The sequence below is a fragment of the Danio rerio genome, chromosome 5 (assembly GCF_052040795.2).
Source record: "Danio rerio strain M-AB ecotype USA chromosome 5, GRCz13ab, whole genome shotgun sequence".
Classification (NCBI taxonomy): Eukaryota; Metazoa; Chordata; class Actinopteri; order Cypriniformes; family Danionidae; genus Danio; species Danio rerio.
The window spans coordinates 36,889,085-37,033,263 of record NC_141025.1 but is presented as its reverse complement, the minus strand read 5'-3'; the positions used below and the strand labels follow the sequence as shown (position 1 = coordinate 37,033,263).

The 144,179-nt window shown below is 35.4% G+C and overlaps 2 protein-coding genes and 1 long non-coding RNA gene across 3 annotated transcripts; 1 reads left to right on the top strand and 2 right to left on the bottom strand.

The window, feature by feature from the left end:
* Positions 1-42,171: 42,171 nt before the first annotated feature.
* Positions 42,172-54,284, bottom strand: steep1 (STING1 ER exit protein 1). The gene is given in 7 exon segments (NM_001004659.1): positions 42,172-42,430; positions 44,299-44,391; positions 44,479-44,568; positions 44,650-44,794; positions 48,817-48,858; positions 48,953-49,070; positions 54,061-54,284. Coding segments are annotated over 7 exon segments (675 nt in total). The 5' UTR covers positions 54,185-54,284; the 3' UTR covers positions 42,172-42,367.
* Positions 54,285-56,310: 2,026 nt separating this feature from the next.
* Positions 56,311-140,777, top strand: rxfp2l (relaxin family peptide receptor 2, like). The gene is made up of 19 exons (XM_087253708.1): positions 56,311-56,393; positions 68,456-68,584; positions 72,629-72,700; positions 96,547-96,652; positions 96,916-96,987; positions 102,756-102,827; positions 104,246-104,317; positions 104,756-104,827; positions 105,000-105,074; positions 107,051-107,122; positions 109,386-109,457; positions 110,517-110,588; positions 110,968-111,039; positions 115,634-115,705; positions 120,461-120,690; positions 131,078-131,488; positions 133,742-133,954; positions 136,179-139,063; positions 140,094-140,777. Exons 1-18 carry the CDS (start codon positions 56,339-56,341, stop codon positions 136,316-136,318), a joined length of 2,079 nt encoding a protein of 692 aa, XP_087109834.1. The 5' UTR covers positions 56,311-56,338; the 3' UTR covers positions 136,319-139,063; positions 140,094-140,777.
* On the bottom strand, positions 73,177-143,632 carry LOC110438657 (uncharacterized). Its single transcript, XR_015491418.1, has 4 exons — positions 143,283-143,632; positions 142,239-142,337; positions 109,655-109,693; positions 73,177-73,810 (listed from the first exon to the last, which is right to left on the bottom strand). It is a non-coding gene; the product is annotated as an uncharacterized LOC110438657 (long non-coding RNA).
* Between the last annotated feature and the right edge of the window lie 547 nt (positions 143,633-144,179).

Below are 144,179 nucleotides of genomic sequence, written 5' to 3'. Positions count from 1 at the left end.
CACCATTGTTGATCCTGGACCATCATCATTTAAATTCAGTGTAAATTCACTATTGTTGATCCAGGACCATCATCATTTAAATTCAGTGTAAATTCACTGTTGTTGATCCTGGACCATCATCATTTAAATTCAGTGTAAATTCACTATTGTTGATCCTGGACCATCATCATTTAAATTCAGTGTAAATTCACTATTGTTGATCCTGGACCATCATCATTTAAATTCAGTGTAAATTCACTATTGTTGATCCTGGACCATCATCATTTAAATACAGTGTAAATTCACTATTGTTGATCCTGGACCATCATCATTTAAATTCAGTGTAAATTCACTATTGTTGATCCTGGACCATCATCCTTTAAATTCAGTGTAAAAAAACTAATGCTGATCCTGGACCATCATCATTTAAATAAAATATAAATTCACTAATGTTGTACCTGGACCATCACAAACATTTAAAAATAGTTTAAATTCACTGTTGTTGATCCTGGACCATCATCATTTAAATACAGTGTAAATTCACTATTGTTGATCCTGCACCATCATCATTTAAATTCAGTGTAAATTCACTATTGTTGATCCTGGACCATCATCATTTAAATACAGTGTAAATTCACTATTGTTGATCCTGGACCATCATCATTTAAATACAATATAAATTCACTAATGTTGTACCTGGACCAACACAAACTTTTATAAATAGTGTAAATTCACTGTTGTTGATCCTGGACCATCATCATTTAAATTCAGTGTAAGTTCACTATTGTTGATCCTGGACCATCATCATTTAAATTCAGTGTAATTTCACTACTGTTGATCCTGGACCATCATCATTTAAATTCAGTGTAAATCCACTATTGTTGATCCTGGACCATCATCATTTAAATAAAATATAAATTCACTATTGTTGATCCTGGACCATCATCATTTAAATTCAGTGTAAATTCACTATTGTTGATCCTGGACCATCATCATTTGAATTCAGTGTAAATTCACTATTGTTGATCCAGGACCATCATCATTTAAATTCAGTGTAATTTCACTATTGTTGATCCTGGACCATCATCATTTAAATTCAGTGTAAATAAACTAATGTTGATCCTGAACCATCATCATTTAAATAAAATATAAATTCACTAATGTTGTACCTGGACCATCACAAACATTTAAAAACAGTGTAAATTCACTGTTGTTGATCCTGGACCATCATCATTTAAATACAGTGTAAATTCACTATTGTTGATCCTGGACCATCATTATTTAAATTCAGTGTAAATTCACTATTGTTGATCCTGGACCATCATCATTTAAATTCAGTGTAAATTCACTATTGTTGATCTTGGACCATCATCATTTAAATACAATATAAATTCACTAATGTTGTACCTGGACCATCACAAACTTTTATAAATAGTGTAAATTCACAGTTGTTGATCCTGGACCATCATCCTTTAAATTCAGTGTAAATAAACTAATGCTGATCCTGGACCATCATCATTTAAATAAAATATAAATTCACTAATGTTGTACCTGGACCATCACAAACATTTAAAAATAGTGTAAATTCACTGTTGTTGATCCTGGACCATCATCATTTAAATACAGTGTAAATTCACTATTGTTGATCCTGGACCCTCATCATTTAAATTCAGTGTACATTCACTATTGTTGATCCTGGACCATCATTATTTAAATACAGTGTAAATTCACTGTTGTTGATCCTGGACCATCATCATTTAAATACAGTGTAAATTCACTATTGTTGATTCTGGACCATCATCATTTAAATTCAGTGTAAATTCACTATTGTTGATCCTGGACCATCATCATTTAAATTCAGTGTAAATAAACGAATGTTGATCCTGGACCATAATCATTTACATAAAATATAAATTCACTAATGTTGTACCTGGACCATCACAAACAATTAAAAATAATGTAAAATCACTGTTGTTGATCCTGGACAATCATCATTTAAATTCAGTTTAAATTCACTATTGTTGATCCTGGACCATCATCATTTAAATTCAGTGTAAATAAACTAATGTTGATCTTGGACCATCATCATTTAAATACAATATAAATTCACTAATGTTGTACCTGGACCATCACAAACATTTATAAATAGTGTAAATTCACTGTTGTTGATCCTGGACCATCATCATTTAAATTCAGTGTAAATTAACTATTGTTGATATTTGACCATCATCATTTAAATTTAGTGTAAATTCACTATTGTTGATCCTGGACCATTATCATTTAAATACAGTGTAAATTCACCATTGTTGATCCTGGACCATCATCATTTAAATTCAGTGTAAATTCACTATTGTTGATCCAGGACCATCATCATTTAAATTCAGTGTAATTTTACTATTGTTGATCCTGGACCATCATCATTTAAATTCAGTGTAAATTCACTGTTGTTGATCCTGGACCATCATCATTTAAATTCAGTGTAAATTCACTATTGTTGATCCTGGACCATCATCATTTAAATTCAGTGTAAATTCACTATTGTTGATCCTGGACCATCATCATTTAAATTCAGTGTAAATTCACTATTGTTGATCCTGGACCATCATCATTTAAATACAGTGTAAATTCACTATTGTTGATCCTGGACCATCATCATTTAAATTCAGTGTAAATTCACTATTGTTGATCCTGGACCATCATCCTTTAAATTCAGTGTAAAAAAACTAATGCTGATCCTGGACCATCATCATTTAAATAAAATATAAATTCACTAATGTTGTACCTGGACCATCACAAACATTTAAAAATAGTTTAAATTCACTGTTGTTGATCCTGGACCATCATCATTTAAATACAGTGTAAATTCACTATTGTTGATCCTGGACCATCATCATTTAAATACAATATAAATTCACTAATGTTGTACCTGGACCAACACAAACTTTTATAAATAGTATAAATTCACTGTTGTTGATCCTGGACCATCATCATTTAAATTCAGTGTATATTCACTATTGTTGATCCTGGACCATCATCATTTAAATTCAGTGTAAATTCACTATTGTTGATCCTGGACCATCATCATTTAAATTCAGTGTAAATTCACTATTGTTGATCCTGCACCATCATCATTTAAATTCAGTGTAAATTCACTATTGTTGATCCTGGACCATCATCATTTAAATACAGTGTAAATTCACTATTGTTGATCCTGGACCATCATCATTTAAATACAATATAAATTCACTAATGTTGTACCTGGACCAACACAAACTTTTATAAATAGTGTAAGTTCACTGTTGTTGATCCTGGACCATCATCATTTAAATTCAGTGTATATTCACTATTGTTGATCCTGGACCATCATCATTTAAATTCAGTGTAAATTCACTATTGTTGATCCTGGACCATCATCATTTAAATTCAGTGTAAATTCACTATTGTTGATCCTGGACCATCATCATTTAAATTCAGTGTAAATAAACTAATGTTGATCCTGGACCATCATCATTTAAATAAAATATAAATTCACTAATGTTGTACCTGGACCATCACAAACATTTAAAAATAGTGTAAATTCACTGTTATTGATCCTGGACCATCATCATTTAAATACAGTGTAAATTCACTATTGTTGATCCTGGACCATCATCATTTAAATTCAGTGTAAATTCACTATTGTTGATCCAGGACCATCATCATTTAAATTCAGTGTAAATTCACTATTGTTGATCCTGGACCATCATCTTTTAATTTCAGCGTAAACAAACTAATGTTGATCCTGGACCATCATCATTTAAATACAATATAAATTCACTATTGTTGTACCTTGACCATCACAAACATTTAAAAATAGTGTAAATTCACTGTTGTTGATCCTGGACCATCATCATTTAAATTCAGTGTATATAAACCAATGTTGATCCTGGACCATCATCATTTAAATAAAATATAAATTCACTAATGTTGTACCTGGACCATCACAAACATTTAAAAATAGTGTAAAATCACTGTTGTTGATCCTGGACCATCATCAATTAAATTCAGTGTAAATTCACTATTGTTGATCCTTGACCATCATCATTTAAATTCAGTGTAAATTCACTATTGTTGATCCTGGACCATCATCATTTAAATTCAGTGTAAATAAACTAATGTTGATCCTGGACCATCATCATTTAAATAAAATATAAATTCACTAATGTTGTACCTGGACCATCACAAACATTTAAAAATAGTGTAAATTCACTGTTGTTGATCCTGGACCATCATCATTTAAATTCAGTGTAAATTCACTATTGTTGATCCTGGACCATCATCTTTTAAATTCAGCGTAAACAAATTAATGTTGATCCTGGACCATCATCGTTTAAATATAATATAAATTCACTATTGTTGTACCTTGACCATCACAAACATTTAAAAATAGTGTAAATTCACTGTTGTTGATCCTGGACCATCATCATTTAAATACAGTGTAAATTCACTATTGTTGATCCTGGACCATCATCATTTAAATTCAGTGTAAATTCACTATTGTTGATCCAGGACCATCATCATTTAAATTCAGTGTAAATTCACTATTGTTGATCCTGGACCATCATCTTTTAATTTCAGCGTAAACAAACTAATGTTGATCCTGGACCATCATCATTTAAATACAATATAAATTCACTATTGTTGTACCTTGACCATCACAAACATTTAAAAATAGTGTAAATTCACTGTTGTTGATCCTGGACCATCATCATTTAAATTCAGTGTATATAAACCAATGTTGATCCTGGACCATCATCATTTAAATAAAATATAAATTCACTAATGTTGTACCTGGACCATCACAAACATTTAAAAATAGTGTAAAATCACTGTTGTTGATCCTGGACCATCATCATTTAAATTCAGTGTAAATTCACTATTGTTGATCCTTGACCATCATCATTTAAATTCAGTGTAAATAAACTAATGTTGATCCTGGACCATCATCATTTAAACACAATATAAATTCACTATTGTTGTACCTTGACCATCACAAACATTTAAAAATAGTGTAAATTCACTGTTGTTGATCCTGGACCATCATCATTTAAATTCAGTGTATATAAACCAATGTTGATCCTGGGCCATCATCATTTAAATAAAATATAAATTCACTAATGTTGTACCTGGACCATCACAAACATTTAAAAATAGTGTAAAATCACTGTTGTTGATCCTTGACCATCATCATTTAAATTTAGTGTAAATTCACTATTGTTGATCCTGGACCATCATCATTTAAATACAGTGTAAATTCACTATTGTTGATCCTGGACCATCATCATTTAAATTCAGTGTAAATTCACTATTGTTGATCCTGGACCATCATCATTTAGATTCAGTGTAAATAAACTAATGTTGATCCTGGACCATCATCATTTAAATACAATATAAATTCACTAATGTTGTACCTGGACCATCACAAACATTCAAAAATAGTGTAAATTCACTGTTGTTGATCCTGGACCGTCATCATTTAAATTCAGTGTAAATAAACTAATGTTGATCCTGGACCATCATCATTTAAATTCAGCGTAAACAAACTGTCGTTGATCCTGGACCATCATCATTTAAATTCAGCGTAAACAAACTATCGTTGATCCTGGACCATCATCATTTAAATTCAGCGTAAACAAACTATCGTTGATCCTGGACCATCATCATTTAAATACATTATAAATTCACTAATGTTGTACCTGGACCAACACAAACTTTTATAAATAGTGTAAATTCACTGTTGTTGATCCTGGACCATCATCATTTAAATTCAGTGTATATTCACTATTGTTGATCCTGGACCATCATCATTTAAATTCAGTGTAAATTCACTATTGTTGATCCTGGACCATCATCATTTAAATTCAGTGTAAATTCACTATTGTTGATCCTGGACCATCATCATTTAAATTCAGTGTAAATAAACTAATGTTGATCCTGGACCATCATCATTTAAATAAAATATAAATTCACTAATGTTGTACCTGGACCATCACAAACATTTAAAAATAGTGTAAATTCACTGTTATTGATCCTGGACCATCATCATTTAAATACAGTGTAAATTCACTATTGTTTATCCTGGACCGTCATCATTTAAATTCAGTGTAAATAAACTAATGTTGATCCTGGACCATCATCATTTAAATTCAGCGTAAACAAACTATCGTTGATCCTGGACCATCATCATTTAAATTCAGCGTAAACAAACTATCGTTGATCCTGGACCATCATCATTTAAATTCAGCGTAAACAAACTATCGTTGATCCTGGACCATCATCATTTAAATACAATATAAATTCACTATTGTTGTACCTTGACCATCACAAACATTTATAAATAGCGTAAATTCACTATTGTTGATCCTGGACCATTATCATTTAAATTCAGTGTGAATTCACTATTGTTAATCCTGGACCATCATCATTTAAATACAGTGTAAATAAACTAATGTTGATCCTGGACCATCATCATTTAAATAAAATATAAATTCACTAATGTTGTACCTGGACCATCAAAAACATTTAAAAATAGTGTAAATTCACTGTTATTGATCCTGCACCATCATCATTTAAATACAGTGTAAATTCACTATTGTTGATCCTGGACCATCATCATTTATATTCAGTGTAAATAAACTAATGTTGATCTTGGACCATCATCATTTAAATACAATATAAATTCACTAATGTTGTACCTGGACCATCACAAACTTTTATAAATAGTGTAAATTTCACTGTTGTTGATCCTGGACCATCATCATTTAAATTCAGTGTATATTCACTATTGTTGATCCTGGACCATCATCATTTAAATTCAGTGTAAATTCACTATTGTTGATCCTGGACCATCACAAACATTTAAAAATAGTGTAAATTCACTGTTATTGATCTTGGACCGTCATCATTTAAATTCAGTGTAAATTCACTATTGTTGATTCTGGACCATCATCATTTAAATTCAGTGTAAATTCACTATTGTTTATCCTGGACCATCATCATTTAAATTCAGTGTAAATAAACTAATGTTGATCCTGGACCATCATCATTTAAATAAAATATAAATTCACTAATGTTGTACCAGGACCATCACAAACATTTAAAAATAGTGTAAATTCACTGTTGTTGATCCTGGACCATCATCATTTAAATACAATATAAATTCACTATTGTTGTTCCTTGACCATCACAAACATTTAAAAATAGTGTAAATTCACTGTTGTTGATCCTGGACCATCATCATTTAAATTCAGTGTAAATAAACTAATGTTGATCTTGGACCATCATCATTTAAATTCAATATAAATTCACTAATGTTGTACCTGGACCATCACAAACATTTAGAAATAGTGTAAATTCACTGTTGTTGATCCTGGACCATCATCATTTAAATACAGTGTAAATTCACTATTGTTGATCCTGGACCATCATCATTTAAATTCAGTGTAAATTCACTGTTGTTGATCCTGGACCATCATCATTTAAATTCAGTGTAAATTCATTATTGTTGATCCTGGACCATCATCATTTAAATTCAGTGTAAATTCACTATTGTTGATCCTGGACCATCATCATTTAAATTTAATGTAAATTCACTATTGTTGATCCTGGACCATCATCATTTAAATACAGTGTAAATTCACTATTGTTGATCCTAGACCATCATCATTTAAATTCAGTGTAAATTCACTATTGTTGATCCTGGACCATCATCATTTAAATACAGTGTAAATTCACTGTTGTTGATCCTGGACCATTATCATTTAAATAAAGTGTGAATTCACTATTGTTGATCCTGGACCATCATCAATTAAATTCAGTGTAAATTCACTATTGTTGATCCAGGACCATCATCATTTAAATTCAGTGTAAAATCACTATTGTTGATCCTGGACCATCATCATTTAAATTCAATGTAAATAAACTAATGTTGATCCTGGACCATCATCATTTAAATACAACATAAATTCACTAATGTTGTACCTGGACCATCACAAACATTTAAAAATAGTGTAAATTCACTGTTGTTGATCCTGGACCATCATTATTTAAATTCAGTGTAAATAAACTAATGTTGATCCTGCACCATCATCATTTAAATACAATATAAATTCACTAATGTTGTACCTGGACCATCACAAACATTTAAAAATAGTGTAAATTCACTGTTGTTGATCCTGGACCATCATCATTTAAATTGAGTGTAAAATCACTATTGTTGATCCTGGACCATCATCATTTAAATACAGTGTAAATTCACTATTGTTGATCCTGGACCATCATCATTTAAATTCAGTGTAAATTCACTATTTTTGATCCTGGACCATCATCATTTAAATTCAGTGTAAATAAACTAATATTGATCCTGGACCATCATCATTTAAATAAAATATAAATTCACTAATGTTGTACCTGGACCATCACAAACATTTATAAATAGCGTAAATTCACTATTGTTGATCCTGGACCATCATCATTTAAATTCAGTGTAAATTCACTATTGTTGCTCCTGGACCATCATCATTTAAATACAGTGTAAATAAACTAATGTTGATCCTGGACCATCATCATTTAAATAAAATATAAATTCACTAATGTTGTACATGGACCATCACAAACATTTAAAAATAGTGTAAATTCACTGTTGTTGATCCTGGACCATCATCATTTAAATTCAGTGTAAATAAACTAATGTTGATCTTGGACCATCATCATTTAAATCCAATATAAATTCACTAATGTTGTACCTGGACCACCACAAACATTTAGAAATAGTGTAAATTCACTGTTGTTGATCCTGGACCATCATCATTTAAATACAGTGTAAATTCACTATTGTTGATCCTGGACCATCATCATTTAAATTCAGTGTAAATTCACTGTTGTTGATCCTGGACCATCATCATTTAAATTCAGTGTAAATTCACTATTGTTGATCCTGGACCATCATCATTTAAATTCAGTGTAAATTCACTATTGTTGATCCTGGACCATCATCATTTAAATTTAATGTAAATTCACTATTGTTGATCCTGGACCATCATCATTTAAATACAGTGTAAATTCACTATTGTTGATCCTAGACCATCATCATTTAAATTCAGTGTAAATTCACTATTGTTGATCCTGGACCTTCATCATTTAAATACAGTGTAAATTCACTATTGTTGATCCTGGACCATCATCATTTAAATTCAGTGTAAATTCACTATTGTTGATCCTGGACCATTATCATTTAAATTCAGTGTAAATTCACTATTGTTGATCCTGGACCATCATCATTTAAATTCAGTGTAAATAAACTAATGTTGATCCTGGACCATCATCATTTAGATAAAATATAAATCCACTAATGTAGTACCTGGACCATCACAAACATTTAAAAATAGTGTATATTCACTGTTGTTGATCATGGACAATCATCATTTAAATTCAGTTTAAATTCACTATTGTTGATCCTGGACCATCATCATTTAAATTCAGTGTAAATAAACTAATGTTGATCTTGGACCATCATCATTTAAATTCAGTGTAAATAAACTAATGTTGATCCTGCACCATCATCATTTAAATACAATATAAATTCACTAATGTTGTACCTGGACCATCACAAACATTTAAAAATAGTGTAAATTCACTGTTGTTGATCCTGGACCATCATCATTTAAATTGAGTGTAAAATCACTATTGTTGATCCTGGACCATCATCATTTAAATACAGTGTAAATTCACTATTGTTGATCCTGGACCATCATCATTTAAATTCAGTGTAAATTCACTATTGTTGATCCTGGACCATCATCATTTAAATTCAGTGTAAATTCACTATTGTTGATCCTGGACCATCATCATTTAAATACAGTGTAAATTCACTATTGTTGATCCTGGACCATCATCATTTAAATTCAGTGTAAATTCACTATTGTTGATCCTGGACCATCATCATTTAAATTCAGTGTAAATAAACTAATGTTGATCCTGGACCATCATCATTTAAATAAAATATAAATTCACTAATGTTGTACCTGGACCATCACAAACATTTATAAATAGCGTAAATTCACTATTGTTGATCCGGGACCATCATCATTTAAATTCAGTGTAAATGCACTGTTGTTGATCCTGGACCATCATCATTTAAATACAGTGTAAATAAACTAATGTTGATCCTGGACCATCATCATTTAAATAAAATATAAATTCACTAATGTTGTACATGGACCATCACAAACATTTAAAAATAGTGTAAATTCACTGTTGTTGATCCTGGACAATCATCATTTAAATTCAGTTTAAATTCACTATTGTTGATCCTGGACCATCATCATTTAAATTCAGTGTAAATAAACTAATGTTGATCTTGGACCATCATCATTTAAATACAATATAAATTCACTAATGTTGCACCTGGACCATCACAAACATTTAGAAATAGTGTAAATTCACTGTTGTTGATCCTGGACCATCATCATTTAAATACAGTGTAAATTCACTATTGTTGATCCTGGACCATCATCATTTAAATTCAGTGTAAATTCACTGTTGTTGATCCTGGACCATCATCATTTAAATTCAGTGTAAATTCACTATTGTTGATCCTGGACCATCATCATTTAAATACAATATAAATTCACTAATGTTGTACCTGGACCATCACAAACATTTAGAAATAGTGTAAATTCACTGTTGTTGATCCTGGACCATCATCATTTAAATACAGTGTAAATTCACTATTGTTGATCCTGGACCATCAGCATTTAAATTCAGTGTAAATTCACTGTTGTTGATCCTGGACCATCATCATTTAAATTCAGTGTAAATTCACTATTGTTGATCCTGGACCTTCATCATTTAAATACAGTGTAAATTCACTATTGTTGATCCTGGACCATCATCATTTAAATTCAGTGTAAATTCACTATTGTTGATCCTGGACCATTATCATTTAAATTCAGTGTAAATTCCCTATTGTTGATCCTGGACCATCATCATTTAAATTCAGTGTAAATAAACTAATGTTGATCCTGGACCGTTATCATTTAAATTCAGTGTAAATTCACTATTGTTGATCCTGGACCATCATCATTTAAATTCAGTGTAAATAAACTAATGTTGATCCTGGACCATCATCATTTAGATAAAATATAAATTCACTACTGTAGTACCTGGACCATCACAAACATTTAAAAATAGTGTATATTCACTGTTGTTGATCATGGACAATCATCATTTAAATTCAGTTTAAATTCACTATTGTTGATCCTGGACCATCATCAATTAAATTCAGTGTAAATTCACTATTGTTGATCCAGGACCATCATCATTTAAATTCAGTGTAAAATCACTATTGTTGATCCTGGACCATCATCATTTAAATTCAATGTAAATAAACTAATGTTGATCCTGGACCATCATCATTTAAATACAATATAAATTCACTAATGTTGTACCTGGACCATCACAAACATTTAAAAATAGTGTAAATTCACTGTTGTTGATCCTGGACCATCGTCATTTAAATTGAGTGTAAAATCACTATTGTTGATCCTGGACCATCATCATTTAAATACAGTGTAAATTCACTATTGTTGATCCTGGACCATCATCATTTAAATTCAGTGTAAATTCACTGTTGTTGATCCTGGACCATCATCATTTAAATTGAGTGTAAAATCACTATTGTTGATCCTGGACCATCATCATTTAAATACAGTGTAAATTCACTATTGTTGATCCTGGACCATCATCATTTAAATTCAGTGTAAATTCACTATTGTTGATCCTGGACCATCATCATTTAAATTCAGTGTAAATTCACTATTGTTGATCCTGGACCATCATCATTTAAATACAGTGTAAATTCACTATTGTTGATCCTGGACCATCATCATTTAAATTCAGTGTAAATTCACAATTGTTGATCCTGGACCATCATCATTTAAATACAGTGTAAATTCACTATTGTCGATACTGAACCATCATCTTTAAACACAGTGTAAATTCATAATTGTTGATCCTGGACCATCACAAACATTTAAAAACAGTTTAAATTCACTATTATTGATCCTGGACCATCATCATTTAAATACAATATAAATTCACTAATGTTGTACCTGGACCATCACAAACATTTAAAAATAGTGTAAATTCACTGTTGTTGATCCTGGACCATCATCATTTAAATTCAGTGTAAATTCACTGTTGTTGATCCTGGACCATCATCATTTAAATTCAGTGTAAATTCACTATTGTTGATCCTGGACCATCATCATTTAAATTCAGTGTAAATTCACTATTGTTGATCCTGGACCATCATCATTTAAATTTAATGTAAATTCACTATTGTTGATCCTGGACCATCATCATTTAAATACAGTGTAAATTCACTATTGTTGATCCTAGACCATCATCATTTAAATTCAGTGTAAATTCACTATTGTTGATCCTGGACCTTCATCATTTAAATACAGTGTAAATTCACTATTGTTGATCCTGGACCATCATCATTTAAATTCAGTGTAAATTCACTATTGTTGATCCTGGACCATTATCATTTAAATTCAGTGTAAATTCACTATTGTTGATCCTGGACCATCATCATTTAAATTCAGTGTAAATAAACTAATGTTGATCCTGGACCATCATCATTTAGATAAAATATAAATCCACTAATGTAGTACCTGGACCATCACAAACATTTAAAAATAGTGTATATTCACTGTTGTTGATCATGGACAATCATCATTTAAATTCAGTTTAAATTCACTATTGTTGATCCTGGACCATCATCAATTAAATTCAGTGTAAATTCACTATTGTTGATCCAGGACCATCATCATTTAAATTCAGTGTAAAATCACTATTGTTGATCCTGGACCATCATCATTTAAATTCAATGTAAATAAACTAATGTTGATCCTGGACCATCATCATTTAAATACAATATAAATTCACTAATGTTGTACCTGGACCATCACAAACATTTAAAAATAGTGTAAATTCACTGTTGTTGATCCTGGACCATCGTCATTTAAATTGAGTGTAAAATCACTATTGTTGATCCTGGACCATCATCATTTAAATACAGTGTAAATTCACTATTGTTGATCCTGGACCATCATCATTTAAATTCAGTGTAAATTCACTGTTGTTGATCCTGGACCATCATCATTTAAATTGAGTGTAAAATCACTATTGTTGATCCTGGACCATCATCATTTAAATACAGTGTAAATTCACTATTGTTGATCCTGGACCATCATCATTTAAATTCAGTGTAAATTCACTATTGTTGATCCTGGACCATCATCATTTAAATTCAGTGTAAATTCACTATTGTTGATCCTGGACCATCATCATTTAAATACAGTGTAAATTCACTATTGTTGATCCTGGACCATCATCATTTAAATTCAGTGTAAATTCACAATTGTTGATCCTGGACCATCATCATTTAAATACAGTGTAAATTCACTATTGTCGATACTGAACCATCATCTTTAAACACAGTGTAAATTCATAATTGTTGATCCTGGACCATCACAAACATTTAAAAACAGTTTAAATTCACTATTATTGATCCTGGACCATCATCATTTAAATACAATATAAATTCACTAATGTTGTACCTGGACCATCACAAACATTTAAAAATAGTGTAAATTCACTGTTGTTGATCCTGGACCATCATCATTTAAATTCAGTGTAAATTCACTGTTGTTGATCCTGGACCATCATCATTTAAATTCAGTGTAAATTCACTATTGTTGATCCTGGACCATCATCATTTAAATTCAGTGTAAATTCACTATTGTTGATCCTGGACCATCATCATTTAAATTTAATGTAAATTCACTATTGTTGATCCTGGACCATCATCATTTAAATACAGTGTAAATTCACTATTGTTGATCCTAGACCATCATCATTTAAATTCAGTGTAAATTCACTATTGTTGATCCTGGACCTTCATCATTTAAATACAGTGTAAATTCACTATTGTTGATCCTGGACCATCATCATTTAAATTCAGTGTAAATTCACTATTGTTGATCCTGGACCATTATCATTTAAATTCAGTGTAAATTCACTATTGTTGATCCTGGACCATCATCATTTAAATTCAGTGTAAATAAACTAATGTTGATCCTGGACCATCATCATTTAGATAAAATATAAATCCACTAATGTAGTACCTGGACCATCACAAACATTTAAAAATAGTGTATATTCACTGTTGTTGATCATGGACAATCATCATTTAAATTCAGTTTAAATTCACTATTGTTGATCCTGGACCATCATCATTTAAATTCAGTGTAAATAAACTAATGTTGATCTTGGACCATCATCATTTAAATTCAGTGTAAATAAACTAATGTTGATCCTGCACCATCATCATTTAAATACAATATAAATTCACTAATGTTGTACCTGGACCATCACAAACATTTAAAAATAGTGTAAATTCACTGTTGTTGATCCTGGACCATCATCATTTAAATTGAGTGTAAAATCACTATTGTTGATCCTGGACCATCATCCTTTAAATACAGTGTAAATTCACTATTGTTGATCCTGGACCATCATCATTTAAATTCAGTGTAAATTCACTATTGTTGATCCTGGACCATCATCATTTAAATTCAGTGTAAATTCACTATTGTTGATCCTGGACCATCATCATTTAAATACAGTGTAAATTCACTATTGTTGATCCTGGACCATCATCATTTAAATTCAGTGTAAATTCACTATTGTTGATCCTGGACCATCATCATTTAAATTCAGTGTAAATAAACTAATGTTGATCCTGGACCATCATCATTTAAATAAAATATAAATTCACTAATGTTGTACCTGGACCATCACAAACATTTATAAATAGCGTAAATTCACTATTGTTGATCCGGGACCATCATCATTTAAATTCAGTGTAAATGCACTGTTGTTGATCCTGGACCATCATCATTTAAATTCAGTGTAAATAAACTAATGTTGATCCTGGACCATCATCATTTAAATAAAATATAAATTCACTAATGTTGTACCTGGACCATCACAAACATTTATAAATAGCGTAAATTCACTATTGTTGATCCGGGACCATCATCATTTAAATTCAGTGTAAATGCACTGTTGTTGATCCTGGACCATCATCATTTAAATACAGTGTAAATAAACTAATGTTGATCCTGGACCATCATCATTTAAATAAAATATAAATTCACTAATGTTGTACATGGACCATCACAAACATTTAAAAATAGTGTAAATTCACTGTTGTTGATCCTGGACAATCATCATTTAAATTCAGTTTAAATTCACTATTGTTGATCCTGGACCATCATCATTTAAATTCAGTGTAAATAAACTAATGTTGATCTTGGACCATCATCATTTAAATACAATATAAATTCACTAATGTTGCACCTGGACCATCACAAACATTTAGAAATAGTGTAAATTCACTGTTGTTGATCCTGGACCATCATCATTTAAATACAGTGTAAATTCACTATTGTTGATCCTGGACCATCATCATTTAAATTCAGTGTAAATTCACTGTTGTTGATCCTGGACCATCATCATTTAAATTCAGTGTAAATTCACTATTGTTGATCCTGGACCATCATCATTTAAATACAATATAAATTCACTAATGTTGTACCTGGACCATCACAAACATTTAGAAATAGTGTAAATTCACTGTTGTTGATCCTGGACCATCATCATTTAAATACAGTGTAAATTCACTATTGTTGATCCTGGACCATCATCATTTAAATTCAGTGTAAATTCACTGTTGTTGATCCTGGACCATCATCATTTAAATTCAGTGTAAATTCACTATTGTTGATCCTGGACCTTCATCATTTAAATACAGTGTAAATTCACTATTGTTGATCCTGGACCATCATCATTTAAATTCAGTGTAAATTCACTATTGTTGATCCTGGACCATTATCATTTAAATTCAGTGTAAATTCCCTATTGTTGATCCTGGACCATCATCATTTAAATTCAGTGTAAATAAACTAATGTTGATCCTGGACCGTTATCATTTAAATTCAGTGTAAATTCACTATTGTTGATCCTGGACCATCATCATTTAAATTCAGTGTAAATAAACTAATGTTGATCCTGGACCATCATCATTTAGATAAAATATAAATTCACTACTGTAGTACCTGGACCATCACAAACATTTAAAAATAGTGTATATTCACTGTTGTTGATCATGGACAATCATCATTTAAATTCAGTTTAAATTCACTATTGTTGATCCTGGACCATCATCAATTAAATTCAGTGTAAATTCACTATTGTTGATCCAGGACCATCATCATTTAAATTCAGTGTAAAATCACTATTGTTGATCCTGGACCATCATCATTTAAATTCAATGTAAATAAACTAATGTTGATCCTGGACCATCATCATTTAAATACAATATAAATTCACTAATGTTGTACCTGGACCATCACAAACATTTAAAAATAGTGTAAATTCACTGTTGTTGATCCTGGACCATCGTCATTTAAATTGAGTGTAAAATCACTATTGTTGATCCTGGACCATCATCATTTAAATACAGTGTAAATTCACTATTGTTGATCCTGGACCATCATCATTTAAATTCAGTGTAAATTCACTGTTGTTGATCCTGGACCATCATCATTTAAATTGAGTGTAAAATCACTATTGTTGATCCTGGACCATCATCATTTAAATACAGTGTAAATTCACTATTGTTGATCCTGGACCATCATCATTTAAATTCAGTGTAAATTCACTATTGTTGATCCTGGACCATCATCATTTAAATTCAGTGTAAATTCACTATTGTTGATCCTGGACCATCATCATTTAAATACAGTGTAAATTCACTATTGTTGATCCTGGACCATCATCATTTAAATTCAGTGTAAATTCACAATTGTTGATCCTGGACCATCATCATTTAAATACAGTGTAAATTCACTATTGTCGATACTGAACCATCATCTTTAAACACAGTGTAAATTCATAATTGTTGATCCTGGACCATCACAAACATTTAAAAACAGTTTAAATTCACTATTATTGATCCTGGACCATCATCATTTAAATACAATATAAATTCACTAATGTTGTACCTGGACCATCACAAACATTTAAAAATAGTGTAAATTCACTGTTGTTGATCCTGGACCATCATCATTTAAATTCAGTGTAAATTCACTATTGTTGATCCTGGACCATCATCATTTAAGTTCAGTGTAAATAAACTAATGTTGATCCTGGACCATCATCATTTAAATACAACATAAATACACTAATGTTGTACCTGGACCATCACAAACATTTAAAAATAGTGTAAATTCACTGTTGTTGATCCTGGACCATCATCATTTAAATTCAGTGTAAATTCACTATTGTTGATCCTGGACCATCATCATTTAAATTCAATGTAAATTCACTATTGTTGATCCAGGACCATCATCATTTAAATTCAGTGTAAATTCACTATTGTTGATCCTGGACCATCATCATTTAAATTCAGTGTAAATAAACTAATGTTGATCCTGGACCATCATCATTTAAATAAAATATAAATTCACTAATGTTGTACCTGGACCATCACAAACATTTAAAAATAGTGTAAATTCACTGTTGTTGATCCTGGACCATCATCATTTAAATACAGTGTAAATTCACTATTGTTGATCCTGGACCATCATCATTTAAATTCAGTGTAAATTCACTATTGTTGATCCAGGACCATCATCATTTAAATTCAGTGTAAAATCACTATTGTTGATCCTGGACCATCATCATTTAAATTCAATGTAAATAAACTAATGTTGATCCTGGACCATCATCATTTAAATACAATATAAATTCACTAATGTTGTACCTGGACCATCACAAACATTTAAAAATAGTGTAAATTCACTGTTGTTGATCCTGGACCATCATTATTTAAATTCAGTGTAAATAAACTAATGTTGATCCTGCACCATCATCATTTAAATACAATATAAATTCACTAATGTTGTACCTGGACCATCACAAACATTTAAAAATAGTGTAAATTCACTGTTGTTGATCCTGGACCATCATCATTTAAATTGAGTGTAAAATCACTATTGTTGATCCTGGACCATCATCATTTAAATACAGTGTAAATTCACTATTGTTGATCCTGGACCATCATCATTTAAATTCAGTGTAAATTCACTATTGTTGATCCTGGACCATCATCATTTAAATTCAGTGTAAATAAACTAATATTGATCCTGGACCATCATCATTTAAATAAAATATAAATTCACTAATGTTGTACCTGGACCATCACAAACATTTATAAATAGCGTAAATTCACTATTGTTGATCCTGGACCATCATCATTTAAATTCAGTGTAAATTCACTATTGTTGCTCCTGGACCATCATCATTTAAATACAGTGTAAATAAACTAATGTTGATCCTGGACCATCATCATTTAAATAAAATATAAATTCACTAATGTTGTACATGGACCATCACAAACATTTAAAAATAGTGTAAATTCACTGTTGTTGATCCTGGACAATCATCATTTAAATTCAGTTTAAATTCACTATTGTTGATCCTGGACCATCATCATTTAAATTCAGTGTAAATAAACTAATGTTGATCTTGGACCATCATCATTTAAATACAATATAAATTCACTAATGTTGTACCTGGACCATCACAAACATTTAGAAATAGTGTAAATTCACTGTTGTTGATCCTGGACCATCATCATTTAAATACAGTGTAAATTCACTATTGTTGATCCTGGACCATCATCATTTAAATTCAGTGTAAATTCACTGTTGTTGATCCTGGACCATCATCATTTAAATTCAGTGTAAATTCATTATTGTTGATCCTGGACCATCATCATTTAAATTCAGTGTAAATTCACTATTGTTGATCCTAGACCATCATCATTTAAATTTAATGTAAATTCACTATTGTTGATCCTGGACCATCATCATTTAAATACAGTGTAAATTCACTATTGTTGATCCTAGACCATCATCATTTAAATTCAGTGTAAATTCACTATTGTTGATCCTGGACCTTCATCATTTAAATACAGTGTAAATTCACTATTGTTGATCCTGGACCATCATCATTTAAATTCAGTGTAAATTCACTATTGTTGATCCTGGACCATTATCATTTAAATTCAGTGTAAATTCACTATTGTTGATCCTGGACCATCATCATTTAAATTCAGTGTAAATAAACTAATGTTGATCCTGGACCATCATCATTTAGATAAAATATAAATCCACTAATGTAGTACCTGGACCATCACAAACATTTAAAAATAGTGTATATTCACTGTTGTTGATCATGGACAATCATCATTTAAATTCAGTTTAAATTCACTATTGTTGATCCTGGACCATCATCATTTAAATTCAGTGTAAATAAACTAATGTTGATCTTGGACCATCATCATTTAAATTCAGTGTAAATAAACTAATGTTGATCCTGCACCATCATCATTTAAATACAATATAAATTCACTAATGTTGTACCTGGACCATTACAAACATTTAAAAATAGTGTAAATTCACTGTTGTTGATCCTGGACCATCATCATTTAAATACAGTGTAAATTCACTATTGTTGATCCTGGACCATCATCATTTAAATACAGTGTAAATTCACTATTGTTGATCCTGGACCATCATCATTTAAATTCAGTGTAAATTCACTATTGTTGATCCTGGACCATCATCATTTAAATTCAGTGTAAATTCACTGTTGTTGATCCTGGACCATCATCATTTAAATACAGTGTAAATTCACTATTGTTGATCCTGGACCATCATCATTTAAATTCAGTGTAAATTCACTATTGTTGATCCTGGACCATCATCATTTAAATTCAGTGTAAATTCACTATTGTTGATCCTGGACCATCATCATTTAAATACAGTGTAAATTCACTATTGTTGATCCTGGACCATCATCATTTAAATTCAGTGTAAATTCACAATTGTTGATCCTGGACCATCATCATTTAAATACAGTGTAAATTCACTATTGTCGATACTGAACCATCATCTTTAAACACAGTGTAAATTCATAATTGTTGATCCTGGACCATCACAAACATTTAAAAACAGTTTAAATTCACTATTATTGATCCTGGACCATCATCATTTAAATACAATATAAATTCACTAATGTTGTACCTGGACCATCACAAACATTTAAAAATAGTGTAAATTCACTGTTGTTGATCCTGGACCATCATCATTTAAATTCAGTGTAAATTCACTATTGTTGATCCTGGACCATCATCATTTAAATTCAGTGTAAATAAACTAATGTTGATCCTGGACCATCATCATTTAAATACAACATAAATACACTAATGTTGTACCTGGACCATCACAAACATTTAAAAATAGTGTAAATTCACTGTTGTTGATCCTGGACCATCATCATTTAAATTCAGTGTAAATTCACTATTGTTGATCCTGGACCATCATCATTTAAATTCAATGTAAATTCACTATTGTTGATCCAGGACCATCATCATTTAAATTCAGTGTAAATTCACTATTGTTGATCCTGGACCATCATCATTTAAATTCAGTGTAAATAAACTAATGTTGATCCTGGACCATCATCATTTAAATAAAATATAAATTCACTAATGTTGTACCTGGACCATCACAAACATTTAAAAATAGTGTAAATTCACTGTTGTTGATCCTGGACCATCATCATTTAAATACAGTGTAAATTCACTATTGTTGATCCTGGACCATCATCATTTAAATTCAGTGTAAATTCACTATTGTTGATCCAGGACCATCATCATTTAAATTCAGTGTAAAATCACTATTGTTGATCCTGGACCATCATCATTTAAATTCAATGTAAATAAACTAATGTTGATCCTGGACCATCATCATTTAAATACAATATAAATTCACTAATGTTGTACCTGGACCATCACAAACATTTAAAAATAGTGTAAATTCACTGTTGTTGATCCTGGACCATCATCATTTAAATTCAGTGTAAATTCACTATTGTTGATCCTAGACCATCATCATTTAAATTCAGTGTAAATTCACTATTGTTGATCCTGGACCTTCATCATTTAAATACAGTGTAAATTCACTATTGTTGATCCTGGACCATCATCATTTAAATTCAGTGTAAATTCACTATTGTTGATCCTGGACCATTATCATTTAAATTCAGTGTAAATTCACTATTGTTGATCCTGGACCATCATCATTTAAATTCAGTGTAAATAAACTAATGTTGATCCTGGACCATCATCATTTAGATAAAATATAAATCCACTAATGTAGTACCTGGACCATCACAAACATTTAAAAATAGTGTATATTCACTGTTGTTGATCATGGACAATCATCATTTAAATTCAGTTTAAATTCACTATTGTTGATCCTGGACCATCATCATTTAAATTCAGTGTAAATAAACTAATGTTGATCTTGGACCATCATCATTTAAATTCAGTGTAAATAAACTAATGTTGATCCTGCACCATCATCATTTAAATACAATATAAATTCACTAATGTTGTACCTGGACCATTACAAACATTTAAAAATAGTGTAAATTCACTGTTGTTGATCCTGGACCATCATCATTTAAATACAGTGTAAATTCACTATTGTTGATCCTGGACCATCATCATTTAAATACAGTGTAAATTCACTATTGTTGATCCTGGACCATCATCATTTAAATTCAGTGTAAATTCACTATTGTTGATCCTGGACCATCATCATTTAAATTCAGTGTAAATTCACTGTTGTTGATCCTGGACCATCATCATTTAAATACAGTGTAAATTCACTATTGTTGATCCTGGACCATCATCATTTAAATTCAGTGTAAATTCACTATTGTTGATCCTGGACCATCATCATTTAAATTCAGTGTAAATTCACTATTGTTGATCCTGGACCATCATCATTTAAATACAGTGTAAATTCACTATTGTTGATCCTGGACCATCATCATTTAAATTCAGTGTAAATTCACAATTGTTGATCCTGGACCATCATCATTTAAATACAGTGTAAATTCACTATTGTCGATACTGAACCATCATCTTTAAACACAGTGTAAATTCATAATTGTTGATCCTGGACCATCACAAACATTTAAAAACAGTTTAAATTCACTATTATTGATCCTGGACCATCATCATTTAAATACAATATAAATTCACTAATGTTGTACCTGGACCATCACAAACATTTAAAAATAGTGTAAATTCACTGTTGTTGATCCTGGACCATCATCATTTAAATTCAGTGTAAATTCACTATTGTTGATCCTGGACCATCATCATTTAAATTCAGTGTAAATAAACTAATGTTGATCCTGGACCATCATCATTTAAATACAACATAAATACACTAATGTTGTACCTGGACCATCACAAACATTTAAAAATAGTGTAAATTCACTGTTGTTGATCCTGGACCATCATCATTTAAATTCAGTGTAAATTCACTATTGTTGATCCTGGACCATCATCATTTAAATTCAATGTAAATTCACTATTGTTGATCCAGGACCATCATCATTTAAATTCAGTGTAAATTCACTATTGTTGATCCTGGACCATCATCATTTAAATTCAGTGTAAATAAACTAATGTTGATCCTGGACCATCATCATTTAAATAAAATATAAATTCACTAATGTTGTACCTGGACCATCACAAACATTTAAAAATAGTGTAAATTCACTGTTGTTGATCCTGGACCATCATCATTTAAATACAGTGTAAATTCACTATTGTTGATCCTGGACCATCATCATTTAAATTCAGTGTAAATTCACTATTGTTGATCCAGGACCATCATCATTTAAATTCAGTGTAAAATCACTATTGTTGATCCTGGACCATCATCATTTAAATTCAATGTAAATAAACTAATGTTGATCCTGGACCATCATCATTTAAATACAATATAAATTCACTAATGTTGTACCTGGACCATCACAAACATTTAAAAATAGTGTAAATTCACTGTTGTTGATCCTGGACCATCATTATTTAAATTCAGTGTAAATAAACTAATGTTGATCCTGCACCATCATCATTTAAATACAATATAAATTCACTAATGTTGTACCTGGACCATCACAAACATTTAAAAATAGTGTAAATTCACTGTTGTTGATCCTGGACCATCATCATTTAAATTGAGTGTAAAATCACTATTGTTGATCCTGGACCATCATCATTTAAATACAGTGTAAATTCACTATTGTTGATCCTGGACCATCATCATTTAAATTCAGTGTAAATTCACTATTGTTGATCCTGGACCATCATCATTTAAATTCAGTGTAAATAAACTAATATTGATCCTGGACCATCATCATTTAAATAAAATATAAATTCACTAATGTTGTACCTGGACCATCACAAACATTTATAAATAGCGTAAATTCACTATTGTTGATCCTGGACCATCATCATTTAAATTCAGTGTAAATTCACTATTGTTGCTCCTGGACCATCATCATTTAAATACAGTGTAAATAAACTAATGTTGATCCTGGACCATCATCATTTAAATAAAATATAAATTCACTAATGTTGTACATGGACCATCACAAACATTTAAAAATAGTGTAAATTCACTGTTGTTGATCCTGGACAATCATCATTTAAATTCAGTTTAAATTCACTATTGTTGATCCTGGACCATCATCATTTAAATTCAGTGTAAATAAACTAATGTTGATCTTGGACCATCATCATTTAAATACAATATAAATTCACTAATGTTGTACCTGGACCATCACAAACATTTAGAAATAGTGTAAATTCACTGTTGTTGATCCTGGACCATCATCATTTAAATACAGTGTAAATTCACTATTGTTGATCCTGGACCATCATCATTTAAATTCAGTGTAAATTCACTGTTGTTGATCCTGGACCATCATCATTTAAATTCAGTGTAAATTCATTATTGTTGATCCTGGACCATCATCATTTAAATTCAGTGTAAATTCACTATTGTTGATCCTAGACCATCATCATTTAAATTTAATGTAAATTCACTATTGTTGATCCTGGACCATCATCATTTAAATACAGTGTAAATTCACTATTGTTGATCCTAGACCATCATCATTTAAATTCAGTGTAAATTCACTATTGTTGATCCTGGACCTTCATCATTTAAATACAGTGTAAATTCACTATTGTTGATCCTGGACCATCATCATTTAAATTCAGTGTAAATTCACTATTGTTGATCCTGGACCATTATCATTTAAATTCAGTGTAAATTCACTATTGTTGATCCTGGACCATCATCATTTAAATTCAGTGTAAATAAACTAATGTTGATCCTGGACCATCATCATTTAGATAAAATATAAATCCACTAATGTAGTACCTGGACCATCACAAACATTTAAAAATAGTGTATATTCACTGTTGTTGATCATGGACAATCATCATTTAAATTCAGTTTAAATTCACTATTGTTGATCCTGGACCATCATCATTTAAATTCAGTGTAAATAAACTAATGTTGATCTTGGACCATCATCATTTAAATTCAGTGTAAATAAACTAATGTTGATCCTGCACCATCATCATTTAAATACAATATAAATTCACTAATGTTGTACCTGGACCATTACAAACATTTAAAAATAGTGTAAATTCACTGTTGTTGATCCTGGACCATCATCATTTAAATACAGTGTAAATTCACTATTGTTGATCCTGGACCATCATCATTTAAATTCAGTGTAAATTCACTATTGTTGATCCTGGACCATCATCATTTAAATTCAGTGTAAATTTACTATTGTTGATCCTGGACCATCATCATTTAAATACAGTGTAAATTCACTATTTTTGATCCTGGACCATCATCATTTAAATTCAGTGTAAATTCACTATTGTTGATCCTGGACCATCATCATTTAAACTCAGTGTAAATAAACTAATATTGATCCTGGACCATCATCATTTAAATAAAATATAAATTCACTAATGTTGTACCTGGACCATCACAAACATTTATAAATAGCGTAAATTCACTATTGTTGATCCTGGACCATCATCATTTAAATTCAGTGTAAATTCACTATTGTTGCTCCTGGACCATCATCATTTAAATACAGTGTAAATAAACTAATGTTGATCCTGGACAATCATCATTTAACTAAAATATAAATTCACTAATGTTGTACATGGACCATCACAAACATTTAAAAATAGTGTAAATTCACTGTTGTTGATCCTGGACAATCATCATTTAAATTCAGTTTAAATTCACTATTGTTGATCCTGGACCATCATCATTTAAATTCAGTGTAAATAAACTAATGTTGATCTTGGACCATCATCATTTAAATACAATATAAATTCACTAATGTTGTACCTGGACCATCACAAACATTTAGAAATAGTGTAAATTCACTGTTGTTGATCCTGGACCATCATCATTTAAATTCAGTGTAAATAAACTAATGTTGATCTTGGACCATCATCATTTAAATCCAATATAAATTCACTAATGTTGTACCTGGACCATCACAAACATTTAGAAATAGTGTAAATTCACTATTGTTGATCCTGGACCATCATCATTTAAATACAGTGTAAATTCACTATTGTTGATCCTGGACCATCATCATTTAAATTCAGTGTAAATTCACTGTTGTTGATCCTGGACCATCATCATTTAAATTCAGTGTAAATTCATTATTGTTGATCCTGGACCATCATCATTTAAATTCAGTGTAAATTCACTATTGTTGATCCTGGACCATCATCATTTAAATTTAATGTAAATTCACTATTGTTGATCCTGGACCTTCATCATTTAAATACAGTGTAAATTCACTGTTGTTGATCCTGGACCATCATCATTTAAATTCAGTGTAAATTCACTATTGTTGATCCTGAACCATTATCATTTAAATTCAGTGTAAATTCACTATTGTTGATCCTGGACCATCATCATTTAAATTCAGTGTAAATAAACTAATGTTGATCCTGGACCATCATCATTTAGATAAAATATAAATCCACTAATGTAGTACCTGGACCATCACAAACATTTAAAAATAGTGTATATTCACTGTTGTTGATCATGGACAATCATCATTTAAATTCAGTTTAAATTCACTATTGTTGATCCTGGACCATCATCATTTAAATTCAGTGTAAATAAACTAATGTTGATCTTGGACCATCATCATTTAAATTCAGTGTAAATAAACTAATGTTGATCCTGCACCATCATCATTTAAATACAATATAAATTCACTAATGTTGTACCTGGACCATCACAAACATTTAAAAATAGTGTAAATTCACTGTTGTTGATCCTGGACCATCATCATTTAAATTGAGTGTAAAATCACTATTGTTGATCCTGAACCATCATCATTTAAATACAGTGTAAATTCACTATTGTTGATCCTGGACCATCATCATTTAAATTCAGTGTAAATTAACTATTGTTGATCCTGGACCATCATCATTTAAATTCAGTGTAAATAAACTAATGTTGATCCTGGACCATCATCATTTAAATAAAATATAAATTCACTAATGTTGTACCTGGACCATCACAAACATTTATAAATAGCGTAAATTCACTATTGTTGATCCTGGACCATCATCATTTAAATTCAGTGTAAATTCACTATTGTTGATCCTGGACCATCATCATTTAAATTCAGTGTAAATTCACTATTGTTGATCCTGGACCATCATCATTTAAATTCAATATAAATTCACTAATGTTGTACCTGGACCATCATAAACATTTAAAAATAGTGTAAATTCACTGTTGCTGATCCTGGACCATCATTATTTAAATATAATGTAAATTCACTATTGTTGATCCTGGACCATCATCCTTTAAATACAATGTAAATTTACTATTGTGGTTCCTGGACCATCATCATTTAAATTCAGTGTAAATTCACTATTGTTGATCCTGGACCATCATCATTTAAATTCAGTGTAAATTCACTATTGTTGATCCTGGACCATCATCATTTAAATTCAGTGTAAATAAACTAATGTTGATCCTGGACCATCATCATTTAAATAAAATATAAATTCACTAATGTTGTACCTGGACCATCACAAACATTTAAAAGTAGTGTCAATTCACTGTTGTTGATCCTGGACAATCATCATTTAAATTCAGTGTAAATTCACTATTGTTGATCCTGGACCATCATCATTTAAATTCAGTGTAAATTCACTATTGTTGATCCTGGACCTTCATCATTTAAATTCAGTGTAAATTCACTATTGTTGATCCTGAACCATCATCATTTAAATACAGTGTAAATTCACTATTGTTGATCCTGGACCATCATCATTTAAATTCAGTGTAAATTCACTATTGTTGATCCTGGACCATCATCATTTAAGTTCAGTGTAAATAAACTAATGTTGATCCTGGACCATCATCATTTAAATAAAATATAAATTCACTAATGTTGTACCTGGACCATCACAAACATTTATAAATAGCGTAAATTCACTATTGTTGATCCTGGACCATCATCATTTAAATTCAGTGTAAATTCACTATTGTTGATCCTGGACCATCATCATTTAAATTCAGTGTAAATTCACTATTGTTGATCCTGGACCATCATCATTTAAATTCAGTGTAAATAAACTACTGTTGATGTTGGACCATCATCATTTAAATACAATATAAATTCACTAATGTTGTACCTGGACCATCACAAACTTTTATAAATAGTGTAAATTCACTGTTGTTGATCCTGGACCATCATCATTTAAATTCAGTGTAAAGTCACTATTGTTGATCCTGGACCATCATCATTTAAATTCAGTGTAAATTCACTATTGTTGATCCTGGACCATCATCATTTAAATACAGTGTAAATTCACTATTGTTGATCCTGGACCATCATCATTTAAATTCAGTGTAAATTCACTATTGTTGATCCTGGACCATCATCATTTAAATTCATTGTAAATAAACTAATGTTGATCCTGGACCATCATCATTTAAATAAAATATAAATTCACTAATGTTGTACCTGGACCATCATCATTTAAATTCAGTGTAAATTCACTATTGTTGATCCTGGACCATCATCATTTAAATACAGTGTAAATTCACTATTGTTGATCCTGGACCATCATCATTTAAATTCAGTGTAAATTCACTATTGTTGATCCTGGACCATCATCATTTAAATTCAGTGTAAATTCACTATTGTTGATCCTGGACCATCATCATTTAAATACAGTGTAAATTCACTATTGTTTATCCTGGACCATCATCATTTAAATTCAGTGTAAATAAACTAATGTTGATCCTGGACCATCATCATTTAAATACAATATAAATTCACTAATGATGTACCTTGACCATCACAAACATTTAAAAATTGTGTAAATTTACTATTGTTGATCCTGGACCATCATCAATTAAATTCAGCGTCAACAAACTAATGTTGATCCTGGACCATCATCATTTAAATACAATATAAATTCACTAATGATATACCTGGACCATCACAAACATTTAAAAATAGTGTAAATTCATTGTTGTTGATCCTGGACCATCATCATTTAAATTCAGTGTAAATTCACTATTGTTGATCCAGGACCATCATCATTTAAATTCAGTGTAAATTCACTATTGTTGATCCTGGACCATCATCATTTAAATACAATATAAATTCACTAATGTTGTACCTGGACCACCACAAACATTTAAAAATAGTGTAAATTCACTGTTGTTGATCCTGGACCATCATCATTTAAATTCAGTGTAAATTCACTATTGTTGATCCTGGACCATCATCATTTAAATTCAGTGTAAATTCACTATTGTTGATCCTGGACCATCATCATTTAAATTCATTGTAAATAAACTAATGTTGATCCTGGACCATCATCATTTAAATAAAATATAAATTCACTAATGTTGTACCTGGACCATCATCATTTAAATTCAGTGTAAATTCACTATTGTTGATCCTGGACCATCATCACTAAAATACAGTGTAAATTCACTATTGTTGATCCTGGACCATCATCATTTAAATACAGTGTAAATTCACTATTGTTGATCCTGGACCATCATCATTTAAATTCAGTGTAAATAAACTAATGTTGATCCTGGACCATCATCCTTTAAATACAGTGTAAATTTACTATTGTTGTTCCTGGACCATCATCATTTTAATTCAGTGTAAATTCACTATTGTTGATCCTGGACCATCATCCTTTAAATACAGTGTAAATTCACTATTGTTGATCCTGGACCATTATCATTTAAATTCAGTGTAAATTCTCCATTGTTGATCCTGGACCATCATCATTTAAATACAGTGTAAATTCACTATTGTTGATCCTGGACCATCATCATTTAAATTCAGTGTAAATTCACTATTGTTGATCCTGGACCATCATCATTTAAACTCAGTGTAAATTCACTATTGTTGATCCTGGACCATCATCATTTAAATTCAGTGGAAATAAACTAATGTTGATCCTGGACCATCATCATTAAAATACAATATAAATTCACTAATGTTGTACCTGGACCATCACAAACATTTAAAAATAGTGTAAATTCACTGTTGCTGATCCTGGACCATCATCATTTAAATTCAGTGTAAATTCACTATTGTTGATCCTGGACCATCATCATTTAAATACAGTGTAAATTCACTATTGTTGATCCTGGACCATCACAACCATTTAAAAACAGTGTAAATTCACTATTATTGATCCTGGACGATCATCATTTAAATTCAGTGTAAATTCACTATTGTTGATCCTGGACCATCATCATTTAAATACAGTGTAAATTCACTATTGTTGATCCTGGACCATCATCATTTAAATTCAGTGTAAATTCACAATTGTTGAGCCTGGACCATCATCATTTAAATACAGTGTAAATTCACTATTGTCGATACTGAACTATCATCTTTAAATACAGTGTAAATTCATAATTGTTGATCCTGGTCCATCACAAACATTTAAAAACAGTGTAAATTCACTATTATTTATCCTGGACCATCATCATTTAAATACAATATAAATTCACTAATGTTGTACCTGGACCATCACAAACATTTAAAAATAGTGTCAATTCACTGTTGTTGATCCTGGACCATCATCATTTAAATTCAGTGTAAATTCACTATTGTTGATCCTGGACCATCATCCTTTAAATACAGTGTAAATTCACTATTGTTGATCCTGGACCATCATCATTTAAATTCAGTGTAAATTCACTATTGGTGATCCTGGACCATCATAATTTAAATTCAGTGTAAATTCACTATTGTTGATCCTGGACCATCATCATTTAAATACAGTGTAAATAAACTAATGTTGATCCTGGACCATCATCCTTTAAATACAGTGTAAATTTACTATTGTTGTTCCTGGACCATCATCATTTTAATTCAGTGTAAATTCACTATTGTTGATCCTGGACCATCATCCTTTAAATACAGTGTAAATTCACTATTGTTGATCCTGGACCATTATCATTTAAATTCAGTGTAAATTCACCATTGTTGATCCTGGACCATCATCATTTAAATTCAGTGTAAATTCAATATTGTTGATCCTGGACCATCATCATTTAAATTCAGTGTAAATTGACTATTGTTGATCATGGACCATCATCATTTAAATTCAGTGTAAATAAACTAATGTTGATCCTGGACCATCATCATTTAAATAAAATATAAATTCACTAATGTTGTACCTGGACCATCACAAACATTTATAAATAGCGTGATTTCACTATTGTTGATCCTGGACCATCATTATTTAAATTCAGTGTAAATTCACTATTGTTGATCCTGGACCATCATCATTTAAATACAGTGTAAATAAACTAATGTTGATCCTGGACCATCATCATTTAAATAAAATATAAATTCACTAATGTTGTACCTGGACCATCACAAACATTTAAAAATAGTGTAAGTTCACTGTTGTTGATCCTGGACAATCATCATTTAAATTCAGTGTAAATTCAATATTGTTGATCCTGGACCATCATCATTTAAATTCAGTGTAAATTCACTATTGTTGATCCTGGACCATCATCATTTAAACTCAGTGTAAATTCACTATTGTTGATCCTGGACCATCATCATTTAAATTCAGTGTAAAATCACTATTGTTGATCCTGGACCATCATCATTTAAATAAAATATAAATTCACTAATGTTGTACCTGGACCATCATCATTTAAATAAAATATAAATTCACTAATGTCGATCCTGAACCATCATCATTTAATTACAGTGTAAATTCACTATTGTTGACCCTGGACCATCATCATTTAAATTCAGTGTAAATTGACTATTGTTGATCATGGACCATCATCATTTAAATTCAGTGTAAATTCAATATTGTTGATCCTGGACCATCATCATTTAAATTCATTGTAAATTCACTATTGTTGATCCTGGACCATCATCATTTAAACTCAGTGTAAATTCACTATTGTTGATCCTGGACCATCATCATTTAAATTCAGTGTAAATAAACTAATGTTGATCCTGGACCATCATCATTTAAATTCAATATAAATTCACTAATGTTGTACCTGGACCATCATAAACATTTAAAAATAGTGTAAATTCACTGTTGCTGATCCTGGACCATCATTATTTAAATATAATGTAAATTCACTATTGTTGATCCTGGACCATCATCCTTTAAATACAATGTAAATTTACTATTGTGGTTCCTGGACCATCATCATTTAAATTCAGTGTAAATTCACTATTGTTGATCCTGGACCATCATCATTTAAATTCAGTGTAAATTCACTATTGTTGATCCTGGACCATCATCATTTAAATTCAGTGTAAATAAACTAATGTTGATCCTGGACCATCATCATTTAAATAAAATATAAATTCACTAATGTTGTACCTGGACCATCACAAACATTTAAAAATAGTGTCAATTCACTGTTGTTGATCCTGGACAATCATCATTTAAATTCAGTGTAAATTCACTATTGTTGATCCTGGACCATCATCATTTAAATTCAGTGTAAATTCACTATTGTTGATCCTGAACCATCATCATTTAAATACAGTGTAAATTCACTATTGTTGATCCTGGACCATCATCATTTAAATTCAGTGTAAATTCACTATTGTTGATCCTGGACCATCATCATTTAAATTCAGTGTAAATAAACTAATGTTGATCCTGGACCATCATCATTTAAATAAAATATAAATTCACTAATGTTGTACCTGGACCATCACAAACATTTATAAATAGCGTAAATTCACTATTGTTGATCCTGGACCATCATCATTTAAATTCAGTGTAAATTCACTATTGTTGATCCTGGACCATCATCATTTAAATTCAGTGTAAATTCACTATTGTTGATCCTGGACCATCATCATTTAAATTCAGTGTAAATAAACTAATGTTGATCCTGGACCATCATCATTTAAATAAAATAAAAAATCACTAATGTTGTACCTGGACCATCACAAACATTTAGAAATAGCGTAAATTCACTATTGTTGATTCTGGACCATCATCATTTAAATACAGTGTAAATTCACTATTGTTGATCCTGGACCATCATCATTTAAATTCAGTTTAAATTCACTATTGTTGATCCTGGACCATCATCATTTAAATTCAGTGTAAATAAACTACTGTTGATGTTGGACCATCATCATTTAAATACAATATAAATTCACTAATGTTGTACCTGGACCATCACAAACTTTTATAAATAGTGTAAATTCACTGTTGTTGATCCTGGACCATCATCATTTAAATTCAGTGTAAAGTCACTATTGTTGATCCTGGACCATCATCATTTAAATTCAGTGTAAATTCACTATTGTTGATCCTGGACCATCATCATTTAAATACAGTGTAAATTCACTATTGTTGATCCTGGACCATCATCATTTAAATTCAGTGTAAATTCACTATTGTTGATCCTGGACCATCATCATTTAAATTCATTGTAAATAAACTAATGTTGATCCTGGACCATCATCATTTAAATAAAATATAAATTCACTAATGTTGTACCTGGACCATCATCATTTAAATTCAGTGTAAATTCACTATTGTTGATCCTGGACCATCATCATTTAAATACAGTGTAAATTCACTATTGTTGATCCTGGACCATCATCATTTAAATTCAGTGTAAATTCACTATTGTTGATCCTGGACCATCATCATTTAAATTCAGTGTAAATTCACTATTGTTGATCCTGGACCATCATCATTTAAATACAGTGTAAATTCACTATTGTTTATCCTGGACCATCATCATTTAAATTCAGTGTAAATAAACTAATGTTGATCCTGGACCATCATCATTTAAATACAATATAAATTCACTAATGATGTACCTTGACCATCACAAACATTTAAAAATTGTGTAAATTTACTATTGTTGATCCTGGACCATCATCAATTAAATTCAGCGTCAACAAACTAATGTTGATCCTGGACCATCATCATTTAAATACAATATAAATTCACTAATGATATACCTGGACCATCACAAACATTTAAAAATAGTGTAAATTCATTGTTGTTGATCCTGGACCATCATCATTTAAATTCAGTGTAAATTCACTATTGTTGATCCAGGACCATCATCATTTAAATTCAGTGTAAATTCACTATTGTTGATCCTGGACCATCATCATTTAAATACAATATAAATTCACTAATGTTGTACCTGGACCATCATCATCTAAATACAATATAAATTCACTAATGTTGTACCTGGACCACCACAAACATTTAAAAATAGTGTAAATTCACTGTTGTTGATCCTGGACCATCATCATTTAAATTCAGTGTAAATTCACTATTGTTGATCCTGGACCATCATCATTTAAATTCAGTGTAAATTCACTATTGTTGATCCTGGACCATCATCATTTAAATTCATTGTAAATAAACTAATGTTGATCCTGGACCATCATCATTTAAATAAAATATAAATTCACTAATGTTGTACCTGGACCATCATCATTTAAATTCAGTGTAAATTCACTATTGTTGATCCTGGACCATCATCATTTAAATACAGTGTAAATTCACTATTGTTGATCCTGGACCATCATCATTTAAATTCAGTGTAAATAAACTAATGTTGATCCTGGACCATCATCATTTAAATACAATATAAATTCACTAATGTTGTACCTGGACCATCACAAACATTAAAAAATAGTGTAAATTCACTGTTGTTGATCCTGGACCATCATCATTTAAATTGAGTGTAAAATCACTATTGTTGATCCTGGACCATCATCATTTAAATTCAGTGTAAATTCACTATTGTTGATCCTGGACCATCATCATTTAAATTCAGCATAAATTCACTATTGTTGATCCTGGACCATCATCATTTAAATACAGTGTAATTTCACTATTGTTGATCCTGGACCATCATCATTTAAATTCAGTGTAAATTCACTATTGTTGATCCTGGACCATCATCATTTAAATTCAGCATAAATTCATTATTGTTGATCCTGGACCATCATCATTTAAATACAGTGTAATTTCACTATTGTTGATCCTGGACCATCATCATTTAAATTCAGTGTAAATTCACTATTGTTGATCCTGGACCATCATCATTTAAATACAGTGTAAATTCACTATTGTTGATCCTGGACCATCACAAACATTTAAAAACAGTGTAAATTCACTATTATTGATCCTGGACCATCATCATTTAAATACAATATAAATTTACTAATGTTGATCCTGGACCATCATCATTTAAATTCAGTGTAAATTCACTATTGTTGATCCTGGACCATCATCATTTAAATTCAGTGTAAATTCACAATTGTTGAGCCTGGACCATCATCATTTAAATACAGTGTAAATTCACTATTGTCTATACTGAACTATCATCTTTAAATACAGTGTAAATTCATAATTGTTGATCCTGGTCCATCACAAACATTTAAATTCAGTGTAAATTCACTATTGTTGATCCTGGACCATCATCATTTAAATACATTATAAATTCACTAATGTTGTACCTGGACCATCACAAACATTTAAAAATAGTGTAAATTCACTGTTGTTGATCCTGGACCATCATCATTTAAATACAGTGTAAATTCACTATTGTTGATCCTGGACAATCATCATTTAAATTCTGTGTAAATTCAATATTGTTGATCCTGGACCATCATCATTTAAATACAGTGTAAATTCACTATTGTTGATCCTGGACCATCATCATTTAAATTCAGTGTAAATTCACTATTGTTGATCCTGGACCATCATCATTTAAACTCAGTGTAGATAAACTAATGTTGATCCTGGACCATCATCATTTAAATTCAGTGTAAATAAACTAATGTTGATCCTGGACCATCATCATTTAAATTCAGTGTAAATAAACTAATGTTGATCCTGGACCATCATCATTTAAAAATGATCTCTCTCTCTCTGCTCCACACACTTTTCTAACTCTATACTGTCCTATACTGTTCTAACTTACTGACAGGTTTTCACAATAAAAGTAGCCCAATGGCCAATCAAAACTATCCCAAAACAAGCCCAATTCATACACTCAAAATAGGCCATTTTGACTAAGGAAAAATATGCCAATATGGTGATGTTGTATTGAACACCAAACTAGCATGTTATGAAGATGAATCAGGTAAGGACCATAATGTGCTCATGTGCTCTGATGTCACTAATAATTTTCATAGAAAACACTTAAAAAAATCTACCAAGCCAAATTTTGAAAGAGATTTTATAGTGTTGATTATCTTAGTTTTATAAATCTTAATAATAGTTTTATCCAAGATTTCTAAACCTCTCCTCTATTTCTCTCTCATCACAAGATGCACAATCCAATTTGTTGTCATACATTTATTCAATCATTTTCTTTTCGGCTTAGTCCCTTTATTAATCTAGGGTCACCACAGCAGAATGGACCCCAACTTATCCAGCACACGTTTTTTACGTAGCGGATGTCCTTCGAGCTGCAACCTATCTCTGGGAAACATCCATACACATTCATTCACACTTATACATTATGGACAATTTAGCCTACCCAATTCACCTGTACCGCATGTCACTTTGTTCGCTTTTTTCATTTTCTATGTTGTGCTCCACGTCTCTTCATTCTTCTAACTTGTTGCCAGATGTTGCTGGGAGATGTTGTTGTTGTGAGATCACAACTGTTGTAACTAAGCATGTGTATGTGAAGAATGGAATGGGGGGTGTCTCGTTGGGAGATCACAACGTGTTATAAGCGTGTGTATGTGAAGAATGGAGGCTATGGCAACTCACTGGGAGATCATAACAGGTTTATAAGTGAAGACCGGGGCTGGCGGGCACGCCATTGCAAAATCGCCCAAATTTTTTACTACCCGCCTGTCATTTTTTACCTGCAAAAAGAAATTCAAAATCACCCGACTGTTATTTGCTGCTATTGATGTACTAATTTTTTACCCTACTCTTTTTCTTCCCTTTTTAGATTTCTGATCAAGTTATGTCAGATTTATTAATGTAGTAAATTATCTGATTTTCATTGAGCAGGTGTAATATTCGTTAATATTAATTAATATTCACTAAGGTGCCGCAGTTTGGGGTGGAATGATAGTTACATCATCATTATCCTGCGGAGTGCATTTTGCTCACCGGGCTGCAAGAAAATAAATAAAAACAGCGAAGCTGCGGCAAAATAATGAATAAAAAGAGTGAGGCTATGGTCAAATAAACAAATAAATGAAAAAAGTGCAACTGCTGAGAGTGCAAGTAGCTAGGGACACCGGCCCTGGGGGCCCAAAAAATGGACCAGCTCACCGGGAATTCTCTCGGTCTTCCCGATTAGCCAATACGGGCCTGGGTGTAAACAGCTTAGGAGGAGGAGTTGGAGCTCAAGCTCCCCCTCATTGGAGCACAAGTGGCTCTGCAGCGTGCGCGGCATATACCCCTTTTTGTGCCCCAGCACACATTTTCAATAAATATCTACAAAAATATGCAGAAGCAGCTCAATTTTCCACATGCATTTTTATATATCAAATATTTTTTGAATTATAGAAAATAAACAATTTAGATTTAAACAGTAATTCACAATCTTTTATATTTCTACAGTATTTTTTTAACGATTGTCCCACTGGGGAAGAGGGACTTTCCCTTGTTTCGTCAAGCTCATTTTCTTTAAATCTGCCATAAAACCACCATAAGACACCTAAAGCCCTCATCAACAACAACTCGCATCAGTCAAATTGAACTTAAGGACTATCTTCATATTAAAATAAACACACAAACAATCAAAAAAGATTGATACATAGGAGGTTCCTCAGATCTCTCCCTCAAACACCGTCTTTGTTGATTCACGTCACACGCAGCGATAAATACACATGTGCATTTCAGTGCACTCGGGACTGCAGTAAACCCTTTCAGAACTTCAATTACTACCTAGTTTTTAATTAAATGCTACCAGGGCAAGACAATGCGACGCGCTCTGACTGGAGGAGCCGCGGGACAGCAGCACCGAGGCCGCATTATAATCTGAACGTCCAGGACGAAGATCTAGCGGTCTGCTTGGCAGGTCTCCCAGGCCCATGAGGAGAATCGAGATAGACGAGTATCCGTGCTCGGCAGCGTAATGTGGGGCTCAGTGGAGTATTTGAGAGTAAGATTGTGTTGAGGAGCCATGTCTCAGCTTTATTTAACAATACCAAGGCTTGGACGCACACAAACTGCGAGACACCGAAACGGATTAAAATTATCACACATAAACCTGTACCCACACGAACACCTGTAGGACTCTCCTATTGAGAGATTAGCCGCTTGCTGTTGTATTTTTGAATACACTTTTTTGAATTAAAAAGGTAAATAAATAAATAAACACTGTTTAGTATGATGGAGCGGGATGTTGTCAAAACTGGGAAGCTTACGAATAGTGTGTAAAGAAGTCAGTGAACAGTGGAGGAAGTGCCATGTTTTGGGAGATGTTTGGGAGATGAAATCTGGGAGATGAATCTGTTTCTTATGCAATCTTTCTTTGCACCACAATCATTAATGATCCTGAGTTTTGAACACTTTCACACACACACAAAAACTAAGATATAATAATAATAATAATAATAATAATTCGTTACATTTATATAGCGCTTTTCTGGGCACTCAAAGCGCTTTACACAATGGGGGGGAATCTCCTCATCCACCACCAGTGTGCAGCATCCACCTGGATGACGCGACGGCTGCCATTTTGCGCCAGACCGCACACCACACACCAGCTGATTGGTGGAGAGGAGACAGAGTGATGATATGCCAATCATGATATGAGGAGGGTTAGGAGGCCATGATGGACAGAGGCCAGTGGGCAGAATTGGCCAGGATGCCGGGGTTAAACCCCTACTCTTTTTCGAAGGACATCCTGGGATTTTTAACAACCACAGAGAGTCGGGACCTCGGTTTAATGTCTCATCCGAAAGACGGTGAAAAACAGTTAAAAACAGAAAAACAGTTAGCCTACATGATCTTGAATGGAGTTGAACCAACCAATTAAAGCTTTTTGTGGTAATTGCAAGGCACTTTTTTTTAACATACACCACAAACTACTTAAACAATTATTCAGTCATTTATTTTTCCATGCATCACTCTGCAGTCTTCGTAAACAAGATAATTAAATAACCTAAACTCAAAATAATCTTCCATGTTAATTTATTTGACAAGTAACTTTGTATTGTAGTAGGATAAAACACTTTTAACATTCAAGTACATCAAGGCACATTTTTGCACCTGCAAACTTTAACAGATGAGCAGAAGTATTATTTTGTACTTTAATTTAAAGAAACGTTTTCCAAAAGATAGGAAATTTTTACAATAGTTCCTATAAAACAAAAAAAATCTTCTGGAGTCATAATAAGGCTAATTTCTTACAGTTTGTATTGAATAAAAGCAGCGAGAGCACGCTAGAGAGGCCTCAGTGTTATCTCCGCCTACCACCGATGGCTGATCTTGCTTCCCTGTGATGTTTAAGTTGTGACAAAAATAAGCGTCTTAATTTAGGGAGGCCAGAGGGGGTGGGCCCAAGCTTGTTGACACGGGGGCACTGCCCCCCAGAGCCATCACGGGCTCACTGGCCACTTTATTAGGTGCACCTTACTAGTACTGGATTGTACCCACTATTGACTTCAGAATTGCCATAATCCTTCGTGGCATAGATTCAACAAGGTACTGTAAATATTCCTCAGAAATGTTCATCTATATTGACTAGATTGTCAGCTGCACATCTATGATGCGAATCACCCGTTCCACCACATCCCAAAGGTGCTCTATTAGATTGAGATCTGGTGACTTTGGAGGCCATTTGAGTACAGTGAAGTCATTGTCGTGGTCAAGAAACCAGTCTGAGATGATTTGCACTTTATGACATGGCTCGTTATTCTGCTGGAATTAGTCATCAGAAGATTAGTACACTGTGGTCATAAAGGCATGAACATGGTCAGCACCAATACTCAGGTAGGCTGTGTGTTGACACGATGCTCAATTTGTACAAATGAGCCCAAAGTGTGCCAAGAAAATATCCCTCACACCATTACATCCCCACCACCAGCCTGAACTTTTGGAGGATGGATGCATGCTTTCATGATGTTGACACCAAATTCTGATTCTACCATCTAAATGTCCCAGCTGAAATGGAAACTCATCAGACCAGGCAATGTTTTTTCCAATCTTCTATTGTCCAATTTTGGTGAGCCTGTGCAAATTGTAGCCTCAGTTTCGTGTTCTTAGCTGACAGAAGTGGCACTCAGTGTGGTCTTCTGCTGCTGTAACCCATCCGCCTTGAAGGATTCGTATTTCTGCCTTTTAATCTGTTTCAGCATTAATCAACATTTATCCTTTCCTCATCATCTTGTTTTCTCATTTTTATTAAATATAATTATTTGAGGCGACGCAGTGGTGCAGTAGGTAGTGCTGTCACCTCACAGCAAGAAGGCCGCTGGTTCGAGCCTCGGCTCAGTAGGCGTTTCTGTGTGGAGTTTACATGTTCTCCCTGCGTTCGCGTGGGTTTCCTCTGGGTGCTCCAGCTTCCACCACAGTCTAAAAACATGCAGAACAGGTGAATTGGGTAGGCTAAATTGTCCTGTGTGTGTGTGTGTGTGTGTGCGTGCGTGCGTGCGTGTGTGTGTGTGTGGCGACCGTAGATTAAAAAAGAGACTAAGCCGACAAGAAAATGAATGAAAGAATAATTATTTGTATGAGTAACTTTTAAATGATTTTAACTAATGAGTAACTTAAACACACTGCTTTACGTAAGAATGTTCAGTGCATTAACCTGTCCGTGTAACTTTTCAAGAGCCACCAAACTAGGTCAGAGGTCACTGAGACCTTGAGTCGAACTGAGGACTGAAAGCAACTGTTTTGTATTGTTATTTCTATGAGTTAATACTATCTAAAATGTCTGAGGTGATTTTGCTATTTTTATGGTTAATTCTTTTAAAGTGATTCTACTTTTATTCAAGATAGACTTTGTGTAGTAAGAATATTATAACTGCCTGAATGTAGATTATAACGATTTTTAACCAGTTTTGATGAAGACGGCTGAGAGTACACTTAGCCTTGGATAAGAAACAGATTGTACTTTAAGTGTGTGCATTCTATCTGATTGTGGATCCGTTTCACAGGTCTGGAGTCAGCTCTAAACAGTCTATTGTATGTTTGACGATTATATGCTTAAAATATTGTTCAGAATTGTACGCACGAACCACACATAAAAATGTTCCTAGTCTATCAGTGTTTTAACCAATCAGATTAGAACACCTATGCGTATGACGTAATGACGTTATGTGAGAGTATAATTGTTATTGATTTGTGATTGCAAGTACAGCGGCCTAGGAACTCATTGAGAGTGATGTAGCGGACTTCTGCTAATGAAACTCTAAACTATCTTCAGTAAACTTATTTATTTATTTTAAGCTCTAACTCCGGCTCTTCTTCATGTGACAGACTGCTCATTTTTTGGGTTAAACTGTATACCATCCCTACAGCCTCAAGGTTGGATGTGTTGTGTGTTCAGAGATGCTCTTCTGCATACCTCGATTGTAAGAAGTGGTTATTGGAGCTACTGTTGTGTTTCCATCAGCTCAAACCAGTCTGGCCATTTTTCTCTGACCTCCAGCATCAACAAGGCATTTGCGCCCACAGAACTGCTGCTCACGGAATATTTTCTCTTTTTCAAACCATTCTTTGTAAACCCTAAAGTTCATTGAAAATCCCAGTAGATCAGCAGTTTCTGAAATACTCAGAGCAGCCTGTCTGGCACCTATAACCATGCCACATTCAAAGTCACTTTCTTCCCCATTCTGATGCTCGGTTTGAACTGCAGCAGATCGTCTTGAGCATGTCTACATGCTTAAATGAATTGAGTTGCTGTCATTTGATTGGCTGATTAGAAATCTGTGTTAACGAGCAGTTGAACAGGTGTACCTAATAAAGTGGCTGGTGAGTGTATGGTTATTTGAGACAGTAAAAATTCAATTTAACATCACCAACACCCATATAGTACGCATTAAACATTTCCGTTTCTATTCAGTTTATTTCTATTCTGTTCTATTCTCTTCTCATGTCAGCAGTATGCGAGCGCTTCATTGGTTCATTTCAGTTGGGTCTGGCATGATGTCTGACCAGTGTGATGGCCGATTAACTGCACCTGTACAGGTACAAAGTCGCACTGGGGTTTGTGCAGGTGTGAAATAATGCTCATACACTGTTCACTGGTCAGCAAATCATTAATCACAGAGCGCACAGAACTGAAAAACAGTGGCCCAGCCGTACAAACACCCAAACCTGTGTTCCAGCAGGTGCACATCATCACTCTTCACAGGTTCTCCAAGAGGTTCTGTCCACATGACACTTCCAGTACAGTGAGGGATCAATCTTCTGCACAAAACTGATCATGACTGCTCGTGTGGATGTGACCATCATGCATGCTGAGTCGAAGGACAACCATACACAACAGCTAAAGTTAGCCTTCAAATTATAGCGCACTATAAATTGTGGACATAAATGTACTAAAATAATTTTGACCACATACACAGTGACACTTTGTTGTATTTAATTTAACAAACATTAGCGGGAAAAAGATTTTACCCATTCAAACATTTCACAAATGTTTAATTAAAAAAAATAATAAAGTAAAAAAGCAATATCTATCCTCTTTGTCAACAAAAGGCTGCACAAATAAACACACACAGCATCTCTTTCCATTTGCTCAGTCTCATTCACACACAATCTTCATTTGAACTGGTTGTCGATGAGCGTTCCCTTCATCTTGGCTTTCTTGGCCTCAAGTTCCGCCTGTATGAAGACAAAAGGTGTTCAGTTCACAGTCAAAATCAGCCATAAGATGCATCTATATTACTGTGAAACATCCTCATGTCCTCAAGTCAAGTCATTTAACTGTCTCTAAACTCATTTAGTGCATTTTCCAAGATGGCTTTAAAACCAATAGTAGTATTAACAATAACATTATTCACACAATAATGTAAGGAACTATCATTTATAATCTTTTCAAAGATATATCATACAGATCGCATTAGCAGAGCCCCTGTGAGCTCGGTTGGGTTTTCCTGATGTGTGAAAAAGACACTATTTGAACAAACTCAGCAAGTCTCAAAGTCTTACTCTTGCCTAGATCTGCAAAAATTCTCTCTGTTCTTCTCTGTTGTAGTTTTTAGTATTATGTCCATAATATATTCCCAGAGTGAAGTCCCACAGCTCATGTAGACTTGATTTATGGTATTTGTCTGCAAAGGAGCATTTCCAAAAGAACGGGAAGAGGCTCAAACGTGGAGTAAAAAGTAAAACTTCTTACTTTTTTGAAGCAAAAAAAAAAATCCTTTTGTTTCATCAAGAACACAGCAAAAAGATTTTGTTCATTTGATTGTAAAAGTACTCTTACAAGATTACCTTGCAGTAAAGCCTATTTCGATTGCAGTCTACATTATTTGCAGTACGTTTCTGTATTTGCATGTGAGAATTATTGTGCATGTGTGTTGTCAAACTGATAATGTTTTTTTAATTTGTTAGTTTTTTATTATTTGCAAGTGTTTACAGTCAATGTAAAAATGATATTATGCTTGCCATTATGAGTCATTTTGTAAATGAACCACTTTTTGCTGCTTACAGGAAAATGACTACTGTTTTTTACTCGCATCATGTTTTAGTGAAAAAAAATATTAATTTCAAGCATAATTACTACAAATTTCCTTCAGAAATCATTCAAATGTGCTGATAATAAAATTAAATTTGCTTGATTTTAATAGTTATTTACATATTGATTCAGTAATCTGGGCTGCACGGTGGCAGTGGGTAGCGCTGTCCCCTTACAAGAAGGTCGCGGGTTCGAGCCTCAGCTCGGTCAGTTGGCATTTCTGTTTGGAGTTTTCATGTTCTCCCCGTGATCGCGTGATTTCCTCCGAGTGCTCTGGTTTCCCCCACAAGTCCAAAGATATGCGCTATAGGTGAATTGGGTGAGCTAAACTGTCCATAGTGTATGTGTTTGTGAGTTAGAGTGTATGGATGCTTCCCAATGATGGGTTGCAACTGAAAGGGCATATGTTGCGTAAAACATGGTGGATAAGTTGTCAGTTCATTCCACTGTGGCGAGCCCAGATTATTAAAGAGATTAAGCCGAAACACAAAAATCTTTTTTGTGTGATTCATCAAAAGAACCTGCTGGTAATTAGTTCATAATTCTTTTAATAAAGCTAAACGAATATGACACAGCAAGAGCAAGATATCCTGATTCAAAGTATCATTGTTTTAGTTGGAATTACTATTGGAATAATCACTAGTTTAATTTTTGAAAGAATTTTGTTTTGCGATTAACTTAAAATGATAAAAACTTTGATAAATACAACACAGGACTAAAACTAAAATGAAACGCAGCTCAAAAAACTAACAAAATTTCACAGTATAGTTTTACTTATTGTTACTCTGTGTTTGTGTGTGTGCACCTATCTCCACACTTTTGAAGAAAATTAAATACAAGCCTTCAGCGGCTTAACCAACCACTTTAAAGAACTTCCGTGGTAAATAAGATTAAGACAAATTGAGTGAGTGTGTTTGTTTGAAGGTTCTCTGTCATCTTTAACTCTATATTCATTAGCTGTGCAGACTTTATTAAAGTTTCAATCTGCCTCAAGCATGGATGCCCATCTCACCAGTTCCTGAAGTCGTCTCTTGCTCATTCCTTTCCTCTCCAGCTGTTTCTCAATCACTTTGGCATTCTGGGCATAAGAGTCTGCCACCTCCCGCTGCAGCATAAACCAATCACAATCAATCACAGCTCTTCAACAAAGAGAGGGGATATAAGAGACAAGTCCACCGAAGAACAAACTCACCGCTTCAATCTCTTCCTCTTCTTCATCAATAGTTGAAACAGTAACAGAGCTGAACTTGCCCATGTCTTTGGTGCGTTTGGTCATCATAACCTTCAACACAAACACAAAGGTTACCAGAATTCACAAGTCAATTTTCCTCACCCCTTTTCCAACAAAAACATGATATCTTACTCTGACTTTCTTGGGCGTCTCTTGTTTCTGACTGTAAACGCTTGTGTTGCCGAAGCCCTGGCCAAACTTCACCAAAGCTCCGTCCACTATGAACGTTGTTTGTGTGCTCTTCATTTGATGCTGATAAAACAAAAGTAGACCACACCTACAACAAAACACACGCACAAAAACAGCACATTAATTCAAAAGCTCATAGCAGATTTTCATACATGAAACACTCTCAGTGTTGACGTATGAGATGAGACCGGTTCAGCTGACTCGGACAGAAATCAAACGTGTTAAAAATGCTGAGATCGCACATAATTATCACATTTTAAGCAAACCCCAGAGCTGCGGTCAATCTAAAAGCCTTGACGTCATCCCCCTGGGTCTCAGCATGACCGAATCATCAGAGCAACATGGGAAGCTCGGGACTGGCTGTTGTGCATGCTTATTTATGCACACACTGTATTATGATTGGAAAAGGCTATGGACTACTTGACTGAGTCATTAATTTCAGGACTAACTGCTAGTTATTGTGTAAAGCTAGGAGGCTGTTAACACAAATTAGGCTTTGGCACGCATGATCAGGACCTTGTACTATTTTTTTAATGGGCTTGATATTCAGTAATATTGACCATCTATAAAACATCCAGCATAATGCAGGGCTAATTACTAAATGAACAAATAAATGCACATGGAATATTAATTCGAATATGTATCACTGTTCTGCTTTTTATGGCCACTAAGTGATGCACTTTGATCGCAGTGATGCACTTTTTTGTCGCAGTCTTTATGTCTGCAAAAGTCAGATCTTATGTCTTTGCTGTTTTTCTCCAATAACTATATCTTGATTTAAGGATGTATACATATACAAAATAAGGATGCACTGTTACCATTTTTTAGGGAACCGGTTCAATCCCGTTACCAAAGATTTTGAGTATCGACCGATCCGATCCGAGCCATTTTTTTTCTATAGTTCTTTGTTTCAACAGTTTTGTTGATCATAAATTCAAATAATAATTCTAATAATTTTTTTCTTTAATAAAAATAATAGACCTATAGACCTACTGTAAATGACAGACCACAAAAACTCACTAAAAACCTGATGCTTGCTGTAAACTATGCAACATTATTTGAGCATTTATTGTGACACTGATAGGATCTGTTGAAGTCAAGCTTCTTTTCTTTTTAAAACCAAGATATTTTCTTTGAAATCTGTAATAGGCTACCACTATTGACCCTCATCGCTGGTAAAATAACCAGCCTTTCAGCTAAGCCTGATGTTTTCCTGCAGGTTTGATGCAGACAAATCTAAATTGTGGCCAGTTTTAGGCTATTTATTAAATAGTCCCTCGCCTAAACTCGCAGTGAGTGAGACGGAAGAAATGAAAGCACATTGGCATTGAGGTAAAATCAGATGCTCAAGACATAGGGCCCTATCGTACACCTGGAGCAATAAGGCACAAGACATGTTTGCCCCAACATGTTGATATTGAGTGCAAGCTCTGTGATTGGTCGGCTTGGTAGCGCTGACGAGTCTGGGTGGCATCAAGAGCCACGCAAGCCCGATGGAGCGACTGTTTACAAGTGTGGAGCTCTGAATGCAAAGTTTTGTTTTGTGTTTACCTCATAGTTAAAGTTGTTGCACGTCTGCCGGTTCCTGCCTCAAAATTATTGAGTTTGAGCCACTTGTATATTCAGGAAGCGTTCAGAAAAATAAAATACCAGTGAAGAAACTCGACACAGAGGAACATAACCACCTCACTGCCAACTAGCGTTTCGGAGGAGTTAATGCAGACCAACAGAGACAGAGCGCAGAAGTATAAATGCACAGCTACGCGTGTTGCATGCGCCGTGGGTTACACCGTCACTTGACGCAGAAGTATAAACCAACCAGGCTTTAGCTGTGCGTCTAGCTAACACACTGTTTTAAACGTGCAGGATGTACAGCAATACGCAAATATCTTTACACCAATTTATGAAATAAAATATTACAAAAAATTATTACTTTCTTCATAAATATAAAAACCACTGCCTCCATGCCTTCTTCATCTCAATAATCATCTTTTTTTTTGTTTATTTATGACAACTTGCTTTTGAATAATGTTATTATTACTAGTGGTAGTAGTATTTAATACATGTACATTTATTAGGGGTGTCAAAATTAATTGTTTCTTCGGTGCACCGCGATGCAGAAACGGACAATAAGGTATTGGTTCAGTAATAATTATAACCGGTTATTATGTACTGACGTCATTTATCTCTTATACGCTCTGTCGCGAGGGAGGTGAGCACGAGTACTCTCAACACTCAGGCAACTCAGGGCCGGCACGTGGCATAGGCACCATAGGCAAATGCTAAGGGTGCTGTATATCCAGGGGGGCGCCAGAAAGGAGCGTGGTTCAGTTGGTTTTGTTTTCGATATTCCTGACACAAATTCAGTTATAGACGGCAATAACTCAAAAACCTCTTACCCTAAAAAGATCTAAAGTGTGTTTCCTACAAAAGGCAAAGCTGGTTATGTTTCACAGCTGTCTTTCTTTTTTTCGCTCCACACTACGAGCACTGCTCCGTTTAAGCCCTCGCAATATGTGTTTAGCCGGGAGAGCTCGCGCTGAGAGAAGTGCTTATTTATTTATTTACCTTTTTTTTCCGTTTTTCTGCTCCGCTCAGCGCGATCCCTCCCTGTTGGGAGGGCTTAAGTGTGTGTGTACGTGTGTGTTTGTGTTTGTTTCTTTGGTGCTGTCTATGTTTGTGTATGTGTTTGAATGAGAGACAGTGTGGGACAGTGTGTCTGTGTGTTTATACAGACAGCTTGTTATAGCCTCCCCCCTAAAATATAACACTGTATATGGAAAGCATCGTCAATGCATCGTGATGCACCGAGATATCGAATTGAACCGAATCGAAGGCATGATAATCGTAACCGAACCGTGAGACCAATATAGGTTCACACCTCTAACATTTATATTTGTTTTATTAAAAACAAGCTTAGATTTGATCACCTGTCAGGTTTTGGACCATATGAGGCATATAATATGTGTTTGGATACAAAGTTTTTGAGCACACTTCGTTATTATTGCTTAATTTTTCGTTTGTTGGAAATTAAAACTGAATTTGGAAATAGTTTTGAAACAAATCTTTGCACTTAACAATTAATAATAAATTCATTCATTCATTCGTTTTCTTTTCGGCTTAGTCCCTTTATTAATCCGGGGTCGGATTATACAGCAAGTTTTTACGCAGCGGATGCCCTTTCAGCCGCAACCCATCTCTGGGTTACATCCACACACACATTCACTACGGCCAATTTAGCCAACCCAATTCACCTGTACCACATGTCTTTGGACTGTGGGGGAAACCGGAGCACCTGGAGGAAACCCACGTGAAGGCAGGGAGAACATGCAAACTCCACACAGAACCGCCAACTGAGCCAAGGTTCGAACCAGCAACCTTTTTGCTGTGAGGCAACAGCACTACTTATTGCGCCACTGCCTCACCCCTTAATAATAAACTATTAAATAGTATTTAATTAAATAAATTAATTATTTAGGCTATTGGATCTCTGAGCATAGCCTACAACAGTTTCCTTGTCCACAAAAAAGAAAGTGAAAATAAAAGCTGATTGGAGGAGGCTTAATCTTTCTATTAATAATCATTTTTCTGTCCTTAAAATAGCAAAAGTGGATTCGGCCATGCCCTTAACACTTTTGTGCCCTGCGCTTTAGACTCTGCACCCAGTTCACTAAAATAGAGCCCATAATCTTAAAAAACTAACAACATATAGTATTTTACATATGGTACAAATGGTCTTTTCATTTCATAAAGAAACACTTATTGGTATAAGTATAGCAGTAGTGTTGTTTAATTCTGTCAAACCTGTTTTATTTTTTCCAAGACTGTGTGAGGAATAGAAAATGATCAACATGATCATTTTCTAATGTTTTTAAACAGTAGAAATTTCTTTACTTTCACCTTTATTTAATTTACTACATCTTTGATAACCACAAGTAGTGAATATTAGAGTTAACATTAACATTACAGTTTCTTGAAAAATTATAGCTTTGGCATGTAAACATTTTAACAGCAGATGGTTAAAATAATAACTGTATAATTGTGTTTTTATGTTTAATTCTGTGCATGATGTGTGTAGATATTGTAAAATTAGTATGCAGGATCACTTACTTTCCACATTTTTTTCGATACTGTCTTTCAATGCCCTCTGACCTGCACAGGGACATAAAGTGGTTAGTAATTCCTGATCAACGATTCAACACTGCATTGTAAAACTTCAACACAACTGCTTAGACAACACACACACCTTTTCAAGTACACAGCCTCATCCTCCTCCACGTTGCAGAACTTGTGGGCGTGTTTTGCAGCATCAATCACTCTGGCTTTGTCCCGAGGTCTCATGGGTAGTTTCTCTATCTGACAGTCTAAAAAGGAACACAAAGGAGCTCAATTATTTTTCGCCTTACTTCCTACACAAAGCTCACACATTTCAAGGTCTACAGACAAAACCTATACACTCTTGAAAAGCAGAAAGGTCATGCCCTATTGACCAGAGTGGTTTAGCTGAAATTTTCTATATAGATATCAGCTAGGAATTTCAGATATCTATACTATGTCTAAATCAGACACACACAATTTTTAACTGAAGTATATGTCATATTTAATTGAAAAGCATGATAATATGCAGATCATTCAAAGTCCTATTTGAAGTCATTTTAAAAGGAAAGATCTCTTCAGTTAAAGGGACAGTTCACTCAGAAATAGACATTTACAATTTACTTGCATCAGTTCAAAAGCAGATATTTTAAAGAAAGCTAAAACTGTGTAACCACTGACATCTTTAAGACTGGTTTATACTTCTGCATCAAGTGATTAGCGTGAGCTAGCCTTGTGCGAAGCCGCGCATTTATACTTCTGCATGCCGTTTGTGTTGCTCTGCAATAACACATCTGAAACACTAGCTAGCAGTAGGTTTTGTTATTTTCCTCTGTATCGATATTCTTAACGGGTGTTTGTTTTTTCCTAAACACTCATTTTGTGGCTTGAACCAGCAGACATGCAACAACTTTAATTATGAGGTAAAAAAAAAAAATCTGGAGCTCCTTCACAGGAATTGACAATTGAAAACACTCGCTTAATTAGGCCCACGGCTCTAAGTACAGCTCACACTTGGCACAGCTACCAAGCCGACCAATCACAGAGCTTGCTCTACGAGGCGTTGCAACATGCAGTTACATTTTTTGAGAGGTGCGCATCAGCGTCGGTGTCAGCTATAGCGAGGGCTATGTGACCACAAAAAGGCTGCACCAGAGCAAATATGTGTGCTTGACACAGAAGTATAAATTAGCCTTTAGTAGGAAAAACATATACTTTGGAAGTCAACGGTTACAGATTTCCAACACTTAAAAAAATTGTGTTTTATGTTTAACGGAAGAAAGAAATTCATAAAGGTTTGAAATAAATAAAGAATGAGTTAATGATGACAGAATTGTCTATTTGGGGTGAACTATCCCTTTAACAACATACGTAAAAAAAGCAACTCACTCAAAAAATGTTTTTAAAAACTGCGTTCATTTCTCTGGCAGAACACAAGAGAAAATATTTTGAAAAAAGTGGTTTCAAACAGTTCTGATGATTTATTTTGTATGGTCAAATAATAGTGATCCAAAAATTTCTCCTATTTTATTTTATGTTTTTCAAAAAAATTAAAAATAAAACCAGCTTTGGAAACTTCAAAATGAATAGCTTCATGACAAATTTCACAAGCGTTATAATGAACAAAAATACCACAAGAGGGAGTTTAATCACACTCTTTTTATTTCCAGCAGGGAATCACATTATTAACAGAAAACGAAAGAATAACAACACAATGGTGTGTTAATTACCCTCAGCTTCTGATTACATTTCAAGTAAATGTGTTAGTTCTCATTATTGCACTCTTGCTGAGGTGAAGAAGTCTACAACTGTGCTTGAGAGGCCAGCATATACTTAAAGGCTATTAATTCGGACTCCTTTGTATCCCAAAGAGAGTTTCACCTTAGGATATCATGGAGAAAGATTATTAATAGAATAATTAACATATTACTGATAAATTTTAACAAATATGTCACAAAAAAACTCACACTCTGCAGCATATCATATGTAGACACACAAAGTAATTTGCTATGAGTGTTACAAGACAAACTCATAGAGGAACATGTGTATATTGTATTGTGTATGCTACTGCTAGCCACAGTAACAGAGTTTACTCACAATATAGTCAGCTTAGACTCCATACTTAAAGGGATATTTCACCCAAAAAAGAAAACTCAGTCATCATTTACTCTTGCTATACTTCTTTCAAACGTTCATGAGTTTCTTTCTGTTGAACACAAATATGATAATATTTCTAAAAATGTTGGAAACATCTAACCAGTGACTTCCATAATATACATTTTTCTTATTCCTGCTATGGAAGTCAATGGTTACAGGCTGTCAAGAAGTCTTCTTTAAAATATCTTTCATGTTCAACACCAGAACGAAACTCATAAAGGTTTGAAACAACTTGACGGTGAGACCATCCCTTTAATTTACCATGAATGCAAAAAATCCGAGAGCACACACACTGCATCAAGTCCAAAATCACAAAATCTGCACAACTTAAACTCTTCATTTTAGTTTAGCTCCTCAGAACATATCTTACCGAAAAAAAATTAAAAATTAGCATTTTATATAACATCCACATGCAGGCCAAGGTAAAGTACAACACATTTTGAAGAGGCAAATGTATAAAATGACACCTATCTTTCAATATTCACAACTTAAGTGAGGTTGAGCGGAACAATGTCCTGTTGTGTGAAATATCAGTCTGTCTTCCCTAAAAGCGTTTCCCTGTTCACACATTCGACTGAGTTCCAGTGAAAACGAAAGTGATGAGAACAAGGAGAAGTTAGAGGACAAACCATACGTGTTAATGATTTAATCAATTCAATGAGCATAATCTTTGGATTCAGTTCCGAAAGGATTCATCAGCTAGTCATGTTGGGTTACTCAGGGATCTGTCCTGGGACTGCTTCTGTTCTCCAATTTACCCTTCACAATTTGCTTGACAAGTGACCTGGGCCATCTTAACGCCAATATTCTTTTCTCTTGTCACTGTGCGCCACTTTTTCCAACAAGAAGAACATCCAGCTGGGGATGAGTTACATGTGTTTGTAAATTATGCTAGGGAACCAATGTATAATATCTTAACCCTCTACCAAATAGTGTTGCCATATGGCAACATGAAATTTGTTCATTTCCCTGCCACTGTTTCTTTAAGACCGATGTTCTAATATTTTTGTTGGAAAGAGAAGACATTAGTTTAGCCAAATGATGTGCTTTGGTTAAGTCACATGACGTGTAGTGTTTTCTGACAGACTGCCTTTATTGTAAGTAATTGCTGAATGCACATGAAAACGTCAATAAAACAAAGAATCAACTCATTTCATCCACAAAAAAATCTGAGACCTCATCGCTAGTAAGTTATGATGACATATTCGCATTATCACATAAAAAGTTATCAAATTAGTTATTTGTAAATGGATCAAATGTATGTGCTGCCAAATGGCAACAGTGAGCAATAGTGGAATGTGCATTATTGCAATAGGTTAGCTAGCTAGCAAGGACAGCTGTAAATGTTTAAGTTAAAACAATAACAACATGAATCCTAGTAATATAATGTTGATTAGTTGTATGTTAAGGACATTTGCATTATGGATAAAATCAAATTTTAATGGCAATACTTTAAATCAGATATAAATACAGGGAACAGTCAGTGTATTAGTGAGGAATAAATAAAATATATACTGTATGAAATAAATAAAAGCAGTTGGAATAACAGTTGTTGTATAATACTGCAACACCAATTAAATCAAAACAAACAATTTTTCAAATAACAAAATTGTTACTTTACACCGTATTCTATGGTATGCAAAAGAAGAAAAAGACAGGACTGGTTCTTCCTGCAGATGAAAGAGAGGATGAGATGGGCTTTAGTGAGAATGATGCATACTGGACATTTGATAAAAGCAGTGATAGAGATAGTTCAGGTAAGTTAGCTCAGAGGGAGGTAAGATATGCGTAGTAGAGTATATTATAATATGCAAACATTGTTGGCTAGTAGCTACGTTAAAATGATGGATCTAGATATATTAGACTTGTTATTTTATTGTTATAATATTTACTTGAGGAAATATTAAAACTAACTGTATCTTGTATACATGATAATATAATATTGTTTGTTTTCAATAATATTCAGCAAAAAGAAAAATGGAATAAATGAAAGCTGTTGGAATATCAGTTTGTGGAAAGTATGTTTATTTATTTATTATTTATTTATTGCCACATCAGGACCTTATGGCTATTTTATGGCAAAAAACAAAAACAAATACGTATTACAATAAAAAGTTACTTAGACAAATGTATAGGATAGATATAAATAAAATTCACACAAAAATTATTTAAGTTAAATATGATTTTTCAGTTCAATTTTTTGATAAATAATTTAAGATTCTTCTTGGTGGTACCTTTTTTAAAATGTCCATCAAAGTACTCTCCTTATGAAAAATTTGTCTAATGCTATTCAAACTTCCACATTCCAACAAAAAAATGTTTCATGGTAAGAGCAGCCTGGCAGTAATTACATTTAGGTGGTGGAAAGTATGTTTAAAGTGTGTCATTTATAAGTTCTGTGTTAAGGCTTATAATACCACAACACCAATAAATCATTTCAAACAACAAAAGTATTAATTATAAGGAAAGTTATAAATGTTTAATTTCTAAGTTAGATTCACTACTGGAAGTTTTTGTCTTATGGCAACATATTATAAAGTGGGGAATTAATCTTACCATAGCTCACTATAGCTAAAACAACACTATGACGTAGCATTCATTTGATTCAATTTATTTTTCAATTTATGTTTATTTATATATCTCTTTTACCATGTAGATTGTGTCACAGCAGTGTAACATAGAAGTTTTGGTAAACTGAACTGTGTCAGTCTAGTTTTCAGAGTTGATGTTCAGTTCAGTTCAGGGTGGTTTAATTTTCACAGCTGAAAGGCCAAACACTAAAGAGCAAATCCATCGACGCACATTCATTAACAAAGAGTTGTGAATACTAAATTTACGTGCAGCATAATACACGGTACTATAGTACTGTTCAAAAACGATATATTATTTACAATACATTACCGCAGTATTTATTGAGATATATTGAGATAAGCTACGCTTGTAAGTTTTTCGCCTTCCTGAAAGGAAGTTAAGACTGCTGCTTCTCAAAGCACTGAAGATTTCCTACAATTATTCACTGTGTGCTGAACGTAGTGAGTAAATTACTGCGTTTTGACCGTCTGCCATGATTACTGCTGGAAGCTAAAGTAGCTACTCACTCACCCAAAACCAGCACCATCTGGCCGCACAGACAGTAATACACGTGAAGGGGTTTCTCTCCGTCATCATACTCCTCCCGGTCACGCGTGTCCGAGCACACCACACTGCGAGAAACCACTTTGGGCATATTTACCCTCTTTTTACGTTCTGTTTAAACTCACAATCGGCAATACGTGTTTTCAAGCTTGTTTACAGTCCTGTTGTCGCTCGGCGATGACGTATGGTATGTCGAGGAGTCAGGGAAGCCCGTTCATCTTTTGCTCGCTTTCCTCTAGATGGCGCTGTGGATGCGGAAAATATATAAAGGCTGATAAAGGCGAGATACAGCATCGCGCGAGCGAGGGCGTTTTTGCTGGTCCACTGAATAATTATTCAGGTATGACTTTCATGTATAAAAATAGTATTAAGTTAGTAGCAAAAAAATAATATACGCTTTATTTACAGGAATAAACTAAATGGGTTAACAAGTTTGTAATTTGTTAGGGTTTGTATTATTATTATTATTATTATTCATTCATTCATTTTCTTTTTGGCAGAATGTTTTACGTCCAGCATATGTTTTACGGCAGCGGATGCCCTTCCAGCTGTAACCCATCACTGGGAAACATCCATGCACTCTGTCATTTACACTCATACACTATGGCTAATTACGTTTATGACACGTTTTTGAACTTGTGAGGAAAACCAGAGCACCCGGAGGAAACCCACACCAACACGGAAGAACATGCAACCTCCACACAGAAACGCCAACTGACCCAGCCGGTGCTCGAACCAGCAACCTTCTTGTGAAGTGATTGTGCTACCTACTGCACCATCGTGCTGCCCATTATAATACTTATTATTAAGAGTTTTCCATAATCTAATGTCATAATATAGGCTAATACAGGCCCATAGCCAGCCTATTGAAGGGGTGGTTCTTTTTTTTTAAACAGATCTTTTTGTAGGTATTCACTTCATTTTATATTATTTAAGTTATGTGGTTCAAATACTGTATTTTAGTGACATTTTAAGCAATAATATTTGCTACACTAGCTTGTCATATGATGATCATCATGACCACACTTTTTGAAGCAACAAAAATATTTCCTACATTTTTGTCAAAGTGCTTTACCACAAAGTGTTAATTTACAAATGTGCATTTAAAGTTATTACAGTTTTATTAATAATGCAATGAGATTACAATTTTAAATTAAACATTTTGAACAAAGAAATGTGAAAAAATGCTTATTTTAAAAATGCTTATTAATTATCATTCATTAAAAAACTATTAGGTATCTATTCAGACAGGTATGTTAAATAAATTGTCCATTTACATAATTCAAAATAAAAATTTAAAGCCTTCTTCTATTGGATATTTTCCCAATTTATGATGTCATAATGGGAAAACTAAGCAGCCAAATTTTGGACTTGGGGCACCTTATACTGTAATTTAAGGTCTCATTAGTACCCATAATAATAAGTTGTTTATATATATATATATATATATATATATATATATATATATATATATATATATATATATATATATATATATATATATATATATATTATAATTTTAAAACATATTTGATCTATTTTTTAGTAAATATGTTTAGTATACTGAGTCTGACTTATTAGATTGAAAAGTCTGACTTTGATCGAGAGAGAATCTCAGATGTTACCAGTAGTTGTACTGTTTAATTGTTTAAATCTGGCAAAAAAAACAATTGGGTATGCACACATTTCAGTATGCAACAAAAAACCCAACTCTTTGGCAGTTTAATAATGTTTTGTTGTTGTTGTTATTGCTGTTTTTTTTCTCCTTTTTTTTTTTTTTTTTTTTTTTGCCATGTAAAGCTAAAAGCTGAGAGGAAAAGACAAAATTCCAGTCACTCCTGAAGCATCTTAAATGAGGTCCGCTCAGATTATCACCACATGGCACATATTTGACTTCAAACAATATGTGTGTTTTGTAATTGTTTTTAACTTTCACAGACACACATTTCTATAGCCAATATCAATCTCAATAAGCCTTCCTGTCTTACCACGTCTTCACAGGACAGTAGCAACAGGATCCCTTAAATAATAGACAGCTTGTGGTTTTATTTACGCAAGCACACACGTGTTAGTGTTGTCTTATCATGTTGCTGGTTTGCCAGTGAGTTGAGCCATGTCCAATCTGAGCGATGTAGATGTGACTCGCTCTCTCTCTTTCTCTCTCTCTTTCTCTGTGTTGCTCAGATGAGAAACTAGCAGCTTAGGAGAAGCACCCTCACTTGAGTCTCTCAGAGCATCACGCATCATGCTTCCTCCTCTCTTCCTCTCCTCTCTTTCCTTTTCCCTTGCTTTTCTCTCAGGTAAGACCCTCTTCTGCATTTTCTTACCTCATCTCTTCATCTGTAACTGCATGTCATTAAATACAGGTAAATGTACGGCAGTTGGTGGTCTCAGGAGATACTTTAAGCTCAATTTGCTACTTTTCCTTTCTTGCTGTCTTAGTGATGTTTGTGGTGGAAACATTGTAAAGCTGCTCAAAGAATGGATAAAATAATACATCTGCTGATAAATGAGATAATTAATTGTTTACCTTTTAGTTAATGGATAGCACTTTTAAAAGAAGCTTTAACTGTATGAGTAGCCCATGCTTTAAATGGTTTCATAAATGTGACCGCATGAATTTAAATGTGATAATGAGCTTTTGCCTATGCAAATGTGTTTCAGGGAATTGGATGTGCCTGTCAGGATCAGACCTTTAAATTAATATAATTAGGGGGGTTATAATAATGCCTGTCAGTATTAGGCTGGTGTAACGCAGCTAAGATGATGTGAAATACTGGTTGTCTTCTTTGAGTGGGTAGTCAGCAGAAATGACTTCCACGGTCATGCAGTTTAGCTAAATTTAGTTGTAGTTTTTGTTAAGGATTGTTTAATTGAATGATACAGTATTTGAATCTTGACGGAGTTTTTCAGATACCCTGCTTAAATATTCTATAATGTTTTTATATGTGTTACCTAGCCTGGATTAGATCATTTGGTGGAGTATATAAGCGTCTCCTAAGACATGCAAAATGTGTGTGTGTGTGTGTGTGTGTGTTTGTCAGAAAGAAAGAGACAGAGAGAGTATGGTTGTGGTAAATTATTGAGAAGTCTGAAGATTGATTAATGCAAGCTCACACACAGACACACACACACTAACACACACATGTACAAATGCAAGAACACCGACTCACACACTGAAAAATCCCCCAAGGCGTTGGAAAGCAAGGCTGTATTTATTCACCTGTCAAGAGATTCTCAGGTTTTTATGCTCTGAGAGATGACCTGTGGCATCTCTAGTGATTCATAATCTATTATGTTTTTGTTCACAGAGACACGCAAGTATGAATCAAAAGTTCACTCTTCCCTGTGGGATTGGGGGATGCAAGCATCCTATTATGATACTCTCACCTCATGCAGATGAGATCCTTTAGCTGGCTTGCAGTGTTTGGTTCTTAATTAGTAAATTATTGTTTATTTTTCCCAGTTAGCCGGTATGCATATGTACAGTAGCAGAGTCATCAAGTACACATATACATTTTATGGCCTCACCTTTAAAAAATTTAAGTTTTATTTACACAATCACCAATCCCAAATGGACATTAAAATGGATTACTCACCTCATAGCAAGAAGGTCACTGGTTCGAGCCTCGGCTGGGTCAGTTGGCATTTGAGTTTACATGTTCTCCCCATGTTTGTGCTGGTTTCCTTAGGGTGCTCCAGTTTTCCCTACAGTCCAAAGACATGCGCTAAAGGTGAATTGGATAGAGTGTATGGGTGTTTCCCAAGGCTAGGTTGCAGCTGGAAGGGCATCCACTGGGTAAAACATATGATGGATAAGTTGGCGGCTCATTCTGCTGTGGCGACCTCTGATTAATAAAGGGACTAAACTGAAGGAACATTTCTATTTCATACTCCTTTTGCATTCCCATACACTCTTGCATTCACACACAAACACTACGGCCAATTTAGTTTATTCAATTCACCTGTACTGCATGTCTTTAGGCTATGAGGGAAACCGGAGCACCTATAGGAAACCCATATGGATATGGGGAGAACTTGCAAACTCCACACAGAAATGCTAACTGACACAGCTGGGGTTGCTGTAAAGTGATTATGCGACCTACTGCGTCATCATAACGCCCCAAAATTTAATGAATTATTAATTTAAATAATTGTTTAAATAATTAATTAAACAATTCAATAATTGTTTCTTCTGTCATTCCATTTAAATCTGTAAAACACACACACACAAAAAATTGTCAGGTATTAAAATGCAATTAACATATAACAGTTTTCATGCTGTATGTTGTGATGCCTAAATTAACATTAATACCATTTTAAATTATTTATCTTATTTTTCAGCATTATTTAAATGCAATTTAGTTTTGTTGTGTGGTGATAATGTGTTTATTGGCTTTATGAGTAAAAACATGAAAAAAATATGTATTAGTTTTGACTACAATATTTAAAATCGCTTCAGCTTCAAACAGTATGTCAGTACATGGATAAAGTTAATCAATATTAAACACGTCTTTAGATAGGTCCCTTTTTCTTTGGGGTTTTAGTGACCTTCTGAAAGCATAAATCACCTGGACAGTCTCTCCATGGAGAACAGCAACTAATGTTTTGCGGTCTTTAGAAATCTTGTCTGAGGTTATTGTTTCTTCTCTAGAACAGCAAAATCCAAAGTCATGTTTGTTTATCCTGAATACTCACTATAAGACATTATTTAATTGATCTGACTTTGTTTGCTTAATAACAAAGTGAATTAGCGCTGAAGGTGGGGTGAATAGATGTCTGTACTGAGGTAAAAAGGAAAGTTTTATTTAGTGTAGAGGAGTGTTAAGTGTTTGTTCTCCAACATATTGTAGTCATTGCAATATAATCTTATATACAATTAAACTTGTGAGTTGATGATGATGAACTCTTAATCTCAACCCAGTATAATAATAATAATTATTAATTAAATTGATGAAGGAGATTAGCTTAAATCTAAAACTGAAGTGGGGCAATGAATATTTGCAAAAGGAATTGTCATCTTTGATGCAAATCTCACCAGTTATCTAAAGAAATATCGATAAAAAATTAATTTAGTATTCTGAATTGTTAATATAATGATACTTATCTATCTATCTATCTATCTATCTATCTATCTATCTATCTATCTATCTATCTATCTATCTATCTATCTATCTATCTGTCTGTCTGTCTGTCTGTCTGTCTGTCTGTCTGTCTGTCTGTCTGTCTGTCTGTCTGTCTGTCTGTCTGTCTGTCTGTCTGTCTGTCTGTCTGTATAAATATGTTTACATTTATTAAATATGTAAGGGATAATTAACAGATTGCCATCCGCTAAATGATTTTAATTGCAAACACTCAATGCCAAGCGGACTGTAAAAAGTTTAAACGCGCATTATCACCTGATGTGGAAGGCATTGAAGAACAAAGTCATTTCTAGAGTTTTTTTTTTCTTTTTTTTTTGATGCAGGAACTTCTTATTCATATGGCAATTATTCCTAATGGGTACGTCTCTAAAGGGAAAAAAAATGTCCATAGCTTCTCAGTCATTAAACACATGCTTTCTTTCAGATAAAGAGTTTTTAAACTCTTGCCAGGTTTTTGCTAAAAAAAAAATAAAAAATAGTGCAATGATTTAACATAATAGCCAAAAACTAGCCCGATGGCCATTCAAACTAACACAATAATATCATAATTTAAAATATACTACTCCAGTTACACGTCCCATTGATCATTTGAAAATCACAGTGTATTGTAGAGTAATTATAAAGTTTCTGTTTTCAAATATAACTATAGGCTTGACAGCACAGCCGGCATGTTGTATCTCATGTAATATTCCTGTAAGATATTCCTAATGAATTGCAATCAGGAGCCTTTCTTATGTAGATTACATATACTTTTTTAGTTATTCTTAGCAATAGTCCTGAGGAGTCCTGCTACTGTTGAAATCTAAACAGCTGCACACACAGTCTCTTCTACAAAGCAGATAATGTTTCATCATTCTAGCACAGTATCTATCGAACATTGGGAGGACAATTGGCCATTTCTAATTATTGTCCTGCCGGTGTCTAAAACAGTTACAGCTCTGCCTTAAAGTGATAAATAAAACAGACTAGCAATTTTAGGCCCCCGGGCTGCTCTTGTGCGTGACAAACACACATTTCAGTTTCAGAGCAAGTTGGATTTCTCTTCTTCTATATCTCACCTCTTCTTTAAATTGTATTCTTGGTGTAAAACTGATAAAGCAGAACATTTGTTCATGTGTTGTTGCTCGTGCCTGCTCGTTTTTGTGAGATTTTTTTATGAAGGAAGGAGATTCTGGAGGGAGACTTCACGTACACCAGCCACTACTTTGTATTCTTTCTGCAGGCAGAAAGAGAGAGAGAGTCCTTTGACCAGAACGTAGAGTAGATGAAAAGCCGAATGAGCGATGCTGGATGGACAGTGAAAGAATGTTATTGTGACAGTGAATGAAAGCAAACGAAAATGCCATTGTTCTCTGTGACGTCATCATGGCTGTTGTCAGAGTGATACAAACTTGAGCAATGTCCTGATGAGAGTCTCTAAAGTTCTCAACAGTGCAAAGTAATGAAACTAATGAAAGAAGTAAAACTTTAGGCTAATGGAAAACATATTTTATAGTTCACTGTTTACATTTGAAATGGAGAGATCACTTAAAAATTTTAATTCTGTCATTAATTACTCACCCTCAAGTCATTCTAAATGCATAAGCCCCTCTTTCATCTACCGTGAAATGCATGACCTGGACTGATACTGAAGAGAAGATATTGTTCAATAAAGTAGTAATTTTTGTCTGTTTGTTTATTCATTCATTCATTCATTCATTCATTCATTCATTCATTCATTCATTCATTCATTCATTCATTCGTTCGTTCATTCATTCATTTGTTTATTTATTATGTGTTTGTTTATTTGTACACCAAGGTATTCCCTTAGCTTTATAAAATTACTGTTGAAGCACCTATGACTGTTTTGATGATTCTTCTATTACCTCTGAAAGGTAGCTCTGATATTTCATTAAAAATATATTATACTAAAATATTGTAAAATAATATTTTTATTAAAGAAATCTTAAAAATATCTTGGATTTGTGAAATAGTCAGATTTTAAAAGTGTGATTATTAGACTGGAAAGGCATGAAAATTAATATAATTTTAAGACACTCACACACTTTCAGTCCACTTCTCCTTTTCTTTATAAAGAGTGCCAGTTACTCTGGCATGTTTCCCCAGCAGATGCACTTCCTGCCCCAGATCAGCCCTGAGAGTGCACTTTAGAGCAAATCTCAGTGCTGGGAAACACCTACACACCACAGCCGATTTACTTTATTCATTTCTCCTTTGGACTGTAAAACGTGCAAACTCTGCACAGAAAGGCCAGGGCCCTTCTTCATTTGAGGCGATAGTGCTACCCACTGAGCCACCATGCTGGCCCAATTAAAAAGATTTATTTTTAGTGTTTTTTTATGATAGAGTAGCTACATGCAGGAAGCATGAATCAAAAATGTTGAGAACTGAATGAATGTCCTTGTTATTTATTTCATGATAATGTTCATAAATCAATCGAAAAAACGGAATTTAGAAAAATTCCCTTGAATTGCTTTACAGTATGCGGTTTAGTCATGTAATCTCAGAAAAGCTAACATTTAGCTGTCAGTTGCACACATCTGGCAACAAGTCTGAAATCTCCCTGTTACTTCAGTGGAAACTTCTTAGTCCAGATATAAAAACTCTGCTTGGAATGGAACCCTGCAGAGCTTTTAAGAGCTTTTACTTTGAGCTCTTTACAGGAAAAGTAAATGTATTACTCACAAAGTCCAAGAACTTTTAAATATTATTTTCAATACAATGTAATCCTGGCTGGTAGCTGGATGCTGTTTTGTTACTTGAATATATATATATATATATATATATATATATATATATATATATATATATATATATATATATATATATATATATATATATATATATATATATAGGGATGGGCAAAAGCACATAGAAATGTATTTTAAAATAAAATAATAAATACATCAGTGTAACATGTATCAAAATATTGCAGCCACAACAAGTATCAAAATAAAATACTGTATTTTGAAAATATTACAAAATAGTTTTACAAAGGAGCATTACATGTCTTCGCAAACCTGCAATCAATATTGATCAATCCCTTTACCATTAAACAAATTTTCTCTTTTATTTTAGCATAAATTTTGTACAGAATTCATACAGAATGTCCTGTCTTGAAGATCTCTTAAATCACTGTAAAAACCCTGTAATACAGATAATGAGTTGGAATAGAGCACTATATATCCTAATTGAGTTTCCTTCCATTGCATGGACTGTAAAACTGCAACAATCTCTTAACAGTTAAACGGGTGATATATGAAGAGGCAATTTTATTATTTTTTGTTCAATAAATGTAGTTTTTTGCAAGTGAAATCTTTATTACTTAATGTAAAAATAGGATTTCTGAAAACTAGTCAAATCTTCAGTTTAGTAATTTCCACAAATCATGTTTTTTTTGCAGTTATACTCTTTAATGCATATTGAACATAAAACATGATTGCTCTATAAAATGGAGTTGTCTGTTTTTGCAAATAAACTCTTCATATATATTCTGCTGCAGCCGTGTAACTTGAGTCTGGAGTTTTTGACCAGTCTGTATAGACTGGAGTTCTATTATATACTGCATTGTGCCACTTTTGACATCTCTTTGTTAACTGTACCCTGCATCTGCAGATCATCTACTGGCCTTTGAAACAGCCAATAAAGTATTGCAGGAGTCGCCACTGTAGTCTTGGCATTACATCGGCAATCCATTCAAAACTACTATTATTTGTACAGTAGACTCATTCTGCCAAAATGTTTTCAGTTCTTCTTTAACTGGAAGTGTCTCAGTTTGCCCCTTTAGTGAGCTCCAGTGCACCATCTTTATGTGTTTTATATTTCTAAACATCCTTTGCATTCCACCTGCAGCACTGAGGCTGAGAATAATTATGTGATGAAGGGTCCACATCCTGTTCTTTAGGACAGATATTTTATTCAATATTATTTCTTAAACAAAGATGCTGATGCCAAATTGAACACTATACTGCCATTATATATTACTGATCTAGGCATTGTGCTGTATACTATTTTCAATGACTGTTGACTTTTGTTGCAATTTGTCTGTTATTTTCTTATGCATGTGGCATAATTCCATCCATACTCCAAGCATTGACCAGATTCTTAGTCAATTTTCTGTTCTGATCTCAGGCCTATGGGCAAATAACTGAGAGAGCAATAATCAGAGGTCTTATTTTTATGATGCCATCATGTAGACTTCTTACAAAGTATTTTACAGTATTTTAAAAATACAAGACACTAAAGTATTTTGTTACAAAATATTAAGACATTTTCATAAACCCTATATATGTATATAATCAAAAGCAGCAGATGCCACGCTTTTTTACTAGCAGGGATTGTGTATTTGAAGTTTGTTAAGTGTTTTAATATCACATAGTCTCTTGAAAACTGATCATTTTAAAAGGCAAGATTGCATGTTTGTTTAATTTCTAAGGTGTTACAAGGTGCTGTGATGTCATCAGTATGAGAGATACACTGTAATGATGTTGTGAGGCTGAGAGGTCACGCGAGTGGTGGCAGGGTTACCACAAACTAACCGAATCTTCCATCAGTCACGTGACCTACCAGCATCATAAACTTTGACCTCCAGAAATGCCTCAAGAGGGACGACAACAACATTAGCTAGATTTTTTTAACTAGAGGAACTTGATGACAAAGTACCACTCAAACTAAAATATATCACTTTACAATACATCAGATAATAATAGGACATTTGAAAGTGCTGAGAGAGAAAAGGGACAAACAATATGAGCTGAAAATACATGTCTAAACTATTACTGGAAATGTGTTCTATAAAGGATCATACATGACAGACAGTCATATTGTTTTGAAAAGGTCTCAGCTGGCAGAAAGCAGCATCCATAATTGTGTCAGGCAGAGAGTGAACAATACCAAGTAAATGTGAAAAGTATAGGTTTTGGTTGCATTTTGGTTTGTAGTTTCACCAATCATTAGTAAATCATTTTAGACCACATATGTCTATAGTGTTCTTCTTTCAACAAGCACAAACACATCACAACCAGGCACACATCTTGAGATGATCTTCATGGAGTAGCATTATAGGACATCTGGGATCTGGTCGTGTTGATTGATGTTTTATCATGCCATTTGAGTCCATTGGAAAGTTCTACTAATACAGATTGGATTCCAGGTCCAATGATTAAATACTAACTTGCAACTATTTTACAGCAGGAACTTACTTATATTAGATTGATTGCTAGGATTAACAGGTCTTACATTTACTGTTCCCCATAGAATCAAAGCACACCTAGATCTCATTACTTCTTACTCATATTAAACATCCATATTTTAACTCATACTCATAGGAGTATATTTTTTTTACTCATTAAGAGTTTAGTTTCTTAGTTGACTAGCTCTTAAAGTCCAATATCAAAATGTACAATGTTTATTTTGCTAGTGCACATTGTTATTCTTTAGGTGAGCAATTAAGTTAATCATCTGAAAAAACTTGTTTTAGTAACTTTAAAAATTTCTGACCAGTTGCTTCTACATTTGGAGTGGCGATCCTTCTCTGTTGACTTCAGTTTGATGGCTTCAGCCACAATACCACCAACCACAATACCCTCTTAACATTAGTTTGCTACACTGCCAGACAAAAGTCTTTTAGTTGATTCCTGTTGTAAGAGTAACAAATCATAAACTGACTACTAGTTGATCATTTGGAAAAGTGGCAGATAGTAGATTTTTCAGATGAATCATCTGTTGAACTGCATCTCAATCATCACAAATACTGCTGAAGACCTATTGGAACCTGCATGGAACTAAGATTCTAACAGAAATCAGTCAAGTTTGGTAAAGGAAAAATCATGATTTGCGGTTACATTCAGTTTGGGGGCACGTGAGAGATCTGCAGAGTGGATGACAACATCAACAGCCTGAGGTATCAAGACATTTGTGCTGCCCATTACATTACAAAACAACAGACGAGGGCAAATTCTTCTGCAGGATAGCGCTCCTTCCAAAGTCAGACCTAATGTTCTAAATAAATAATTAAAAATCAAGGTATGATCATATTTTATTCTGGTAAAATAATTGTAATCTTGGGGCCTTTGCCTTTCATATAAGCTACTTCTTATACCAAATGATCAACTAGAAATCAAGTTAATACTAGTTGTTTCTAAAACTTGAATAGACAAGACTTTTATCAGGTAGTGTATGAGGGAATCAGGAGAAAAAAAATATACCCACCCCTACTCAATTTTTAGTTTCATTTAAATGTACATTAACATGCTAAAATAAGTGTCGTGGCAACTTCTGGTTCACAATCACTTTAATATGAATGTCATCTGTCGTTTTTGCAGCCTTGCCACTGTGCTACACCAGATAGACAAAAGTTGCTTTTCCTGAGATGTCTATTTTGCGATTGGCAAGTTTTAAAATATGTATACTTATCCTTTAAAGATGTGCATCACCTATAGGCCTTTACCACATTCACTAAAGAAAAGTAGAAGATTTAAAGTAAACACAACGCTGCACAACAGGCTCATTTTTAAACTTTAAATAAAGGACAGTAGGTTTAGGTTCACTCTGTCAGTGTTTGCAACAGAAAGCCATATTTATTTATGTCTCAGTTTTGAAATGCACTGACTGAAGACATTGCAGCTAATAGAGGTTTGAGTGCTTTCGAGTATGAGTGTGCACTTGAAGTCAAAGCTCTATTCACTTTCACAAACTCTTTGCAACCTGTGACCACAGTGATCGTGACTAAGGATGTTCAAAGGTTTGGTTGGATTAAAATAAACTCTGGTGCGATTGCTCTGGTGGGTCTTTCGAACGTTGATGAACACTAAACAATTATACAGGATTAGTGAAGTGCAAGTCTTGTTGACTAGTTAACTAAAAATAAACAGTATAGATCCTACTAGTCGACACTCAAAACAGTAGTCAACCACACGACATTAAATTGTTCAAATCACCAACATTTTAATGTTAAATGTAAAGTTACAATTAAATGCTTGAATTGAATTGAAAGCTTGTTTTTAAAAGTGAATCAGGTTAGAATCTACCTCAGACCTCACAAGCATTTGTGTCAGTTGATGAGTTCAATGAGTACATAAGCAAGATGTGCACGTACGCAAGAGCTTTCATTGCCGATGATAATAGAGAGTCTGTGAATGGAAATGAACTGGAGCTCTCTTTGGAAGGGTCATCTATTCCCCTACCTCAGAAGTGGTAACAGAGCCAGACAGCATGTCGTTGACAATGCTGAGGTGCCCTTGGATCAGTCTCTTCATTGGCATGTGTGGACCACTGCTCACTCTGTATCGGCTGTCCAGGTGCTTTCTCTTGTTATCGACCGAGTGCATTAATAAGGGCAGGAGTTGACATGTGGTCTTCTTGTAGAACACTGATATGTTAATTTCACTGAACAAAAACACATGATCTGAAAAAGTTTAATGGGCATTGTTGCATTGTACATTTTTAGAAAATATAACTTTGTATTGTATAAGTATTACACTATATATATATATATATATATATATATATATATATATATATATATATATATATATATATATATATATATATATATACTTTAATGTAGCCAATTTAATGCTATTTCTTGATCAACTTTCCTTTCACTTTTGACTTGTCTTTAATGTGGCTAATGCTATTTAAAAATGAAGATGACAGGTTATTGATTGTTTATTTATTGTTCTGCATTGCTGTTCTGGATAAATAAGCTGTGCATTGTCTGATGTTGAGTGTATATGCATTTCTTTTTTTTTCTTTTTAGCAGCTGCCTAAAATTAATAATGCATATAATAGACAAGTTTTACCAGAATTCACTAAGGAAATTGACAGTGTGCTTAGCGAAGTGCTCAACAAGTGTGCTTACTAGTGTGTTTAAACTAGATGGTGTGCTTACTATTGTTGGACCAGTTCATCTGCACAATCGATTACATCAAAATGGTAAACAATTTGGCATTGCTGTGCTGAAGCGGGGGGCCAGAGCTATCAACCCCCGAAGAGAGAAGGCACGAGGCTTTAATTGAGCTCCAAATATGAGGCCCTGTTCATATTACAATAAAAAAGAAAATGATTTAAAAAAAGAATCAAATCTTTATGAAGATATTGTGATGTCACTGTTTTCAATAAAGTTTATCAAAACATTATAAAACATTTAAGCCAAAATTAAAAACCAAACAAAGCTCTAGACATTATCTTTTTTGAAGTCATATGTCTTACGTGGTAGGGACAAGGAGTGTAAACAAACTTCTTGTGATAATATGATATGATATCGATACTCTTAGCCAGCAAAATGATATTTGTTGACACTTCAAAAAGATTTCAGTACTATTTGCTTTAACTATTTGTGAAATATCAAACTAAATAATGACATACGGACAAATTGTTCGTAACATAAGAACAAATTAAATTGTTGTTGATGCACAAATGCAACTGAAGAATAATTGATACGATGAGAAATACACTTTAATAAAGAATATAAATAAATTTGAATATAGAAAAACAAATAATACAGGAAAATATTCGTCCATGACAGGGTTTTTAAAGTGTCTTAATATCACTAAATGTGCAAATTCTTTTGCAAAACAACATAAGGGAAGTACACCAGTTATTTAACAATTCACATGGCAAAAAAATACAATCAGTTTTAACTATTTTAGTCTCCTAGGTCATGCTAAAGGAAACTGACAAACAAGCAGTCTATATGGTGGTATAATTTGAAGGATAGTTTTATGACATGACAAATAACTAGTTGTCCAGTCTGATTCCATTCACCCAGCAGGGTTTCACTGAAAGTATAGTTGTGATTGACAGTTCTGAGTTGAGTCAGAGAATGCAGTCATCACTCCACTAAATAACTGAACTGCATGTGAACGCAAGTGCATTATTGACTCAGGGGCGACAACAGGGCTGACAACTCTATTCTGCTGTTGTGTGGAAGTGCCCTTATTCATTCAGTGTAATGCGATGGGTGAACCAGTTTTGCAGGCTGATTGATTGACTCGGGGCCATTTGGGATGCAGCTCTCAGTTGAATTTTATTAATTCTGAAAGGCATATTTGCTCATTTTCATAGCGACTGTGTTCATTTGAGCTATTTTGCACATTTTGTATACTGCTTTGCATTTTTCCCCTGACAGCTTGGCATAAAGGAAAGCCCAAACCTTCGCCTTAGCAGACTTTTGCATTGACATGTTTCAGTGAATGTGTGTGTTTGTTTGTATGTAGATTCCTCAGGTTCTGACATGTGTCCATTGGGTCAGTTTCCATGCGGGAATCTGTCAGTGTGTTTGCCTCAACCACAGCACTGTAACGGGCAGCAGGACTGTCCAAATGGAGCAGACGAGGAGAACTGCGGTAAGACTGTGACACATACTCTCTCTTACAAAGATAATAATTTATAGTGCATATATGCACAAGGCATACAGTATACTGGTAACAATTTAGATTAGGGAATACATATTTACTATTTTTTTTAGCTTCCCCAAATCTTGTTCCATCTAAAGTGAAACCAGTGGGACTAAGCTTGTTAATTATACTTTGTGATCTTCCATCATGACTTTAATTTCAGAATTTAACCCTCTACTGCACACATTATAATAGATCTATACATCTTTTTTGACTGGTTTTCTTTTCTTACAATGGCTGAACTAGAAGTGCTGTAAAAAAAGAAATGGGGAATTTTTTTTAAAACTACTTTATGACATGTTGCCAAATGCATCGATGTCCAATAGTGGATCTAATGTCTATTAGTGGATCTAATTTTAATTTACAGTATAAATTTCCTTATAATTAATAATTGTGTTGTTTGTTTTGATTTAATTGGTGTTGCAGTATTATAAGCTTTAACACAATTTATAAATGAAACCTTAAACATACTTTCCAACAACTGTTATTCCAACAGCTTTTATTTATTTCATACAGTATATATTTTATTTATTCCTCACTAATACACTGTTCCGTGTATTTATTTCTGATTAAAAGTATTGCCATTAAAATGAGATTTTATTCATAATGCAAATGTCGATAACATATGACGCAGCATTATATTATAGCATTAATGTTGTTATTGTTTTAACTTAAACAATCACAGCTGTCCTTGCTAGCTAGCTAACCCATTGCAATAATGCACATTCAACTATTGCTCAGTGTTGCCATTTGTCAGCATATAAATTTGATCCATTTACAAAAAACTAATTTAATAAAAACTTTTTTTTGGTTTGTCACTATGTCATCATAAATTACTGAAAATTATGTCTTTTTGTGGATGATATGAGTTGATCCTTTACTCATTTTATTGTTTTTCATGCGCTCGTTTTCATGCCATTCAGCAATTACTCACAATAAACGGAAGTCTGTCAGAAAAACCCTGCACATCATGTGACTTAATCAAAGAAGATCATTTGGCTAAACTAAGGTCTTCTCTTTCCAACAGAAAAATTAGAACATCGGTCTTAAAGAAACAGTGGCAGGGAAATGAACATAAAAATCATGTTGGCATATGGCAACATCATGCGGTATAGGGTTAAATCCTGAAGTTAACTAGCAGCCCTGAAGGCACAGGACATCATTATGACGTCAGATGTACAATGTACCCCAGTGTCATCAGGACGTTAGATTTTAGTAGCATACCAAAGATCAGTAACAAAAGACACATACCAAAGATCAATGTCTACTGAAGTTACACTTTGAGGTGGTATGGACATCACATTATGACATTAATATGATGATGGATTTTGGGCTGTTAATGCCACAAATTTCAACCAACCAAAGATCAATGACTACTAATGATAGACTTTGATGTTGTGTGGACATCACATTATGACGTTAAGATAATTTTGGACGACCACAACCTAAAATCAACTAAAGATCAACGTCTACTGATGTTATTCTGACATTGTATGAATTTCTTGATGTCATTTCACGTTAAACTTACATTGGATTTTGCTCCGCTGACTTCGCAACCAAAATATAACCAAATACCTATGTCATATGACGTTGCGTGCCTGCTGGGAGTTTCTGAAATGTGGGACTGGAATATTATTTGAGTGTACACTTACTAAAGAGATGTTCTGATGAATTTCTATCAATATTTTTTAAACAAAGCCGTCATAAAGTGCATGCTATTCTCTCAAATCAAAACCAGAAGACCCCTATTCGTTAACTACGTGTACAAAGTTTTCCTCAGGAAACACCTAATTACTGCTAATGAAAGTAGCTATGGTAGTTGTCGTAGAAGTTGTGTTTAAAAATGGTTACCTAGAGCAGGGGTTCCCAAACTTTTCAGCCCGCGACCCCCAAAGTGACAATGCCAGTGACTCGTGACCCATATTCTCTGAGGTGGTGGTTATAAATACAGAAAGCTTGTATGCAATGACGCGCACAAACACACCAATAGACCCAAGTCTATTCTTTGTTTTTGTTTTTAATGTATGTCAGTGCTGTAAATGGGCTAGAAAGTTTAACCTGGTGTTACAAAATCTGCTGCATCTGACAGTATTGCTGTGTCTTTAGTATAATGTAATTACCCGAGAAGTCGCAATCCAATAGAACTAGTAACTATAAGCTACTATAGTAACTATATAGTTTATAGTAACTATAAACGATTATTTTTTTCTCTTCAGTAGGTTATTGATAAAATACAGTAAGTCTTAAGGTTTAATAAAACTGAATTGATTTTTGAAAATCACCAGGCGACCCCCCTTCATTGTCCCGCGACCTCTCGGGGGGTCCCGATCCCCACTTTGAGAACCTCTGACCTAGAGTATGGCCATGCTGAATAAATGTTATTAAACAATGCAAATGTACTACAGGACGAAGCTCAGAATTGCAGAGAAGCTGTTAAAACTGTCGGAGATAAATGGTGGCATGACAATATAAGACTGATTTTTTTAGTGTATTGATTAATTCAATGCCCAGCAATAAAAGTTTAAAGTCAAATTAGACTTTTTATCACATGTTCAAAGCCACTGCTGTTTTATAAAGTAACATGTTGTTCTGTTTTGTAAAGGCAATACAAAATGGATGTTGTTTTTTTAATCAGTTCTGTACAGTATCACTGACAACAGATTTATTGTTTACTTTATATTTAATTATACAACATATTATACTGAACTTGAACTACAGGTGATAAATGAAGCCAAACAGAAAAAAATACGTCAATCATGTCCTGTATTAAAGGATATTAAATGTTAGAACACTACAAATAATGCATGCCTGCCCATTATATAGTCAAAGTTCATTTTAGAGTGCAATTGTAATTCATTTCAAGCACTCAATGATGTTGTTAAAAGGGTTTTGAGTAATAACCATATCATAAACTGTGATGTGTAGCTTAATGGTAGCAATAATGCAACTCCAGCTAAAGGTAATCAATCATTTAAAATTTGGTGTGAAAGCAAATAAAGCACATTAAGATATTAATGTACTGATGAACACTATAATAGACATGTGCATGCTAATAAACAACTATGCAGCAAGCTTTTTTTACTAAGTGTATAATAAACATGACACATACAGCAAACACTAAACATCTCTCTATATTTAGGCTAAAAGACTGCTTTATTTCCTTATTTAAGACTACTTATTTGTACTGAATGTTTGTGCTTTCATTTTAGCTTTCTTTTATTTCTTCAATTCTATTTTCCAAAACGAGTCCTCTTTGCGCTTAACAAGTTTACAATAAAGTGTGTTGACAAATTTTAAATGATTAATGAAGGAATTATAAAGCTTTGACTTATTGTTTAATCTCATTTACAAGCACAGTAGCATATTAAAGGTTCTGTATAGGCTATTTCTGTCCGTTCGCATCCCGTCCCTTTGTGCCCCCTGGCGGCTTGTTCACAAACTGCGGTCATTCACTAAAAACAGAGCGGCAGCAATATTAAACGGCGGCGGTATATGCTCCGGCGGTAATGGCCACTTTGGACTCTCACCTACTGTAGATATTTTGGGTGTCAGTAAAAATCTAATATACATCTGACAACAGTCCAAATATAGACTTGTTATCAAATAAACTGGAATGAATGGCTACATGTGAAGTCTGTTAAGGATGTTTATTTGATGATGAGTCTAGTTTTGAACTCTTCATATTCGAAATCTATAACATTTTCACTGACAGTCAAAATTCAGCCTTGTTTTAGCCAACAGGTCTATGTCGGTCTAGTGTAGTGTAGTGTCTATTAGGATAGTAGTGAATATGTGTTCAATTAAGTGTATCTAAGATGTTACCCACTAATACACCTTTGCAGACATCCACCCATTATATATCCATAAAACTGTGTGTATGTGTGTGTGTGTGTGTGTGTGTGTGTGTGTGTGTGTGTGTGTGTGTGTGTGTGTGTGTGTGTGTGTGTGTGTGTGTGTGTGTGTGTGTGTGTGTGTGTGTGTGTGTGTTTGCAGTGGATAACAGTGGTTGGCCCCATCTATTTGATGCATTCATGAAAACAAGGGTCCAGGAATCAAAAGAGTGCAGTGAGTATCTCATTTGTTCTCTTTTTCTCGGTCCGTGTTGCTTTGAACATGAATTGCGCACAGGATAAACATGAATAAATAATCATTTAAGGCTGATTACTGTTTGCTGTGTTGAAAACTGCAGTGTAACATTTCTGTTCTGAACAAACAAGGTGAGAGTGTGACTTTCCGTTCATAGTTTTGATTTGTTATGTTTTAAGTACTTATCAGTTTCATTTAGTACTCATCTAAAAACAAAGGTGAGTAAATTCATGAATGTGAGATGGGTTTACAGCTGGGTTTAATACTTAACAGCGCTCAGCTGGATGGAACAGATCTATTGAATGTTATTACCAGGTTTTATCAACAGGTGGTAAAAATTGATGTTATCTGTAGGTGTTATCAGTGGGTATTATCTGAAGATGTTATCGTGAAGATTTTATCATAGGGTGTTGTTTATTTTTTATTAGAACGGGGTTTTCTTTCTTTTTTCTTTTCTAAATGGAAAGTCAATGACAAGAAAAAGGTGAAATCCAATTCCCTTCTTCCCTTTCAGTTTTAGTTTGGAAAGGATAAATACAAATTGTTCATTTGATAGAACACAGAAATATGACTTATATGTTGAAACTTCAAGAAGTCTTTGAATAGTTTGTCCTCTGTAACAGATGCATCTTTGTCCCTTTCATCTTTGAGTGCCAAAAAGAAGGACACGCAACGTATTTAGTTTGGTGAATACATTGGACACGCTTCATTGCCTCACTTCTGAAGATCAATTTGTTTTCAAAAACTGTAAACAACAAACTGTTTTAAACACTGCGACAAACCAATCCGTCACACTTCTGATTTAATTAGAAAATAACCTTCTAAGCAAATTAAAAACTTACAAAAAATAAATACATTTGTCTGTATGAAAGGGTGGGAAGGAAACTGAAAGTTGACATCTCACAAAGTATTATTTAATGAATTTTGCAGACTATGATAAACCACAGAGGGACGATGATAGAACAAGGCTTCTGTCAGTTTCACTGTGACTGTCTTGTACGGAGACTGTATTTGAGTGGAAGGTCAGGAGGAGGCTCAGAATAAAATTTGTAATATCCCAACAGTGGTGAGGTTTTCAAGAAATAAGTCCTGCAGTGATAAAAAAAAAAAAAAAAAAACATATTTTGTGTCTCAATCAAGCCAGATATTTATACAGAGATAGTAGTCAAAAGATTGTGTCAAAAAGAAAACAAAAGTTCAAGACTTGATTAAGATCTCATCAGCACTCACTTTAGACCAGGGGTGCCCAAACTTGGTTCCTGAGGGCCATTGTCCTGCAGCTCCAACTTCCTTCAACACACCTGCATGGTAGTTTTAGTATACCTAAAAAAAGCTTTATTAGCTGGTTTAGGTGTGGTTAATTGGGGTTGCAGGGCACCGGCCCTCCAGGACCAAGTTTGGGCACCCCTGTTTAGACCATCAAGGGGTTAGGCACATTGTTTCTCATTAATTGAAGATTAATGAGAGAAATTACATTGTTTAATACATAACCTCTATGACTATAGGTGCTGCCTTTCAAAACAAACACTTCAGAAAGAATATATACAGGTTCTTCAGGTTCATTTGATATTGGAGACTGGACTAATTATGCTAAAAATCCAGCTTTGCCATAACTCTATCAAATTAAGTTTAAAATATTTTACAGAAGAAAAAGGTTATTTAAAATGAAAATAATATTCAAAATAATAATATTGAAAATAAACGCCCCTTCTGCCAAAAATTATATGATGACATTGAGTGAATGCTTTTGGCACGTAGTACATATTCAACAAATAGATTTGCTTCTACTGATCCTAATCCCAGCGTCAGCACATTCAGAAATAACAGTTTGTTGGCAAAAGCCTCTAAACTTCACTGTTTTAGAGCAGCGGTTCACAGAAATCCGCAGATTTTTAGCCCATCACTGAGTCTATCTATTTACTTGTGTAAATGTTTAAATTTGTATTAATTCAGTTTTTTTTTTTTTTTGTGATAATATTGACTAAAATAAAAATGTTCATATGATTTATTTATAATACAGTTTGTAAAGTAATATTTTCTGTCTTCCAGTAGATATATTATATGAGAGACTTGCTTTGTTTACCAAAAAAGTGATCCTAGTTGATAAGCATTGTAAAAATTAAATAAAAGTCAAAAAGGTGTTATTTTTTATTTTGTAAATTACATTCTTAGTTACAATACTCCCAAAATCATTCCACATAAATCTGCAGATTTTTAGTCTCCAAAGAAATAGCAAAAAAACATTCACCAATGAGCAATTTAGTCATTGTATACAGCAGATTAGAGGGTGCGAATCACCCTAAGGGTTAAGGCTACAGGATTATTAAAAAGGCTTTTTTGTCAGTAAAGCCTGTTCCACAATCAGCTACAAATATCCAGCTCCATCTTTCTGATTGAGAAATGTTTACTTTACAGGTCCATAGTTCATTGACTAGATATGCAAAAATAATTTTTTTCATCAATTGATTTAATTGATGCTGAAATAGAAGATTTGCAGTTTGACAGCTGTTTGTGCCAATTCTCAGTGAACTTCAGCTCTATATTGTCTATGTTGCTGCTACATCTGAAAAGTATGAGAAAATGTTGCATTTCAATTTAAGTGGAGGATCTAAAATAAATCCTCCTTTGAGCTGATTTTGTTTTTGGTTAAACCTGTTTGATTCGCTGGATCTCTTCTTATCATTGTATTTGCTTCTATGCAAAAGCGCTCTCTAGCCTATGATTTATCATGCAGGACTTCTAAAGGGCCACACTTAACAGCAATGTTAAATAGTCTTCAGCTAAATGTTTCATTGTCACCATAAGGATGTGTTGACAAAAGCATTTTTTTCTAAGCTTTGAAATTTTTCTGCAGTGTATTTCAAATCTCCCACTGGTGGAGCATTAAGTATCTATTTCACGCTGAGTGATTGGCTTTTTTTCTGGTCACTGTGAGGTGAAAATAGTCCACTTTGAATAAATGAAGCACTTATCACTGTCTTTTTACCAAACCATTCAATCACAGCAAAGCAGTGCAAATACCACACCAACCAGCAACAACACACTACTACAACAATGACAAAGAGAAGCACAACAACAGAACAAGTGCTGGCTAAATACATTTAGGGAGAAATGGCAAACACTAGTGAAACAACAAATGTATAAAAAATTTCACAAGTGGGCCAAACGTCTTTATATACAGTACCTGAAAATAATGGAAATAACCACATTTTCCATACAAGTATAAATAGTTTTCAGCACTGATAAAAAAGAAACATGATTATTAATAACTGAGCACCAAATTAGAATGATTTCTGAAGTGTTGTGTGGCACTAAAAACATTCAAAAATGTATATATATATATATATATATATATATATATATATATATATATATATATATATATATATATATATATATATATATATATATATTTTTTTTTTTTTTTTTTTTTTTAATGAATGAAGCTTTAATGAGCATAAAAAACTTGTAAAAAACATAACACATTTTATGGAACCTACTGTACATTTTTGTTTGGCAGTTCTATCTTTTACCATTCAAGCAAAATCTGTGCTTGCATTAAATGCTATATCTTTTATAATAATACTAATTATAATTAAATAATTGATAAATAAACACTGTCAATACGGTCATTTATCATATTAAAATTACATTTAACATTCACTTTTCTAAGCATGTTTGTATTGCCAATTTAGTCATTGTATACAGCAGATTAGTTGGTGCGAATCACCCTAAGGGTTAAGGCTACAGGATTATTAAAAAGGCTTTTTTGTCAGTAAAGCCTGTTCCACAATCAGCTACAAATATCCAGCTCCATCTTTCCGATAGAGAAATGTTTACTTTACAGGTCCATAGTTCGTTGACTAGAAAATGCAAAAATGGCTGACGATTTAATTGATGCTGAAATAGAAGATTTGCAGTTTGACAGCTGTTTGCGCCAATTCTCAGTGAACTTCAGCTCTATATTGTCTATGTTGCTGCTACATCTGTAAAGTATGAGAAAATTCTGCATTTCAACTTCAGTGGAGGATCTAAAATAAATCCTCCTTTGAGCTGATTTTGTTTTTGGTTAAACCTGTTTGATTCGCTGGATCTCTTCTTATCATTGTATTTGCTTCTATGCAAAAGCGCTCTCTAGCCTATGATTTATCATGCAGGACTTCTAAAGGGCCACACTTAACAGCAATGTTAAATAGTCTTCAGCTAAATGTTTCATTGTCACCATAAGGATGTGTTGACAAAAGCATTTTTTTTCTAAGCTTTGAAATTTTTCTGCAGTGTATTTCAAATCTCCAACCGGTGGAGCATTAAGTATCTATTTCACGCTGGGTGATTGGCTTTTTTTCTGGTCACTGTGAGGTGAAAATAGTCCACTTTGAATAAATGAAGCACTTATCACTGTCTTTTTACCAAACCATTTAATCACAGCAAAGAAGTGCAAATACCACACCAACCAGCATCAACACACTACTACAACAATGACAAAGAGAAGCACAACAACAGAACAAGTGCTGGCTAAAAACATTTAGGGAGACACAATGTAGGGTACAAGAACTGTATATGACTCTGACAAGCAGCAATGTAAAGATGAACCCTATGTATGTATGTATGTATGTTAATCTATGCCCGACTCAAGATGTACTCTACAGTGGTTTGCCATCTTTTCTCCACTGAGAATCAGGATCATATAATAACCATGTGAGTGTGAGCAGAGAGCAAATGTGAAGGCCTAAGTAGAAGCAACAGTTGAAGAAAATTCTTCATCTTGGGTTTATTTTTAAATGTAAGAGGTATTACTGCAGAGCAATGTTTATGAAAAAACAGGGCCTGAATGTAAGAGCTATAGAATTAAGATTCTTTTATTATGGGAGCAATGCTTGGGGACAGTTGTCTTAGAGAGTGACGCACTTACACGCAGATTGTGCTAAATGAAGTCCCCAGAAAGGTCATGGATACTGATTTCTGTAATTGTGTTATAGGGCAAGCTCTATTATAAATGAGAATCGGAATATTTCTGCACAGCATTCTTCTTTAAACTCAATTTAACTTTCTGTTGACCAAGCGAAGCCATTTTTTTTCTGAACACTTCTTAGCTTTTCAGCGTTTGCTTTCTGTCTACTTCTAAGTTTACATCAATTACTTTTGGCTGGTGCCATGTTAATAGACTGACCTAAGTGGCATGAACTCAGATTCTATGTCATTTGAACGTTATTACCCAGCGTAATAGCAGACTGGTAAGGGGCGAGAACTAGAAAAAAAGCTTTTAAAGGTCGATGAGAGAGAAGTGCGATGGTGGTGACATGAACTTCCAAGGGAAATATAGTTTTTATGAGCTTGGTGGCTGCCCTCGACATCACCTATCACTAAAGACACCAGTGGGACTCGGATAGCTAATTTAATTTATCTTGCAGCGGTGGGATCAACATAATGTTTAATTCCTATCAAAGTGTGATAATGGCATTTCCACTTAGGGAGTGTGTAATTTGATTTTGTGCAATTGCTTAATGCTGGGATTTAAAAGCACAAGCTGTAAATATTATGATCAATTTGCATCCTGTGTACAAATCTTAAACCTTAATGGCCTGAAGCTTTAGCTCAAAACTGTAAAAATATCAATATTTTATTTTTGTTCTCCTAATTAAGATACAAAAGTGCAGGAGGCGCGTACACAAAATATATTCAAAATACTGCTTTTTTAATCTAATTTGTTAATTTGAGCTGAAACAACACAATTTGTGAGATATTTGTGGGACAACTTAGTTGTTTTATTTTCAATCTACTTAAATTTTTGAAAATTTTGTCAAGTATTAACTTGCTCTATTTGTGTTTGTGTACGCTGTAAAAAAATGCAGGGTTCCGCTTCATGTTGTCAACTTAACTGTTTTTACAAATTTAAGTGGATTGACCATAAAACAATACGTTGTCCCCCCAAAAAACTTAAGAAATGTGTTGATTCAGCTCATTTTATATAAGTAGTTTAAACAAGCAGCAAAAGTCATTTTCTGAGTGTACAGTGTAGAATAAAAGAACAAAACTGCTTCTGTAGGCAGAAATCTGTATTTAGTGTGACCTCCCAACCTAAACCTTTTAGGGGAGGCTGTCCTGAAGTTTTCTGAGATAATGTGATATCTAATACCTCCTTTTAGACTTAGTAAAGTTTTTCTTTAGTTTTTGCAGTTTTCTTTTTTTTTCTGGCCAGGTAATCCCATGCTGCCATACTAAAATGTTCAGGTCTGGACTTTATTGAGGCAAGTTCATGACCGTCAGCGTTTTATCAGCTGTTTTTCTCTCCAAATATGATTTTACTGCATTAGCAGTGCTTGGAATCATTATCATGCTGAAACATAAAACCATTACAAAGCAGGTGCTTTCCAAAATAAATGGCATGATGGATATAAACCTGTCTGTATTTTCATGATCCCATCTATTTGGGCTGTATCAACAACAGCCCTAGAACAAACGCAGCCCCGAACAAGGACAGAGACTCAACCGTGTTTCACAGAGGACCTCAAACACTCATTCTTCCAACAAATACTTTGAAAAACAAGGTTCCCACATCAAACCAAATATCAAACTCCCTGACATTTCTCCGAATTTCTATGACAACTATAAATGGAAAAGCCGGTCACTGTTGCACTTATATATTAATAATATAATATTTAAATTATATGTTCAAGCTAGATTATCAGTTTGCATGAATTTAATAGACATTATGAGGATAAAAAGTATGATTTTGCAAACTGCATTTTAAAAAAGATTTTATGAAATTTTTTTTTTACTGTACTGTTTTTGGTTAACTGTTTGCATGCTCCCTCTCCCATATTTGATAGCTCAATAGTAGTATTTGCCATCTACTTTTCATCATTCTCTCTTTGAAGTGGTGGTTTTGAAGCCAAGGCTCTTAAAATATAAATTATCCTGTCATGTTTGCCAGGTACAGTCTGGTGACTGTTATCATTTTTCTGCAGCATGCATACAGTAGATAAAAATTTTACAGTATGACTTCCAATTGAAGAGGGTAAAAGCAATAAAATTGAGCTAAACAGCCTAAGCCATAAGGTACAGAATAATATTTTGATAAAACAACAAAAAGTTAAAGTAAATAAATGAATAAATACAAATTAAAGCAACAAACAAAAATCTATGATATCCCACAACAGACAAAAAAATGGCAAACACTAGTGAAACAACAAATGTATAAAAAAAATTCACAAGCGGGCCAAACGTCTGTACTGCACCATTACCTGAAAATAATGGAAATAACCACATTTTCCATACAAGTATGAATAGTTCCCCTTCGGTTGGGGAACTTCAGTGCCATAGAGTGGATGAAATCCACGAATGGGAGGATTCGGATCAGAAGCCGCTTGTCTGAAAAAGTATTGAACGGGCCAATGAATGAAATTAATTGGCAGCGTAAGCTTGCGCAGGTGCGCTGCATATGCAATTATCTCAGCATATAAGCACACCTGAAGCCAGCAGATGCTATCCTTTTCGCTTCAGAGACTTTCTGATCGAGTCGATGAGGGTTCCTCCTGCTGTGACCAGCGATTCTGAGCGAACGAGAGCATTCTCCCGGTCCAGAGTGTGTACACGCAGCGGCAGACGGTCGAGCTGGGTTTCTCCCTTGCCTGGCGTTCTTTGGGTCCGGTCCTCCAGAGCGGTGCGTATAAAGTTGCAAACTTCACAGAAAGAGCAACACAGTCGTGCAGCACGTCCTTTTTAGGACGGCGCTCCGACTGTGCGTTTCTGGATGCGGTGGTTTCCTGTCCTCGGATGATGCGTTACATGTCTGGGGGTCCAGCATGTTAATGCGCTGCTCGCGGGCAGTTCATGTCGTCATTGCGATGCCATGACTGTTGCGCAAGATCGCAGTTAGCCTTTGCAAAAGGGCGAACCACCCCAGTTGTCCCCTGCTCTGCAGCGGGCACTCGGGCAGATCTGAGGGTTTCAGCGAGAGATAATCCGTCGCTCACGGGCCCGCGGACCTCCCGCTCCTCTAAGCGCTCCATCCAAGCTTCGGGCGGGGGAAGCGATCCGTCTAACAGATGGTAGCCCTTACGCCCGATGACACCGGAGACCAGACGTCCACCGCGGCATCGGAGGGTGGGCTTTTATTGTCCGATGATGATCCAGACCCGCTCGCCCCCTTCGGGCTGGTGAGCGCTGTCACTACGGATCCTGAAACGGACATGTTAGCCGTGCTTTCCCGGGCTGCTTCGGCCGTGGGTTGGAGATGGTTTATCCCCCAGCTCCGCGGCCGGACCGACTAGAGGGGCGTTCCCTTCTTCCCGGAGGTGCACAGTAGGCTCACGCGGTCTTGAAAAGCACTTTTTTCTGCTCGTGCTGCGTGTCCCTCCACCCTCACCACTCTTGACGGTGGAACAGCCAGGGGGTATGTGGCGATTCCTCAGGTTGAGTGCGCGATGGCGGTCAATCCGCGCGGCGCCTCTTCTTGGCGGGGTCCGCCTCGTCTCCCATCCAAAGCATGTAAGTTATCTGCCTCCCTCGGAGCTAGAGCTTACATAGCTGCGGGCCAGGCTGCTTCCGCCTTGCATGCGATAGCCACCTACCAGCGCTACCAAGCGCAGGCGCTGGCCGAGCTGCACGAGGGTGGGTCCAACCCAGGCTTATGAGCTTCGCACCGCCGCTGACTTAGCTCTTCGGACTACTGAGTCCGCTGCGTGTGCGTTGGGGAGGACGATGTCCACATTAGTGGTCCAGGAGCGCCACCCCTGGCTGATATGCGCAAAGTCGACAAAGTCCGCTTTCTTGACTTCCCCATATCCCCAGCCAGGTTCGGCGACACTGTCTGTGAATTCACCCAGGAATTCAAGGCGGTGAGAGAGCAGTTGGTGGGTGATGTCTTATCGGCGGTCCGTAGCCCGCTCCGCCCGCCGTGCCATTTATACCTGCTCCTCGCCGAAGGCGCCCGCCTACGAGAGCTGCTCCGCCCCCGCACATGCCTCTGGCAAAGCGAGCGCGTCGGGCACCTCGGAAGCAGGCAGCCCTCCTGCCCAGAACGCCGCTAAGTCCGGCAACGGACCGCGAAGCGCCCCTGGGACAGGCCATCTGGAGAAGAGAGAACTTGTTCTTTCCCCGCTGGAGGGCGGGGCCCCATTTCCAACGGCACTTTTTTACTGCCATGAAAATATCATGAGAGAGCACTTTTCCACTTCCCCGGATGTGACAGCCCGAAATCTGCCAGTCTGGGACGCTATGCTTTCTAGCTTGCAGATTCGGTGCGTTTCGCCAGTGGCTCACGAGTGCTGGGAGGACGGTCTCCTTTCTCCCACCCCTCGAGCCTCCCTTCCGGAGCTCGGGTACGGAGTGAGAGCAAATATCTCACCTCCAGCTTTTCCGTAGGACCCGCGCGCTTCCCGGATCAGCACACCCACTCCGCGCTGCCCCACTGCTGGTACGTCAGCGATTGTAAGGCAAGGCAAGGCAAGGCAAGTTTATTTATATAGCACATTTCATACACAGTGGCAATTCAAAGTGCTTTACATAAACAGGAATAAAAAAGACAAGTTTAGGAAAATAAAATGCAGACAATAAAAATTAATAAAAACAGATAAAAACAAATTAAAATGAGTTAAAATAGGTTATAAAAGAATGAAAAAGAAAACGAAAAACATAATAGTGTGATCTGTCGGACGCAGCACAGTTTATATGATCCTAAAGATCTGAGTGATCTGTTAGGTTTGTATTCAGTCAGCATATCTGTAATGTATTGAGGTCCTTGGCCATTTAGTGATTTATAGACCAGTAATAATACTTTAAAATCTATTTAAAATTTAAAATTGTAGCGATGAGTCCATTAGCGAGAGCTCTGCCTGCCTGGTTAGCGTGGGCCAGCTCTTCGCGGTGGCTCATACGCACAATCAGACTCGGCTATGCGATTCAGTTCGTGAAACGGCCCCCCAAGTCTCGGGTGTGTATTCACCAGGGTCAGCCCCCTGTCCGCCCCTGTCTTGCGAGAGATTGCTGTCCTCCTGGCGAAGGATGCAATCGAGCCGCTCCCTCCAGCCGAGACACTTCATCGTGCCCAAAAAGAGTGGTGGGTCACGGCCAATCCTAGATCTGCGCGTTTTGAACCACTGTCTGCTCAAGCTGCCGTTCAGAATGCTCACGCAGAAGCGCATCCTCCGGTGCGTTCGTCCTCTGGGTTGGTCTGCAGCATTAGACCTGATGGACGCATATTTTCATGTCTCCACTCTTCCTCGCCACCGTCAGTTCTGCGTTTTGCGTTTGAAGGTCGAGCTTGACAATACAAAGCCCTCCCCTTCGGGCTCTCTCTGTCTCCGTGGGTCCTCACCAAGCCCGCGGAGGGTGCCTTAGCGCCCCTTCGGCTCGTGGTCATCTGCATACTCAGTTTCTTGACGACTGGCTGATTTTTGCCCTCTCTCGGAGCAATTGATTATGCACAGAGACAAAGTGTTCTGGCACTTCCACCTGTTGGGGTTTCAGGTTGTCACACAGGTTTTCTGTGCTAAATGTCCAGACCAAGGAATGGTGTGTGCTAGATGTAATATGAGTGATCTGCAACATGTAGGCACAACAAGACGTTTGACACCATCAGACAACACATATAGTACATCCTTTTCTATCACATATTTCTCTGCCCCTAGCGTCTCAATTTGTTTTTTTCCCTCACACACTTTAGAAAACAAAGGTTTCAATGTTACATCTTCAGCTTGTAACTGTGCAATATTTTTAGGGATATACCTCCGGTGAGAAGGGGTACTAGTCGATTCGCCCATTCCTCTTCCGGCCAACCCCAGGTCTTTGCCAGACGCTCAAAACGACGCAAGTAATTCTCCACGTCCTCTCCCTCTTGAAATGCTGGCATCCGTGACTCTGGTCGCATTGGTGGTGGTGGTGGTGAGTCTGCCGCCCTCTGCGTCGACAGTGTCGGGTTCTGCGTGACTGACGGTCCCCGAATTCGTGAAGCTGCAGGTGTGGGTAGATCTAGGCGTAGGCTTTGGCTTGGTGATGTTTCTGGTATAACTGAGCGTTGCAGTGTCTCTCGCAACCCCCGTAGCTCATAGATGAGGCCTTCTTCCCTTTTTGACTGAGCTGTCAGAAATGTCCTCATCAATGCCACTACATCGCTCTCCATACCTTTTGATTCAGGTTTAACTCTAGGGGACCTGGCTTCGGCACCCTCTGCACTGGCTGTCTCCTCTTCGTCCATAGTGTCCCCTGCTACCTTTTCCAGCACAGGTTTTTGTGACCGCAGACCCTTCCTGGCCTGTTTTCCAGAAGTCACTTTTCTACGACTGGCCATCCCACTTCTGACACCACTTGTCACACAGAGGCGTTTTTCGGGTGTGTGTGAAACAAGAAAAAAATGAATGATGGCTCAGCCGACGTAGCACTATGGTGCAAGGTGCGTTTATTTACAGTGCAAAAGTTTCCATTCCAAAAATCCAAAAAATAAAAGTAAAAAAAAAAAAAAAAAAAAAAAAAAAATATATATATATATATATATATATATATATATATATATATATATATATATACAAAAAATAAACAAACAACAAAACAAACAAATAGAGACAATAAAGTAACAAAATAATTATATACCAAATATTTGTTATCCAGAATTATCAAACCAACCATTCGCCACTACTCACACCTTCTATCTCCTACGACTCCCACACTGAACTGAGCACAAGTCACTCTATTTATAGTGAGTGACTCCGCCCAGTTTGGATTAAACTATATTGAAGGTAAGTATAAGGTAAGTATGGACATAAACAAATCTTTCAGGTAAGCATTTCACACTTTCATACACTTCATTTGTATTACTATATAACTTAAAACCAAAATTATTAAATCAGCATTTTCACATGTCATGAATACTCCTTTTTTCATTGTTTTCCCATTCTTTTCATCCCCCACATAAAACACATAGTCTCCCCCGGGTGCCCAACCACTCAGCGCATGCGCAGCACATCACTGTGCATAAAATGCTGTGCATGACCTTTTTGGCCCCTTTTGCCTCCCGTAGCCACGATTGCGCAACCCGGAAGAGGGACGCAACGAGACGAATAAACACAAACACAAACGGACACACAGGTAAGACAAATGTATGCGGTGTGGTTTATGGCGTGTCAGAATATGCAAGGATTAATGGAGTATATAATGTGTTTGTGCGTGTATGTGTTTTTATTACAGCGCAATCTCCCGTGTGCACCCAGTAGATCGGCTGGTGGAGTGAAGGTAAGTTATGTGTGTGCGTGAAAATGTGGGTGTACAGCTCTGCCGCAGGCCAGTGACAAACTCCTTTGTCACACAGGTCAACCGAGAAAAGAGCAAACTCGCCCCCGTGCAGAGGATCTCTTCTCTCGGGCTGGAGCTGGACTCGGTCACCATGGCAGCGCGCCTCTCCGGAGAGCGCGCTCAGCTGATGCTGTACTGTCTGAGAGAGCTCGACAGTAAAATAGTGGTCCCACTGAAATTATTTCAGAGGCTCCTGGGGCGTATGGCATCCGCAGCCGCTTCATGCCGCTCGGATTACTCTATATGAGACCACTTCAGCACTGGCTTCACGATCGAGTCCCCAGACGCGCATGGCACGCGCGCGCACACCGAGTCTCTGTTACTGCGCTGTGTCGCCGCGCCCTCAGCCCCGGGAGCGACCCCTCGTTTCTACAGGCCTGGGTGTCTCTAGAACAGGCGTCCAGTCTGGTTGTCGTTTCAGCAGACGCTTCCAACACGGGCTGGGGGGCTGTGCGTTGCGGGCATGCGGCTGCGGACCTGTGGAAAGGTACCCAGTTGCATTGGCATATCGCCTGGAGCTGTTGGCAGTGTTCCTCGCTCTCCACCGTTTTTTTCCGGTGCTGGAGCGGCAACACGTGCTGGTCAGGACGGACAGTACGGCGGCGGTGGCGTATATCAGCCGTATGGGGGGTATGCGCTCTCGTCGCATGTCTCAGCTCGCCCGCCGTCTGCTCCTCTGGAGTCATCCGCGGCTGAAATCGCTGCACGCCATTCATATTCGGGCAAGCTCAACCGTGCAGCCAATGCGCTCTCACGGCAGCCTTACGTCCTGGAGAATGGAGACTCCACCTCGAGTCTGTTCAGCTGATTTGGGCGCGATTCGGGGAAGCCCAGATCAATCTGTTACTTCCCCCGAGAACGCTCATTGCCAGTTGTTTTTTCCCTGACCGAGGGCTCTCTCGGCACGGATGCACTGGCCCACAGCTGGCCTCGTGGCATGCGCAAGTATGCGTTTCCCCCAGTGAGCCTGCTCGCGCAGTTACTGTGCAAGGTCAGGGAGGACGAGGAACAGGTTCTGCTAGTTGCGCCCCTTGGCCCAACCGGACCTGGATATCAGAGCTCTCACTCCTCGCGACGGCCCTCCCCTGGCGGATCCCTTTGAGAGAGGACCTACTCTCTCAGGGACAAGGCACTATCTGGCACCCTCGCCCCGATCTTTGGAACCTCCACGTGTGGTCCTTAGACGAGAGGAAGACTTAGGTAACCTACCGACTGCGGTGGTTAATACCATCACTCAGGCTAGAGCCCCCTCCACGAGGCGCGCCTACGCCCTGAAGTGGAGTCTATTCACTGAATGGTGCGTCTCTCGCAGAGAAGACCCCCAAAATTGCCAGATTAGTGTTGTGCTCTCTTTCCTTTAAGAGAAGTTGGACAGCAGGCTGTCGCCCTCCACTCTCAAGGTTTACGTGGCCGCCATCTCCGCTTATCATAGCGCGGTAGCTTGCGGCACCGTGGGAAAGCATAACCTCATCATCCGGTTCCTTAGGGGTGCTAGGCGAATTAATCCATCTCGCCCCCCTCTCATGCCCTCTTGGGATCTCGCCCTCGTTCTCACGAGTTTGCGATCCGATCCCTTTGAGCCACTCGAATCAGTATCTCTAAGATTTCTGTCCTTGAAGACAGCTCTGCTGGTTGCGTTGGCCTCCATTAAGAGGGTCGGGGACCTGGAGGCATTTTCGGTCAGTGACTTGTGCCTGGAATTCGGGCCGGATTACTCTCACGTCATCCTGAGACCCCGCCCCGGTTATGTGCCCAAGGCTCCTACCACCCCCTTAGAGATCAGGTAGTGAACCTGCGAGCGCTGCCCACGGAGGAGGCAGACCCAGCCCTTTCTTTACTTTGTCCAGTTCGCGCTCTGCGCATTTATGTGGACCGTACTCAGAATTTTAGATCATCTGAGCAGCTCTTTGTCTGTTATGGCGGTCGGCAGCAGGGATGTGCCGTATCGAAACTAAGATTATCCCACTGGATTGTGGATGCCATTTCACTCGCTTTTTCGAGTCGAGGTCAGCCGTGTCCCCCGGGAGTACGTGCACACTCCACTCGGAGCGTTGCATCCTCTTGGGCGCGTGCACGCGGCGCCTCTCTAACAGACATCTGTAGAGCTGCGGGCTGGGCGACACCCAACACATTTGCAAGGTTTTACAATCTGCGAGTGGAGCCGGTTTCCTCAAGGGTATTAGGTAACCCTTGGTGATTGAGGAAACAACCCGGTAGGGTGTTGAAACACGCTTGCTGCGCCATTCTCCCTAACACGGAGGTACGTGCGCCTTTTTATCTGTCAGTAAAGTTCCCCGTCAGGTGAGCCCTGCAGATTCCTCCGTGGCCCTGACTGTCCCTTAGCTGTTTGAAAGTCTCTTCAGCTTAAAAAGGATAGCGTCTGCTGGCTTCAGGTGTGCTTATATGCTGAGATAATTGCATATGCAGCGCACCTGCTGCCAATTAATTTCATTCATTGGCCCGTTCAATACTTTTTCAGACAAGCGGCTTCTGATCCGAATCCTCCCATTCGTGGATTTCATCCACTCTATGGCACTTCCGTTCCCCTCCTCGGGGAACGAAGGGTTACTTCTGTAACCTCGAACGTTTTCAGGACTGATAAAAAAGAAACATTATTAATGATTATTAATAACTGAGCACCAAATTAGAATGATTTTTGAAGTGTTGTGTGGCACTAAAAACATTTAAAAATGTAAAAAACAAAAAATTTTTTTTAAATGAATGAAGCTTTGATGAGCATAAAAAAACTTCTAAAAAACATAACACATTTTATGGAACCTACGGTACATTTTTGTTCGTCAGTTCTATCTTTTACCATTCAAGCTAAATCTGTGCTTGCATTAAATGCTATAATATCTTTTATAATAATAATAATAATTAAATAATTGATAAATAAACACTGTCAATACAGTCATATATCATATTAAAATTACATTTAACATTCACTTTTCTAAGCATGTTTGTATTCTTTTTCCCTAAGTATTTCCACAGACCTCCTGGTTTACTTATTCAGCAATACAGCAAAACTGCCACAAATTGTGCAGTCAGTGGATGGCAGATTGAGCCTGTCAGAGGCGGTCTTTCTAACTGCAGATGTAATGCAGCACTTAACAGGGTTTTCCCCCTTGTTATGCACATCTCTCCAGAGCTTGGGGTTTAATGGATGGTGATAGACTGCTGCTGCTTTATGGATGAAGCTGTCTTACTTACATGGGCTGAGACGGGCTCCCAGGAGGGTTATCGGGCACACAACACTATATACTGTAAAACATCAATGGGAATGGGCAGACTGTGTGTCCCCTCCACAAAAATAGCTCAGTGCATTTTGAAAAGGCTGCTTATGGTGGCAGAGCTTTAAATGTACCGTGGAAAATTAAAATATGGGTCAAATTTGGTTTTGCTATATGCACACAGCACATGAAAGTGTCCAAAACAAAGTGTCATTACCGCAATCTATTACTGAAAGCCTGAAAACATTGTATTTTTGGGAGTTCTTTTTGGGAGACTCAAGTTCAATAAGTGCCATTTAAAAAAACATAAGTCTCTATCTGTTTATCTGAAAGCCTAGTGATTCCCAAAAGTTGACACACAGCTTATAAATGCTTTTTTATAGCCAAATGGAGACAAAAAAATAGTTTTTACTAGTCAATTCCAATCACTGTAATCTTATTCAATGTCATAGTAGCTTACTCCATAGTTAAAGAAATCAGGTAATAATAAATTTGTGAAGGTGGGGCAGGAAAAAATACACCAATCAACCATCCTACTGTACGTGTATAACAACTGCACAACAAAGGAGAAGTTAATAGAGCTGATTATTGCATTTTATATATTCAGTAATAATTTTTAAAGGGCCATGAAACCCTCCTGCCTTTCAGTTCAATTCTACCTACGAATAAAAAAAATGCTTCAATATGGGCGTGGAGCACTGCGAGCAGAGGGAGGAGTAAGTGTGGCCAGCAGAGCAGGGGGGAAAGAAGGGAGCGAAGAGAACTGCTGGCTCACAAAATGAGACACAAACCATGAGGAGTTTGCGTTTATAGTTTACAAAGTTAAAATGCAAAGAAATAAACAGTAAGTAATTTAATGCCCTGCTACTTATGTTATACGTAATTTCATGTACACATAATCACAATTTGTAATATCTTCATAATGATAATCGTGTTTATATAAACACTGTAAATGAGGAGGACTTCTCTTCTCCTGAATCCCCAGGTCTAAATGCAAACACAGTAAATAGCAGTGCAGCAGGTCTCTTGCCCTTTCTATTTCAACCATTAGCCCTGCCAGTAATCTGGAAGATTTTAAACATGGGCTTACACCGCAGCACAGATAGACGATGTGTCTAAATGGCAACAAACTCAACGGATGAAAGACAAAGTCTGCCATTCTGTAATTCTCGTACAGCCCTACCGACAAAAATGCTTGCTGCAAACCAAAAGCTTTGTATTGGCTCTGACAGCATTGCGAGGAAAAACAGGCAACAAACCCTTTAAATCATGGAACAAACACGTACGACCCTTCATGTATGGCTAAAAATTGTTCACGAACACAATCTTACAGCTTGGCAGGTCTGCCTTGCCTTCGGAAAGCACGTGCAGTCATGAATAATTAATAAGCAGGGTCTTCTAATAGGATAAGAAAACTCAGCTATGAATAATAATGAGAAAGATCGACGGTACGATTGTCACAATTTTGATCCCGCCTCAAAAATGATCAATGCTCAAATTATCCATTTCCACAACTAAAGCTGACAGATGCTAATGTTGTCTGATGCTCAACACACAAAAATCTACAGTGGCCTAGAGAGCTGAACACGCTGCTTGTTAGGAATATGGCCTAGTCATCCATTGGGGATAGACTTTAAAAGAGGATGTACAACTATACTTTAAAAAATATATACCACTGCATTCCTGGACACATAATTAATATAAGCTTGTTGTAATTTATTTGTGGGGATTATGCTAATTGTGAATGAGCCTGCACTGAATGATCAGAATGATGAATGATCAGAATGCATGCACATGTTTGTGATGTTTACAAAGCATTTGTAAATCTAAAGGAGATGTTTTGCGAAGGTTTGTGTAAGATAGAAATTACTCAGAATTTAATTAAATGAGGAAGGCCCATTAAGCAGTAAGGTCCGAAACAACATTGAACCCATTGACTTTCATTACACTGTATGAACAACGGTTTAGACAATGTTCAAAGCATCATTTTTTGCATTCCAGAGTATGTCATACTGGAATAAAATGACAAGACCATAATAAATGTTTCAAGGTTTAAATGGCGACAATGTGGAGTGGTGGAAATCTTCAGGTTGTAGCTGCCAAAATTTTCTCAGTCTATGCCAGTCTATTTCATGATCTTTTTAAAATTAAAATTCTTGGCAGGGCAGACAGAAAAACAGTCATAAAGTTGCATACACAAGGGGCAACACAACTATCCAATTTAGGCAAAGAATAAAGCAGCTAGTAGAACATCCTATATCGATGACGGAGTAAATTAAATCAGTAATTGGCATGATTTTGAGACAAGGTATTGATAATCGATGTATATTATTAATTATTAAATAGCTTGTGCGGTAAATGATGCAATGTATGTGCAATATACAGAGTCTGTACAGGCATGGCATGCAGAGATGAGGTCTGACTGCCTGTGGAAAGGAAATACTTGTATAGTGTTCCTTCGCCTCAAGTCTGGGAGATAAATGGGGTGCTTCCTGATGGTGGACGTAATGTACTGGCCAGTTTATCTGTTAGAAGGCATTGCTGTCAGCACCAAAACAATTTCCATAGGCCTGATAGTGATTTTTTTAGTGAAAACCCTGTGGAGCACTGGCAGGATGAAAAGGTCCTGTGAGGAGTTTGTTGATTACGGTCTTAGGTAAGATTGTGTTGCTGAATTGAAATCAATGTGCCCTGACATCACGGCCTTTATTTTCCAGGTGAATGAGTGCGAGATGGATGGTGGTTGTTTTGGCATCCTCGGTTGAGCGGTTACTCCTGTAGGCATTTTGATTAGGGTGCATAGTAGCGGGGATAGCTGGGCTTTGATATTTGCCATGACTTGCTGCTCAAAGTGATGGAAGTGAGAGTCAAGGGGGATTTTCATTCAGAAATCTTCAAGGTTCAGGGCAAACGTGGATGAAGTAAACAGATCCAACACTTGAGCTGAAATATGGATTGGCATCAAAGTCTAGGCTGTTCTTCCAAAGTATCCCAATGGCACCCTAAACTTTCAGAATTTCCCATTTTTGTTCATGTAACGCTGCTTTAAATTTCAGGTTTAGGTCTGTTGAGGGGGTTGCCTTAAGTCTGTTAATTTACCCACTTCCAGGCCATCCAAGGTGTAAGGGACTCTTCATTCAGTTGAATATTAAAGACATTTTTAACAAAAGCTGGTCCTGATAAAGCATATACAGTATAAGCAAAACAATATAATACCCATGGTTCCTGATTAATAGTGAAACATTTAGTCAGAGCAAGAAAGTAAACATTTAATCCACAGCCTTGACTAGTGTAAGCACATTCACAACAGTCTGGAGCACAAGGCTACTGCCTCATAATGACATGCATGCGGGTGCAAACTAAAACAAGAGATGCTATATGTTTACACCAGAGAGGGAGGACACGTGTGCTGTTGCCTTACATCAAGAAGGTCTCTGGTTCAAGCCTGGCTGGATCAGTTGGCATTTCTGTGTAGAGTTTGTTTGCGTGGGTTTCCTCAGAGTCCTCTGGTTTCCCCCACATTCCAAAGACACGCGCTATTGGTGAATCGGGTAAGCTAAATTGTTCGTAGTGTATGTGTGTGAATGAGAGTGTATGGGTGTTTCCCAAGTGATGGGTTGCAGCTGGATAAGAATGCGCTGCGTAAAACATATTCCGCTGTGATGACCCCAGAATAATAAAGGGACTAATTTATATATATATATATATATATATATATATATATATATATATATATATATATATATATATATATATATATTTCAGACTGATGATTGATTTAAAATAATGTATATTATTAGGTATTAACATTATTTTGGACTGTTGATTGGTTGTGAAGTTGTGGTTTGTAGACTTTTTTAAATATAATGTGATATTTCGGTTGTAATATTTATTTGCTTTGTTATGACAAAGCATTTTTAATTAGTCGGGGATCATTAATCCAATATGCAATATCTAAAGTCTGTCCAATATCAGTTTCGTGAGTAATCTTCATGTACAAACATTGCTGACTAGATCATTGCCTGATAATGCAGTGAGGCAATAAATCAGCAAGACCTCTTTTTACAGTAAGTAAGACCTCTTTTGGTAAATCTGTTTTCTCTGTTAAGGGAGCCAAACGGTGGAATGATTTACCTGTTAGCCTAAAATTAGAAAGTAATATAAATGTTTTTTAGTGAACTTAAAAGTGATTAAAAACAAAACAGCAGTTTTTTTTACACAATTAATTTACTATTAGTTTGTTTGATCATGCCGCCTTTGCTTTTGCCTTAAAGCAATTTCATGTAAAGAATTATAATGTTGTGTATATGTATCTATTTTTTTATTTATTTATGTTAAACCAACAGGTGTTGAGAATTAGCAAGTCTGCTAAAACACTTAAACAAATGCATTTGGTTGCCCAGTGTATTTGTGAAGTCCATATCAAAACAAAAATAAATAAATAAAAGAAACCTAAGCTTTTCATATGCAGCCATTAAATTAGAGTTCAACTGTTTTAATCAAAAGAATCTGTTTAAGGCCGTACTCACACTAGGTACAGTTGCCTCGAACCGGGCCAAAGCACGCTTGTCTCCCCTCCCGTCTCCCCCGACGGCCCGCACTCACACTACAATCGGGCCTGGACACGCTTACGTCATCGATGCTGTGCTGTTCAGTGAGAAGCGCTCTCACTCAGCAGCACAGAGGAGATTTGTCTAGTTATATCGTTTCAGTCGTTTGATATGCAGTAACATGCAGTCAAATATTTCGCCAAACAGTCCTTAGGGATGCAGTGACACGCAGTCAGATATTTCGCCGAACAGATCCGCCACTTTTTGCGCTCATAAACAATCATAAAGCCCTCGTGCTGCAGGAATGAGGAGGTCTGCTGAAGACACGCAGCTGTCATGCAGTTAGGGGTTTGCGTCTTTAATAAACTACAGCAGTTTGCGTTCATTGAAAACAGTAAGAGTAATTAATAAATCCATATGAAACAGTCCCTTAAAAGTCACGTCTCGCTTTCAGTTTCTGGCTTTGGCGCATTTTGCACTCACACAAAGCTCAAGTGAACTGCGCTCAGGCCCACCTCTTCCAACCGGGCCAAGTGAACCGTGCCTGAGCCCGATTCAGCGCACTCACACTTCTCAAACGATCCGGGAAACGGGCCCGGGCACGGTTCGGATAGCATAGTGTGAGTAGGCCCTAAGACTTTACTTCGTTCATGATTCAGAAATCACTCTGATATCTTGCAGCATGTCTTTTCTTTAGTTTGAAAAAAAATGAAAGGGAGTAGAGTGGAGTAAAAATACAACATTAAACTCCACAAGAAATGCTGTAGATGTTGTTCCTTATTGTCAAACTTGGGTGAGAGAGACCCAGTTGGCTCAGATCCAAAATGTGTTAGAAAAAGTGATCGTGTCAGACTCAATGAGGATTAAGCTGTACATGTCTCAAATGTGTTGAGTGGGTTGAAGGAGGTGAAAAGTCTTTTTTTTTTACTTTTTTTTTTACTTTTTTTTTAACAAAGACATAACTGCCAAAGATATGTGAGAAGACTAAAACAATGTTTTTGTAATAAAAAAAAACGTTGAATTCTATTTCATTTCACTTTACACTTTTCCTTGTTCTATTGGTCATAATCTTGAGAAAATTGCAATAGAGGTTCAATGAAAATTCCTGCATTAGCCTACATTTCTGCAAAACCTATAATACGTTGTGCCAGGTACATTTCACTGCATGTTTCAAACAACAAATCTACTAGAGGGCAGTGTGTACATTTTTGCTATCTACATTTTGGCAATCTATATTAGGGTACATTTTGTTTTGCACGTTTAAGGAAATGCATCCTTCTTGTACAGGTACACCAGAGGGTAAGGCTTATCATACCTAAAAACTTCACTAAACACAACCAATAGTGTATTAAAATGCAAACATTTAATATCACTTTCATATCTTATTTCTTTAGCTTGAAAAACAAAACAATGAAAGGAGGGTTTTACTCAAATGTAGTGGAGTAAAAATACATTAAACTCCATGGGAAATGCCATAGATGTTCTTCCTTACTGTCAAACTTCTGTAAGGGAGACCCAGTTGGCTCAGAACCAGAATGTGTTGGAAAAGTGATTGTGTCAGACTCAATGGGGATTAAGCTGTACATGTCTCAAATGTTTTGAGTGGGTTGAAAGAGTTGAAATGTCTTTTTTTTTTACTTTAAAGGGCACCTATTTTACCCCCTTTTTAAAGATTTGAGATAAGTCTTTTGTGTCTCCAGAGTGTGTCTCTAAAGTTTCCGCTAAAAAAAACTCATCAGAATATTTATTATACTACTCTGAATCAGAAAAATTTGATTTGTTAAGACAGTTTAGCTGTTTTTGTTGCCTGTGCTTTTAATGGAAATGAGCTTGTTCTCCCCATCCACTATTCCCATGTGTGTGGAGTTTAAGCCTTTCTGCAACAATGAGCTGTGCACAATTAACTTCTCATTTTTGAAAAGCCCTCTTTTCACACTATACCGCTGAAAACAAACATCACGTGACCACACACACACAGTCATGTGCTGTAGCATATGCATGCGTCTGAGCTCTAATAGTCAGCGGGTGCTTAGAACACGAAACCCCAGAGAGCAGTGCACATCTGACAGTTTATCAAAGATGTACCGCTGGGTTGCGTCTCACTATATGTCACTATATATCACTATACGTCAGTATACATTGCTTCAATTTTTCGCTTTCACGCTTGTACTTAGTAATTTTAGCGGAAAAAAACCTCAGATACTGTTGCTTGGTTCCAGTTGGTTGTGCACCTATCCTATCAATTAAGTTTGTTGTCGATCATGCCAGAGCCCTGCGGAAAAAGTGATAGACGGGTGGTAATTTGTGTGTAACTTATCTTTATTTATTTATGATTTGGTCATGGGTAAAAACAAAGACCATGCGGTCAGGTGGTTAAAACGTTAGGCTACAAATAAATAACTCGTTATGAATGAATTCATTATTCCTAAATAATTAATAAACCGCCGCCTATTACTACAATGCCAACGTTGATCACGATGTTTCACATTACACATCGTACGATGCCAAATTGGTTGACATCGCCTAACCATAGTGGGAATCTCCCAGCACTGAGTATTGTACTCTCAGGGCTGGGTTGCAACTAAAAAGGCTGAATGATTTTGACATAATGAGCTTTAAAGTTTTTGCATTCCGTATAGCAAACAGTATGTGTGTGACATCTGTTTTTTAAATAAAAAGTCTTAAAATGTAAACAACTTATAAAATACATCCCATAATATAAATAAGCTGTCATTTAATAAGAATATGTCAATAACTCAATTTTAACAAAAAATGTCAGACAGAACCTTAGAATTCTAAGGTGACGATATGTTGAAGTAAATGTATATTTACAAACATGTAAGCTGAGACACATTTTATTGAGCCTGTGTTGAAGTATTGTGTTATTTATGAGATATAATTTCCATTTCTATACTTTACTAAAGTGACTTTTTAACAAGTAAATGTTAGAACTAATGTGATGCTCTTTTATGAAGTTAACAGGAATGCAAATGTAAATACACGGAGAATTAGCAATGGCAGATATACAAAATGAGATCTATTGAAATGAGAAATATGAATGTGCTGCGATATGAAAGGGCACTCTCCATGATAAGGACTTTACATTTAAATCATCCGCTCTCTTTGTCTTGATTCTCAGTCTCTCTCTTCAGCGTAACATCAATACACATTGTTTATGCAATTTAACTGGAGCAAGCATGGAACATAGCAATTTATTTAACTAGGAAACAAAAGCTTTCAAATGGTCATGGTTGTGATAGCCTGCTGTTTTTAAATGGATTGAAAAATGCATGAAAGCACAGATTTTATACACTAATGGGAAGGACAAAAGGAGTTTGAGTTGAAAAAAAAGTCTTTTTTGTCATGTTAATGGCAGGGGTTTCTCTATTTGGGAAAACATAAGGTAACCTTTCTTATTATCTCCTTCATAATTTGTGTCTGCATCAATGATTTGTATGTTCTAATTAGCACAGGCTCCAATGCCAATGAAACATTAAAGCCTGCCTCATAAAAAACAATAAAAAGACACATGCACTATCACTGAATTCTAATTATACACTTAGTACTTTTATAAGTACACATTAGCATTCTTATCTGAAATGAAATGCAATTGCCTAGCCGACAATATTCATTACTAATATGGAAATCCCTGCTTGGCAAATAGTACCACACAGCATTTATTGTCAATGAACAGTACTCCTGTGGGATATTTAATGGCTTTTGTGTGTGTGTGTGTGTGTGTGTGTGTGTGTTTCAGTGTTAGATGTCTATCCTGACACGTGTCATTGTGAGGGTCGGAAGGTGAATTGTAATGGGAAAAACCTGCTCCATGTACCTGCTGTATCCTCTAATGTGACTGCACTGTAAGTATAACACTCGCAGCAGAGAGCAACAGAACTTAACCTTAAAGCAGTGCTGTGGCTTGCCGTTTTCCTGTTTAAGAGGGGTTTTGGTCAGTCAAGAAGACCACAAGCCTGACCAACAAGAAAGACCCACTTTACAGGATTGGTTCCTATTTTATTTTGTTGTTGTTTTTTTGTTTTGACTGTAGGGAATGAGATGCAAATCGCAATTTTAGTTTTTTCATGTCTAATAATCATTATTTTTTCTCCCATGCTGCTCTCAGAGAGCTGAACAGTAACAGAATTGAATCTCTGTCTCGTGATCTGTTCATCCGCTACAGACACCTGGAGAGACTGTGAGTAACTATTCATCCTTCAATCTCATCTCCTACTCCTTAATCCCTCTCTCTAACGAATCTACACTTTTTAAATGTATCCTTGCATTGAGTTCAAGTCATTATAAATTAATGATGTTTAGCTACAACTTAGCAATCATGATTATTTCATTTTCTCTAAAAAAACAAAACAAAACAAAAAACAAGATCACTGACAATAAAGCAAGAATCGATGATGTTGAGTATGTCTCATCATCGTTCTTATTATTCCTAGGGGTCAAGCACTGAAGGTGCCTTGGCACCTATTGTATCCTATTGTATGTTTATTCTTCCATTTTCTTCTTCCGCTCTCAGAGTCTATGGAAGCCCTATGAACCATTTGTGGCATTTGTGCAAACTTTGGCACACTGATTTAGGACAGTCTGATCTTCAACCACAACAAATTTGGACTCTCTAACTCAAACTCTTTATGCCACCACTTGTCTAAAGTTTCACATATGCTTTAAATCTTTTGAACCGAATTGGCTTCAATCAAAATTCAATCGATCAAAACATCTTCCTCTGATTTCTTGGCTCAAGGCGATTCAAACGCATTCAAATAAAATTTTACGCTATTTAGATTTTTTGGTAAAACCTGTTTAAACGAAGTAGTCCAAGGCCATTTGTCCGATTTTCACCAAAATTGAATCACATGATCAACAGACCGAACTGACCAAAAGTTATTGAAATCCAGGTTGATTACAAGATCCGTTTTCAATTAATTTGCTAATAAAATGTAATGTACAGCTTGCGTAAATAGACTTAATTTGTTATCTCAGAAACGCATTGACGTATTATGTTTTATCACAACTATGGTCTGAAGTGAGGTGCAGCTTTTCGACGCCCTGCCTCCAAGTGGTCTGGAGATTTTTTGATATATATATATATATATATATATATATATATATATATATATATATATATATATATATATATATATATATATATATATATATATATATATATTTGCTTATATCTTCTCAACCCTTCGTCTACAATTCATAAAATTGGTCTCTTTATATCTGGTGGAGCATGCCAAGTTGAATGATGTCTGATTTTCCCAGGTCAGCCATTTTGAATTATGCCAAAAATTGCTATATTTTACGGAGTCATTGGCAAATTGTTGTAAAAGTCAGTATGTGTTTTCGGGACTGTGCTCTGAAGCTGCTCGAAAAGTTTTGTCACAGCGCCACCTTTTAGTCAAAAGTTATAATAATATTTCTAAAAATGCAAAAAACTTTTGACTAATTTTGCCTATTGTTATGACACTTATCTTGATATATTCATTTGGGTTGTCCTGAGAATATTGATACCAATTATGCCTTAATTAACTGAACTTCCTGTTCGTCATCTAGCCTTTAGTCAAAAATCTACTTTTTCAAACTCCTCCTATATCATTTGGCTGATTTGCACCAACTTAGTCACAGATCATCTTCAGACCATGCTGACAAAAGATTTTGAATTTGTGTTGATAGGTGTAAGTTTTTGTTTACTGCACTAAAAAATGTGCTGGCATGATGCCAAACCTCATCTGAGGCTGTATCTCTCGATAGTTGAAGAGAATGACACCAATTTAGGTCTGTCATTGTCGCCTCACACTGACCACCTCATAAAAAATTGGTGACAGTCCCACCTGTGGGTCAAGAGTTATAAGACATACCCTCCTGAGACCCACAGAAATGGTTTTTTTTCTGTGATTTCCTACATCCTTTGGGTTAAATTTTTTTTACAATTTAGAGTTTTTACATTTTGTATTTTAAAATTTTTAGTTTTACAGCATGTTCACTGTAGTGGACCACAGGACAATTTTAGTTCGAAACGACCAACAAACTTAGACAACAAAACAGTACAGGATATGGCTGTAAGGGGATGTTAATCCAATATTAATGTAACAAAAACAAAACAAAAGCCATTTTTTCCTTTTGTATTGAAATTCCTGAAACAGTTCAGTCTGAAAGAGAGATGAACTCAAAAAAAAATGTTAATCTGTTCTGTTAATCTCAACATAAAAACAACCTAAAACTGAGTGTTATTCTCTAATTGTCCCTAATTTCCAATTGTCTGATTATCAGACTGTAAATCAGAGTCTCCCTCAACTATCTAATAAAGAATCCTCTCTGCTTCAGTTCTGCCTCCTACAACATACAGTCATTGAATACATTAGGATGGTCCTGGTGTCCACTATAGTGACCACTAAAAAAGGATGACATTATGAAACACAAACAAGTAAACAGCTTTGAAAGCTAAATGTATTGTTCCTGACACTTTAACAAATAAATATATGTATGTAATAAAAATAGTAAAAAAAAAAAAAAACATTTAAAAAGCTAAATTTTACATACCTCTCTCCTTCTCATAAAATGTGCTTTCTTGTATGACGGTCATTTTGGATGCAGTGTAAGAAGTGGTTCCTATCATACCAGCCAATCAAATGACCTATCGGTAGGAAGGATGTCCTCTGAACAGTACAACTGGACTTGACAGAGTAGCTCAAAAACTGTAAAGAAAATTTATGAAAACGCAAAGCCCACTACAGAGAGCACAAGTCAATGGGCAGGGTCTCAGGAGGATACATTAGCCATTAATAATAAAACTTGCAAATTTGGTTATAACTTTTGCCATCATATGCTTACTTTGATAAAATTGCTCTCAAATTATTCCTTGGGTCATGCCAACAACACAGATACCAATTATGCCATAATCTGTCAAACTTCCTGTTCACTACTTTGACTTTGTTCAAACCATTATTTTTTTAACTTCTGCTAGATTGTTGGCCCAATCTTCCTCAAATTTGACTCGGATCATCTTCAGACCATGTAGACTAAAAGTTATGTAATTCATGTTGATAGACAAAACTGTTGTCATTTAGCCCATGCGCAAACTTGATGTACTGTAATGCTGCCAGTCGATATTACAGGATGAATTACTGCAATGGTTTGAAGTATTGAAACCAAACTCAATGGGTGTGATCTAGACCTGACTTTGACCAAACTACGTCAGTTTGAGCCACCTTCTGAGTAAAGTTGACAATCAATTAAATTCTATTACTAGGAATAATACAAAATTGATCAAATGACTTTTGAATAGTTTTGTCTATTGTCATTAGATTTCTTGGATCATACAGATAACATTGATATAAATTATTCCCTAATTGACACAATTCCTGTCCATCATTGTGAATTTGTTTGAAAATCTGTTGTTTTAAACTCTCCATAGATCGTTTGCCAACCATATTGGCTTAGACCATGCGTCCAAAAAGTTATACAATTTTCCAGTTGCTCTGTAGCTTGTTGGTGTGCTCATTCACTTTTATCGCATGTCTTTAGACAGTGGGGGAAATCAGAGCACTCGGAGGAAACCAACGCAAACACAGGGAGAACATGCAAACTCCACACAGAAACGCCAACTGACCCAGCCGGGACAGAACACATAAACACACATAAACAGTGCTGTTCTGTTTTTACCATTATGCTGTCTGTTTTGCATTCCCTTAATTGAAAAGAAATGTACATATAAAATAATTTAATTTAAACCCAAGATGACAGATGTCAACATTTTAGGCAATTAGACAATTTAGGCATTTTAGACAACATCTGTTTATGGAATGAACAGTTGTACTTATGTTAAAACACAGAGTGTGAGGTGATAAAGGTGACTGACACTATACTGTATGCAATATATGACTTACATCAGTTTGTTCAACTATGAAAAAATGAAATTCAGCTCCATCTTTTTTTAATTTGCTGTTAAGTGCAATTGAGATTTTGAAGCTTCCTTTAGACAGCATGACATTTTTACTGTCCATCAAAGTTCAAATGTAGCACTCAGTATAGCACGACAACATTTAAAAAGACAAAGAAAGAGGCAGAGGCTCTCACAAGACACGCCATCAATTATTCATAATAAATGACAAGGATTGCTCAGAAAATGTTAGAACAGTCAGTGTGTCTATAGTCTTGTGGTTAAACACATACTGTAGAGATTTAAGGCAGCTGTGCTTTTGGCACTCTGGCATTGATTCTTACTCCCCTTTCCCAGCTTTCCTGTCTCTACTGACCGATCAGCAAAAGCATGAAAAAGCCACCACCAAAAAACTATTTTAGAATAAAGATAACAATCATAGGTTCATTGTTTGATGTAGATTAAAGGCTCCTTTTAAATGTTTCTGTTCCCACAGCAACCATGAATCAATAGTGAATAGCATGAACTGCTTTTGATCATCGTGCAGTTTCTGTCAGTTCATTGATCTTGAAATTCGAGGAATTATGTGTTTGGATTTGTAAACTTACTAATGTTTGGATTCAGTATGATTTGTAAAAAAAATACAATAGAAATGCTGAACAAGATTTGATTAACTCTCTATATTAAAAACAGTAATACTGTGAAATTGATTTTCAGTTTAAAATAACATTTTTGATTTTAATATATTTCATTTCATTTCCTTGTCGGCTTAGTCCCTTTATTAATCTGTGGTCGCCACAGTGGAATGAACCACCAACTTATCCAGCAAGTTTTTACGCAGTGGATGCCCTTCCAGCCGCAACCCATCTCTGGGAAACATCCACACACACACTCATACACTACAGACAATTTAGCCTACCCAATTCACCTGTACCACATGTCTTTGGACTGTGGGGGAAACCAGAGCACCTGGAGGAAACTCCATATGCAAACTCCACACAGAAACGGCAACTGAGCCGAGGCTCGAACCAGCAACCCAGCGACCTTCTTGTTGTGAGGCGACAGCACTACCTACTGCGCCATTGCTTCACCCTAATATATTTCTAAAGAATCTTATTCCTGTGTTAAAAAAATATGCTGCCTCAAATGTTAGTAGGATCCACAGAAACATCAAAGCTGCAACTAAAACAGAAGTCTTGATTATAAATGTCTTACTGTCACATTTTAATCAGTTTAGTCAATTAGTTAAAAAATTGCGGGCAGCACAGTGGCACAGTGGGTAGCCCTGTTGCCTCACAGCAAGAAGGTGGCTGGGTCAGTTAGTTACATGTTTGTGTGGGTTTCCTCCAGGTGTTCCGGTTTCACCCTCAGTCAAAAGACATGCGCTTTTGACCTTATTCTAAAATGCGGAAGTGCGCCTGTTTTCGCGATTGTCTTAGAACTTCCGTTTCAGTCGCCTATGGGAGAAATGACTAGGAATAATAAACGGCAGAAAACTGTCAAACTACTTGCTCTACAAACAAAAGCTTGCATGACTATACAGACCAAGTAGAATAATATAATAAGAAAATATCAAATTGCAACATCAAGCAGCGTAATGAGCAGTTTTTAACGTCAAAAAATTAATGGAAGTGAATGAGACCGGAAGTCTCAAGCCAAAAAGATTCAAATGGCAAATGGCATTTTTTGAAAAGTCATCCTAACTCTAAACTTATAAATAGTAATTAGCATGAAAGATACATAAATCGGTGAGATTTGCAAAATTTCACTATGATAAAGCCTCATTCAATTATTATGCCGACGTAAACAGTGATGGAGAGAATGTGTCTTCACAGAAGCCCTATGTAAACCGTGAAGGTTTATTTGTAGTAATGACTGGTTAACCAAGCAGTGCTCCATCATGAAACAGTGTGGAATTGGTTTGCATGCATTGCTTTCCAACATTATACAAAAACTTGGGATGCTCTGATTGATTATGCTGTTATTTAAGGGCCAGAGCATGTTTTAATGAGGTGAAAAATACACCATGCATGAAAAAACCACTGTGAATATTTTTCCTGTCTCTACAGACATTTGGAAAGCAACAGTATAGAAGCAATCTCCAAGAGGGCATTTTCAGGACTGGTCGCTTTGCGTAAACTGTGAGTAATCTGTGAATGAATGACTCACTTAATGTGTGCAATTATATCAATGCCACGTGGCATAAATCCTTCTCAGAGCTCCAGCTGAATGTGTAACACTGATTATCTGTCTGCGCAATTATAAGCATCAGACACCTTTTTGTGCCATCAGTCAGTCTAAGGCTTTCATCATCTACGCATTCATCCTGTAAAAGAAAGCAATGTTAAAATGGATATAACAATGACGATGGTGGATTAGGCTTGGTTCAGGCAGAACGGATATCCATGATCAAAGAATGCATTTTAATGCATCCAAATGATGTTGTGTGTTCATGTGTACATAGGTACTTATTTCCAGAGGTCTGCTTCGATACGTACATAACTATTGGTCTAATCAGCGTCATACTTACACTAATCAGCCATATAGTGAGGGTGAAAACCGAATTTTTTTTTTTTTTTACTACTTCTACTTCTACTACAACTATTTACTGTGTTTACTGTGTTCTTTTTAATTTAAATGTTATAATGGCAATACATTTGTAAACATTTGTGTTGCCAATAAACCAATTATTGAGTTGAACAGAAAGAGAGAGAGAACTGAATTCAACCTCTAAACTAGACTTCAATGTTGTTCTCCCCTAATGAACAGATAGTGATTGCTCTTAAGAGATAACTACTTACTAGGAGCATGTCTATGGTGCCAATTTGGATTAGTCAATTAACTTAAGTTGCATGTTATTGGACAATGGGAGAACACCGGAGAACCCGGGGGAAACCCAAGTGAGCACGGGGAGAACGTGTAAACCACCACTAGGCCACCATGCCACCCATATAGGAAAGGAGGAGTAAGGGTGAAAGGGGGATTCTTCAAAACGAAGATGGCTGTTATATGGAACTTAGGGTATTTATAGTGGCTTAGGATTGTATTTGTCTGATTGGTGATTCATAAATTGAATAATGCGGGACCAAGCAATCATAAGCACATGATCCTGTCGAAATTAGTTTGTAAATAAATTTCACTTTAAGAATTTACACTGATGATTGATTATAAAGCTTGTTTGGCATGCTGTCCCGGGAGAGAGCCTTGAGCTCATAAGATCCTCGAGCCCGGGGCTCCCTCCCATTTGCAAGGCGAGAGGGGAGTTTGAGAACTCAGCAAGATACCTCAATTAGCTCAGGACAGCAGCCACATACTGAAGTATGGAGCAGCCTTCAAAATGAAAATGGCTGTTATATGGAGAAGAGAGAGAGAGAGAGAGAGAGAGAGAGAGAGAGATAAATGACTGAATAAAGGCAAGAGGAACAGCAGTGATGGCCATACAGCAGATGCCCTAAATTCAACGCAGCTTAACAAAACCCATTTAACATCAGACCTCCATTAATGTGATTTTCTCTTTTTCTGTCTTATTCTGTCTCTCTCTCTCTCACTCTCTTTGCAGTTTTTTGAGTCAGAATAAGATTTCGTCTCTGAAAGCAGGCATATTTAGTGACCTCAGCAGTCTGGAGTGGCTGTAAGTATAAAAACACACACTCACATGCACACATGGAAGATGAAATTAGATGATAGGTGCGATTTACTTGGCAATTGTAATTTCTCTCTCATTCTTTGTCTCATTCTTCTTGTTTCTGCCTGTTTTTATGTGCTTTCCCTCCATGTTCTCTTGGTGCTTTTGCCATTTCTCTCTCTCTTTTTCAATCAGACCTAATTGATGGATTTTGAATGAAATGCCGAATTATTTAAATGAATCTCATCCCCTTTCAAAGCCCAGACTGAGACAAGTCTGACCTGCTCTCATTACAGAGTTTTGACATGCTCTCCTCAAATGACTTTTGCTTTCTGAAAGATGGTTGTTTCGATAGTTTAGATAGTTGTCAGGGTCCCTTTGTGAATGTGCATAGTGATTCGTGAGCTTTTCATTTGTTTGATGTGTGTTTGTCTGTGTGTGTAGGATTCTGGACGAGAACAGAATATCCTCTCTGCGCCAGAAGTCTTTTGAAGGCCTGAAATCATTATTTTTCCTGTAAGAGTGAACTATTAATTGACCTTGACAGATGGATCAAATAGAATATACAAAGCTACTGCGTAGCCCTTCAAGTTATATACACCTATACTGTCAAATGTTTTTCATTTAGTTGTGAATGATTTCCCAGTTGTATTTTTTTAGCTCAGCTGTCTGTTTGTGTGTTTTGCAGGTCTTTATTAAATAATTCTGTCGAACAGTTTCCTAAAACCTCAATTTGCCATGAAATGCCCCGTCTCAACTGGCTGTGAGTTATGCATGTATTACTTAAACATCTTACATGCTATGAATGCAATGGATCTATGAAGTGTTTGGGCCATTTAAATTTAGATCAGTTTAAACAAAATGTCAAGCCAAGTGGCATTTAATTTAAGGAAATTCATATAGCATAAGCCTACCTTAGATTGGTTAATGATACACGGGGACAGATTTACTAACTGCTTGACCAGTGTAGTCCCTCCATTGCCATTAAAAATATATTGTCAGAATTTAAAACAATGAAAGGTGTGACAGGGAGTTTTGGTGCCAATATTATTACTCTGATAACAATATGACATTTATGGTCAAGATGGCTGTCTGTAACCTAAATTGCAGTAATGCCAGTCTATGAAAGATGTAGGTTAAAAAACACATACTGTAAGCAGTTTAAATCAGAGGCTATTTCACAAAGCTGTTTTGGCTTGGTAAGTTACCTAGGTAAGTTCACATTTTATTTAAGCAAACTCTCTGCATTTTCAACTCAAGAAGGTGAGTTGGTTTTGAGATGGGGTTTTTGTCATGTTGGTGACTAGAAACCTGTAAGGTTTAATTTGGGTTCAAGTGAAAATTTGTAATTTGTAAGTTATTTCTATATATTTTTATTTAAATAATTATTATGTTACATTATTTATTTGAATGGTTTTGAATTGTCAATTAATGTTAATAATGGCTATTGTGCAATTTATTTATTTTTATTACATATAAATTAGCTTTAGCATATAAAAAGGTTAAATTGACTGTATTTTTAGCAGTTAATTAACTTTTGCTGCCTTGTAAATGTATTTAAATTCATTGTATTTCTGATAATGATATCTATGAATTTTTACCACAGAAATAAACTGCACTTATTCTCTCATTAGATAATAATTAAAATGACGCTTATGAGTCTCATGTGATTGGCTCTTTGCTAGATGCAACTTTCAGCTGTATGCAGTCCAGAATTAATCAAAAACTCTGGATTAAAGCGAGAGTTAACAGAGAACATTTATATCAAACCTTGTAAAAATGCCTTAGACTGACCTTAAGCAGTTTTTGATTTGTTTTGATTTCGTCAAGAAAAAACTTACTCTGCAACATTTTGTTTAAAATGTGCTTCACTGGGCACATAGCTGAACCTAAAGTATTAAAAACAAAGCATTGAAAACTTTTAAATATGCACAATGTTAGCCAAACACCAGTGGGCATTTACCTCTGAACCTACAATCTGTTAAACATTGTGCTCTAATGAGGGGGGTCAAAGATGGACACAAAATACTGTATTTAATTACTTTAAAATTATGATGAAAATATCTTGAAAATGTTATGAGTAGATCTCAGAAATCACTACAAATTAAAAGCAGTTCATGACCACCTTAATTTGCACAGTTGTCAGATCATTCAAAATACTTTTCACTACCATCTGTTCTTTTAAGTGATTGCAATATTAATTTGCCTTATTTAGTAAATCTGCTTCTTGGTTATTCTGCTCATGCACTGTATATAAATCTAAAGGGAAATGCTTTCACACAGAAACATCCAGCTGCTTAAGAATATTAGCAAAAATTGCAAGAAAAGTAAAACCAGTTCTGAAGAAAATATGTCATTATTTGTTTGTAGACACTCTGTCTGTGATAGCAAAAGTTTTGAAAGATGTTCCTACATGTTTCTATTGCTGGTTCCTCTGCTTTTAGGAATCTAAAAATATCTTACTTCTTTTGTTGGTGTTTAAAATGTGGGCAATATATAGGTCAGACTATAATAAAAGAGCAAAGTACAGCTTTGTCTTAGAACATCCTTTATTGACTAGGGAGTAAGTTTTAAATTAGTTGTCTAAGTGCCCAAAATGTTTATGGACCATTTTTATCTAAAGGAGAACCTTGACATTTACTGAATTTTCAGTATTTATTAAAGGTAATTTATATACTCACATCACTCACTAAAGCGCTTCATACTCAAGCGATCAACTGCAGGTGTTTGTTTCTGCAGGGAAATGGAGGGGAATATAATTTCATCTCTCTGGGCATCAAGTTTTAAAAACTGCTCCTCTCTCACCGTGTTGTAAGTATTTACAAACCACACACACACACACACACATACACACAGTAAAAAAAGGCGTAAACTGCAATGGGTGTTGTGGAATCCAGGGTTATTATATTATAGACAGTTGATTTGAGTGTGGGGGAAGGAGAGAGAAGTGGGACTCTTCTAACGCTCCTTCTGAGTCTCTCGCCTCAGCTGGATCCACATAAATCCAAATAAATGCAGATTTAGGTTGAACTGAATAATTTACGACCGGAGTCGATTAAAGTCATCGGGAGTGAATAAATTACAATAATTACTCATGTTTTAGATGTACATGTTGATATACATCCTTGATATCTGTAAGGCCTTTGATTGGATCTGTCAGTGACATTTGAAGGACACTTTGTCCCGTGGGACTCGTTTTACTCTGTATTTTGGTTCTTTGGTTGCAAACCTCTTGCAAGCAGGTTTTAATTAGAGATAACAGATTAAAATATGAAAATATTTCATTTAATATTTTACCCCAGATGTTCTTAAACTTTTAATATCTATAGAAAAGTATGACAATTCAAACAAACTAGGACCTCTGTGTAAAATATCTACTAATTAGCAGTTTCCATATTTTGTGTTTATCCTTTTATTTTCATTGTCATTTCTGTGGAGTTTGCATGTTCTCCCCGTGTTCGCGTGGGTTTCCTCCGGGTGCTTGCACCGCAAGTCAAAAAATATGTGGTATAGGTGAATTGGGTAAGCTAAATTGTCTGTAGTGTATGTGTGTGAATGAGTGTATGGGTGTTTCCCAGTCATGGGTTGCAGCTGGAAGGGCATCTGCTGCATAAAACATATGCTGGATAAGTTAGCGGTTCATTCAACTGTGGCGACCCCAATTAAAAAAAAGACTAAGCCGAAAAGAAAATTAATAAATGAATATATTGAGAACCAAGTTTGTAAAATAACAGAAAATGTACTGGCAGTTTATTTCAAGGTTTTGTACTGTAATATACAACACCAACCCAAACAATGTATCACTTTAAACTATTAAAAAGGTTAATAAAATTCACTTTTTCAAACTATTCAAGGTTAAAAGTTTTTTTGAAAAAAGACCAAGGTCACATAATGCAATTCAAAAGCAAAAATAAGTGGGGAAAAACATGAATCACAAAATACGAAAAAACTGTCAATTTACAGATGTTTTTTACAGTGTTGCTGTATATCAAATCAAGACTATGTAAAGAATGTTATTACACAGTGTAATCTCTGGAAGCTTGTTTCTGCGTTTCGTTCCCAGATAAGGTAATTGTCTTGTAATCCCTAAATTCTGAGCTTTGTTTAATTATGAGTTTGCATATTTCAGTTTTGAGTGTTATTCTTATAATGTAATACAGTATCTTTGCAATTTTGAGTAATACATGACCATATAATATCAGAAAATCCTAGACTTAATGCTTAGAACTTCAGAATTCAATTAAATGATCAATTCAAGCCATAGCAAGATAAATGCATTTCCCAAACGTCATGTCCACTAAAGAATGTTATATAACGCTTATAGATTTACCTAATCTGAGATGTGTAAATAATATATTATTTATTACATATATATATATATATATATATATATATATATATATATATATATATATATATATATATATATATATATATATATATATTATTATATATATTTTGACTGTTAGTAAACAAATAACATATAAGCATGCAACATGTTTAAAGGGAATTAAATTCCTTTGGAATTCCACAGGGCCAAAAGTGCTTACAGTTAAAAGGAACTCTCAGTGACACCATAAAAAAAATTTACAGTTCACTGAAGAGTAAATTAATATTTTAGCATTTGTGACTGGGTTCTCCTTTCTGCTTGGACAAGATGTTACTGAATCTTACATCGACTGATGTGACAGTGTGTTTGTTGTAACATCTGATCCAGTTTAATCACCCAATTGCCCATTCAAAGCTGTAGATATCACAGCAGACCATATTTCTGCAAATGTGTAAATATTTCATTTCTTTGATTCTTCCAGTGCTTTTGAGACCCAAAATGTGACTGTGAGTTTGTGATTGTGTACTCAAGCGTTTACATGAAATGTTTGAGATAGTTCCTGGAAGCAGGAACCAGATGGATGATTCTTAAGTTTGATCTTCAGAGTCTCTTAAGACTCAGAACTGATTTACATATAGATGTACAGCATATTACTTCATTCTGCGGTGCTGAAAGCAATGGTGAATTGAGGTACGGTATAAGTCGGAGATGGTGTTTTTACATGACGGTCCTTTTGTGGTTTAGAGCATTGAGGAGAAACCGCATCAGCACCATCGAGGAAGGAACTTTTGCAGACATGCAAAGATTGATAGACCTGTGAGTAGTTGCACAATCACAAATAAATGGAGGCATTTGTTTTTTACTACATTACATTTTTGTCATTATTTTTTCCAGTTCATTGCTCATAAAAATGTATGTGCCAAGAGAGAGAGAAAAGGAGTTTGCATTTGTGAGCTTTTAAGGGTTAGATCTCCTAGAAATGCAAATTCTGTCTGTTGTTCTGATTTACTTACCCTCAAGTTGTTCCATCCTGTATTTCTTTCTTGCTTGCCCTGGAATACAGAATTTTTTTATAGCTCTCCACCAAACAACAAAAGCATAAAGAAATGAAGGTTGTATACAGAGCCTAAAAGTTGTATAAATGCAGAGGTGAGATTTGAAAGCTCAGGTTGAGGGCAAGACTTTGGGTCAATACATTTCTTTTTGTTCAGTTTTTTTACTCAAAGGTTATATATTCTTTTACAAGAGCTGGAATGTAGAGCACATGCTTTGTAAATGAAGCCCTTCTTGGAAATGGACAAGTGTTGTTATTCAATATCGTTTCACAGTAAATCCAACCAAATAATTTTGTTTTTAAAAGAGGTTTAATAGAAATCTTGGAATTGCAATAAATGTCTAACAATAGTTGAAAACTGGACTAGTCATCAAATAGGCAGATCAGACAGACTTCACATGTGTATTCATTCATTCCTTAGTCTTTTTTTAGGCTATTCTTAAACGTCTAGATTTACACTGACAGTCCAAATTTAGCCTTGTTTTAACGAAGATGTTTATGTTTAGATGTCTATTTGACATCTATTAGACTTTTTCTAAACACAAGAAAGGCTTTCTTTTATGCAAAGTCACACAGATTTGGAATAACATGAGAGTGAATAAATGTTGACAGAATTCTCATTTCTATCCCTTTAAGCAAATCCCTTACTGAGATTGGAAGGCAGAGAAAGAAAGACGTAGAGAGACACCTGCTGTGTGTAAATAATCTCAGCCCGATAAGCTCAAATGTTGGAACAGAGCTTCTGTTTGAAGCTCTTTTTTATTTCATGAATGATTAAGATGAAAAATGAGCTGCTGAATCTCCTGTGATTTGATTTACAGAGACGTGTCTGTGAACCAGATTAAAGATCTGCCTCCATCTCTGTTCCAGAACCTCCAGAACCTCAAGCAGCTGTGAGAGCCACATTCTGAACTTTGTTATTTATGTTGCAAATGATGTTTTCTAGAACTCATTGTTTAGAGTTAAAGGTTATACAATATTTTTTTTTTCGTGAGGTCACTCAGTGGAGCAGCATCTCTGTGTTTTTCGCTTGTAGTTGTTCTGATCTGCCCAGTGTATTCATTCATTTGTAGAAAGCCTTTCGGACAAAGTGACAGGTCCTATGAATCACAGAAGCATATTATTGGCTTCATCAATAACTATTTTACTGTCTGTTTCTGTGTGTGTGTGTGTGTGTGTGTGTGTGTGTGTGTGTGTGTGTGTGTGTGTGTGTGTGTGTGTGTGTGTGTGTGTGTGTGTGTGTGTGTGTGTGTGTGTGTGTGTGTGTTATAGAAATATCTCCAACAATCCCCTGGTGAACATATACAACAATCAATTTGACAGTTTGGTGAATCTGCAGTCTCTGTGAGTGAACACATCATCAGTTACCACATTAATGCTGCATGTTAGGAGAGATCCTTTATCTCTGGATAATGCATGCAGAAATCTACATAATATTTACAAGATATTCACATTCAGTTCAGGACTAACAACATCAGACTGTTAATCAGAGAACAATCAAATATCTAAAGTCACATTGAATGAGCTTTTTATACTCTCACTTCACTCTGATTAGGTAGCCAATCATGGTCACAAATGCATATCATTTTAAATTTATGTGATTAATTTTTTTTTCCCAAGGGTAAAGTTTCGAAAAATGGGTGGAATTTAGTTGTTTAGGATAACCATGTTTGTTTTAATTGAGGTCTTGAAAGGGTTTTTAAAACATCTTGGTTCTCTCACTGCCCTTTCCTGGGCAGAATCTTTTTTAGTGTTGCAGCTCAGTGTTGTCTACAGGGGTCTGCTAGATTGCACTCTGTAGACCTGTACACTACCATGTGATTTACAGAAGTGGGACATGTTCCTGGATCAACACCATGCATTTCTGAAAAGTCAATCCATTCAGCCAGTCATAGCCCTACTTACAAGACATGTCTATTGCTCAGAGGATCAAACCCCAAATCCCTAGACAATATAAAAATAGATCCAAAGAATTGCTGACATGAAGGTCGTAAAGCTTGGCATTAAATGTAATCTCTTATACATCTTTGGAAGGGCCATTTGTAAGAAAAAATCTAAAGTTGCTCCTTTCTCTTAATTTAATCTTAAGGAGAAAGGCAAGGCAAGTTTATTTATACAGCACATTTCATACACAGTAAGCAATTCAACGTGCTTTACATAAAACAAGCATACAAGTATAAAAAAACCAAATAAAAACAGTAAAACAGCTTATAAAAGAATGGAAGAAAAGAAAAGAAAGACATAACAGTGCGATCTGTCTGACGAAGCACAGAGCTCATTTAATAAAGGCACAGCTAAACAGATGTGTTTTTAGTCTCGATTTGAATGTGCCTAATGTTGGAGCACATCTGATCATTTCTGAAAGCTGATTCCAGTAGTGAGGGGTGTAGTAGCTAAAAGGGGTTTCACCCTGCTTTGACTGAACCCTTGGAATTTCTAGTTTGTTTGATCCTAATGATCTGAGTGATCTGTAATGTATTGAGGTTCTGGGCCATTTAGTGATTTATAGACAAGTAGTAATACTTTAAAATCTATTCTGAATGTAACTGGGAGCGAGTGTAAAGACCTGAGGACAGGTGTGATGGGCTCAGATTTTCTGGTTCTGGTCAGAATCCTGGCCACAGCGTTCTGGATGAGCTGCAACTGTTGGACTGTTTTTTTTTGGGGGGGGGGGAAGCCAGTGAGGAATCTATTACAGTAATCCCCCCTGCTGCCGATAAAAGCATGAACAAGTTTCTCAATGGAAACAAAGCATCTAATTCTTGCAATGTTTTTAAGACGGTATATGCAAACTTAGTTACTGCTTTGACATGACTGTTGAAACTCAGATCTGACTCCAGAATCACACCAAGACTCTCGACCTTATTTTTTGTTGTTTGACCCTTAGAGCCCAGGTGCGCATTCACCTTTAGAACCTCATCTCTTTTCCCAAAAGCAATGACTTCAGTTTTCTCTTTGCTTAGCTGAGGAAAGTTTTAGAGAAAGAATCAATAGGAACTACATGTAATTGATTACTTTTCTATGGGTAACGGAAATCAAACTTACGCTTACATTATGTAATTATTAGCACTTTAAACTATGCCTTGTGCAGACGATCTTTGTTCTGGCTATGCTGTAACTATGTGTGCAATACTGTGCGATCTGCAACACCATTTACAAAATGAAATCTACTGTCATCTATGTTTAAATGGAAAGGTGGACTATTTTGACAGCTGAAGACCTATTAGTTCAGGTGTAAGATTTACATATCAGTTGAATAACACAGGCTGTTTCCTGTAAAATCTGCCCATATAGACCCTTGTGAGGGATGTAAACAACAGCAATGGTCCTAATCTATTTCCTGTTTTAGATTTTTCATTTACATAGCTTCTAAGCAGGGCCGGATTAACCAATGGGCCTTATGGGCACAGGCCCAGGGGCCCGTGCGCACCAGGGGCCCCTGCGAGGGGGGAGAAAAAAAGACAATTTCGGAGTGTCTTTTTAGGCTAATTGCAAATAGCGCATCTAGCTATTCAGGGTTTACGCCCATCGATGCCTGATTGATAGAGACAAGATGAGTAAAGAGCAGTGAAATAATGTAGCCGCAGTGGCGCACCTTGTAAGGCACACGGTATCATCTTTTGACGCGATTAATAATAACATCGGTTCGAATCCACCATCAGTTGACCTCGTGCTACTTTTTTTTCTCCCCATTACATATCAGATTGGAAATATATTTATTTTTAACAGGAAAGAAACATTTTTTAAAAATAATGCAAATGTGATATAAAGTCACAAGTGTCTCGTGGGTATTTAATAATGTTTAGCCTTATTATAGGCGCCTGCCGCGCCTCCCTCTCTTCAAAAACTCTATTGCTCAGACAACTGTATTTCCTCTGAGCAAAAAAATCGCGATCACATAGTAATATTATTATTATATTTAAACTGCCTTTCTTTCTTTAACTAAACAGAATGCTGTAATTGGTCAAGTGCGGAAACGTCAGTTTTGTAATAACCCACACTAAACTGAGCGGACTTTAGTGTAACGTTATACCTGTCATAGATCAAAAATGAGTGGACACGTGGATTTAGCAAACGCGAGAGAAAGAGGAGAGGAGGCATCTTTATTGAGGCATTTTCCATACACACCTTCTTTAAACAGACCCGTGATCAGGAGAATGAGGGTACAGAAGAAGACGTTATGGTAACTTTAAATGATGAGTAGCTAGCATTAACCAGGCGGAGGAGGCTAACGGCAGCCCAGCGCGGACTGGATTCATCGTGTGAGAGACAGACAGAAAGGGAGAGAGAGAGAGAGAGAGAGAGAAAGGCCCAGAAGAGGAGAGAGACGGGAGAGAAGAGGTATAGTGTGTGTGATTTCGGATACTTTTAGGTTTATAATCAAGTCTTCATCACGAGAAGAGTAGAGAAAATACAGGGAGAGGAGAGAGAGTAAATCAGTGTTTGTATTATGAAAGACTCAGATTCATAGAACTGGATTGGAGAAGCATTGTGTGTTATATGCCATGGCAATAATATGCTTTATAAGTTTGTAAAAGCAATACACTAAAATACCCTTAAAAAAAAAAAAAAAAAAAAAAATATATATATATATATATATATATATATATATATATATATATATATATATATATATATATATATATATATATATATATGTAGTTTTATTAGTATTTTTATTTAATGCTTTGAAAAATAATTTAAATCTTTGCAGACTATAAATCCATATGTACTATATATCATTTATTTAAATATGTGGGCAACAAATTATAGATTCATTTTATTTAAAAATTATTATATTATTCTTATGTTTTAAATTCAACTATAGGGGTGCGGCCAGGTAGGGGGCCTTACAAGATAATGTGCCCAGGGGCCCCTGATTTCTTAATCCGGGCCTGCTTCTAAGAACTCATAAAGCTCCAAATATTGATACATTTTTAATGACAGCAGTTATAACATTGGATATGACTGAATCACATCTTGTTACAATTCTGAAATATTGTGATGACAAGCAGGACATTTTTATGGAACAATGATATCGCCATATTGAAATGGTCTTGAGGTTTAGAATATATACAGTTGTTACAGGCTCCTTGCAGCAATGATGGGTTATTCACATGGCTTGGAGGATGGTTTCACAATGTACTAACTCTTACCCTTATACTGACTTGTCAATACATTTTGAAACAAAAAGTTACAGTACCTTTAAAGTGGAGCTACAGTATAAGTTACCTATAATGCGAAAATCAGTCATTTGTTGATAAAAACAGAAATTGAAGGCCCACAAGCTATTCCAGAACTAAAAGATTTCTTGAACAACAAGGAACAACATTCTTAAGTCCTCTTCTTACAAACCCCCACACTGTTTTAATCTCAGTGAGTCCTGCTGACCAGGGTCAGAACGGCAAAAAGGCAAAAAAAAAAAACAACTGAAAATTGCCCCTGAATTCATTATTTTTTAAACCTTTGATGCTGCATCCAGTATTGAAATTCTATTTAATTATGTTGTGTATTAGACAGGCCAAGTATTCATTTGAATAATTTAACATATATGAATGGCATGCTCTATTTTTAAGAAATGCCACCACCGAGGTAAAACAGCTCAGCTCAGTGAAAATATATTGCCCTGATAAGGAAAAGGGTTTTCTGAAATGAAGATGTGACTGGTTTGGTGTTAGTAACAAGCAGAAAAACAGCAAGGCGGAGCTAAATAAGATTATGTTCTTGTCTGTAAGCTGATCCTTTCCCAGTAAATGTAGCAGCTGAGAGATGTAGTGAGATTTATGTGCAGAGGTTCAGTCTTCACCAGCTTGTGTCCGTTCATGCATTAGCTGATATTTCTCTGGACTTTATTTCAGTTTTATTCCTCTACAGTTGTTATTCAGTACAGTCAAAACCTACAAAAGGTAAAGTTTGCATCTGTCTGTTTTGTTTGCAGGAGCATGGAAGAGGTGGAGATTCCCAACATCAGCATCAGGATGTTCCGGCCCCTTACCAACCTCACTCACATGTGAGCATAAAACAAAAGCTCTGGTTTTCTAGTCACATATATACACTGATAAGCCAAAAGAAGGCGGTCACGGGTGAAGTGAAAACCCCTGATCGTCTCCAAACAAAACCACATATTAAGGTCTAGGTCGATTAGATTGAAAGCACACTATCAGTTGGGGTGGCTGCAGGAGAAATGAATAAGAACAAAGATCTCTTATTATAGCCTATATTTCAGCAAGACAATAAGCACATTGAGATTTTTGAAAATTTTACAAGAGTGTTTTGCTCAAGATTAACGTTACACACTCTATGTGGTTCACAAATAAAACCTTTTTTAAAATATGTATTGACACCAACTTCTTAAACTGCAACTAACTTTGTAGGTTAATTCAAAGTAAAGGGAGCTGTAGGGCTTTGACAAGTGGCCAATTGTTAAAACAAGACAACTAGATCAGAATATCACTGAAATGTTGAGGCTTGTGGGTTGCTCTTGGTCAGCAGAATTTACCAACAGTAGTCCAAGAATCGACAAACCACAGAGCAGCTCTGGGGTGTTGTGAACCCAAGGCTCACTAATGCACGAGAGCAACATAGGCAGTCCTGTCTGGACCAAATAATCAGAAAATACTTGCCAGTCAACAATACATTTAATGATGTTTATAGGAGGAATGTGTCACAAGTGCACCGCATGCCGCTGCATTTCTTTAGACAAATCATCAGAGTGCCTACACAATGAGCATGAATCAGAACTGGACCTTGAAGAAGTGGAAGCAGTGCAACATTTACTAGAGGAAAAGATGCCTCTAGGAAGCACTGAGTGACACTGATAAGAGGGTCTGTGATGTTTTGTACAATGTTGGAGAAACACTTCATCAAGTCTTTTTACTGGTTGCAAATTTGACAGGTTCTACCAACCAAACATTGTTCTAGACCATCATAAAAGTGGTGTTTTCTGGTAGAAGTGCCCTCTTTCAGCAAAAGAAATGCAGATGTTGTTTGGTAATGGTTTGAAGAGAATGACAAAGAGCTGTCCTGTCCTTCAAATTCCCCATAACTCATCTTTGAGATGTAGCAGTTCAATCCATGGCGGCTACACCTCACAGTCTTCGAGATTTGAATGATCCACAGCTACCATCTTACTGCAGAGCCAAATATTACTAGACAAATTCAGGAGTCCGTGCTTCAGCAGGTCATTGCTATTTTGGTAACACACAGAGGATTTTAGTCAGGGAGTCATATTTGTCATAATGTGTATACAAATTATAAATATGTATTCATTCATTAACTTTTCTTCGGCTTCATCTCTATTTCAGAGGTCACCACAGCAAAATTAACCACCAACTTATTCAGCATGTTTTACGCAGCTAATGCCCTACCTGCTACAACCCAGTACTAGGAAACAACCATACACTATCATTCACACACACACACACACACACACACACACACACACACACACACACACACACACATACACACACATACACACACACACACACACACAAACTATGGCCAATGTAGTTTATTTAATTCACCAATAGTGCATGTCTTTGGACTGTGGGGGAAACCGGAGCACCCAGAGGAAACCAACGAGAACACAGGGAGAACATGCAAACTCCTCACAGAAATGCCAACTGGCCCAACCGGCATTCGAACCAGTGTCATTCTTGCTGTGAGGCAACAGTGCTAACCACTGAGCCACCGTGCCACCCTATATATATAGTTGTTTCACTGTGTGCCCTCTATGGAGAGTTATCTGTGTTTCAGGCTTGCACAGCATAGTCGAGCACAGCGAGTCGAGACAAATACAACAAATGCCTCTATTAAGCCATCAATTGACAGAGCGCGAGTGGCAGAGAGAGGTCGTTACTGTTGAATGTAGGCTGGATGGTAACTGTCGGTCCACAGGTGAATGATTACTACATTCGAGAAGTCTAACCCGCTGGTAAATACATCTCAACATGAACCCCTGATTTTTTTTTTTTCCACAGGTGATAAGATTACCGTGCTTCGCTCTGCTTGAGAATTATCTCTAGCTTTTCTTCCATCAGATTTAATACCTCCAGAGCAGATGTGTACCCCTCTGGGGAAATGAAAATGAAATAAAAAAAAATTGGTAGAGTGTAGGTCTTCAGAGAGATTTTTAAATGGAATTCCAGCATTTCTTTATGAGGAACGAGTGCCCTCCTCACCAGTGGTGAACAAAAGAGGCGCCGCGTGCTGAGGAGAGATGCTGTACCAAAGTCTTTTGAGTGCTGAACCTGTCTGCACTTTGATGTGGAGATGAGGTTTTCTGAATTGTTACTTTGCAGATATCAGCCATGTTAAAAATTCACTTTTGATCTGAGACAGGCCCACTCTAGCAGACTGTGACAGCAATAGAAGGTTAGGTTTGCATTTTTTGAAACTCTTGATGAGACTGATGAGTGTGTGTGTGTGTGTGTGTGTGTGTGTGTGTGTGTGTGTGTGTGTGTGTGTGTGTGTGTGTGTGTGTGTGTGTGTGTGTGTGTGTGTGTGTGTGTGTGTGTGTGTATGTGTGTGTGTGTGTGTGTGTGTGTGTGTGTGTGTGTGTTTGCGGAAGCACTCCGGTCTTAAGAAAAGACAGTGAAACACATACTCTGTTCAGGCTGGATTGTTTGATTTGATTGTGCAACAGGGTAAAGTGTTCAGCTGGTGTCATTACTGCATTAGGCAAGGCAAGTTTTTTTGTACAGCACATTTCATACATATTGAAGAGTGTTAAAGTGCTTTACAAAAACAAGAATAAAATAAAATATAAAAAAATATAATTAAAATGGTTAAAAACAAATTTATAACGTGTGTTAAAACTAATTATAATAAGATTAATAAAGAAATAAAGACACAAAATAGTGTCAGACATAGCCCAGTGAAAATAGCGTCAGACGTAACCCAGTGTTCATCCGGGAAAGGCACAGCTAAACAGATGTGTTTTCAGTCAAGATTTGCCTAATGTTGGAGCACATCTGATCACGTCTTGAAGCTGGTTCCAGTAGCGGGGGGTGTTGTAGCTGAGAGAAAATTCACCCTGCTTTGAGTGAACTCTTGTAATTTCTAATTTACTTAACACTATAATGGTCTAAGTGATCTGCTAGGGTTGTTTTCAGTGAGCATATAGACAATTTACCAATGTATAAACCATTACTAATACTTTAAAATCTATCCTAAATTAACTGGATGCTAGTGTAAACACCTTTGGACTAGTATGATGTGCTCTGGCAGTGTTAAATGTATCACAAAGAAACTGTAGTTGAATTAATGAAAAGGTAAATAGATTCCTTTTCATTTTTAGGTAATTGCAGTTACTTATAATTTACTTGCCTTTAATACAATACATATATTCAACAGTTCTGTATAAAACAATTGTGATTGTATTTTATGTTATAGAAATATATTTAAAAGAATTAATTCATTTTTCAGTTGAAGAAGGTTATATTTATCGAAAACAAATACAGTACATGTGCTGAAAAAATTATTAAGTTAGAAATTAGTTTAAATATGGTATAAAATCAGATTAGCTAAGAAGTAGAATAACTAAAGAAGGTTAGATTTGTCTGACAATTGGTCACCTTGGAATTATAAGGTTCTATCTGCGTTGCGTTCTGAATGATTTTGAGATATTAAGCTTTATAATCACATTTTTTCATTCCATATAGCAAACAGTATATGTGTAACATTTGATTTTTGAATAAAAGATTCTAAAAAAAAAAAGCATCCAATAATGTAAATAAGTTGTCATTTAATAAGAATATATCAATAAATAAATTTTGGCAAAAATGTCAGTTAGAACCTTATAATACAAAGGTGACTACATGCACATGCTTAAGAAACTTGTTTAGCTTAAAAAGTGTTTTTTCAGATAAATCTAAAATGCTATGTTGGTCTCAAATGTAAAAAAAATAAATAAATAAAGTATTGTTTGTTTATACAATGAGATTTATTGGGATCTTTAAAACTTTATATACAATTTTAATGATGTTGTTGATAGTTAGTAATTAATACTTTGTTGAAGTAACCTACCCAATACTGGTATTCGCTAAAGGTTCAGTTTTTATGTGAACACGCTCAAGCTTAATTTCTTGATGAAAACTGCCATTATGTGCTCATCCTCATGTGACTCTAAACTAGTTTCTTTATCAGTAGAGTACAAAAGTGAAAAGAGAAATGTCTGTAATTAAGGTGAACAATTAATCGTCCTTCATATGATGGTTTCTGAAGCCATGAAAAGAATCGTCACAGGCAAAAAAAAAAAAGATAACTGTAAACACACTTTTTCTTCAACCAGATAATTTCAGCAAATGACTTGACTGAGTTCACAAAACTCATCTGAATGGTCTGAAGTGTGATCTAGTTTTCAGATATTGTCCCCAGCTGATCAAAGTGAAGATGATTTTCAGATTTGAATTTCAGTCTGTTCCAAACAACGGCATATATGACTGACAGTTGCATGGACTATTCCAGACAAATTTTTATGACATGCTTTTGACATTCTGAAACCTGACATCCTCAGTCTCCATGCACTTCATGATGCTAAAATAAAATGGATACGCCATTCCACACGAATGACACAAGGATGAAAAAAAATGATGACCAATTTTCACTTATGCATGAGCAAATCTAACCAATTGCAATTAAACGAACATTTATGAAATTACATGTGATGATTAAGCTTTATATGATTGCTTTCTGTTATGTGTAAAACAATTGAGCTTTTCTGTTTGTCTTTTTCTGTCATTTTTGTGTTGAACAATTTCAGTTATTTCAAGCGTTTTGAATTCTGTGGATATTCTCCAAATGTGCGGAGCTGCAAACCAAACACAGACGGAATCTCATCCTTTGAGAATCTGCTCGCAAACATCATTCTGCGGGTGTTTGTCTGGGTTGTCGCCTTCATCATTTGCTTCGGAAACATCTTCGTCATCTGTCTGCGGTCCTGTATTTCTTCAGAGAATCAACATCACACCATGGCCATCAAATCCCTTTGCTGTGAGTCTATTATACATCAAACATGAGCATGACACGGCCAATATCCGGCTCATATTCAACCCAAAGCTCAAAAGATCAATCAGTCAGTCAAAACATTAAACTAAAGCACTTCACACACAAAAAATGCCATTCACAATCTTCAGACATTTCAGATTGAAACAAGATTTTCAGCATCAAAAAAGTCAATAGATTATAAAGTTGGACTTTGTATTTCATTAAATATTGTTTTAGATACTAGTATAGTTGATATCTACATAGTGGGTTCATGTCGTTGGTAAGTTAATAAAATCTCCAGAAACGGTTTTATAAGCTCATTTATTCCTCTATAAAATACCAGTAAAATCAGAAGGTCCATGATTGACCATATATAGCCTAGTTCATGTCGTGAATATTAATGAGCTCTGCTCTGAAGTACTGCCCTTTACAGACAAACATACACAGAACATGATGTATGCTGAACACAGAGTAACGCTAACCTATTTTGCTAAATAAATCGGTTGTGGATAAAGGCTAAATTATATTTAAACTTGACAAAAGAGAATGATAGAAATGTATTGCGTTGTATTTCAAAGCTATAGTCAAAGAAAACACAGCCAGGAATTAATATCAGCCTCTGCATGAACAGGCGACTGTTGAGCTGAGTGATTTGACACGATTCAGCAGTCTTCATGTGTTTGTTGAAACATCCAAATTCACAACAAACACAATAAATTAACAAAAGGTGTAACTAATCATACCGCATGCCTCCTCAGAGTGGAGATGAATAAATGTGTAATCTGTAAATCTTGCATCCTGAGGCCAGTTTGAACATGCCTCATTCTGTCAGTGATACACAGTAAACAGTTTGGTGCTTGCGTTTTCAGAAAAAAAAAACATACATATAATTGAAATATTTGCATAAAATAACTAAGGGAGGAAAACTGTTGTATCACTAGAAAACGTTTGGATTATCAAACGCAGCCTGGGACGTGCATATTAATTTCAGAGCTTTTTATGATCTCAGAGATGCATAAATGTTCTGTTGATGACATCAGCTGCTCGTCAGGTGCAGATGAATGACCTAAAGTAGGCAGACATGCAAATGTGTAGGGTATAGCCTGTAGGTCTCATCAGAGTTTGTTTTGTCTTCTAAATTGGCCTGCTGTCCACGGGGTTTTTACACTCTTGGAATTTACATAAGAATGAGGAAACAGTGATGCCTCAGAGTATGCCAATTTCCATATACTGATCTTTTATTATTCTATTATGCCTTGGTATACCCAGATTTTCATCATAGGTCACTTTTACGTAAGATATTTTAAAAAACTCACTCAAGGCTGCGTGTATTTAATCAAAATACAGTCAAAACTGCAATGGACCCTTTTCACATTTCTGTGTTTCCCAGCAAAAGAATGTGTCATAGTTAGATAAACTTAGAAGTAAATAAGAGAGTACAAATTTTTTTTGTTTGTTTGTTTGTTCTTGTTCAAATAATAAATATATATATAAATATAAAATAAATAAATGACTGATAATGGTAGCCAGAAGAGAAAACAATGTCAAGAGTACAGTCCTGCCCATAGACACTGCATTACACCTTGTATAAACAGTAATTAGTTTTTATTTTTATTTTTTTTGTAATTTTATGCAAAGATGATTTAATACAAAGTATTGCATCATAAATGTGCACAGATTTTAAAAAAATCAAGATATAATAAATTTTCAAGATATCAAAATTAGGATGCTGATGATTAGACACATCATCGCCATCTTGTGAACTGAAACTATTTCAATTTAATAAAACCTCATGTTAAACTTCTTTAACTAAATTTACATTGTAAAAAAATGCTACAGATGTAAAGTTAGATTGTGAAAAAGGTCCATAGTCTAAACTTAAGTGTCATTTCAGATTAAAATAACAGTATTCATATTAAAAAAAAAAAAAATTTATTCCTCTGATGTCTAAAACTATTTGCAGATTTTCAATCTTATTTTAAATATTGAATTTGTGCTGGATGATATTTTTGTGGTAAATGTGATAGTTTTCATAAATCTTTGTATAAATAATTATCTAAATTATTATAATAATATACTATTAAATAATTTACTATAAATATAACTATATATGCGAATAAATAATACTATATAATAATAACAACAACAACAACAAAATGAATTAAAATTGAACCCTACAGTTACAACAAGTTTAGATGGTGCTATGGAGTATGTGGATATGTGTTGATATAACCAATCACCTGCAGTATGTTTTATATCAAAGTTCAAAAAGTTAAAGATGTTTGTCATAGAGATAAATAAGATTGTCGGCTTTCAGAAATGCCAGTGTATGAATGCAGGGTCTAATTTTGGAAGTTTGCAGGCATCAAACAAAGAAGCTTAAAGGGTCGTAGTTCCCTCTAATTGCAGAAATTACACACACGTCGTTATACACACTCAGCTAATTATACACATCAACACACAGCGTTGAAACTCACTAAATTATACATCTATGCAGTATCACAAGCTTTTAATAAACATCAAAACACACACACACACTACCGTGCCTGCTGGGCAGATAAATAATTATATCAGTGTCGCACAAAGTGAGCTCGTCAACTTATGGACGACCTCTTCGACACCTATGACGCACACTTCAGATTCATACCTAGACACATACACACACACACCTTCCTTCGCCCAGAGAAATGGAAGCTTATTAGAAAAGGTTGGATCAGTGTGCGATATCTAGAGCTGTTCAGCTGGGGATCAGAGTCTGAAGACTAATCTGTGTCTCGGTGATGGAGAGAGATAGCAGACAGGCGGCTGAAAAAGAGATGGATGGACAGGCAGAAGGCTAGATAGGTGCAGTTTTTCTTAACCCACATAGATTTTGAAAGGACACATCCCTCTCTTAAATGATCAAACCCTGTCACCTCGTCAGATGAGAGACATGCAGAGAGAGCAAAGGGTTTGTGTTGTGTCTCTGCAAATCTTGAGTTTCCCCACTGGGTGACATTGAATGAGTGCAATATGTTTGGTGGCGGCGGAAGTGTGTTTTCGAGCTGTCTTTGTAGGCCTTTCTTGTTCAGTTCAGATTAGAGTTCCACACAACAGAGCAGATTTACTAACAGCTTGCATCAGCGGAAAGCCTTTTGATAGTTAAGAAAATACTCTCAGGATTTAAAAAGGACATGAGTAAAACATTAGTGATGAAGAGGCATGGATATGATTTTTTTTTGCTGCGAACCATATTGCATATGCATTTTGAAAAGTTTTTCTTTTAGTTTTAATGAATCAAGCAAAATGAATTAGGAAGATTTGCTATAGTCAGTGGTATTTGTTGTATTAATTAAAACCCCCAAAAAGTGTACATTAAAGAATTCGTTCAACCAAAAAAAAAATTCTGTTGTAAATTACTTACCTTTATGTCATTCCAATCTCCTGAGATCTTCGTTGATCTTCAGAACACAAATTCAAATATTTTGATATTTTGATATTTAGATATTTTGAAATCCTGGAGCTCTCTGACCCTCCATTAATAAACAAGAGTTCTGAAGTGTTAAAAGCCAAGAAAAGAAACCAAAAACATTGTCAAAACTCTCCATGTGAGCTCAACTTTACACATACAAGGCTCTAGGATGACTTTGTGTACCAAATAACCTGTAGAAATTTTCATTTGCGCTTATAGGGCAACACAATACATGCATGTTGTGCTGCTGACTCTAATTGCATTATGTTGTATTGCCTGTATACACACTGATGAGTTGACGTGGAAGAAAAAGCTGGCAAAATTGACACACTGAAGTTGGTTTTAAAAGGTTTTTGGTTCAGAAGGTCTTCTTGGAGCGTGCATGGAATATTTTGACAATGTTTTTGGTTTCTTTTCTGGACTTTGAATACCTCAGGACTAGGCATGGGCCGGTATAAGATTCTGATGGTATGATAACCTTGGATATAAATATCACGGTTTCACAGTATCACGGTATTGTGATTACTGCTCTAAAATATATTATTTTTAAATATCTGTGTAAAAAACAAAACATTTTCCCCCTTTGAAGACATTACATTTTAATTTGGGTAACATTTATAATATTATGGACCAGTAAACATGTCAGGTTAAATAATTCAGATGAATTATTGACTTCTGCTGTCTTCACTAGTTTCAAAAACACTGTTTTTTTACAATTTAAAATGGCATCTTTGTAGATCTTTTCTGCTGGAGATACTGTTGTCCCAAAAAATGTAAATAAAAAATCTTACACAAACCTTAGAAACGGTATTGCAAAAAACTTTTACAGTTTTAAAACCTTGACTTTTCCAGACCACAGTATACCTTGAACATGGTTGTCATCCCATGCCTACTCATGAATCTTGCTGTTTATAAAGAGTCAGTTAGCTTCAAGATTTCATCAAAAAAATGATTTGTGCTCTGAAAAAAAATCTTAATTTGTGCTCTGAAGATAAATGAATGTCTCAGGGGATTATGATGACATGAGGGTGAGTAATCAATAGCGGTATTACATTTATTAGGGTGAACTAATCTAAACTACCTGGGGCACAACTAATTTTAATAACAATTAAACTGAAATATAAAAGTTAATGAAATCCAGTCAGTCTAACTGTCAGACAGTCAGGAAAACAGTAAGCATTTAAAATAGCCCTAGAAAATCTGTGAATCAAAATGCCACTAAATAATAAGTTATAATAGGTTGCAATGGCTTGCTTTATGATCACTGTACATAATAAACTTCAGTACTCACTTATTCAGCATTTGCCAATATGAACATACTAAGACTGGATCAATAGGCAATGTAGAATTAATAAATACCCACTCAACATTTCTTCAGAAATCCTCCAAAAATGTTAATAAAAAAATAAGCATAAGTCAGCTAGTGATGGTAAATTCGGATCATTTTACTGACTCGGATCTTTGAGTCTCGTTCATCAAGATGAACGAATCTTTTTTCGAGTCATTTCGTTCATTTGGTTCAATTTGCCAAAATATTATTAAAATGTTATGAATTGCTTCAAAACACATCTACAACTAGCCCAAAAGGTTGATTGCACGACAAATAAGTCATAAGTAGAATATAACAAGGAGAAAATAATAATTCAATGTTTACCTGCTCTTCTGTCTATGAAGGCATTTTTGTCTCTTTGCTCAGCTCACCTCTTCATGTCTTCAAATGTCAGGGGTTCATTCACGTTACACTGACAGTCACATATAATCTTAATCAATGCACAGTCTAAGCCGATAGGAGCCATGATCGTTTGTTCATCACATGACAGAATGACTCAAACCCGAGAACTCGAGAGATGAACAGATCAAAACTTTTTCCAGCTCTAAACGCGTATGATTGGTTCGTGATGAACGAGTGACTCAGACCCGATAGAGGACTCGAGAGGTGAGCGGATCAATTCTTTTTCCGGCTCTAAACGCATATGATTGGCTTCTGCCAATGTGATGAAGACTTGAAATTAACGATACTACCTGCACAAATGTGCGCACGCACGGATGAACGAATCACTCCCTGAGAGGACTCGTAGTTCCCGAGTCATATTGAAGATTCGTTCAAAATGAAATAATCGTTCATGAACGACCCATCACTAAAGTCAGCACATGGGCGACGCAGTGGTGCAGTAGGTAGTGCTGTCGCCTCACAGCAAGAAGTTCGCTGGTTCGAGCCTTGGGTGGGTCAGTTGGCGTTTCTGTGTGGAGTTTGCATGTTCTCCCTGCATTCTCGTGGGTTTCCCCCACAGCCCAAAGACATGTGGTACAGGTAAATTGGGTAGGCTAAATTGTCCGTAGTGTGTATGTGTGAATGAGTGTGTGGATGTTTCCAAGAGATGGGTTGCGGCTGGAAGGGCATTCACTGCATCAAAACATGCTGGATAAGTTGGCAGTTCATTCCGCTGTGGCGACCCCAGATTAATAAAGGGACTAAACCGACAAGAAAATAAATAAATGAATGAAGTCAGCACATGTAAAGTTGTTTTAAACAGTAAACTGCTTTCTTATATCAAAACTTATAGAATACAAAAGATGTGCCACTCGTATAGTTTTGAATGGGGAAAAGTGTAAAGGTCAATACGACAAATAAAGCCCTGACTTCCAGTGCAGGAGCCAATCAGCGATCGATATAGACTGAAGATTCTCTAAGGTAGGGGCTCAGACTAGACGTGAGTTTCTGTAGATTTTGTGTTTAATTTAATTGGCAATTCCTAATGTGAAATTTAGTAGTAAGCTTGGCAAACAGTTTTGGACAATGTGATGTTTCCCTATTCAAACAGTATTCAAACAAAGATGGCCGCCGAGTGAAAAAGACTTTGCTTAAATCTGCTTAAAGTATATATACTCATAACAGAAAAAAAACCTACAAAAACCTTGATGTGTAATTTTAAATTCAGGTCTATTACATTTAGCAGGATATTATTGTAGTGACTGCTGTTGTCAAGTATTCGTTCATACAGTTTTGCCTTGAACCGGAAGTTGCTAAGACTTTTATATGTATCTTTAGATACTTCCTGATAAAACAAAATATTGAGTAGGAATCGGGCATTTATTTTTGTAAATAATTTCCTCATATTAAGCTAAAAGTAAGAGGGGTGTGTTAAAGAATTTTGTGTCTAAAGTCATCCAACTGATGTCATTCATTCATTTTCTTTTCGGCTTAGTCCCTTTATTAACTCGGGTCGCCACAGCGGAATGAACCGCCAACTTATCCAGCACATGTTTCACGCAGCGGATGCCGTTCCAGCTACAACCCATCACTGGGAAATATACACACACACACACACACAACGGACAATTTAACCTACCCAATTCAACTGTACCGCATGTCTTTGGACTGTGGGAGAAACCAGAGCACCAGGAGGAAACCCCCGCGAACGCAGGGAAAACATGCAAACTCCACACAGAAACGCTAACTGACCCAGCCGAGGCTCAAACCAGTGACCTCCTTGCTGTGAGGCAACAGCACTACCTACTGCACCACTGCGTTGCCCTCAAACCGATGTCATCAAGGCAATTAATTGAAGATTACCAAAACCTTTTTTTTTCAGTGGATTAACTCACAAGGATTAACTGTTCATCTAAAGAATATCAATGCGCCCTAGTAAATAAACATTGTAAATTTGGGTCTCAGATTTTAAATCATACTGCTGTGCCCTTATACTTTACTTTTAGTCTTGATTAGCAGCCAAAGTATCATTTAGTTGACTCGTCTTGCACATGTTAACCCATTTTGCACCTCTTAGAAACTTGCACATGCCCCACCATCATCAGCTCTTGTTTGCACCCTAATTTACAGTGGTTTGTGCAGGGTTAGACAGTATGACATTGAGCTGATGCATCTCTGATCTTTAATTCACACACTGTCAGTAGAAAACTCACAAAATGAAATCTGGCTCTATAAATGCTAACTTTCAAAAACACAATCTCACAATGTGTGAAGTGTCTCATCTCAGAGGCCCTGAAGTGATGAATGAAAATACGAGTGGGGAGAGAGATCTGTGAGGGGAGGAACATGTTTTGGAGTGAATGAAAGTGTGTGGGGGATTCAGTGCTTGGTAATTATTAGATGAACAAACACCTCAGCAGGTTTCTGGGACACAGAGATAAAGAGAGCAGCAATAAAAGAGACGCAAACAGGCCTGGCCACACACTACCAGAGATAAATACTGAATGAAACCAAGAAACCATAGGAAGGTGACTGAGCAATAAGGGATTCCATGGAGCCATCTATGACAATTATTTTTAGGAGAGCACATAAACAACTTTTCTTTCAACAGAAATAAAGTCATTTCAAATGATGAAATTGAAGATTTACATAAATAACACTTTTAAGAACTGCTCGCTAAAATATTCATCTTTTAAATTGTTTTTTTCTGGTGATTAGTCATTTTAAAAGGACATACTCCTGTTTTTTTCCCTTGTTTTTAATATTTATGCTTCTGTTTTTTGTTCCATGTGGCATCTCAATTCTTCATCATTGCATATGAGCACACCTTCACCATTTTAATGTGATCAAGTTTTAGCATGCCATATTGAACAGACAAGGTTTAAAATTTTGAATGACACTTTATCCATGTAACATTTAAATTGGATTTGGTTGAGTATGGATTGGATTATATTTGTTTTGGTTGGACTTGACTAATTGTTTTTTAAAAGAGTAAGATCCATGTATGGGTTATCTACTGTCTAAATATATAAGTGGTGTAGCGGATAACAAACCTCTTGGTTCGGATCACTTTATGTTCTTTTAGTCATGGATCGGACCATTTTTCAGATCAGCCAAAATGGGGAGGAGGCAAATGTAATTTGCTTCCCATTTATTACAAAAACAGTTCTGCAAGAAACTTTTGGTTTTAACAAACAGAACTTAAAACCTGTAATTATATTAAAAATAAAATGAATAATCAGCTGATTAAAAATAAATGGTAAAATATTTAATACTGTGAAAAATTCACTGTTACTGTTGCTGATAACGCTAAATGTTGAAATCTAACATTTATTTTTGGTTTCATACTGATTGATTCAGTTCTTCAATCATAAAACTTGTGAACATGTTTCATTGCTAAATGGATCATTTTTTGAAGAATTATTCAGTGGCATATTTTTGATGGCGGGTCATATTGGTTAATAATGCAATTGCTGCCTACAACTTTCATTTTTGAGCATCAAGTTAAATGCATTGGTCATTTTAATCTTTACCATAAACATTAATGGTTTTATCTAAACTGTAAGTGGTTATTCCAGTACTTCTGTGTTATTTCACTGGTTGTAACTTCATTTTCAAACACAGATTTGAATGGAGCAATTTGAAGGATTAATAAACATATGCAAATTACCATAATTTATCATTTATGTTGCGTGGGTGTTGAGATCCCGATCATTTATTGATTAATTGTGCAGCTTACACTGAATGCATTAATGCAGGCTAAACAAGTAGTGACAGAAAACACCTTTAATGAAACCCACCACATCCCGAATAACTTACTACAACTTCTTCTGTCATCATTATATTTTACAGGAAAGCCTAAATGCTTTCATACATGTGATTTGAATCACAAGAGAGGTGATCTCTCTGTGATCATTAAAACTTAGGATTATTCATTCATTTTCTTTTCGGCTAAGTCTATGGAACAAAATCAATGCCAAATGTATTGAATTAAAAAGCTTGTAGAATAACACAAACTGAAAAAAATAATAGACTGAATTAACAAGTCCGTGCATTTTAATGATTTGAATTCCAGGGTTTTCTTTTTAGGTCCTGAAATTTAACATATCTGTTTATTTAAGCTGTGAATATTTTAACGAAAAATATTTAAAAAATATTTTCATACTTATAAATTCAATAATTCATATACAATTTTCAGATTTCACTTTCAAAATATTCAATACCCTTTAAAAATACGATGTAGAATATTCAAAGGGCAATTTTCAGTTCATTTTATTTGTTCCATATAAGTCCCTTTATTAATCCGGGGTCGCCACAGGGGAATAAATCGAAAACGTATCCACCATGTTTTACGCAGCGGATGGCCTTGCAGCTGCAACCCATCTCAGGGAAACATCCATACACACTCATACACTACAATTTAGCCTACCCAATTCACCTGTACCGCATGTCTTTGGACTGTGGGGGAAACCGGAGCACCCGGAGGAAACCCAAGCGAACGCAGGGAGAACATGCAAACTCCACACAGAAACGGCAACTGACCCAGCTGAGGCTCGAACCAGTGACCTTCTTGCTGTGAGGCGACAGCACTAAACTTAGGATTAATCTACAAGTAAAAAAAAATGTATAAGCCTAATTTGCGGGTCATGTGCATTCCAAACCGTGGATTGTGATCTTCATGAATCATGGATCAACCGTGATCCTTTACATCCCGAATATATAAATTCAATAACATTTTTTAAAATTAAGTAGTTTTTTTAGGTTGATAATTTTGATCTAAACAGCATATAATTTGAGTTTATTGTTTTTTATTTCCCCTACATTTTTTGCAGCTTTATATAAATGACCAACATTTAGTTTGATGCTTGTAAACAGCATGTTTTCATGATTTTCCTTTTTTTCCCCTTTTCATACAGTCTTAGTTTTAGCTATTTTATTAGTTCAACTAATTCACCTTATCTGTGTTAGTTTCCATGTGAGCCTTTCTAACTATCATTTGTAAGTTATTGCATCTAAAATAATTAGTCATATTTTTAGGACTAAAAGTGCCAGATCAATACCTGGACAGGTAAATGGATAGATGAATGAAAGATTGATGAATGCATGGAAAGGATGGACATGGCAAATGGCTGCATGGGCAGATGGACAAATGGGTCAGGGATGAACTGATGGCAATGGACAGATTGATGACAGCTTTTAAATGTAATGTTACATTTGTTTGTCTCCAATAGGTGCAGACTGTCTCATGGGTGTATATCTGCTTTTCATCGGTGCCTTTGACATCAAGTACTGCGGCGAGTACAACCGTCATGCTCAGATTTGGATGGAGAGCCTGTCCTGCCAGCTGATTGGCTCTTTGGCCATGTTGTCTACAGAAGTGTCTGTCATGATGCTGACCTACATGACACTAGAGAAATACCTGTGCATCGTCTTCCCGTTCCAGCATTACCGTGCCGGGCGAAAACAGACCCTGTGCTCACTGACCTTCATCTGGCTACTAGGATTTATCATTGCCGTTATTCCCTTCTGGGATAAACAGACATTTGGGAACTTTTATGGGCGGAATGGAGTGTGTTTCCCTCTTCACTCAGACCAGACGGAGAAACCTGGTGCTAGATGCTATTCCACAGCCATTTTTCTCGGTAAGGTCACTGGAGTGTACAGATTTTGTGCGCTATATGTTTGAGGGCTGAATAAGTCAGTATGTGTGCGTTTATGCGTTTGTTTATGCGCAGCTCTACAAGTTCGGGACTTGTAGAGCTATGCATTGATGGATTACTCTTCAGCGTTTGGACTCCCAGCAGTGAATATTAAAACTCATTGAACTGAACTGAGCTAGTCTATATACTGTACTGAACGTAAACTCTGAAAACTGAACAGGACTGTTTTAATTCACTATAATCTTCTATGTGAAGCTGCTTTGACACAATCTACATTGTAAAAGCGCTATAGAAATAAAGATGAACTGAGCTGAATTATTCTCTGAAGCTGACTTAGCAGTTAATTACTTTTTTTGGATCATTTAAAAATTGTACAGCACATTTACTAATTAAACAACGCTCTATATCAAAAGGCTTTCAGTTAATTCAATTTAGGAGGGTAAATCATATTTGTTCTGCTATCAGTGGTGTAAAGTAAAATATTACAAATACCGGTACTCAAATTACTGTAATTCAGTAGTTTTTCTCAGGAATTGTAATGGACTAAGTAGTTTAAAAAATGTGTACTTTCACTTTCCCTGAAGTACATTTTAAGTGATGTATCTGTACTTTTACTCCACTACTTTCCTTCAACCTGCAGTCACTAGTTTATTTTTTCTTGTCTATGGGGATTGGCTAAGTAAAAAATCCGTCCTGTGATTCCTGTACAATCAAAACGCACATAGAAAAGTAAATAGCAACCATACAAACAACCTTTAAGACAAGGGCACTTCATAAATGCAGCAAACCATATTAAAAGTGTCCAAGATGATGTCCAAAATCAATGACCCAGAGGCTGTTTAAACTGCCTGTCACTGATGAGATGATGGCAGATGTTTACTCTATGACTAAACTTGCCAAATAGACTTAAACAATCATTAAATGTTCAGAATGTTAGGTTTACACACACACACACACTCGAATTGCATGTAAAAGCATCAGCTTTTCACGGAGTAATACTTAACACTCACTACTTGAGTACTTTTAAAAGGGCTGCTTTTTATTTATACTTTAAGTTAATATTTACAACCGATACTTTTACTCTACTTGATACCTAGAAAAAAGACCTAGAAATGCTTAGTTCAAGTGTTTACACTTAGCTGATGATTGATTATAAGCAAGTTTGGCATGCTGTCCCGGGAGAGAGCCCTGAGCTCAAAGGTTCTTGAGCCCTGGGCTCCCTCCCGTTTGGAGGGCGAGAGGGGAGCCTTGAGCTCAGGTAGATCTCGACAACTCCCCCTTGATAAGAGCTGACGACTAAAAATTGAATGCTATGAAAATATATGCTGCATGGTGAGAGATTAACTGTAGTGCAAAATTTAGATTTATCAATTCACTTGTTGTGCATGTTTTTGGAATGTGGGAGGAAACCGGAGGACCCGGGGAAAACCAACGCAAGCACGGGAAGAACATGCAAAGTACACACAGAAACGACCACCGGCCTGTTAAAGGACTACAACCGGTGACGTTCTTGCTGTGGGGCGACAGTGCTAATCACTGGGCCACCGTGTTGCCCTATGGAGGGAAAGGTGAAGAGGTAGGGGTGGAAGGCGGGATTCTTCAAATCGAAGATGACTGTAGTGAAAAACCCTGGGTCTTTATAGTGGGTTAGGAATGGCCTGATTGGTGGATCATGCATGCTAATGCAGAACCAGCCGTGTTCAATCATAATCACGTGCTCCTCTCGAAATTAGTTTATAAATAAACTTCACAAAATAAAACAGCTGCCAAGTAGATGCCTCATTGTGGGCATGTTTCAAGCATACGCAAAAAAAATGTGGGGTTGGAAAACTAACTCTGGGAAAAATGTTGCATTTTTACATTAAATGTTGCAAAATACATTTAAGAACTTATCCCAAATATTGGGTTTGCTCATCATGTTAAGCCTTTAAAAAAATGAAAAAGGTTGGTTACTGTATATAACAAAACAATTACTACACAACCATTAAAGAGCTTATTTATTTTGCTGAACACTTTATGTGTGAATGAAAGTGTATGGGTGTTTCCCAGTGGTGGGTTGCAGCTGGAAGGACATCAGATGCGTAAAACATATGCTGGATCATTTGGCAGTCGATTCTGCTGTGGCGACTTCTGATTAATAAAGGAATTAAGCCGAAAAGAAAATGAATGAATGAACGAATGAATGAACTTTTGAGTCAATGTTACTGATATTTGTTGTGTATGTTTTTCTTTCAGGTCTGAATCTGCTGGCTTTTGTGATGATCGTATTTTCTTACTCCAGTATGTTTTACTCAGTCCAGAAGACAGCAAAGACAGCGCGTCAAACAGTATATGATCGGGAAGTGACTATTGCAAAGCGATTTTTTTTCATCGTGTTCACTGATGCCCTGTGCTGGATCCCCATCTTCCTCTTGAAGATACTCTCACTGCTAAGAGTACAGATCGCAGGTAGGGTGAAAAAAAATGTGTGATCACAATTTTCAAGCTAATTTATGCTGACAGCACACTGCCAGGTTATTATGAGTGTATGTCTTAACTCATAATTGGTGAGACCGCAGTTTAGATGCAGATTAGCTAATGATGGTCATGAGGCAGCCCATTAATTACTGTGGAGAAATAAAGCCTGTGTATTGCAAATCACTGCAATATCCGTGCCTGCTTTCCAATCAATGATAATGCAAATTCCCCTGGCTTGTCCTTCTGGGTCTGGTGTTGAATGTATAAAGAAGGATTTACTGGACCTAACAACTAGATCTGATCTCTGCACCAGCAGACATCGATTTATTTAAATTTTCTTTTGCGAATTATGCACTATTGCATTTACATAACTACAATGCATTTACATAACCCCAAATTGTTTAACAATTTCAGTTTTTTTTCGACACATTTCTATACATAATAATTTTAACAACTCATTTCTGTTAACTGATTTTTTTTCCCCATGATGACAGTAAATAACATTTTACAAGATATTTTTAAAATAGTAGTATTCAGCTTAAAGTGACATTTAAAGGCTTAACTAGATTAAATTAAGTTAATTTGGCAGAGTTGGGGTAATTAGGTCATTGTATGTCCATGTTTTTTATTTTTTATTTTTTTGTAGACAATTGAAAAAATATATATTGTTTGAGGGGGCTAACATTATGGACCTGAAAATGTTCTTTAAAAATAAAAACTAAAGTAAAAGTAAAAACTGCTTTTATTCTAGCCAAAATAAAACAATAATAAGACTTCCTCCAGAAGAAACAATATGATAGTAAATAGTGTGAAAAATGCATTGCTTTGTTAAACAGTATTTGGGGAATATTTAAAAAAGAAACAAAATCATAGGAAGACTAATAATTTTGACTTCAACTGCACCAACTACATCCACAAAAATAGAGTATAGAACATTTAATTAATATCTGTACCTCTAGAGGTAAAACAGACATGTAGTTATAGGCATAACTAGCATAACTAATAACTAAGGACAAAAAAGTAGGACTAAATAAATTCAAAATTTAAAGTAACAAACCAACATACAAAGATGGATGATTTTCCATGACAATATATGATCAGCTTGATGTATCAGATTCAGAAAAAAAAAAAACTTTGTGGCTACTATATTTATTTAAAAAAACTTACTTAGTGGCTGTTTCAAAGCGTAAGTTTCTAAAAATGTGCAAATGACAAATAAGTGCATTGCTGAAAATGACTTATTCATGTGCATATTGCATATCAAGTCAAAAGGCTAACTGTGTACAATATGAGCGCATACATAAGACACCTGAGGCAACCAAAACATCAGCAGCAGGCTACAAGACTGTGTGCAGAAGAATTTGTTGGTGCTGGCTTGTAGTGGATCCATGTGGATAAGGGATTGTTTATAGCATCTTGTTGTCTGTATCTGTTATCTGTTTTGACAAAGTACATTTTTACATTATTGTCAAGTGAATCTACCTTGAGAGTGAAGGTACTAGGTTATAGCTATCCTTCAAATGAAAGTATGAAAATAATGAATTTTAAATGAGAAGACATATATTCTTCTAATTGAGACTTACTATATTAATAACTTTATTAACTTACAGGCATAGGTAATAAAATCAATAAATCATGAATTTTGTATTTACTATTGATATTAATGCTGCTATTATTTTTATTATTATTTCTATTATTATCATAATCATTATTAATATCATTATTAACAACAATATTATTATTATTTTTATTATTATTATTAATAATAATAATAATAATAATAATAATAATTTTGTTTCCAGAAAATTGGCCATTTGGTGAGAATAACAATTTGTTTTATCTTCTTCTTCTTCTACCAAATACACATTCCTTAACTTTTATATATAAAATTATATTATATACTATAAAAAGTATATATTATTTTTATTAAAAGGATTACATCTCTTTGTTGATTTAATTTTTTTTCTTCAAGCTGAATTTTTAAGGCAAACACAACAGACAAGCAAGTAACCAGTCTAAGCTGAGAGGTGCATTTTGATTAGCAGATGTCTGAGACCTGAAGCCTTGGGTACAACAAAGATTAGACATTCAACCACCATGAGCACACACGTACACTTATCAGCTAGAATGGATTTGCAGTTCTTCCCTTGGACAATGCAATTTAATCTGCAAGCTCTTCTCTCTCTCTCTCGTTCTGTCTGTCTCTCTTCTCCAGGTACTATCATTCTGTGGGTGGTGATTTTTATCCTTCCTATAAACAGTGCCCTGAACCCCATTCTGTACACAATCACAACCAGCGCGTTTCAGCAGCGACTTAAACAGTGTCTGAAATATCGCTGCCAGCAGAGTAACTGACACAAACACACACTATGCATCTGCTCTGAGATTAATATTCCATGTGGATTAAAAAGTGAATAGATGACAGGATAATGACCCCACACACATACAGTACACACACGCACAAACACACTCAAGAAGCTCTCCTCCTCTGCACAAGTTAATAAGGCTTAGAGAAGCCTGCAGGGTTGAAGAAATGAGAGCGCGCACAGCCACATTAACCAGCAGACCATCATCAACAATATATGCTTATGCAATTAATATGTAAAACCAGCCTTATATGGAAAAGCAAAGAAAGCACATACAGTAAACCTAAGAAACTTCAACTGCCATAAAGACCTGGAGCAGCGCATGTGTACCAGGAGAAAGCCAAACTCTGTGGCTGTCAGAGGAGCAGATAGGAGACTGTTCGGGACGGACCCGGCGGGATGAGGATTGGAATGCTTCCGACTGATTTAATTGCATTTTTGTTTGCTTGTGTGGATGTGTTTGGAAAACAAAGAATCAGGGATGGCAGTTGCATATAGTCAGGAAACATTACTTGAAGGGCCGTTCATGACACCTTTATAATCATGACATGACATGTCAGGAATATGAATGAATTTTTATGATAACTGCTATTAAGTGTCATTCGCTCAGTTATGTCATTTTAAATGCAAATGTGACATTGTTTGATATGTCTTTGTTATGACAACTTGACTTTGCTATAACAACATGCTTTGTCAAAAATCTTTCATGATGCAATTTTAATGGGTTAGATGCACACAGACTTTTAATTTCAGTCAGCCAGCCCCAGGGCTTCTGGTGAATTGTCATTCCAAAATTGACGCATTTAAGATCTGATTTCTTTACAAAACAGTGATCTTCACTGCTTGGCTAAGATGCACTATATGGTGGGTCTCAAACCAAACAAGAAGCACTTCATGTCTTTAAAATAATTAATTTTACCCCAGTGTTTTCAATAGAGTTTCTGTGCTAGCTTGCAGCTTATGATGGTGCCTGTGTTTCTACCTCTTTTCACGCTTTAATAAACAAATAAATTCTTAAGTCTATTTAACTGAATGTATTGTAATTACATTATAACAATAATGCTGTAAAATAAAGCTTATGAAACTGAAAATTGTCACGTTGACCTTTTATCAGAAGTTCATAATTGGCTGAAAAACACGGGATGTGCATATAGCCCATTGTGTCATGGATATTCTTCTGATCACTTTTATCACAACAAAACAGTTTACAGTTACAGCTTCTCTGGTGTCGGTACTCTGTCAAATAAATTTATAACAGCTTAATAATAATTGATGACATTTAAATGCCAAATTCAATTGGCACCACTAGTAGTTTAGGTTAAAAATTCATATTACAAGTGTACTTGCATAATTACATTCATGTTTATGACGGATTTATGACAAGTTATGTTGTCTTGGTATTGTCAAATTGTCGTGACAAAGACACTGACAGGTTGTGATGTATTTGGTTCTGTAAAGTTGTGATAAAGACATTTCAAACAATGTCACTTTTGCATTTTAAAGGACAGCTGACAAATGACACTTAATGACTGTTGAGCATGCAAAAAAAATGTCATTCATATTCATGATATGTGTCATGTCATAATTGTGTCATGTCATTTATGAACACCCCCTTCAAGTAACGTGTTACCAAACTGAAAATGAATATGGTGGAGAAGGAAGTATATGTATTGAAACGATTCAACCATGAAAGATCACAATAAAAAACAATCACAGCACTAAAATGTACAAAGGAATAGATACTGTGTGTGTTCACATTGACATCAAATGATTCACGTTGCTGTTATTAAATTACATGACCTTTATTGTGTGATTTTATTATCCATGAAGTTCACAGCTTTCTTTTGTCTGATGTGATTGTCATTTGTCTAAAGTATGTAAAAATGAATGTAAAAACCAAATAATTGCAACAAATAAATAATAATTATTTAAATATACATAACTGAAGCAGTTTGGCAGCACTGATTTCTTTTCCTACATCTGGCGTACTGTAATCAGCTTTCAGACAATGTTTTGTAAGAAAGACTTAGGATGGAGTTCATTATCAGAGAGTGGCTTTACTGAGGAAAGACACTCCCTGATCTCCCTTGCAGTGCTCAGGCTTAATAAAAAAGCATCCAAGGTCAGTCATCTGCTAACTGAGCTGTATCATTTATAGCTGCAGGTTAGTGTTTGAGTCACAGAAAGTCAGACAACAAAGCCTGATTCGAATATCAATCTATTCTGCTCAAACAAATACAGAAGAAATGGGCCCAGGGAGCATTCTTGCATTGCCCACCCTAAATTACATCGGTGGACATGAAATCAGTTCATATTACAGGCTGCTGTGGTTATATTAATTGCCTAATTAAAAGTCTCACATTATGGATCTATACTTTTTTAATGTATCATCCTTGAGAAGCAGTGGAAATGAACATTCCTGGTTTTGTGCACTGAGCATACAGAGAATAAGGATTTGGATTTTCCCACTTTTTAAATTTAATAACTTTTAACTGAAAGAAATTCAAGCTTGTATTTTGGTTGCTTTACCAAGGAATAATATATATTTGGTCACAATTGACTTGATGTTCAAAAAAGTATTTTTAAGTTTCAACCTAAAGCTTATAAAAAAGATTTCTGACATAGATTTTGCAGATAAACAAATTAAACTTCGGTAACATTTTAGAATAACTATCCGTTGTAACTAATTAATAGATCATTAATAAACTGTTAGTTAATGAGTTATAAATTACTTGTTGAATAAAAGTTAATAGTTTGTTAATTATCTATAACCGTGCCTTATAGATAGCCAAAAGATAACTCACAGGCTGTTAGTTAACAAGTTCTAAACAACTTGATACTGTATTTTAATGATTTATAACTATACCTAATGTATTAGCAATAGATCATGAACAAGCTGTTAGTAAAGTACTTATAGTATTTAATTATCAGTCAATAGTTTATATATGTTATTGGGACGTTATTCTAGTTGCAACTATTCTTCATTTATTAACTGTTAGTAAATAAGAAATAGTTGCAGCTTTAGATAAAATGACCCAATAACATTCTTTAGCTAATAACTAACACTTAACTAATATATTAACTCACATTTTACAGATCAATTGGTCATAGTTTGTTAACCACCTACCAGTGAAACCTTTGTAGAACAGCAAATGGATGGAACAAGTTCAAGCTACAGAAATTTGATGTAATATTTAAAAAATAAATAAATGAATAAATAAATAAATAATATATATATATATATATATATATATATATATATATATATATATATATATATATATATATATATATATATATACTGTATGCATTCATAGGCTTTTCTGTGTGCTGAATTTAAACCAAAGAAACTTTATAGATGAAATTTGTAATATTGTGTTTAATGTATAGAAACACACATACTGAGCCATCACATGGCAGAACAGCAGTATACAACAAAATACAAACCCATGAGGTTTGTTTTCATTTAAACATGAAAACAAAATAAATACAAATTATTTTATTAAAGTCCAACAAAAGTTTTACTGGTGTTATTAGATGGTAAACAAACTATGAACAACTGATCTGTAAAGTGTGAGTTAATATATTAGTTAAGTGTTAGTTTTAAGCTTATGTATGTTATTGGGACGTTATTCTAAAGTTGCAACTATTCCTCATTTACTAACATTTAGTAAATGAAGAATAGTTGCAACTAAAATCATGCCCAATAACATATATAAACTATTAACTGATACTTAAGTCTTTAGTAACTACTTTACTAACAGCTTGTTCATGATCTATTACTAGTTTATTAGGTATAGTTATAAGTACTTAAAATACAGTTAACAAGACATTTAGGACAGCTTGTACTGTAAGTTATCTATTGGCTATAAAAAAAGGCACAGTTATAAATAATTAACAAACTATTAACTTTTATTTAACAAGTCATTTATAACTCTTTACCTGAAAGTTTGTTAATGATCTATTAACTATTTATAACGGATAGTTATTCTAAAGTGTTACTGAAAACAGGAGCATTCTGTCTTTTTTAATGCTCTTGTAAAGTCATGCCATAGTTTTACGCATGGAAGTAAACCGAGAACCATCTTTTCAGTGGTCTTCGTCTACTTGTTTGGTTTTCACAAATGTAATGTGTGCATTTATATAACACATTTGTCGTGTATTCCCCCAAAGCACTTTACAATCATGAGAGGGGCCCCTGTGAACTCATTAACTCAGATGTATTTTCTTGTTATGCCCAAACTTTGTTCACTGTAGGTTTTGCTAAGCTAACTCTGTAAAAGTCAATGCTTTCCTTTGCATTGAACTTTAAGCATATTACATTCAGAGATGTTGTTTATGCTGTATGTTGTTTATTAATCTGCATTACACATGAACTAAAGTTTAAAATATGATATCGTAGTGGACCACCCCTTTAACGACAATAATATGATAAATATCCACATGCCTGAAAAGTGGCCTCAGTGTTGTTCTTTTTTTACCAGCTATCAGACAATCTATTTATCTAATCGCTACAACAGGTAAGGCACAATCAAAACTGAAGGGATAAAAAGAGAGTGCATAAAACAGAAGGGGAGGTCAGAGAGAGATAAAGAGAGAGAACTGCAATAAATCTAAAACCTACCTAATTCAACATTGTGAATAAAACTTACAGCATGCAACTGCTACAGGCCATTTTTCATAAAGACAATTGCATCAACGCATTTCTAGGCATTACATTGTTATCTAGAGCAGGTGATAACAATGAGAAGGAAGCACTGAAGTACAAGGAAATTAATTGCTGTGCAAAAGACCACCAGCCTGTGTCAAGCTCTTGGAAAAAAACAGGAAACCACTTTGGATTCTAGGCAGATGATCAACAGGACATCACATTAGTACATTGCTAATCTGGCACATGCTTTGTTACCTGTCATACTGAATTAGGAAACCCTCATTTAGGGTAACCTCGAGGTTTAGTTTAAATGCTGAAGAAGATCCTCCTGATCCTTTGTTTTGCTCAAATTTATTTCCAAATAGGCTTATTTCATTGATTTTATATACTGTAGGTTTATAAAGATAATTCCTCCACTTAAAATATAATCCTTGCTTAAGAGATTAATTACTCTTTTACAATAACAATTGTTTACAATTAGACAAATTGATGATAGTCCTTTAACCCTCCTGTTGACGAGCAGTTCAAAAATGACCCGGGAACTATTACGACAGCAGAAAACAACCCAAACAACCATTTTTAATCTTGAAGTTTGGTAACTTTTTCTAAAATGAGCCCAACATTTAAGGTACAATGACTATAATGAAATATTATAAAGAAACCATTAATCAAACCATTTTAAAACCACAAAAACTACTGCCGCACACATGCACACTCCAACACTCTCTCTCTCTCACACACACACACACACACACACACACACACACACACACACACACACACACATTAAGGGTCTGCTGCTTTAACTTTTATGAATATTGTCTTCCTAAACCATTTTACACTTCTTCTCTCATTAGAAAATAAACCCTTTCTTTTAGTCAAATCATGAGCCCACTGATTAAACATTGATTAAATACTGCTCACTTATGAGGGAAAACCTAGACATTGCCAGAGATTTAACGAATGATGCTGTCGTTTCTTTATGCAAAATAGATGTGAAGATTGAAGTTAAATATAGCTGCTTTATTTTAAAAGCTTAATAACACTGTAAACTAAACCTTTATACAAAATTCCAAGACAACAGCAGTGTTAAAGCAGACCTTGATGGAAGCAGAGCTGTTAAGAAAATGAGCTGCAAGTTGCAACAAGCACATTTGTTGGTAAGTTATTGTGAAGACTGCATTTTTATATGTGTGTGTGTGTGTGTAGTATGTATTTATTTATTTACATATTAAAAATAGATTGCTTAAATACTCACCCTCAGGTCATCTAAGATTTAAGTAACTATTTCCATTCAGAAGAACATCAAAGAAGAAGTTTAGCCAAAACTGTGGTCCTTAATGCAGATCCCAGCACTCTGAAAATCAGAAAAAAGGCAAAACAAAAATAAAGCCTATATAGCTCCTGACAAAATATTGAGCTCTTATGGAAAAAATAAAGATAATTATCGTTAATGCACAGCCTTGCCCTTGGCTAATGGTGCTGAGAACATTCACAACAGTCTGCAGTACTGACATTCGATGCACTTTATGTGCATCTGCAAAAATCACACGTGTTGAGCTGCAGTTTGCTTTAGCCCTCATCTCATTGGAAAGACGTTCCTCAGCCTACATTTTTGCAAAACATAAAATGCATTCTGGGTGACAAGGTGGCTCAGTAACATATGCTGGATAAGTTGGTGGTTCATTCTTCTGTGGCGACCCCTGATGAATAAAGGGACTAACTTGAAGGAAAATGAATGAATGAATGAATGAATGAATGAATGAATGAATGAATGAATGAATGAATGAATGAATATTCATCCCCCTGGGCAAGTTTTGTTGCATGTTTCAGATAGGTCACCCAATACCAGCAAACCAGTGACATAAACACTTCCCTACACCCAACCAACAGTTTTTAAAAGCAAACATAGAAGTGCACTGCGACCACAATTTTATCATGATTTTACATTGCTTTTGTCTATTTTGTGCAAATGTGCTTCACTGGACTTGAACCCAAGCACTCTGCATCACAAGTACAATACTGTCCAAAGCGAGCTACTGATCAAATTGACTACAACGGAAAAGTTGTCTATATGGAGACAGTGAGGCAAACATATTTGATTATTATGGACATCAATAAGGGGTTTCGTGGCATTTATTTGGTTGTGCAAATAACAGCAACAAAAATGATGCTCAATTCTGTGAAATATTGAAAATAAAATTAACCCTTTGAAATTCAACTTCAGAACTGTGACCTTCAGCATGTACACATTATAATGTTAAAGAGGTTTAATAGGCAATAATTAGATTGTAAACCTTACCATTTAGCTGGAGTGCAGTGCAGTAACATTATTCTGTGCTTCTAAATGGCTGTACTTTTTTCCCATGTTCCTGGTGCACACAGCCAAATTGCTTAAAACTGCATCTCCTCACGTAGCCTATTGTTAGGACACGGGGCTACAATGTAACCTGCTAACCTAATGTTTACGTTATACGTTTGTACTACGTTTATACGTTTATACTATTTGCTCAGAACCACCGGAACTCTGAATCTGCGTCTTGTTGTTGTCCACTGTTACTGTCTTGTTGGCTGTTACTGTCCACCGGAGGTAGCATTTCGGTCACGGACGCATACTTTAAGAGCCTTCCTAAGTCAAACACGCGGTTTTCCGACAAGCCAACCAGGGGTGCTGAAATATAATCGACTGAATGTCAGTGGGCGGGTTACAATAACAAAAACAAAAGACACTTAACTCATTTTCTAGGCAGAATAACTCTTGTTTTACAGATAAACAACGTTCACTTGACATGTTTCTTAAATATCTGCTACCATATTATGGTATTTGTATGCTCTAGATCAGTGGTTCTCAAACTGTGGTACTTTCCTCCTAGTGGTACGCGGAGGAATCGCTGAATAATGAAAGAAACAATTAACACTTTTAATCCTTTAATGCGTAATATAACATTGATGTGATCAGCATTGGCTGTTTTGTGAAGCGTGCGATCACAACTCTGTGCTTAGAATGTTTATTTTAGTGCATTGTGTCATAAGCTGCTGAAAATCAGTTTCCGAAGTTTAAGAATTGATTCTGAAGCGTGATTTGACTGACATGAAAAGTGGCCAATCACAGTCGACCTTGTCTAGTTGCGTGAAACGTAAGGGCGGGACAAAGGCTTTCTGTGTTGCAGAGACAGAAAAAACAACTTAAAAACAAATG

What these genes read in the sequence shown, in the direction of transcription:
- rxfp2l (XM_087253708.1), top strand. Translation starts at nt 56,339, where the DNA reads ATGCTTCCTCCTCTCTTCCTCTCCTCTCTTTCCTTTTCCCTTGCTTTT. An exon ending in TACAGACACCTGGAGAGACT is followed by an intron (nt 96,988 to 102,755) that starts GTGAGTAACTAT and finishes CTGTCTCTACAG; the next exon opens with ACATTTGGAAAGCAACAGTA. An exon ending in TTGGTGAATCTGCAGTCTCT is followed by an intron (nt 111,040 to 115,633) that starts GTGAGTGAACAC and finishes TTTTGTTTGCAG; the next exon opens with GAGCATGGAAGAGGTGGAGA.